Below are 144,179 nucleotides of genomic sequence, written 5' to 3' on the forward strand. Positions count from 1 at the left end.
AGAATATGGGTATCTATGACAATGATAGCAGGATTAATGAATAGAACTCATAGGAGGTTTGGCAGGATATTTTTGGGAAAATACATATGAGAGAGTGAAAATGGGCACAACTGATTAATTTGTCCAAAGCCTGGGCAAAACCTGCCAGCAAGCTAAGACTGCAAATGTTGAAGAAAACAAAACAAAACAAAAAAGCCAACAAACCAAAAAAACAGAAAACAAAAAAATACAAGAAGAGAAAAGCAGAACAGGAAAATATGCATGTGACAATGATGTTATGGGACTTGCATAGATTAACATATTTACTATCTGACTCTACAGAAAACGTCAATCCCTGGTCTTGCAGATGAAGGAAATAGTGCTAAAAGTGGGCAAGAAACAAAATATGGTTCTCATGACATTATTGCAGTTTACGAGTGGTCAGATAATGATGACATGTCTGTTTCTCAAGTGATGATTTTGCCTTCTGAGTGAACGTAAAACTGGCTCAATTTTGTCTTTTTAAAAGGCAACAGAACATGACTAGTATGTCTATAGATAGTAGAAAGCAAAGTTTTTGCTTGTGAACAAGGCTATGCTCAAAAACTTCCATTAGATAAAAACACATGCTCATGGAAATGAATTTTTTAAATCAGCAAACTGTAATCAAATTACCACCCACCCCTCCATAAATCCCTGGGCATTAGTAAGAAGTTTCTTTGGCTAGTATTCTTTCTTTTAGTTTTTAAATTTTAACTACAGAAATCTATTATATGGTCCATTGTACTGGAAAATCACTGAACTCTATCATACTGTATAGGGCATTTAACTGTTCTGAAGAATACAAATCTCTATATAAAATCAACTTCAGGGCTTCCCTGGTGGTGCAGTGGTTGAGAGTCCACCTGCTGATGCAGGGGACATGGGTTTGTGCCCCGGTTCAGGAAGATCCCACATGCCGTGGAGCGGTGAGTCATGGCCGCTGGGCCTGCACGTCTGGAGCCTGTGTTCCGCAACGGGAGAGGCCACAACAGTGAGAGGCCCTAGTACTGCAAAAAAAAAAAAAAATCAACTTCAAAAATCCCCACATGGACAAGTGTGTAATACAATCTCTAAAAGCAAAGAGCTAATTCTCTGTGATCACATTTCATTTCTCTTTATAAAGTTGGTTATACTTGCTTTGTATAATCAAGCACTGATAAATCCTATATATTTTTCATGAATGGTCCAACTTTGAAAACCAGCCTAAGAAGTTTGGGTCAGGGCAGTGGTGTGTTTATGTTTTTAAAAGCCCTGATTTGTAATGTTTCTGAGTTCAATGGTCCCACCATGATTGATTTCAAGTTCCCAACATGGTGATACTGAACATGAACTTGAGAGATGTGCACAGTTGCTCTTGGAAGCCAAAGGAACCAGCCCCATACAGAGCTAGTTTAGAGTCTTAATACTTTTTAAGCATTTATTTCAAAAGTCTGATACTGCTCCTAGAAAGTAGTGGCCTGGCCATCTTTTTTGGAGGAAGAGAGTGGTTTCTCTACAGAGGCTATTTGCCCCACCATGATACAGGCTTGAGGTTAACTACATTATATGGAGAAATAAGATTAAAATGTGTAATAGTTTCCAAAAGAAATTTCAGTTTTCTGTGATACTAGATTGAGAGTTGAACTTCAAACACAAATAGCAACCTTACCACTGGTCTTTCAGACCCTGACAAATGTGATCATTGCACCTCGTTATCAGTTCTTGTAAAGCTTCTCTTTGATCTGAACGAATATGCTCATCATAAATATGGATTTTGTGTGTTTCATAAATATTCAATATTAAATTGAATATTTCACAATACTTAGACTAAATTTCACATGTAGCAGAGGAACAACTTCAGAGTGACAAAAGGTTACAATGAGTTTAAGTTTTCTTATGATATAAAAATAGATTACAGTCACTATTTTACAGAAGAATATGCTACTGAAATTTGAGCAGTTTAAATTGCCTGTGTTCAAATAAGAACAGAAAGTGATAGTAACACAGATATTGATATACATTTCAGGTAACTTTTTGGAAATCAAAAATCATAAGAGAAAAGTGAGCAAATCCTTAGTCTAAACAGCTGAGCCGGTTGCTGTTTTAGTTTTAGGTACATAAGATTTCTTGTGCAAAAATCATGTAATATGAAATTTCTATAATTAAATGTCATAAATGAAAACAATTGAAGCATTGGATGGCATATGTATAATAGTGATTTCAAATTATCTTAGTAAAACATGAAATCTTTTATCAATATCACATTATTGTGCATATCATAAACTTTTACATCCAATGAGAGAAATTAAAGACATAGTTTTTACGTCCAGTGATGAAAAATATATTTGACAAAGGACTATTACAGTTGTATGGAACAACAAAAATACAAAAAAAACCTACAAAAACACACTGTATATTGCCGATATCCAAACAGCAGCTCTACCACTTAGGAGTACATATACATAATCCATGTATACTAAGAAAAAATACAAATTGGGTGCCTGATGAAGTACATAACAATTAAACCCAGGGATTTTATATATTAATTTGAAAGTTCTCCCTATCAGGCAAGCATTTTCAGGGATGTCAACAACTGCAAAATTATCATTAATATATATCCGAATGCTGATTTTGATGAATTGTCTCTATTCAACCTTATACTTCGCAAAAGCTGTGTTCTCTTTAAGGAGTCAAATTAGGACATACATTACAGTTATAAAATGGGGTAATACTCTAAAAACATTGTTTTAAAAGCAAGTTGTTCAAGCTCAGCAACTAATTTGAAAGGATTATAGAACCATGCAATTAAATTCACAAGTGTCCAGAGCACCACATTCCAGAAAAGAGTCAAAAAAAACCAGTACCTCAAAAAGGTTATTCATTATTTTTATCAGATTGAATATCTCAGCTGACAAAATGAGCACTGATTTCAACAATGTTAAAATTATTATAAGGATGTTTCATTTTTCATATTACTTAACTCTACTGAAAAACATAAATGTTTGAAGCTCAGTATCTTTTTTTTTTTCCATATTATTGAAAGTTTACTGTGTTCTTAATTAAAAGGAGCAAAAAAGAACCAGTGGATTTGATGGCCAACAGTTGACCAATTTAAAGGTTAATCTCTTTCAAAAACACCCTCACAGAAACACCCAGAATAATGTTTGACCAAATATCTGGACACCTCATGGCCCAATCAAGTTGACACATAAAATTAACTATCACAGGTATTATTTTAATATATTTCTAGATTCTATTTGCTAAAATTTTGTTAAGAACTTTTATGTATATGTTCATTGGCAATTGGTCTGGTTTTGTCTGTTTTTGGTAACAGCTGGCCTTATCAAGTGAATTGGGAATTGTTCTCTCCTCTTATGTATGAATCAGTATTATTTATGACTTAAATGTTGCATAGAATTCACCAGTGAATCCATCCATGTCAGTACTCTTCTTTGAAAGTTTTTAACTACAAATTTAACTTTCTAAATTCCTTTAAGGTTATTCAAGTTACCTATGTTTTGCATCTGCTTTGCTAGTGTATTTCAAGGAATATATCCATTTCATCTAACTTGCTGAATTTATTGGCAGAGTCTGTATTAGTCCTGGACCTTCTTGAAGCAGACATGGAGACAGGATGAAACACGCAAGGCAGTACTGGGGAAATGTCTGTGTGAGAAAATGTGGAAGGAACTGAAAGAGCTTGGTATCTTCTGTTTCCCACTTTTTAGAATTCAGCTGCTATGTAAAAATGTGGCTGTCTTGAAACAGTCATGCTAGAAGAAGTCCAGCCACATGGAGAGTCCTTGGAAGATGAGATGTCATGTGGATAAAGAAAGAAGCCAAGGAGCCTAAGACACCAGACATGTGAGTAGGTGACACCAACTCGAAAGTGGGTCCTCTATAATGAAAATGACAGTGACACCGTATAGCTAAGCCCTTCCTGAATTCTTACTCACACAAAGTGATCAAAATAAATTGTTCTTTTGGAATAACTAGTTAAGCACCAGTAGATAACTGAAATAGGGGAAACTGAAGAATAAGAGAAATTTACAGCCCATCTGTCAAGAAACCAAGCAAATCTAGCTTCTGAAATTAGAGTGTAAAGGGGAAGCTAGTAGAAAATTCTACAAGAAGCTGTCAACTCTTTGGGTCACATTAAATATCTGGTGATGGGCTTGGCATCATATCTGGTCACCAGAGCTACCAGTCAGAAAAAAAAGAGCTGGTCGCAAAGCCTAGGGGAATAAGGACAAGCACTTATGTGTCTGCCTATGACCACATCTAACTGTGGTGACCTTCAGAAAGCAATGGCTGTGGGTTTACTTCTGCTTCTCAAATTTTGCAAAAATTTCCCTTTTGGCCAACTCTAACAGGAAATCACACAAGGAAGAGGCTACTGGCAAATACTGTAAAAAATTAATAATGGTAAAATTCAGCACTCATAGAAGTTTTAGAATCATCTTATTGAGTTCCATGAAAAACCTGGCTGGAATTTTTGTTGGAATTATATTCAATCTAAAGATATGTTTGGGAAGACTGGCTAGTTTTATTATTTTAAATCTTCTTGCCCATGAACATGGTAATATACTTTACTGCTCAGTACTTAGAGTGGCAATGACATCTGAGGATTCTAGTGTTTCTTCATTTCAAAAATAAGAAACAAAACTGCTTTTTTATTTTCAAGTCTATCCTCCTGGTCATTCCCTCCATTCTCTTTTTCTGGAATTTCTCTTGGTACCTCTTGGAAACTCTAAATTTATTCTCCATGATTTTGTTTTCAGTTGTTCAATAAATGTTTTTTATTTCATTGACAATTTTAAATTGATTTTTTTATGTTGGTATGTATTTCTTTCATTCATACCTATCTATTTTCCTTCATATATTCTTGTTCACTCATAACACAATTTTTCCTTTATTGAGTATCCTAAATGCACTTACTTGAAAGTCTATGTCAATCTGTTCTCAGAAAATCAATTTTATCTTGGGTGGATTAATATTTTGATTCTTTATTTTGTTGGCTGTCATTCTTAGCAATAGATCTCTTTGCCTTCAAGATTATTCTGAGCCAGAGATTTTAGAATTTGTGTCCCTTTTCTTTCAGCTCTGCTTGACTTCCTATTTGGCCTCCAGCTATACTGTGGCATGGGTGATACGGAAAATCAAGTCAATTCATTGTTGGGAGACTCCTCCTTTGTCCTTCCACTTCCCTAAGCCCAAAGTATGTGATAAACTATACAGTATGTCCAGCCAATAGAAGGCTCATTTTCTTTCAATGTCCTCACAGGGGTAGCAGAGCACTCTCTAGAGCCTGACTTCAGGCTCTTGCTCTTGTCCCTGTCTTGAATGGAATGCTTGCCCCTGTCTTATATGGAATTCTTGCAAGGAACAGTAACTGTAGGGGCTTCATTCTCAACCACTACTATCTGTTTTTGATCTTAGAGCATGATGAGAATTGTGTAGATTCATCCCACCTCCTATTTCTGTGTATCTTATTGAAGACATCAAATGTGTCCTTCCTTTAATTGCAGCACTATTTACAATAGCCAGATCATGGAAGCAAGCTAAATGCTCATCAACAGACAAATGGATAAAGAAGATGTGGTGCATATGTACAATGGAATATTACTCAGCCATAAAAAGGAACGAAATTGGGTCATTTGTAGAGACATGTATAGACCTAGAGACTGTCATACAGAGTGAAGTAAGTCAGAAAGAGAAAAACAATATTATATATTAACGCATATATGTGGAATCTAGAAAAATGGTACAGATGAACCTGTTTGCAAGGCAGAAACAGAGACAGAGATGTAGAGAACAAATGTATGGACACCGAGGGGGGAAAGGGAGGGTGGGATGAATTGGGAGATTGGGATTGACATATATACACTAACTAATATATATATAACAGATAACTAATGAGAACCTGCTGTATAGCACAAGGAACTCTACTTCACTTTGCTGTACAGTAGAAACTAACACAACATTGTAAAACAACTATACCCCAATAAAAATAAATAAATAAATAAATACCCAATGTTTTCACTTGTTCTGCTATATTGTTTCTTAGGCTTCAACTTAGAATTACAAATATTTTGGTTCAAAGTTTTTGTTTTCGCTAATTATCAAGCAAAAGGGAGATTTGTCTATACTAATGTTTGCCAATAAGCAGAATGTGTGGTTTGCATTGACATTACTCTCTATTTGAATATGAATCTGTATTCATAACTCCCAGTGTCTAATAGGCTTTTATTTAATACGAACCCATTTGGCTGAAATGGTCTCTAATATAAATATTTGTAAAAGTGCACTCTTCAGACTGCATTGTTGATATCACTTTTTCCATCCCACTCCCACCAACAAGCCTTTGCTTTCCAGAGTGATAACTTCTATTCTGTTGCTGTCACCCTTTCCCTCCCAACATCTAATCCTTATTTCTGGCTTAGATGATTACTAGAACATGCATTCTCCACATATGAAGAAAGGTACTATGGTGAGAGGACAGAAGAAATATTCTGTTTCACTCAGAACATAGCAGTTACAGAGCCATGGTTTACTGTCCAATTTTCTAATCCAAAGGAGAGACTGGGTGGGGGGGGCGGTTGGAGATTAGAATGCGTATGATACACTCTTGTGTTTTACATTCATTCCCATTACTCTTAATTAACCGAGTAATCTATTACCCTTAAGATAATTGAAATCCTTTCAAAATTCTGGCAATGGGCTAATTTACAGCCCTAGTTTGTGGTGTTGTTTGCAAGTGAGGAGGATATATTAAGAATAAGTTGGGATAGGCTTCATGGATATATTAAGAATAAGTTGGGATAGAATATGCCAGTCACTACTAGCTATTTTATTTTATTTATTTACTACTCGTCATTTTAAAATGAAAGAGCTCACAGATCTAAAGCAGTGATGGACAAGGTCTGATGCTCAGTGATTCATGGTGTGAACAAGGTATTCTGCAGAGGGCATGTGTATATAGTACCATGAGGACAGTAAACCAGTAGCTTTGATGAGAAGAGAGGCCCCACTGAGCACTGCTATATACCTTCTTGACTTTCTGTTTCTCTGAGACTCCTTGATTCTCTTCTTCCTTAATTGAATTTCTATTTACTTAAACTGGTTCTTCTGACATCTTGTTACATATACTCCTTTGTGGGTACTGAAAACAATTTACAGCTGTACTACAAGAATTTCAGTTTTGTATATTTTTTATGTTTTGGTCTTTCATAGATGTTTGGCTTAACTGCTCAATCTTTCTCATTAATTTAACCAATGTGTTTTATGTTACATTAATGAAAGCCTGGGATGAATTGATGATGTCTGTAAGAGAGTCAGTGTAGCTCATAAGTGTACATTTTGAGCTTATTTGTTTCTTTCCTTCTCTCTGACCTTCCAGTTAAACTTGAAATTTTGTATTCTGCTCCAGAATTCAACTGCCTCCCTTAACACTATTTTGTTTGTTTGTTTGTGGTTCGTGGGTCTCTCACTGTTGTGGCCTCTCCCATTGCGGAGCACAGGCTCCAGCCGCGCAGGCTCAGCGGCCATGGCTCAGGGGCCCAGCCACTCTGCGGCATGTGGGATCTTCCCGGACTGGGGCACGAACCCTTGTCCCCTGCATCGGCAGGCGGACTCTCAACCACTGCGCCACCAGGGAAGCCCCAACACTATTTTTTTAAATTTTATATCTATTCCTGACATAAGTGCAAAGCAAGCAATTTGCCATATTTCATAGAGAGCTGACATAACTTGAAGTCCTCCAAGAGCTGTCTTTATTTTGGCATTGGCTCAGATAAGAATCTATAGGGGCTGAAACACCAAATGCTTTCTGCAAATCTGCTGTCTTCTTTGTCACTTAAGAAAATAGCTTCTGGGACTTCCCTGGTGGCACAGTGGTTAAGAATCTGCCTGCCAATGTTGGGGACGCGGGTTTGAGCCCTGATCCGGGAATATCCCACATGCCATGGAGCAACTAAGCCTGTGCGCCACAACTACTGAGCCCGCATGCCACAACTACTGAGCCTGTGCTCTAGAGCCCTTGAGCCACAACTACAGAAGCCAACGTGCCTAGAGCCCGTGTTCTGCAAGAGAAGCCACAGCAATGAGAAGCCCACACACCTCAACGAAGAGTAGCCCCAGCTCGCCGCAACTAGCAGCAGCGAAGACCCAAGGCAGCCAAAAATAAATTAATTAATTAATTAAAAAAAAAAAGAAAATGGCTTCCTTTTTTTTAACTTAATGTCTTCTCTTATCTTTTGTCCACTCAAACTTTTGTTCATTTAAAGTTTGTAAAGGAGAATTGAACATTAGCATTCATGGGGATGATGAAATCATCATGCCTTCTAGAGAAGGCTGTGATTTAGCTTGCTAGCTGAAACTGTGCAAGTTAAGCAGAGAGGTAAGTTAACCAGTCTTTCTGGCTATATTCTTTCTTTGCACTTTCACTACGTTTTAGAAAAATCTAAGTCCCCTCAAGCCCTATTGCCTAGGATAATATCTTACATAGCCAGGAAAGTTGGCTTTCAGTAATTGTGGGGGTGTTTTTAGTGAAGTGATTAAAAGAAGATTTTTTTCCTTGAAATAGTTTCCATACATTTGAACTCAATGAAAAGTATAAAAAGCTTAAAGATGTGAGGTGTATCTAGTGAGTAAAAATAGATACAAATAGCAAGAGGAGAGGCCAGGTCCCAACACAGAAAGGAAGAGTGTAGAATATAAAAGTGGGAATAAAATATCATAGTGTCAGGCTTCCCTGGTGGCACAATGGTTGAGAGTCTGCCTGCCCATGCAGGGGACACGGGTTCGTGCCCTGGTCCGGGAAGATCCCACATGCCGCAGAGCGGCTGGGCACATGAGCTATGGCCGCTGAGCCTGCACGTCTGGAGCCTGTGCTCCGCAACAGGAGAGGCCAGAACAGTGAGAGGCCCGCATACTGCAAAAAAATAAAAAGTAAAAAAATAAATAAAATAAAATAAATCATAGTGTCTTTTTCATGTTTATATAATGAGGTACTTCCAGTGCTGATAGGACAAACGTAGTACTCACTAACCCCAAGTAAGTGGATATTGATATTTTATTACTTCTGGTTTTAATTCCTATGTCATTCCCAACTGTGCCCAGAATTAGCATTTAAGCTCATTTTGAGAATTTCAAATGTGCATACATAGACTTAATGACTGGCATTCCTTCCTACCAGTGCTTCTGAGGAACAGCAACTGTGGAGACATAGAGATGCCAATTCTCTCCCTGCTTAAAATTCGTTTTGCCCACACTACCTACTCCCTGCCTTTCCCACGCTGGAACCATCTACTTCTAGAGACCCCAGCCCCAGCCCTTCATTCCATTTGACAGAGGGAAGGTGGTGAGGGGCAGAGGACGGGACCTCTTCCACCCTCCTCATTGACCTTTTCCAGTTATCTCTTCCCCCACCCAGCCAAAGGCACAGAGGCATTACCACTTATCCTGATTGCATTTCAGTATCCCATCCACCTACCCTCAGCCCTGTGGTATTCTTATTTTAAAATCACTGAACACACAGAGAAGACACCTAGAATCCACTTTTTCTACTAAAATATAAATAAAATATACTTAGATTATATAGGTCGTTATAGCCTGCAGAGCCCCAGTCTTTTCTAAAGGTTTTGTGAGGAGGGAGAGAGGGGGAGAAAGAGAAAGAGAAAAAGAGAAACAGAGGAGAGAAGGAGAGAATTTTTTTGCCTATTTATCTTTTTGCAGTAATAGTAATAGTAGTAGCAGTTCTCACTGGATCTGATATTGGAGGCCTTTAGAAGTTAAAGGAAGGGAAGAAGAGAGGGAGAGAAAGAGAGAGAAAGAAAAGACAATAGAGTGAAAAGGTTCTCTGATTTATTTGAGCAAAAGACCAAGTTTCCTAAAGCTTTTGAATCCACCTCAGTCTCTCTCAGACTAGGGTTGCCAGATAAAATACAGAATACTCAGTTAAATTTGAAATTTAAGTAAAGAACAATTTTTTTTTCTAATCTAAGTGTGTCCCAAATATCTCTTTAGACTTAATCACACCAAAAAATTATGTGTCTTTTATCTGAAATTCAAGTTTAACTGGGCATCCTATTTTTTATTTGATAAATCTGTTGCCCCTACTCTAAGACTCCACCTCTATTGGAGTTACTGCCTTACCTAGGTCCAAGGCATAGTGACTGCTGTCTTGGGTCCCATGCTTCCAGTTATTGTCCTGCTAAAAGGCTTATAAGGATAAACAGTGGCATAAGATTTCACATATATTATATAGTCTTAGATTTTTTTTGTTCCCTATGCATATCTTCTTTCTACTTCTTTGCCCTTCCCTCCACTTAGAATATATTATCTCAGGTTGTAAAGAAAATATGGGAGATCAAAGTAGTCAAAATCTTGGCTTCTGAAACCCTGATTGGCTCAAAGATTAAACAATTATTTTGAAAGAATACAGATACAAAATAAAAAAGTGTCTCCTGATTTTAGTTGCTGGAAAAGAGAGTTACAGGGAAATAAGACATTTATACTGACCCTGGGAGGTATCTCAACATCTCTGCATACCATTTCAGCAAAAGCAGATATGAACCTTAATGCATGAATTATGCAAATGTATGACTTTTTGCTATAATTAAATTTAATTTTATCTGGAGTCCCTATTCCACTGGGTTGGTTAAAATATAATCTCACCTAATTTAGGATAATTAATAATCATTTACTGTACGGTAGCGGATTTAATCTATGTTTAGTGATAATATATAGGTTATCAGCTGTATTGGCAGAATGAATGGAAACTAATCCCAAATTATCATTATCTATTGCCATGGGCCTCTACAGAGACATGCTAGGTTCCCATAGATCCCTTCTAGGCCCATCTCCCCCTGACCACAAGGCTGCCCATTCTCAGCATCTGCTTGCATACTCTGAGACCTCAGGAGAATGTCTTTTCCTTTCAAGGCTATGCTAAAGTGCTCAGGGATCCTGAGGCTGGTTTGAACCGCTTGACTCAGGTAGTGCCCAGGCATCTTTAGTCTATTGCTCCAGAACCACACTGGGTCGGTGTTCTCCATAAAGTTTTCTGTCACCCCGGAAGCAAAGCAGAGTATTTTCTGTTCTTGGAATCTCAACTTCATCTGAGGGTCCTACAGAGCCTACAAGGTTCTGCCTTCTAGGGGGTGGTCAGGGGCAACACACCTTCTCAGGAACCCACAATCATTTAGCACTCTTCATTGCAAGATTGATTATGAGCCCCAGGAAACGTTTCATGATGTCTGGAGATATTTTTTGGTTGGCAAAACCGGGCATGTGTTACTAGTTTCTAATGTGTAAGGCACGGGAAAACCCCCAGACCCCAGACACAGAGTTAAGCGTTCCAAACTTTCAAAAGTGCTGGGGTTGAGAAACTCTTCCTTAAAACTGTGTGAAATGATCACATAACACATAAATTTCTACATGACCCCTGTAATACTCTACTCATTGTTGAAGTTTACGATTGTAAACTTCAAGTGTGAGATATGATTATATGGACCAGATAGGTGATACCATTCCCAGTCAGAATCTAAAGGAAATAAATCCCTCTTAAAGGCATTTTACAAGTGTCATTTTGGTTGCAGTCGGAGTTCGCAAGTGCTCCACAGGCTACAACTGCTATTTTATTAAATAAGGTGATTACCGAAACAAAAGGAAGAAAATATGACAGTGAGATAAAACGTATTTTAAAGGATGCGAGTTCACTGATGTTTGCTTTTAATGTATAGCACTGATTAGGTAGCTTTCTAGTAACATCTCAGTAATGATAGCATTAGGTGCCTCCACCTCTTAACTTAAATTAAAGTAATTGAAATATGCAAAGCAGACAGAAGTCTTCTGATGCTATGGTTCATTGATAACTACCATCTCACAAAACTTTCCCTTAAGTGTATTGTAAATCCTTCAGCCTTTTTTTTTTTAATTAATTAATTTATTTTTTGGCTGTGTTGGGTCTTCATTTCTGTGAGAGGGCTTTCTCTAGTTGCAGCAAGCGGGGGCCACTCTTCATCACGGTCCGCGGGCCTCTTACTATCGCGGCCTCTCTTGTTGCGGAGCACAGGCTCCAGACGCACAGGCTCAGTAGTTGTGGCTCACGGGCCTAGTTGCTCCGTGGCATGTGGGATCTTCCCAGACCAGGGCTCGAACCCATGTCCCCTGCATTGGCAGGCAGATTCTCAACCACTGTGCCACCAAGGAAGGCCCTTCAGCCTTTAAGAAATTAAAGTGTCAACAAAGAAACCTGACCTTGAAAAAAACCTAATGCGAATTTCCTAACAATAAGATCTGTTACCAACATACACGCCCTCCTAACAAAAATAAATTTTTCCTTGCACATTCAAGATTTTATTATGTTGTGGAAAGACATTTAAATATTTTAGACCTTGTAAAGTTCCCTTCATAGACATTTACATTAATAAGAGCTGGAGGGCTTCCCTGGTGGCACAGTGGTTGAGAGTCCGCCTGCCGATGCAGGGGACACGGGTCCGTGCCCCGCTCCGGGAAGATCCCATATGTCGCAGAGCGGCTGGGCCCGTGAGCCATGGCCGCTGAGCCTGCGCGGCTGGAGCCTGTGCTCCGCAACGGGAGAGGCCACAGCAGTGAGGGGCCCACGTTAAAAAGAGCTGGAGTTCACTTTAGGGAGAGTAATAAAGATGCGTCATTTCTACAAAAAAATTTAAGTTTTTCATACCTATAAATAAATGATAAACATTTACTTATTTTAAGAATCCCTTTGGAAAAAATATATAGTTTTCTCTCAAGGATGAATTAATTCAGTTTTGTAGACTCAGCTGTAAGCTTGTGAGTATTAGTTCTTTGGACAATCAGTTAGTTTCACTGTGCCTCAGTTTCCTTACTGGTTAAATAAAAGTGATGGCAACTGACTGTCTCCCAGGGATATTTCAAAAGGCGCTAAAACATTGTAAAGGGATTTAACAATACAGATGGCCATATAGCTTATTATTTAGTGATATGAGAGCAAAGATGGAAATTAGAATACTGTGAGCACTAACTCAACATAAAATCCTGACTGTGAGGTACAGAGAGAAGGTACACTCACCTCAGGGACATCGCCAAGGGTTTAGCCCGGAGGGCAACATGGAAGCAACAGTCCAACACGTGCCTGCCCAGCTAACACCCTCATTCTGAATAAATACTTTTCTTGCTGTGTATATTTGGCTCTCGGGGACAACCTGTCACATGCACTACTCCAGCTACTAAAGGCGACCCCAAATTAACATAAAGTAAAAATTGTATGCAAGTTCAAAGTAGTGCTTTTATTAGTCACCTCTCAAACCAGATTTTCATGTCTGAAGTCCCCCTACATAGGAATTCTAGAACCCACACTGATCCTCTAGCAACATAATTATCTAATTGAAGGAATACAAAGTAGTTGTATGGCTGTTAGTGTGTTCTTTGCACACTGGCTGGTAGGCCATGCTCTTTCAAGCCTCCTGCTTGGTACATGTCACTTCACCTCAGGACAGTGGAATGGCACATAGCATCACATTCATGCCTTTGTTGGAGAAAAAGGGAGGGAGATGGAACTATACTCTAAACTTTTACTCCATCTCACTACCTTTGTCAATGAGGGCTTAAGGCAGCTTGATCCTTGATAACCAGCAAGGATCTACTGTACAGCACAGGGAACTCTATTCAGTATTTTGTAATAACCTATAAGCAAAGAAAATCTGAAGAATGAAAAAATATATATATAAGATACACCGGAAACTAACACGATATTTTAAATCAACTATACTTCAATAAATAAATGAAGCCAAAAAAATGGCAGTTTGATCCTTGTCATTCCCACATCCTAGCCCACTCCAGCCCAACAAGAATAGTAGGAGAGTCAAGTTTCTTACAGAGTTTTCATAGCTTCCTCTTCTTTTAAGGGAAAGCAATTTGGTTATTTACTAAAATCAAAAGAATTAAATTCACAGTGAGAGAACAAATCATTTTTGTTCTTACTTGGCTGAAGGACAAAGCTTAGGACTGTTGTTTAAAATTCTATTGTATCCAATACATATGGCAATATGTTTGCTATGAAGGTGTGCATTCTTCAGTTGATGGCCCATATGGTTACAGACCCCAATAAAATAAGGGACTAAACTGGGAGTCATATACTTTAACTTACTACCCATTACACTACTCATTATGAATTCTTGTGGGTTGCCTAAAAATATAAACACCCTTACAGATAAAATTATTCCAATCCTGATGAATCCATTCACCCCAAGTTCAATGTGAAACACTGTACTGAATGTGGGAAAAATCCCAACAACCGGGGAAAGAAAAGGAGCTTTTATAACAAAAATACTGTTTTCGAGGCCAGAATAGTCACATTAATTATGCAACGAGTGCTACTTTGCTTCAATTACCTCAGCCTCTGCATTTGAAGAACCTTATTAAATAGTTATGTCTCTGTATATTTAAAGAAAGAGAGTTTTATTCATTTGATGAAGCTATTTTTATTGTATCGGATTGCAGTATCATAATTCTACATATTGTACTTAATCCTGTCACCTCCCTTCTCTTTCTTCCCCTCCCCAGCAAGGTGCACATGAAGAAGATGCATATTACTTCGGTCACACAAACTTGCCAAGCAAAGTATATATGAGAAATTTCTAGAGGGGAAAAAAAAAACAGTAGGGAGGAATCAGTGTAAAACTGCCAACTGCTCCCTGACAAAAGTTCCTCATAAGTACTTCAGCCTTCCTGTATTTGTTTAAAGCAACTCCAAATACCATCCAGATACGTTCCCCTTGTAGTATGAACTAATTTTAGCTGACAAAGTAAGAGTCTCCATTCATCTCCAATTCTCATCAAGTAAGCAAGTTACCCCTTCCAGAGGAAGAAACTGAAGTTACTGTTCAATCTCCTTTGCTCCTTTGGTAGCTGTACAAAAACTAATTAGCTGCTTGCCTTGGAAGTTCTTTTCCTGAGAGAATCACCTTCATGTCGCTATAAAGACAGTCACGCTAACGCACATTAATTGTACTAAAAGCAAAAACTGTTAGAGCCAAATGCAAAGCCTAGCTAACATTTGGCTTTTTGTGAACCACCAACAAATGGTGTTGTTTTGAAGTCTATTTATTACAATGTCACCAATTCCTTTGATGAGCTTCTCAAGATGTGAGTGTGAAACATTCCATGGCCTTTGGAACAGAAAGGAAACAATTAAAATGGAAGAGGAAGATGGCAGATCTTCCTTTGATCTTTCTTTGACCTTCCTTGGTGTAATCTGACAAAACAGTCCAGGGAGTTTTGTTAAAATTCGATGCCTCCTACAAAGAGGCCAACTGCATACATTTTACTATTTCATATAGGCAGACCTCATTTTCCTGCACTTCTCTTTATTGCACTTCATAAATATTGTGTTGTTTACAAATTGAAGGCTTCTGGCAACCCTGCCTTGAGCAAATCTATTGGCCCTATTTTTCCAATACCATTTGCTCACTTTGTGTCTCTGTGTCACATTTCTTACAATATCTTAAACTTTTTCATTATTATTATATTTGTTACGGTGGTCTTTGATCAGTAATCTTTAAGAACACTATTGTAATTGGGGGAGGGGTGCCTTGAACCACACCCGTAATCACACCCATATAAGCTACAAAACTTAATTGATTAATACTGTGTGTGTACTAAGTACTCCTCTGGCAATTTCTCCATCTCTCTCCCTCTCCTTGGGTCTTCTTATTCCCTGATATGCAACTATATTGAAATTAGGCCTATAAATAACCGCACAACGGCCTCTAAATGTTGAAGTGAAAGGATCACACATCTTTTACTTTAAATCAAAAGCTAAACATGATTAAGCTTAGTGAAGAAGACAAGTCTAAAGCCAAGATAGGCTGACATCTAGACTTCTTGTGCCAAATAGTTAAGTTGTAGATGCAAAGGAAAAGTTCTTGAAGGAGATTAAAAGTGCTACTCTAGGGACCACAAAAATGGTAAGAAAGCAAAACAGCCTTTATTGCTGGTATGGAGAAAGTGCTCTGGATAGATCAAACCAGCCACAGCATTCCCTTAAGTTAAAGCCTAATTCAGAGCAAGGCCTGAACTCTCTTCAATTCTGTGAAGGCTGAGAGAGGTGAGGAAGCCTCAGAAGAAAAGTTTGAACTAGCAGATGTCGGTTCATGAGGTTTAAGGAAAGAAGTGATCTCCATAACATAGAAGTACAAGATGAAGCAGCAATGGTTGACATGGACACTCCAGTAAGTTATCCAGAAGATCTAGCTAAGATTTTTAATAAAGGTAGCTACACTAAACAACAGATCTTCCAGTGTAGATGAGACAGCCAGTATAAACTGGAAGAAGATGTTGTCAACTAGAACTTTCATAGCTGGAGAGGAGAAGTTATTGCCTGGCTTCAAAGCTTCAAAGGACACACTAACTCTCCCGTTAGGGTCTGTTTGGTCTGACTCAGCTGATGACTTTAAGTTGAAGCCAATGCTCATTTACCATTCTGAAAATCTTAGGACCCTTAAAAATATGCTAAATCTACTCAGCCCATGCTCTATAAATGAAACAACAAAGCCTAGATGACAGCACATCTGCTTACATTACGGCTTATTGAATAGTTTAAGATCTACTGCTCAGAAAAAGAGATTCCTTTGAAAATACTACTGCTCACTGACAATGCACCTGGTCACCCAAGAGCTCTGATGGAGATGTAAAACAAGATTAATGTTGTTTACATACCTTCTAACACAACTTCCATTCTGCAGCTCATAGATTAAGGAGTAATTTCAATTTTCAAGTCTTTTTTTTTAAATTTTTATTACTGTTGATTTACAATGTTCCATTAGTTTCTGCTGTACGGCAAAGTGTATCAGTAACACATGTACATATATCCACTCTTTTATAGATTCTTTTTCCATATAGGTCATTACAGAGTATTGAGAGGGGTTCCTATTCTTTAAGAAATACATTTCGTAAGGCTATCACTACAATAGGTATTGATTCCTCTGTTGGATCTGAGCAAAGTAAATTGAAAATCTTCTGGAAAGGATTCACCATTCTAGATTTTATTAAGAACAATTGTGACTCATGAGAAAAGGTCAAAATATCAGCAACTACAGGAGTTTGGAAGAAGTTGATTCTAAGTCTCATGGATGACTTTCATGGGCTCAAGACTTCAGTGGAGGAAGCAAATGGCGATGTGGTAGAAAGAGTAAGAGAGGTAGAATTAGATGTGGAGCCTGAAGACGTGGCTGAATTGCTGCAGTGTTATGATAAAACTTCAAGATGAGAAGTCACTTCTTACGGATGAACAAAGTAAGTAGTTTCTTGAGATAGAATCTACTCCTCGTGAAGATGGTTTAAATGACAATAAAGGATTTAGAATATTATACAAACTTGGTTGGTAAAGCAGCAGCAGGATTTGAGAGGGTTGACTCCAATTTTGAAAGAAGTTCTACTGTAGGTAAAATTCTATCAAACAACATTGGATGCTACAGAGAAATCATTCCTGAACAGAAGTCATTGATGCAAACTTCACTGTTGTCTTATTTGAAGAAATTACCACAGTCAACCCAACTTTTACCAACCACCACCCTGATCAGCCAGAGCCATCAACATCGAGACAGAACCCTCCACCAACAAAAAGATTTTGACTCACATGATGGTCAGCATATTTTAGCAACAAAGTTATCTTTTATTAAGGCATGTACATTACTTATTAGACACCATGCTGTTGCACATTAAAAGATTGCTATATAGTGTAAACATGACTTTTACATGCTTGGGAAACCAAAAATTTGTGTGACTTGCTTTATTGCAATATTCACTTTATTGTAGTGGTCTGGAATGGAACGCATACTATCTTTGACTTCTGCCTGTATTAGGACATATCAATATGAGGCTAATGAAGCTCAAAGAAATGTGGCCTATTTCTATTAAAGACTTGATTAATCACAGGGTCATGTCAAAAATAATATTAGCTTTAGAAATAAATATTAAAGCACTGTGTGGAAAATGATAAAGTGAGTTCTGGACATTTTTCTCTGGTGATTAAAAAATGTCCTGAGCCAATTCAACACTCTTATTTTGATAAGCTACTCAGGAGACAAAGGAGTAATTTTCTTTTTAAAAAAGAAAATCAGGAATGAATAAAAGTAAAATTTGGCTTGATGTTCTACTAGAGACTGACAGATTTAGACAACACTAACATTGCAAAATATAAAAAAACATAATTAATATTTAGGTGTGAAATACGTTAGATAATTGTTTTTCAGCAAAGTGACTTTCAAGTTGTTTTGAATGTTTAAAATGCTAATTTTAAAATCAATTTATTTGGCTTTTTTTTTTCAGTATATGCTCTGCATACTAATTAGACATAAGATGAAGTCTAAAAGCCCAGGTATCAACAGAAACACAATGGACTGAGCTGCTGCTTCAGAAGGAAAGCTGTGTGACAGAAAATAAAGTTAACAAACTTGGCTATTCTAGAATTTTTTCTGTAAAAATTATACAAAGAACCCATTATTAAGTTATGCTTTTTGTTTTTAGTTATATAACCCACTTCTGTGTCTTCTGTCTGTCCTGAGTTTTTACTGTAATCTGTGGGAGAGGTAGGCTCTTATAGAATTACTCCACATTGGCTAGCACCTAAAGCCTCAACCCCGTTTTAAAAAGACAGTAAATTTCAGAAGTCTTTGTAAGCACACATAGACGTCAAAGTTTAAAAAATAGATATTTTTCTTTTTCAATCACATGGTACAGAACACTGGGATATTAACCAATTATGGTTTAAAGCATTGAGACAAACCAAAGCTTCTTTCTCTTTTTCAGAAATAAAAAGTCAGTCCTAATTACTTTTACCATCTACATTTGGTTGAAGAGTGATGGCCTTCTGGTCGTTTGAAAATACAAGTTCAGTTTTTATAGTTCACACGGGATGCAACTTTGCTGTCCATCTATGTGGTGTTTAAAGTGTATGGCTATCTCTTCAGTCAACAATTTAGAATATCTGTACTAAAAACTCCTCTCAAAATATTCAATTATTAATTAATTATTATGTAGATTTTCTCACAGATTCATTTAAGAAATCAGAAATTCAAGAGTTAGTCTAATGGCCATATTAACTAAGCATTTTCCTAGATCCCATAAACTCCATTAATGAATTACAGTAGATACAAAGAAGTTCCTGAGCCATATTGTCTCAAATGTTGCAAAATGCTTTGTACTTTGTATAAAGATGATCGGTTCATGCATTGTTTATTTGAACTGCATTTGTGTTTTTGCTAAAACCAGTATTGAAACCATTAGTCGTTGTGTTATCAAAAGTTTCTTTTAGATAACCACCACCTTCCTTCCCATGGTTAGTTTCTTGGGGGAAAAAACAAAACAAAACAAAACAAAAACCAGCTATATCTCAGTAATGAATTTTCATGATTTCTGTTGTCAGACAAAGAAAACAATGTAAACCTATGTACTCTCTTTTACCTTGGCTTCCAAAAGAATTATAGGCAAATTTAGTGACAGATTGTAGTAATCTACTCATGCCAAGCACATATTTATGTCTATCCCTGGTCCATTTTGTTTTTTTGTTTTTTTGTTTTTGGTACGCGGGCCTCTCACTGTTGTGGCCTCTCCCATTGCGGAGCACAGGCTCCGGACGCACAGGCTCAGCAGCCATGGCTCACAGGCCCAGCCGCTCTGCGGCACGTGGGATCTTCCCGGACCAGGGCACGAACCCGTGTCCCCTGCATCGGCAGGTGGACTCTCAACCACTGTGCCACCAGGGGAGCCCATACTTTTATATTTTTTAAATGAAGTTTCTGTAGTAATTCTCAAATGTATTTCTGTATAGGTAATGTGTCTTTTCTCTTTGGCTTTCTTTTATAATTTATCTTTATTTCTTGTTTTCAGAAATTCAACATGATATTCCTCGGCATAATTTTCTTTGTCTTCATTTTGCTTGGGTTTGTTGATCTTGGTTCTGTGAATTTATAGATTAAAAAAAGAGAAGGAAACATGGTGAATTTTTTTTTAATATTTTTTAAACTGTACTCCACGGGACTCTTTTTTTTTTTTTTTTCCTTTATGTTATTATCCCACATGTCACTTTACTAAAGCTTTATTAAACTTTTTGAAAGTCTTTTCTCTCTCTCTCTCTCTCTTTGGGCTTCAGTTTCACTAGTTTTTATTGCTCTGGTTTAAAGTTCACTGATCTTTTCTTCTTCGCTCTCTAATCTGCTGTTAATCTCACCCAGAACAAATTTTCATTTCAGATATTGTAACTTTCTCCCTTAGAAATTTCATTTGATCCTCCTCTCTTTTTTAAAAGCAATTTCACTTTTCTCTTTACTGTGTTCATGTTTTTCTTTAAATTCTTGGCAGTTTGCCTGTTCTTACCTGGTACTCTCATCACCTCTGTCATTTCTAAGAATATTTCAATTGACTAATTTTTCTCCTGGCTATCAGTTACATTTTTCTGTTTTTTAAATTGTTTTTATATCTGGCAATTTTTATTCAATTCTCAATATTGCACATGTTAAATTGTGGAGTGTCTGGATTTTGCTTTCTTCCTTCAAAGAATGTTGAGTTCTGTTTTGGCTCAGTTAAATTACTTGAAGTTCATCTTGACCATTTTAAAATTTGTTTTTAAGCTTTGTTAGGATGGGGCTAAAATAGTCTCTACTCTAGGGCTAGGTGTTACTAGCACAATGTTTCTGGGACCTTTACTAAATAACCGTGGTATTTAACAAGTTAGTCAGAACTCACACATCACTTCGTCTTATATAAACTCTAGAATTCATTCCATTTGCCATTCCTGGTAGTTCTTTGTCTGGTCTCATGGTGTTTCACTCTCTACATATGTGGCTTAGTATTCAGTAGCAGACTCAAAGAGACCCATGTGCAGATTTCCAGAGTGCTATTTCTGTGTAACTCCCTCTGTACTCTGCTTGACAAATCCCAGCTATTTCAGCCCCCTACACATTAATTTCTGTCTTCTTGACTTAGAATCTATGTTTTGTTTGAGTCCCCCTCCTTGCTCTGTGAAACAAAACATGCTTCCAGGCAGCAAGTCAGTGTGTTTGTAGGGCTCACCTAGTTTATTACTCTTTTCTTGGAGCCCACAGTCCTATGCTGCCTATTGATGAGTAGCTGAAAATAGTTGTTTCATATAATTTGTCTAGTTTTCTCGTTGTTTTTCAGCAGGGGTGCAAGTCAACTACCAGTCACTCTGCCATGGCCGAAGTAGAAGTCAGTGGTCTGCTTAGCATTATTTGAATACCTTTAGTTATACTCTGTTTAATAATGTAATGCATGTCATATCCTTTTGTAATATAAGTGTATACATTCTATAAAATTATCCATAAAAAAATAATAAAAAATACTCTGAAGAAATGGAAAAGCATATTTTTGACCCAGAGAAGAGCTAACAAGTCTTTCAATTTTTCCTGGCCCCAACAGATGGCGATAAAAGGGGATTTAAGTTTAACAAAAAGGCTATTTCTTTTCTTTCAGATGAGAAAATGTTAAAGATCTCTTTCATCCAAACTTTGGAGTCAGCTTCCCTTGGAGCTCTTAAGAAAAAATCATCAAATGCTTGAGATACTTATCTACCTAAAAACAGGAGTTTTCTGGTGTTGTGATACTTTAATTGTAAAGCATCCAACAAGCTGTGAACTTTCTTTGTAATTTTATTGTCACAGAAATGGTAAAGCATTATTTTCACCAAACTTAAAAAGAAAAAAGCACCTTTTAAAATAAAAGCTACAAATATTATTTTAATTATACAAGTCTAAGATAATTAGAATGTGTTTTAGTAAAATAATTTTATTGTCTATGTCTGAGTACTCATGGCCTGTATCATTTCTCTGAATAAGGCAGGTATGCCTTAAAAGTACTAGGATTAAAAATAATGAGAGGAACCTAATCTGGAAGTAGGTATTGCTATCAAGTAAAACATAAAGGTCATTTCTACAAATACAGTCTTCAGGGATACGGTTTAAAAAGCACCACAAATAGGCACACATTTTCTTTTTTTTTTTTTTTTTTTTGCGGTACGCGGGCCTCTCACTCTTGTGGCCTCTCCCGTTGCAGAGCACAGGCTCCGGACGTGCAGGCTCAGCGGCCATGGCTAACGGGCCTACCCACTCTGCGGCATGTGGGATCTTCACGGACCGGGGCACGAACCCGTGTCCCCTGCAACGGCAGGCGGACTCTCAACCACTGTGCCACCAGGGAAGCCCCATTTTCTTTTTTTAATGCATTTGTTTATTACAGTATTTCATTAACAGCGACATACAGAATCCTACACAGATAATCTATAGTTTAAGTCTGGCAGAACAACTTTGTATCATCATAGTCAGGAAGGAGTAGGTTTGGTGATGTATCTCATGGACATCATTTGGTGATGTCTTTTCATGGATGTCTTTCATAATTTCCCACAAAAAATTTTTCTTTTCACAGGTATTTTACACAAAGTTTAAGATGTCTGCTCAGACCTCTTTGTTGACTCACTAATATTCTTGATAAAAATCCAGTTGCACATATGGCATTGGGATGCCTGTGATGTTTGTACAACTCTCTTTTGTCATTCAGAAATGCACTTAAATCTGAATTCTCCAAAAAGACCTTTTTCAAACAGCAAAACTAAAATAGCTAGTTTTTGTAACATCTCTTCATTTTACATTTCTGCATGGAACTAATCATTTCCGATACTTTTATTTGTTTACTTATTTACCTATTTATTTGTATAGTCACCAATCCTCAGTTCCCATCCCATATTCAAATGAAATGTTAAATACTTGAAGGCTGGATCTTTTTCTATGGTTAACTTATATATCCCTGGCATCTAGAACAGTCTCTGACAAGAAGAAAAGACTCAATAACTATTTGTTAATTTGTGAAATCGATAAAAGGTGGTTATTAGGGAAATAATAGTGGAGGTGAGTTCCATCTCAGAGACAATGTATAAAGAGGACCTGAACAATGGCAGTAATTGTTATTTTCCTTTTCTATAACTTCTACTACATTTTTATTACTTTTTTCAGTAGTCTACTTACGATTGCATGTGAAACTTAATCATAACAATCAATTAGAGTTGTTCTCATAAGTTATGATAATATTTAGATTTATAGATTGGGCAATTAGGATGATTGGATGGGGAAGACTGAGTCATGAATCTTAGACATAAGTCCATTTGGGCAATCAGGAAACAGTATTTAGGTGATATGGGTTCAGAAAATAAATTATAGTATCACAGTGCATGTGCTCTTAAGTTGTCCTGATACAAAGTAATAAGCAAATGGAGAACATGGACACTGAGTGAGTGACATCAACATGTCCTGGGAAGCAGGCAGTGAGGAAACATCAAGGACATTTCTCTGTAGGTCACTTGGTTCTGTGCAGGAGGTCAAGACAGGGACAACTCAAGACAGAGTCTTGGAGGAAGATGAAGGAACAAGACAGGATCGCATTTCTCAGAGCTAAGACAACTAAGTATTTCCCATTCATTTGCAAGCCCACAGCAGCTAATTCCTCCAACGCTGAGCTGGGACTCACATGAGATATTTTAAGAAGAGATTACGGAATCGATTAATGACTTGTACACTTACTAGCTGAATACTTTGGGCCCATTACTTTAGTTTTCCAAACCTTAGTTTCTTCATTCCTAAAATGGAATGGTATCTACCTCATTAGATTGTTAGGAGAATTAAAGATCATCTATGGAAATAACTCAATCCAAAGCCTGCTGTTTGGTAACTACTATATGAAGTGTCACTTTGATGAGTATTAATCTTTCCGGACATAGTCAATCTCAAGAACTGGAGAGGCCTGAGGCAGAGCATTTGTGTCGTGTTGGGCAGCTGTGAGGACTTTAAGCTGCAGAGAATTGGGCCTCTTTGGGCTGCATGCTCCTTTAAAGTCCCTAGAATGAATTTGGCTAAGACCTTCACGCTTCATGGAAGCAGTCCAATGTAGGGTGTTAACCCACACATTAGAGCTATTTTATTTTTCAATTATTGATCCCTGTCAAAGTTGCAGAAAAGATGTATCTGAAGATCAAAATGTAAACAGTACCTATTAAAATAATTTGTCATAAAACATAGGATAATTTGAAGTCAAGATTTTTAGGCATTGGCAGACCTTGGAAAGAAATGTACTACCTACTAAGAGACATCCTAGAGTGGAAATTGAGTGATTTTGGTTTAGCATCGAGATTTCATTATTTTGGGGGACCTTCAAGATGGCGGAGGGGTAGGAAGTGGAGATCACCTTCCTCCCCACAGATACATCAGAAATACATCTACACGTGGAACAACTCCTACAGAACACCTACTGAGCGCTGGCAGAAGACCTCAGACCTCCCAAAAGGCAAGAAAGTCCACACGTACCTGGGTAGGGCAAAAGAAAAAAGAAAAAACAGAGACAAAAGAATAGGGACGGGACCTGCACCAGTGGGAGGGAGCTGTGAAGGATAAAAGGTTTCCACACCCTAGGAAGCCCCTTCGCGGGCAGAGACTGCGGGTGGCGGAGGGGGAAGCTTTGGAGCCACGGAGGAGAGCGCAGCAACAGGGGTGAGGAGGGCAAAGCGGAGAGATTTCAGCATGGAGGATCAGTGCCAGCCAGCACTCACCAGCCCGAGAGGCTTGTCTGCTCACCTGCCGGGGCGGGCGGGGCTGGGAACTGAGGCTCGGGTTTCGGTTTCGGGCGGAGCGCAGGGAGAGGACTGGGGTTGGTGGTGTGAACACAGCCTGAAGGGGCTAGTGCGCCATGGTTAGCCGGGAGGGAGTCCGGGAAAAAGTCTGGAGCCGCCGAAGAGGCAAGAAACCATTGTTTCGTGGTGCGCGAGGAGAGGGGATTAAGAGCGTCAGCGCGGACCCCAGAGACGGGCATGAGACGCTAAGGCTGCTGCTGCCGCCACCAAGAAGCCTGTGTGCGACCACAGGTCACTCTCCACACTGCCCCTCCCAGGAAACTGTGCAGCCTGCCACCGCCAGGGTCCCGTGATCCAGGGACAACTTCCACGGGAGAACGCACGGCGCGCCTCAGGCTGGTGCAATGTCACGCTGGCCTCTGCCGCCGCAGGCTCGCCCCGCATCCGTGCCCCTCCCTCTCCCCAGCCTGAGTAAGCCAGAGCCCCCGAATCAGCTGCTCCTTTAACCCCCTCCTGTCTAAGTGAAGAACAGACACCCTCAGGCTACCTACATGCAGAGGTGGTGCCAAGTCCAAAGCTGAACCCCGGGCACTGTGCGAACAAAGAAGAGAAAGGGAAATCTCTCCCAGCAGCCTCAGAAGCAGTGGATTAAAGCTCCACAATCAACTTGATGTACCTGCATCTGTGGAATACCTGAATAGACAACAAATCTTCCCAAAATTGAGGAGTGGACTTTGGGAGTAACTGTAGACTTGGGGTTTGCTTTCTGCATCTAATTTGTTTCTGGTTTTGTTTATCTTAGTTTGGTATTTAAAGATTATTATCATTGGTAGATTTGTTTATTGATTTGGTTGCTCTCCTCCTTTGTATATATATATATATATATATTTTTTTTTTTTTCCTCCTTTCGAGGGTGTGTATGTGTATGCTTCTTTGTGTGATTTTGTCTGTATAGCTTTGTTTTTTACCATTTGTCCTAGGGTTCTCTCTGTCGTTTTCATTTTCTTTTTTATAGTTTTTAGCATTTGTTATCATCGGTGGATTTGTTTATTGGTTTGCTCTCTTCTTTCTTTCTTTTATTACTTTTCTATTTTTTTATTTTTAATAATATATTTTTTTTTAATTTTTATTTTAATAACTATTTTATTTTATTTTTTTCTTTCTTTCTTTCCTTATTTTTCTCCCTTTCTTTCTGAGCTGTGCAGCTGACAGTCTTGGTGCTCTGGCTGCGTGTCAGGCATGAGCTTCTTAGGTGGGAGAGCTGAGTTCAGGACATTGGTTAACAAGAGACCTCCTGGCGCCCTGTAATATCAAATGGAAAAAGCTCTCCCAGACTCTCCATCTCAACGCTAAGACCCAGCTCCACTCAATGACCAGCAAGCTCCAGTACTGGACATCCCATGCCAAACACCTAGCAAGACAGGAACAAAACCCCACCCATTAGCAGAGAGGCTGCCTAAAATCATAATAAGGTCACAGACACCCCAAAACACACCACCGGATGCAGTCCTGCCCACCAGAAAGACAAGATCGAGCCTCATCCACTGGAACACAGGCACTAGTCCCCTGTGCCAGGAAGCCTACATGACCCATTGAACCAACCAGAAAGTAAGCACAGAGGGAACTTACCTCAATATAATAAAGGCCATAGCTGAGAAACCCACAGCCAACGTTGTTCTCAGTGGTGAAAAACTGAAACCATTTCCACTAAGATCAGGAAGAAGACAAGGTTGCCAACTCTCACTACTATTATTCAACATAGTTTTGGAAGTTTTAGCCATAGCAATCAGATAAGACAAAGAAATAAAAGGAATCCAAATCAGAAAAGAAGAAGTAAAACTGTCACTGTTTGTCATTAACATGATAATATACATAGAGAATCCTAAAGACACTACTAGAGCTAATCAATGAATTTTGCCAAGTAGCAGGATACAAAATTAATGCACAGAAATCTCTTGCATTCCTATATACTAATGATGAAAAATCTCAAAGAGAAATTAAGGAAACACTCCCATTACCATTGCGACAAAATGAATAAAATACCTAGGAATAAACCTACCTTAGGAGACAAAAGATCTATATGCAGAAAACTGTAAGACACTGATGAAAGAAATTAAAGATGATACAAACAGATGGAGAGATATACCATGTTCTTGGATTGGAAGACTCAACATTGTGAAAATGACTCTACTACCCAAAGCAATCTACAGATTCAATCCAGTGCCTATCACACTACCAATGGCGTTTTTCACAAAACTAGAACAAAGAATTTCACAGTTTGTATGGAAGCACAAAAGACCCCAAATAGACAAACTGATATTGAGAAAGAAAAACGAAGTTGGAGGAATCAGGCTTCCTGACTTCAGACTCTACTACAAAGCTACAGTAAACAAGATAGTATGGTAGTGACACAAAAAAAGAAATAAATATCAATGGAACAGGATAGAAAGCCCAGAGATAAACCCACACACATATGGTCACCTTATCTTTGATAAAGGAGGCAAGAATATATAATGGAGAAAACAGTCTCTTTAATGAGTGATGCTGGGAAAACTGGACAGCTACATGTAAAGGAGTGAAATTAGAACACTTCCTAACACTGTATACAAAAATAAACCCCAAATGGATTAAAGACCTAAATGTAAGGCCAGACACTATCAAACTCTTAGAGGAAAACATAGGCAGAACGCTCTACGACATAAATCACAGCAAGATCCTTTTTGACCCACCTCCTAGAGAAATGGAAATAAAAACAAAAATAAACAAATGTGACCTAATGAAACTTAAAAGCTTTTGCACAGCAAAGGAAACCATAAACAAGATGAAAAGACAACCCTCAGAATGGGAGAAAATATTTGCAAATGAAGCAACTGATAAAGGATTAATCTCCAATGTTTACAAGCAGCTCATGCAGGTCAATATCAAAAGCACAAACAACCCGATCCAGAAATGGGCAGAAGACGTAAATAGACATTTCTCCAAAGAAGATATACAGATTGCCAACAAACACATGAAATGATGCTCAACAACACTAATCATTAGAGAAATACAAATCAAAACTACAATGAGGGCTTCTCTGGTGGCCCAGTGGTTGAGAGTCTGCCTGCCAATGCAGGGGACACGGGTTCGTGCCCTGGTCTGGGAGGATCCCACATGCTGTGGAGCAGCTGGGCCCGTGAGCCATGGCAGCTGAGTCTGTGCATGCGGAGCCTGTGCTCTGCAATGGGAGAGGCCACAACAGTGAGACGCCCACGTGCCACACAAAAAAATCTACAATGAGTCATCATCTCACACCAGTCAGAATGGCCAGCATTAAAAATCTACAAAAAATAAATGCTGGAGAGGGTGTGGAGAAAAGGGAACACTCTTGCCCTGTTGGTGGGAATGTAAATTGATACAGCCACTATGGAGAACAGTATGGATGTTCCTTAAAAAAACTAAAAGTAGAACTACCATATGACCCAGCAATCCCAGTACTTAGCATATACCCTGAGAAGACCATAATTCAAAAAGAAACATGTACCACAATGTTCATTGCAGCACTATTTACAACAGCCAGGACATGGAAACAACTTAAGTGTCCATTGACAGATGAATGGGTAAAGAAGATGTGGCACATATATACAATGGAATATTACTCAGCCATAAAAAGAAAAGAAATTGAGTTATTTGTAGTGAGGTGGATGGACCTAGAGACTGCCATACAGAGTGAAGTAAGTCAGAAAGAGAAAAGGAAGTACCATATGCTAACACATATTTATGGAATTAAAAAAAAAAAAACCGGTTCTGAAGAACCTAAGGGTAGAACAGGAATAAAGACACGCAGACATAGAGAATGGACTTGAGGACACAGGGATGGGGAAGGGTAATCTGGGATGATGTGAGAGAGTGGCATGGACATATATACACTACCAAGTGTAAAATAGATAGCTAGTGGGAAGCAGCCACATAGCACAGGGAGATTAGCTCTGTGCTTTGTGTCCAACTAGAGGGGTGGGATAGGGAGGGTGGGAGGGAGACACAAAAGGGAGGAGACATGGGGATGTATGTATATGTATAGCTGATTCACTTTGTTACACAGAAGAAACTAACACACCATTGTAAAGCAATTGTACTCCATTAAAGATGTTAAAAAAAAGATAAAAGAGATTTCATTATTCTTGAGTGGGGGATATCAGTAATTATACTCTTTCAAAATATTTCATAACATTATTTCTCTTTCAATGCCTCCCACTAAAATAGTTAAAAACTAACTGTATTTCTTTAAAAAAGAAACTTTAAACTAAAAACAGACATAATTGAATTTTGATCAAAAGTAATTTTTTAAGCAATGGGGTATTGCTTAATATTTTCCTCCAGAGAATTTATGAAAACACAGTTTTATACTGTGATCCAAGAAATCAATTTCAAACTAATTGAGAAAGTTTTGACCATGCCAAATTTTCATTTCAAGTAAGGAGGAACAATTAATTGATTTTAAACAATTTTATAATTCAAAGGAGAAAAAGAATAATAATTAGCAAAGTCACCTGAATACTTCTTTAAAAGGTAAAATTAAACCTCTTTCTTGATGACATAAAATCAAAAGTACATTTACCACTTCAAAAAGTCCTATAAGGCATAATTAAAGGAAATGATATACTCATTAAAACTGATAAAATAGTATTTCCCCTTTTTGTTTTCATTATGTTTTATGGCATGAATTAAGGATTCTTGATATTAGGGCTCGGGAGAAAAATATATACTCTGTATACAAAAGATGACATATCTATGCTGATTATCTAATTTCTCAGCTTTAAAAGCACTTTATTATCATTAAAACACTGCATTATGTATCCAAATTACAGTCGTGGAAGTTGCTCAGTAGCAAGTGATTGATTTAGTTATTGTCACAATTCAGGGGCACTCCATGGAGTTTCAAAGATGACTTCATTAGGAAATGTTTGGGAAGCCTGATTCCCTTGGCCTTGAAGCACTGCACATTGAACCAAACAGATGAAAGTGAGGGCACAGTTGGAGCCACTAGTGTGTTCTTGGTGAGGACATTTTCAGCACTTCTCCAAGTGGGTGTTTCAGGGACTGTTGATGGAAACATGAATTTTCAGATACATTCACAGAGAGAAATGAGATATTTTGACTGAGATATATAATCCTGTCTTGCTTTGTAGCAAAAAGGCAGTAAAGTGTTGCTTCAGGGTCAAGTAACAGAAAAGTCATGAGTTAGTGGAAGGCAAGGCGTTCATGCAGCAACAGAACAGAGTGGACAGAATGTGAATTAGGCTGAAGTCAAGGAATACAAAGGAAAACAACAATAGCCACACAAGTCTGGAAGGACTAGTGTCCTCCGCCCATGGACCACATTACAAAAGAAGATATTACTAACATTGACGGATTCCGAACCATCCAAAGTACAAACAAATAAAGGTCTCCTGCCAGAGGAGGTTGCTATACTTTAATTTGTTTTCCTTAGAGAAAACTTGATTTCTAAATGGATTTTGAAAATGCAAAGAATGTCCTTTGCCTTCAACACTTGCAAAAAATCTATGATACTGTAAGGAGAGAGAGCCTTTCTGAGACACATGCAGCTTGTCAGTACATAGCTACTGGTACAAAGCAAGGATCAGTAGGGCAACACTGGGAAACTTGATCTGTGGAGATGTTAGTGTCTGTTTGATTCACTAAAATGAAAACTCCTGCATTGGCTGTTTTTTTTCCCCTTTGATTTTCCATGTCTAAATTATACAGCAAACAATTATGGGCATATAATATATGCCAGAATCTATGCTAGAGAATCAGATTTGAAAGACACATCTCCCCAAAGGTAATTTCAAAGAGAATTGTAGGAAATTAAGTCATATTACTGGTCTCAAGTAGATAATACATTGGTAGACGCTGACATTAGCTGTAAAGAGAAAAAAATTTAAAAAGGAATAAGGTTGCTTATAGTGAAATTGTGATTCTATAGTGAAACTGTTAATCTTATTGCTTATTTTATTGTTCTGGTCTTAGATTATAATAATAATAATAGCAATATAGAGATAAGGATTCTTTTCCTATTTTTTCTAAACCTTTAACACAATGAGGTAGTGTGTTCTTTTCATTTGAAGAAACTCAAAGCTTTTATAAAGCTCCCCTCTACAAAAATAAAATAAAACTAACATGTAATGTAGCTTTTAATTTGATAGCACAGACCTAAATCATAAGAATATTACTAAAATGTACAAGGGATAAACTACAGTATTCTTTTTTAACTTTTAAAAAGAGATTGCCAAGGTGATTTGCATAATTGAAATTCTATATTTATAACTACAGATGTGCCACAAAATTCATGCTAGCAGCCAGATTGTTAAAACTCTCACAGTTTCATGAAAGGGAAGGTTTGCCCAAATTCTCGCTGGTTCCCACATAAATAAAGCTGTTTTGGGAAACAGAGAATAGAAAGATCTTTTTATTTCAAAGCACCTGTAAAGAAATAAAGCATTATAAAAGAAAAAAAATGGTCAAATAGAATACATGAAGACCAAAAAGATTAAATAATCTGCTACTATTAGCCTTTGATATTTATAAATATTGGAAAATCTTTATATTTTAGCTTTTGCTTTATTTCGAAATCAATTTAAGGAGTCATTAAGAAATATAAGGTTTAACCTATTACAGTTGGATTTTTATTTGTGGCCTTGGCAGCTTTAACGTCTGTATGTTGTGGATATGATTTCATGTGCACAATAATTTTAAAAAGCATATTGAAGTCTTTTATTTGCCAAGTACAATTTGATTGTGGAGTGTCCAAGTCATTTTTCTTTGGGCCCATTCAGTCTTCAATGCCATTTCTAAGAAAGGAAGAAAGATTGCAGATACAGAGTTCACTGAATTGACAGTGAAAACAATCTTTTAGAATTTTTGACACAATTTTGCTTTTATCTTAAAGTAAAAGTGACTAGTTTAGCTCTCAGTAACATATTTTAATAATTATTTTCAATGTGCCATAAGGTCAGATTTTTAGTTCTTTAATATATTAAAAAGAAGAACTAAAAATAGACCAACCTTAGTAGAGTATTATTTTTCATTTTGGAAACCTAAGTACCTGTAATGAGTGTTATGTGTTGAATTGTGTCTCCAATAAAAAGATATGTGGATGTCCTAACTCCCAGTACCTCAGATGGTGACCTTATTTGGAAATAGGGTCATTGAAGCTGTCATTAGTTAACTTAAGATGTAACTGGTTAATTTAATGTGAGTTAATCCAATGTGGCTGGTGTCCTCATAAGAGGAAAGACACACAGGGAGGAGACACAGAGGGAAGACAGCCTTATAAGAAGAGGAGAGAAACACATGTGAAGACACATAGACACACAGATACCAGGAGAAGATGGCCACGTGAAGACAGAGGCAAAGATTGGAGTTTGCTGCCATAAGCCAAGGATTTATGACTTTAGGATTTAGGACTGCTAGTAGCTGGAATAGGCAAGGAAGTTTCCTCCCCTAGAAGATTTGGAGTGAGCACACCTGCAGGCACCTTGATTTTGGACTTTTAGCCTCCAGAGTTGTGAGGCAATAAATTTCAGTTGTTTTAAGCCTCCTAGGTCGAGGCCATTTGTTACATTGACCTAGGACACGGTTACAGTGACTCTGAGAAATGTTCAAGTTTTATTAATACAGCCATTCAAGAAGATATTCCTTTGAGACCTGCCCAAGGCCACACAGCCACCAACTGTTACCTCCTCTACCATCCTCAAGCAATTTTGTGGCTAGAATCCTTACTTATCAAATAAGCAATTGTTTATCTTTACTCTCCTTGCTTTCCTTTTGCTTTAGAGGTAATCATACACATTCTTCCTCTTCATTTATCTCTCAATATTTTTCTTCCTTATCTGCCATTATCATTATCATCTTCATCATGACAAGACTTGAGTCCTATCTTTGTCAAACCCTCTCTTAGATTGATAACTCCAAAATCATGTGGTCATCGAGAGATTAAATAAGATTCATAGCAGGTAGTAGGATGTTAAGTTCCCACTCTTGCCACCAGAGTATTTGTAGATGAATCCATAAGCATGCAAATTATGGAAATGTGATCATTTCATTTTTGAGATTTAAAGCTCATCTTAAGTTACATTCAAATCAAGGACGTTTTTCCATTTGGTAGGAAAAAAAATCTTTATTCTCTTTTCTTCAGTGTCTGCCACCAAAAGTTTAATGTAGATAGCTGCTCCAAACAGTTCTGTGCTCACTGACCTCCTTTGTCTGATGAAGAGAATAAGGTCTTTTTGAGATAATGGTGTGGTTTCAGGGGTTAAACAATCCTGCCTATTGAGGAATGCATTAGATAGTGTGAAGACTAAGCTGTTAAACAAAGCAGCCCCAAAATCCAGGATTTGAAGGAAACATAAGTTTATTGCTCACTCACTGTTTACTTCAGCAGTAAACAATGTAGATTGGAAGAAGGCTCTGGTCCATGCAGTCTCTTAGTGTCCATGCTTTTCTCATTTTTTTGGTTTTCTCCCTCCTAGGGCATCGTCCTCATCTGAATGTTCAAAGCTATGTTTCTTACAAGGGGCAAAGGAAGGGATATGGAGGAACATATTCCTGATTATCTAACATTCAGATCTAGAATTAGAACTCATCACATCTGCTCATATTTCACTGACAAGAACTTAATTACATGACCCATATGACTACATTAGCTTCAAGAGGACTATGAAATATAGATTTTCCCTGGGCAGGCATGTTTCTAGTTAAGACTTTCATACAGAGGAAGATGAGAAAGAATTTCAGTGAACAGTAGCAGTCTCTTCCAAAGAGACGTTATCAATATAAACTGAAATATTTGTTTTCTATCAGGAACTTAAATGACTTAACAGTATATGGAGAACATACAAAAGACATTGAAACAATTTCTAGTTACAGTAATACTGGCATTAAAGATGTCCTGTTATCCCTTATCAATATTAGTACCATTTAAGCATTTTTCAAAACAAAATTTGATACACAATTTTAAGATTAAATTAGCTTCCATTTGAAAGGATCCTGAAAAATAATATGGCAAGTAAATTGGGTATCATTTAATAAATTTGTTGAAAGAACAAATCAGGAAAGCAAAGTCTATGGATTTTCCTAGAACATCTCTTCTGAGATCATTAGAGAATATTTAGGATTGCAGGAGAGATTGCAGTGTGTGTCTTCTTGCCCCACACTGGTTAAGAGAGAAAGAGAGAAATGAGAGAGAGAGAGAACCTCACGTAACAAAATAAATTTATTAAGAAGTGGAGAGGTACAAGAGCAACAATGAATCTGGTTTGCTAGAGAAATAAATTTGGAGGTCACAGAAAAATCCTGTTCTTGCATGTGATAATTCCTCTACTCCCTCCCTTCACTCAGTGAATTCCTTTTTTTGTTCCAAAAACTACCACCTTTGATTAGTACATTAATTCCCATCATGAAGTTCTAGTGTCCATGTTTTTATTCTCTCTTGACTCAATAAAGCAGTTGCTAGCAAGCTTTGCAGATTATATCACGTATTATTTTGGTTTTATTCATTAGACAAACTGCTTCCTAAAAAGTGTTTCATGCTATATCTACATTTTGAAAATCAAATTAAATTTGTATTGATTCAGGTTTTTGTTAGCTGTTGTTTTTATGTGTTGTTTTTCTCCTGAGTAATTTATGGTGTTCCTAAGGGTGCTCTGGAATATCACAAAAATAAGGTTGGAAATCATCACTCTCAAAGGATTAAAATTGCAGTTATGATCAGTGCATTCCTCCAAGCCCTGGCAGAAAAAAGGTAACAGCCATCATTTGGGCTTCTAAATTCTTCCATTGTATTTGCAGAGATCTCATCATGAAGTATTTCTCTGAGACATCACACTGTGAAACCATTTTCTCAGGTAGGATGAAAACACTAACTTTTATCATAATAATGGCCATGAGTGATGACAAGAAACTTAATCATCAAAGAGATTCAGTTGTGTCATTTACACTCTATTTACTAAAATAAGAAAGAAGAAGATTGTACTCTTCCAGAAAATAAAATTAATTCTACCAGGAAGGCCAAACTAAAAAACAAATAAATATTTCAGGGTTACTCTTAATCTAAAAACTAAGTTTGTCAGCATACCCTTGTGGAAAATGTTCCAGGTATATCCACTTGCCCTTCTCCTTCATTGTGGGCAGGTCTGACTTTGAATAGCCAATGCACCTATGCTTCTTTGCCTGTGTGTTCCCTCTGGTCTCCTGAGCCTATTCTATCTACAGGCAAAACTAAACCAGCCTGGGTAAGTGCTAAGCAAGTCCCTGGGGACAAAAATAAGTGTCCCAGCAGCAACCCTCTTGGTAATAGAACTCCCTAGTTGTATTCTATGCTTTTCTCAGAGTTCCTCTGAAAGACTAAGCAACTTGCTTCCTAATATACCATATGGCCAGTCCACTTCTCCTTTTTACCAGCCCACTTTCCTACTAGTAGGACCTGGGATCACCTCCCAAACTTCTTACATTCTAATCCTTTACCCAAGGTAAGGTTCTGTGGGAATGGAAAACAAGACCAAGCCCAACCACCGAGCATTCTGGTAAATCTATGTTTATTATTCCTTTCCATTCAGAGATCTATTTTCCTTAGCCCTGTGTTAGCCTAGCATAACTGCCACGTGTGATGACTAAACTACGAAGATGACAAAGTCCTAAAAGACCATTTAACTCCCCCTGCTTTCCATTTTATAGATGAGTAAACTGAAGTAGAGAGAGAAATTTTTTTTCTTGGGTCGTGGACCACCTAGTGGTGAAGAACACAGGGTCAAGTAATTTCTCTACTTGGTTTGAATCTTAGCTCCACCTACTTGTTAGCATTTATTAGCATATCTATTAGGTTTAGACAAATGTGGAAGTGGGAGATGTAATTAAAGTATACAAAATAAGAAAAGAAATGGTCCTTGATCTCAAGTAAAATAAAACTGGATAAGCATGAGATGAACAATTATAGGAAGAGAAGTGTTTTATATAGAGAGAGACAATATAGAGGTCAATAATAGTATACAAACATAAATCTACACTATAGAACATTACATTTGAAGAGTACAGGCTCGTGAGTTATACTACTTCACTTGAATCCTGGCTCCACATTTTATTGGCTAAGTGATTTTGGGGAGATTGCTTAACTTTTTCTTGCTGCCAAATCCTCATCTGAAAAATGCGGATAATAATAAAATGATAGGACCTAGCTCAGAGGATCCAAAGGGATATAAAGTAACCAGTGCATACTAAACTCAATAAACATTAATTTCCATTATTATTATTGGCAAGGTAGCCACGGTGGAGAAATCCCAGGTTCAAAACTCTCCCCATCATGCATCATACACCATCAGTAGTGGTGGAAACTAACATCTAAATCCATATCTAAGGTGTAATTACTACAATAAATTAAAGACTCCCTTCCTTCCATTGGTATACTAACAAATTCATTCTCCTCAAGCATGGTTTTTCTCATTTAATATGTCATAAAGTACAGTTTATTTTGCAGCATTTTTTTTCCTTTCTGACACAGAGTAGAAAAACTATTTTATGTGTTTCCTCTGCTTAATAAACTGAGCCCTTTAATCTTAAGATTATGCTTGATTAGGAGAATCAAAGCTGTAAAACCTGACATATAATATCAAGGTGCAACTTAAAATCCAAATACACCATGTAAGTTCAGGATATGCTCATGGTAAACATTTTTTGATAATTAAAACCATGTCAATAAGTGGACAAGCAGCAGTGAATATAGAATGAGTTGGCGCAGATATATCTTTCATTCTCTAATGAATGAATTCCTTATTCCTGGAATCTCTATTGCTTATTCAATGTTCTTTTTCCCCATATTCATATATTTTTAAAGTATCATTTTTTGAAATTTACCTTAATGTTGTAAACACACTTCACATGCAAAAGACTGCAGTTGAGACTAGGAAAGTGTAGAATGCTTCCTCAAATTTATCTTCCATACTCTTTTAATAAGAACAGGCTCAGGAGAGACATAAAAATAAAATTATTGACTCATCTGAAATTAAAAGATCCTCACTGTGTTTTCTTCAAGAAATGTAGCATGACTCTTATTAAATAATGATTTTCCAATTTTAATTACATTAAATTCTATCATCCTAAATTCCTGCTGTCATTTTAATTAAAAGGAAATCTCTCATTTTCTGTTCAGAAGGCCTGTTTTGGTGCAGTTAAACTATTTCCATATAATCTTCCAGAGGTGTTTTGCATTTTAAAGTCAGTGAAGTTTTTTTTTTTAACTGAAAGATTAAAATTAAAATGCTTAAAATTCCTTGCAGGTGGTATGTAAGATAAGACACATATACTTGCTAGAGCACTTAATCCAATGGAGGGAAAAAAATACCCTCAGATGTACATATTGCTAAAACATAAATACACAGGCTAGTGCAACCAAGTATTGATATTTTTAAAAAAAATTTCTTGTGAACAGATACAAAATCTTAAACATGCTTTTAAGAATATGCAACATCCTGTGTAGGGAGACACTATCAGTGGTGTCCTCATTAATTAAGTGGTGTCCTTAATGAGGAAGTGCCTTCTTCCTCATTAAGACATTACAAACTCTGTTCAACTACTTAGGGTGCTTATTTTTCAAATTTGATGATGACATTCTGTAATGGCAGATTGGATGTTCCATAGGACTGTGACTGCATGGTTCCATTCAATAGATATATTTTAAGCAATTAGCATTAACAAAATATGTAAGCAGGAAATAGAATAAAAGGATACAAACTAGGAAAAGAAATGTTCCCTTTTTCTCAGGCAAAATAAAACTGAGTGAACACAGTATAAGATGAATGATCAGAATCAGATGTGTTTCATAGAGAAAGAGAAAATATAGAGATAATGGACAGTACACAGACATACACCTAAACCCCAGATTATGCATTTGTTCATTTATCCCTTCTCAAGTGTACTTAAAAAATACTTTTTGAACACCTGATATAGTTAAATCATACTGTGCGTGTTGGTAATACAAAGACTAATAAACTTTGATTAGCATAATAGAGATACAGTATGTTTGAAATTACCTTAATATGGTGTAGCACGTGATAAGTGGAACTCAAAAACCAGAGGTAAAATTAATTTGTCTTGGGAGCCTGTATGGGAGAGATTATTTCAACCTGGGAAGTCCAGGGATGTTTCATAAAAAATGTATGGTTTGAAAATAATATAATTATTTTCATTAAATAATTATGTTTTTCCTGCCTAATATAAGTCTAACCTAAGTTCCAGCATTAAATAAAAAATATTAGCCATGCCCCTCAGGGACTCAACATCAAATAGAGGAAAAGAGGAGGCTGATATATAATTAATAAGAATATGGTGTGTTTAGTAATAAAATTGAGAAGTGTGACCAGATGCATTGAAACTCACCAAGACCATGACTGGCTCCCCAGCTTCATGCCTAAGTGAACGAAGAATGCCCAATTTTGGCATTTCATAGGATCATAGAGGAAAAAGACAAGTTTTTTTTAAAGAGAGGAAAAGAATATGATTAGAAATTGTTATGGGGAGCTGATATTCAGATAAAGAGGTATACGTAAGGATGACTTTTAAGAAATTTAAATATGTGAAATGCAATGTAACTCCATTCCCCTCTCTTTCCAATGAAACCTCCATTACATCTAAATTGCTTTTTTAAAATTGTTTTTGGATTTGAATCTTTTTCTAGATTCTGTGAAGTGTGGTGAGAAAGGCCTCAGATATGTGTTAGGTGGAGGTCATAGCCCTCTAGTGTGCAGTAACAGTTAAGTGACTATGTCCCAAAGAGATTTCAAATCAACATGTCCAAAATCAAACTTTTATCTCTGTTCCCCAAAGCTGATGCTCTTGCAGTGTTCCCCATCTCAGTGAAGTGGGCAGATGCCAACCTGATTACCTAAACCAGAAGCCTGAGTATATTACCTTGACATCTCTTCTCTCCTCACTCACCAAATCCAAATCAGTAAAGGTGCATCCAGAGAGCTTAACAGCACATATATCCTCTAACTCCATACACCTCTGTCTACCCCACATGAAATCATACCCCCATCAATTTACTCAAGTACTACTACATTCGCCTCTTACCTGTATCTCCCCCAACCTCATACCCTCCAAGCTGTTTCCCACATTGCAACCATAGTGACCATGCTGAAACACAAATCTGATCATGTCAGGTTTGGAGTAGCTGATGAGGAGAATGAGTGAACTGGCCAAAGATAGAAGAACCTGGAGACTCTGGATTGAAAATTGGGAACACAAGGATCTTAAAGAACATTGATCCCAGATCTTTCATTTAACAGGAGGAGTCTGAGGTCCAGTCGGCCAACAAATGCAATTTGCCCAACAGATACACAGGCACAGAGCAAAGGTTTTTCATTCTGTAATCAGTTTTCTTCCTTGTGTCCCACATGTCTTGGTGTCTAGAGCTGTGCTGTCACCCTTTTCACTGACTCTTGAAAAAAAAAATTGTTTGCTTATTTTATTATTATTTTTCAAATGAACAAAACACATATAAGATTGGCTTGAGAAAAACAGGAGGCATAAAAATGACTCAGATATTGTCCAATAAATGGGCAGTTGTTACCCATGGAGGAGAACCACCTTATACATTCTGGAAATAATGTCAGTGCAAAACAGTCTACTAAGTTTTCTGATTACATGCGGCCATGAACCAGTTGATGGACTTCAACCATAGTATAATAAAAGAGGCAGCAATGAAGAATACTTTATATTAATTCCATACAAACTTTCTCTTTCTTAGAGAATGGGCTGATAGACGCTAAGGTTGTATTTTTATATTCTACCTTCTGGATATATTATTAGAAAAATTATAGTCACTGAGACAGTAAACCCCATGAAACACAGAATTCACTTGTGCCCCACACTAATGTCACCGATGTCCTTCTTTAGGGAAGGGGGGCTACAAAGTACATGTTCAGTCAATAGCCAGGGCATGAAATAGAATTTTAGTCACTTTGTGATTAAAAAAAGAAAAAAAAATATATCACGTTTCATGATGTCAGATGGAGAAATGGTACAACAGAATTCTCCCAATAATAAAAAAATCCAGCAAAAGAGTCAAGGCGTAGAGAGGAATGCAATTCCCAAAAGACAAAATGAGATTTTTGTACACTTTGTTTTCAAAAATCTTTTCTCAGAGGACTTGAGTCAATGTCTTACTTTATCCAAATTGGCTTTCACTTCGGTAACTATTATTAGAGTTGTTGAACTTTGCTTGTACATGTTGTAGATCTTGTGGTTCCCACGTTTTGTCAAAAACAGTCACCTGAAATATTTTTGTGGTTGAGATATGCAATGAATTAGCTGGCTACTTGAAGACTTCCATGATTCCATGAGCAGTTTGCTCTGTCTTCTTGCTGGTTCTCATCACTCCTCTCTAATTTTGAATGTGGTTAAGGGAAAAAGGCAAAATAAAAGTCTATTTTGAGCTACACGACACCACCATGACTAAATATATACTGTATTTGTGACTTCGGACAGTTTTATCATTGCCACACTCCAGGGCCCACAAATTGCTGCTACTAAATAAGAAATGTCCATTGTATATTTTTATGGCCTAAATTCACACATTGATGTATATAATATTTGTATTTTACTGAATGTTTGGATCTCTCTCTCTCTTTTCTTTTGATGAAGAAAAATGGAGCATAATGGTAATAGAATAACAACAATTTATTTTTAGGGATTTTCATGCTATATCTTCCTAAAGTCAACCATGACCATTTATATAAGTAGAATAAATATGACTAGGAAATCAAACATGAATGAGACAGGCAGGAACATCTGAATTGATAGGGCCATATATGGGTTCAGAAGTGAGAGAGAGAAAAGGGAAACCATGATTGTACTCCCATGAACAAATACAAAGAATAACTTAATTGTTATTTTTGATCCAACTTTGAAGTAAGGCATGTAGTTGATTGAACAAAGCAGCTTATGACCTTAAAATGTTGGGTTAATTTTTGAATCGTATACATCTTCTCAGTTCCCCAGAAGAGTCATCATATCTTGTTAAGAATAGAACAAACATTGGTAAATTAATGGATTAATGAATAAAACTGTATGTTTAGAAGTGGCACAATGTAGTTGGTGAAGTCATGTATAGGAAGACTAAATCTGCTTTGTGATTTAGAACAAAAATACTGGAGCTGCTTAGTGACTCAATTTTCCCTCGTACCAACTAGCAAGAACATAATCCATTTGAAAAATTGTTTTCAATGATGGTTGACGGTTGTCGTGGTACTGTACAGATTTTATATCACTTGTGTAGGGATGGGCAGAAGAGTAAAGGCACAAATATCTGGTTCTTGTCAATCATTTGTTTTTTACCACTGAAGTGGTGATGTAAGGCTATAAAGAGGAACTGCCCTGATTCCATAGACACGAGCAGAGTTGCAAGTAGCATCATCATGGTGACTCCAAAAGAGAAAAGTTAGGCCACAGTGTGCTCTTTCCCCAACATCCTGGATAAATTTCCAACTCTGCTGCTGTCTGAGGTGCAGCAACACGTCATGGAGGATTTTCTGTAAGCCATATTTTGACATTCTGCTCTTGTTCATGGTGTGCACCAGACAGGAACATATGGTTCCAAATGTCTGTGGCAGTTGTGTAGAGGACACAACAGGAATACTTGTTTTATGTTGAAAATATAAAAAAGAGGAATATGGAATGCAATGAATTGGCCACTGAAGAGCAAAGACCTTCAATATTTCAAGTTGCCTATTATGGTTGTCAGAGGGAAAAAATGTAGAGAGAGTTAAAACATTGATAATGTCTACTGCTGTGAGAAAAAAATGTTCTCACTGATTACTGTAGAACTATTCAATGACAAAAATCAATATTACTCAAAGAAAGTTGGTTCCTTGTCTAAGTAATTTTATAAGAATACAGGTATTTTGTAATAGTACTTTAAAAAGGAGTTTCTCTTTGAGGATTTCAAAAAAATAAACAAAATCAGTTGATAAACTGGTATGGTTCCCCATGTGAATTTTCAGGTCAATAATTTGCACTGTGGTGGGAAGAACTTTGTTTACCTTGCCCTGGGATAAATATCCATCTAACTGGGCTTTTATCTGTTCTTTCTTCATTATGCAGTGAGCTTTTAGAGATCACTTCATATGCCCTAAATATCTGAGTTGCACAGAGTAATGCATTTTCTGTTTTCACTCATTTAGGATCTAGTGGCTTTTTTATGACTGTGGTCACCCTGCTTTCTCCTTGCTATTATGCTACAGATGATTCAAAGGCAATTAGTACACAGGCTTGGGGATGCTTTTAAAATTGACTGGTCATGGACAAACTCAGGACACTTTAATCAAGTAATGTCTTACAACATGCCTGCTTCCTATATAAGGAGGTATGTTACCTTCCTGAAGTAGGAAATTGCTTGCCATAAAGAAACAGGCTATCAAATGTGATTCTTGTGACTGTGGTCTACTTTGCTGTGACCAGAACACCAAGGATAAGATTAATCACCCAACTATCAAAAATAATAAATATCTAGTAATTACAAGCTAGCTAAAAAATAACAGGGTAGGTAAAATACACTACAAAGATTGAGAAATAGCTAGGGAGATATACTTCCAGGTCCCCTCAGAAGCAGGCAGAGGCAAGAATTCAATTATGGTAAGTTAACTGGGGAGTTAATTCAAGGAAAAACCAAGGTATGAGGCAGGAAAAGAGAAAAAGCTGATGAAAGATGCATTACCCACCCAGCAAGTGATCACTGCAGGCAACTGGAACAGAATTCCCTTGGTGAACTTTGAGAGAAACTATAGAACACATTTCAGAGTTCTCCCCATTGAGGGGCTGGTTCCAAGATACTGGACATAGACTTAACTTCCAAACCATCAAAAAAAAAAAAGAAAGAAAGAAAGAAAAGAGAGAAAAAGAAAAGGGGAAAAAAAGCCCTCATGAAGAATTCCAGCTGTTTTCAGGAAGCCAGGTTCACAGGCAGAGGTAAATGCTGAGAGCATATGGGTGGGGCACTGAAAGCTTCTGCTACTGCAATTTATACTAAAATTTATAAAATAAGCACTTCTGGATAAAGGTGAAGGATTTAATACATTTCCTCCTGAAAACTCACTAAAACTGCAGTGCAGGGACTGGGAGAAAATGCAATCATTGAGGAGTGGGAACTTACCTGGCCAACTAGAGAACACTAAATTATGGAACTATCATTGCTAAAAAGCAAGAGTCAACCTGCTCTTCAGGGTAGAAAAGTCTCATGGCTAGAAGCTAGCAGCCTGGAGCACCTCCAGGACCTTGGGGACATGGAGAGCTAATGTAGGAAGGATTGCTGGAAAGCTCTTTAAGAAGTGGTTACATCCACACCACGGGATAACTTCCTCTCCCCATGACTTTCACATAAAACTGGGGGCATTTCTCTAGAGATGGTAAAACTCAGGCTCTCTAGATAGGAGGATGCCAGACTTAAAAGAAGCATAATTAACAGTCTGAACTGGGGGATTAAGTAAACACAGATGCAAACGGAAGTTGAAGTTGGTGGCTTTCTTCATTTACAAGCCTCCCAGTTCACAGACAATTAGAGCTTGACTCTTAAGGAAGGGCACCAGGAGAGCCTTCTCTTGGAAATGTAATCAGCCCAAAAGAAAACTTTTTTCGTTTCCTTCAAATTTATTTATTAAAGAGAAATACATATATAGTTGAATTCCCATTCTGCCTGCCCCAAAGGCAACCAACATTGTGATATTTCTTTGCCATGATTTTATATTACCTACATAGTATCCTTTTGTTTTGTTTTGTTTTTGTATTTGTTTTCTCGTTTGTTTTTTATTGAAGTACAACTGCGGTACAAATGTAAGTTAAAGGTGTATAATACAATGATTCACAATTTTTAAAGGTTATACACCATTTATAGTTATATTATAAAATATTGGCAATATTCCCCATGTTGTAGACTATATCCTTATAGCTTATTTTATACCTAATAGTTTGTATCTCTTACCCCCCCATCCCTATATTATCCCTCCCCCTTCCCTCCCCTCACCGGTAACCCTAGTTTGCTCTCTATATCTGTAAGTCTGCTTCTTTTTTGTTATATTCATTAGTTTGTTGTAGAAATCTCTTAAATATACTCTCAAAAATGCTGACATCAGAGGTTCCCTGATGTCACTCCACATTATTCTCTAGCAAAGTTTAGAACCCACATGCCCTGCCCAATTTGACTCTGTACTTGCAATCAGCTTTCTAGTCCTCCTTCCTTAATGATGAACAGACAACAAAGGGTTGTAGGACATTTGAGAAACTTCCCACCATGATAGCTGGAGACCAAAAACACAGGAAAAAAAGCATCTTGAAAGCAGCAGAAAGTATTTAGGGTAGAAAAGTCCCCCAATAATATCCTCAGAGGGTTAAGGATAGATATTACATCTGTGAAACAAAAACAAGATATTTAACATTGAGAGGGAAAAAAAATAACTCATAAAATAAAAACATAATAGCATAAATGAAAAAAATCATAAAAGGAGGGCTTCCCTGGTGGCGCAGTGGTTGAGAGTCTGCCTGCCGATGCAAGGGACACGGGTTCTTGCCCTGGTCTGGGAAGATCCCACTTGCCGCGGAGTGGCTGGGCCCATGAGCCATGGCCGCTGAGCCCACGCGTCCGGAGCCTGTGCTCCACAACGGGAGAGGGCACAACAGTGAGAGGCCCGCGTACCGAAAAAAAAAAAACAAAAGAGAAAAATCATAAAAGAATTAAAAAATAAACTTGAGAAAATGTCTTAAAAAGTTATACAAGTTGACAAAGAGAGGGACTCATGCAACAGGTACAATATCTGAGTAAACTGAATTAAAGAAAGATAATTTTTAAAGCACTTTTGCTCAGAAAATTCTCAAGTATGTGTTGAGAGAAATGAAGAGAGAAAGAATGAGCTAGATGGAGATACAGAGACAGAGAGACTTATAGAAAGAAATAAGAAGGAAGAAGAGGAAGAAGAGCAGAAAAGACAGGATTCAAAACTAAAACAAAACCAAAAAGCACCAGACATTAAATACAGGGAAAAGGAGGAGAATCCCCAAAGTGACAGTGAAGGCAGTATTCCAGGAGGGAAACTGACCTTCCTGTAGAGAGCCACATGTCCTGATTAAAGCAGCATTAATCCGCGAGATAGACATGTAAAAGCCTATCACTAGCATCACTTCCAATACTCTGTTGTTCTTTTTCTTTTTTTAAAAAACGTGAAAGAGCTTCTGGATTCCTTGTTATAGCAAAACGAGGAGGTAAATCAAGGACCACATGTAAGTAGTAAAGAATTTGGTCTTGTCTAAAGAGACATCTGGGGATTTCCCTGGGGGTCCAGTGGTTGAGACTCCAAGCTCCCAGTGCAGGGAGTCCGGGTGGATCCCTGGTCGGGGAACTAGATCCCGTATGCTGCAGCTAAAAAAAAAAAAAAAAAGATCCTGCATACCGCAAGGAAGATCTCGCACACAGCAACAAAAATCCCACATGCTGTAACTAAGACCCAGCAGAGCCAAATAAATAAATATTTTAAAAAAGAGAGATCTGACCTTTACCCTGGGTTTTGGGGAGGTAGTATATGTTATACCTGATAAAAAAAGTCTTTATTTAGGGCAGGGACTAGCCATACTTGATAGTCTTAGTGTAGAAGATGACCATGGCACAACGACCAGCCATATGATTGGGAGGGGACTGGGATTTGGGCCGCAAGTATCACTTGCCCTGGACAGTGAGTCAAATCATTTGGAAACCAATCAATCAATCAATCATACCTATGGAAAGAAGCCCCAATAACAACTCTGGACATTTGGGCTCAGGTGACTTTTCCTGGTTGGCAATATTTCATGATATTGACATATCACAGGTTAAAGCTAGGAGGGTAACATGTCCTAACTGCAGGAGGAGAGAACAACAGAAGCTCTGCACTTGGAACTCTCCCAGATTCTGCCCTATATGTCTCTTGTTTGGCTGATTCTCATCTGTATCCTTGCCTTATAATAAACCATAACCATGAGTATCATAGCTTTTAGTGATAATAATTGAGCTTGAGGGTGATTTTGGAAATCCCCCAAACTTGCAGCTCGTGTCAGAAGTGAGAGAAGTCTTGGGGACTGTGCCCTCAAAACTGAGACTTTGGCTAGCTCTGGGCACATGAGATCCAGAAAATAGGAAATGTCTCTGAGGGGAAAGACAGGAATAGCCTAGATAAACAAGGAAGGAAAGTATCAAAATGACAGCTGCTTTGAAGGCCAAGAGTGCCCAGCACAGGGAGTAGGAAAATGAAGGTGTCCATGGAGGATGTCTCCAAGGGAAAATAAATTGATGCAAGCAAATCTGTGAAAATTGTGTAGAGAAGTTATTGGAATCTGTGAAAAGTGGGCAATAAAGAGAAATCAAGCCAATGAAAAAATAAGACAAAAAACAGAAACAAAACAAAAAATCTTCAGGAAAAATGAGTAAGAGAAAAATGTAATCACAGTGCATCCCAGTGCTCAGTTGTGCTTCAGAGTCAAATAAAACCCTGAATAATGATTGAATTTGAAACCTTAGTTTATTAAGAAGAGGAGAAAGGGAAGCCAATGGAATGAAGGTGTTAAAGAGTGAAAATCTCATATACCATGACAGAATGATGGATAATACCTCCAACTCGTGAAGCCTACAAGAACTATTTATATATATTATGTAGAAACATGGGATGTGTAAATGCTGGACAAAATAGCTGTAATAGTTGAAGAAACACTGGGCAGCAGAGAGAAGTGGTATTGTTATGTTACGTTTTTATTTAGTGCTAACTTCTAAAACTACATGTGTGTATTTCTTTGATAAATAAAAGCAATAGTTTAAAAAATACAGGATACTTCCAGGAAGAGATTATGAAGAAAGAAATTAAACCAAGATGTAATAATTAAAAACTTGGATTAATTTATATGATTTAAATATGAAGAAGCTTAGTGTGTTTTGTTGTCAGGAAACTTAAATTGAAAATCCATAAGGAAGGCTGGGATGAATAAAAATTACAATGTTGTAATGGTTGTGAGCTTCAGTTTTGGATTTTTAAATGCAATTACCAGCTCTCTAACACAGGGTCTTTAAGGTTTCTGCTCACTTAATTAATCATTCCAAAACTGAATTAATTTGAGATTATAAGATCGCTGAAAATAATGATTATTAAAATGTGTGCAGGGGCTTCCCTGTTGGCGTAGTGGTTGAGAGTCCACCTGCCGATGCAGGGGACATGGTTTCATGCCCTGGTCCGGGAAGATCCCACATGCCACGGAGCGGCTGGGCCTGTGAGCCATGGCCGCTGAGCCTGCTCGTCCGGAGCCTGTGCTCCGCAACGGGAGAGGCCAAAACAGTGAGAGGCCCGCATACCGAAAAAAATATATATATATATATGTGCAAAAGCAAACTTTGACTACATTAGGTATGTGTACAAGATATGCCATTTTACACCTCCCTTTCTGAACTGAGATTTCTTGGTTATGTCTTACAGATATCTTGGCGTTCCAAGTATTCAAATCTGATCAGTCTACAAAGATACATTGAGTTCCGACCATGTGTCAGGAGTTGGGAAAGGCTCTGAATGTATCCAGAGCCTCGACCCCATATGAAAAGACCCTGCCTTCCCGGTGCTTGCAATCTAGAAGGAGAGAGAAACACTAAACTAGTGAACAAATAGTTAAAATTGGTAATAAATGCCAAGAAAGAAAAGTGCAGGGTGCTATGGAAGGGTAAAATTGGGTGGACATATTTTTCATTGTGGATCCAAAGAAAGCCTCTCTGAGTAATGAGGCATGAGGCACAAATAATGCTTCATTAGGAAAAGTGTGAGGAAAGGAATATTCAAGATGCTGAGAGCAGCTTCGGGAAATGTCCTGACACACAGAGTTGGACATGATTGAGGACCGGAAGAGAGCTAGTTCGACAAGATCCAAGTGAGAAGGAGAGTTCCCCGCTACGTGGCTGAAATGAGGAGGAACAAGAGAAGCAAACATGAGGTGAAGATGCTGATATTCTTGTGGCCTTGGTGGTGAGGACTCTGCCTTAGGAAGCACATAGCTGAGTGGGTGAATGACTACGAGCTGGAAAGATAGAACCAGGCTCAGAGGTTTCACATCAGCTTTAGAATCAATTCTCAGATCTTCAGGAAGGCTGGTAAGGACATTGGAGGATCTGGGCTTCTGAGACGCAGATGAGACTCCTCTGGTGCTACTCTCTCTCCAGCTCACATCAACCACTCAAGGGTTACTGCAAATATTTACATAGTTGGAGCCCTCCCTTGTCTGGAATATTCTTCTTCTTCCCCCTTCAGTAACTCCCAGCTAGCCCTTAAGGCAAGGTTTAAAGGCTTCTTCCTCAGAGCACTCTTTCCTAAGCTCCTACCCCAAAGCAAGTTCCACTTTTCAAATCTGTCACATCCTTCTGCTTCCCTTCATGGAACCTGCATTCTGTCTCTGTGCCTCAATGTGCTCTTCTGAAAAATGAGTGGAGTAATATTAGTGATCACCTCAGGGGGTCATGGTGACTCAAATATAAACCACAAAATATAGGGCCGGGCCTATGGTAAAGGCTCAGTAATGTTAGCTATCATTTGATAGAAGGAAGGCACAAAAGAATATATATTTATATTGTCTCAAAGCATGCAAAACTAATCCTTGCTGTTGAAAGTCAAGATAATTGTGACATTGGGGCAGGGGGTGTAGCCGAGAGGGACCACAGAGGTTCTGATGGAGTTCTGTTTCTTATCTGGGTGGTTGATTACATGACAGTGTTCATTTTGTGATAATTCATCTTTGAGCTCAAAACTTAGGATTTGTACTTTTGTACTTTAATAAGAGTAGTACTGGGCTTCCCTGGTGGCACAGTGGTTGAGAGTCTGCCTGCCAATTCAGGGGACACGGGTTCGAGCCCTGGTCTGGGAAGATCCCACATGCCACGGAGCAACTGGGCCCATGAGCCACAACTACTGAGCCTGCGCGTCTGGAGCCTGTGCTCTGCAACAAGAGAGGCCGCGACAGTGAGAGGCCCGCTCACCGCGATGAAGAGTGGCCCCCGCTTGCCGCAACTAGAGAAAGCCCTCGCACAGAAACGAAGACCCAACACAGCCAAATATAAAAATAAATAAATTAGGGCTGCCCTGGTGGCGCAGTGGTTGAGAGTCCGCCTTCCGATGCAGGGGACATGGGTTCTTGCCCCGGTACAGGAAGATCCCACACGCCCGCAGAGCGGCTGGGCCTGTGAGCCATGGCCGCTGAGCCTGCGCGTCCGGAGCCTGTGCTCCGCAACAGGAGAAGCCACAGCAGTGAGAGGCCCGTATACCGCAAAAAATAAATAAATAAATAAATAAATTAAAAAAAGAGTAGTACTTACCTCCCAAGGTGGCTATCAGTATTGACTCCATTAGTACATGTAACAGTGTCTTAGAAGGAATATATAATAAAACACAAAACAAGTACTCATTATTTTAAGGAAAAGCTTATTTATAACCAAAAGAGAACAGAGATGAGTTGTGAGCCCTTCCTTTATAAAAATGACTTTTGGAGCTGGAAGGAGAAATGGAGAACATCAGTCCCCATTGGCTTTTAGACAGCAGTCCAACCTTTCATGTTATGGTTGGGCCTCAGGAGGTGACGGGACTTGGCTATGAGCAGTGAGCCATGGTTAGTGATCAGACCAGGGTTGCGACCCAGGTCTCCTGATATCCTGACTGCCCAGCCTGGATCTTTTCTTCTTTACTCTCCTTACTTATACAGTAAGTCCCCTACATATAAAACCTTCACATTGCAAACTTTCAAAGATGTGAACGTGCATCTGGTAACAGCAAGGAACCAGAACCTGTGCCATCAATGTCAGGTATGAGTGAAATTGCAGCTTGCCCTCTGTCTGCTATTACTGACGATCCTTCAGCTCTACCATCTCCCACCTCCTCTCCCTCCTCCAGTCAGTAACTCTTTTTGCCTGTGCACTTGATGCCAGCCCCTGTATGCCAGTTGTTGTGCTGTACTGCTGTACTTTTCAAGGTACTGTACTGGAAGATTAAAAATGTTTTCTTTATTTTTTTGTTTGCTTTTTATGTATTATTTGTGTGAAAAGTATTATAAACCTATTACAGTACAGTACTATATAGCTGATTGTGTCAGTTGGGTACGTAGGCTAACTTTGTTGGACTTATGAACAAATTGGACTTCTGAACGTGCTCTCAGAACGGAACTCATTCATATGTGGGGGACTTAATGTATATGGAGGTAGCTAAATACCAACTTGGTTCAGACCTTCCACATGATGGATTATTTTTTACACTCTCAGGTTTTAATAATAGGATATAAAGAGTTGAATAAATAAGACATTTTTTCTTTCAAAGATTTTACTACAGTTGTTTTCCATAGTGCTTTCACAAATGGACCAGTGTTAGTATGAAAATTACAGTAAAATTGTTAAGGTGTGTGTGATGGTAGCCATGGTGCTGAAAATTCAAATGTTAGGAGAAACCCCTACTGCATATAGCATTTTGCTCACATTTGACATGTAAGATTATACTCGAGATTTTCTAGATACAGAGCACTATATTAATGTCCTGAGTATGACACTAAATATAAACTGATCTATGTAGGAGTTCTGAAAGAAATCCGGTTCATTATTCAGTTCTGTCCTACAAATGTGTACTTATGAATTGTAGGTTGTATAGATTGTGACTTCATTCATACATTCATTCATTCGATGAGCATTTATGAAGTTTCCCCTAATTGCCAGGCATACTGCTAAATGCTGAGGTTTCCTGTAAACAGAGCAGTCTGCCATCACTGAGTTTCTAATAAAGTAAACAGACATTTAGAGAGTTGATAATGACCATGAGGGAACTGAGCAGGGCACTATGAGGGAAATTAATGTAACAAATTTAGATCAGACAGACAGAATGGATCGAAAGAGGCAATGGGAGAGAGGAACAATTAAGAATCTATTGTAATAGACTAGGTGGAAGATCACGGTGATTTGGGCAAGTGTAGTGGTTCTCATCTAGGGGTGATTTCTACTTCAGAGGACATTTGGCAATGTCTGCAGACATTTTTTGGTTGTTACAGCTTGGGAGGAGGGTACCACTGACATCTAGTGGATAGAGTCCAGGGAAGTTGCTGAACATCCTATAAGGCACACGACAGCCTCCGCAACAAATAATTTTCTGGCCCCAAATGTCAAAAGTTTTGAGGCTGAGAAACCCCAGGCTAGTATGACAGCAGCGGAGCTGCAGAGAAACAAATTAAAGAAATGTCTGGGGCATAAAACCAATAGTGTATGAAAACAGACTGGATGTAGTAGGAAAAGTAAGGATGATGTCCTGAGTTATTCATTTTAATAACTGGATGGAAGGTGGTACATGTACTGAAATGAGGAACTTTGGAAGGGGGCTGGGGAGGGAGCGATAATATGGCACAGAATTAAGTGATCGACATGCTTAGTCAGTAGGAAACAGTAACTACAATTGGTTATGTGAATCTGGAGTTCAGAGGCAAGTCTGAATAAAAGAGAAAATTTGGGATCCTTGCTTAAAGATATTCAGTGTCTTAGAAGAAACACGTTACATCACCTAAGGAAAAAAGTATAGATAAAGAAGTGGTCAAGAAGTGAGGATTTTGATCCCAAATCAGCTGCACATTCTTAGGAAGCTCTAAAAGCCACTTGATCTTTTGCTTTCAGTACCCTGGGTAACATCATAAGTAAACTCTAGTATACTCACCACTTGGAAAACACGTTTATAACATTTGGGTTCCTTAGTCTATTCTAAGCCATTTTCCTTTATGTCTAGTTATATTATTAAAATTAAGTAATTTTAAATGGATTGCTATCTAAGTAATGTCACCAGCTCTCACAAGATGCACAATGCTGCATGCTACCGTATTGCTTCATTATTAACCACGGTGTATCAGTTTAAGCTTAAGATTTGGGAAATGGGTAAAAGACCAAATGCATTCAATTGGAAACTTTTATTCTTAAGAGGGCACTATGAAAATATGAATCAAGAGTGATGAACAGTCATTTGGGGCAAAAATATAACTAGATTCATATATACACAAGATACAGTGCTTCTAAAAAGCACAAAACAAATGAACAGCAGGTGCTGATCTCTCGGTAACTTACACCATGAGCCTGTGTACATGAGCAGTGGAGGAAAGCATTTTAACAAGGAAATAAATTTCAGTTTTAAGCTTTACAGATTTTACAGATGATACAGAAAAGTAACTTAAGTGTGCATGTGTTCTTTAAGAAGCCTGCTTTAGGAAATGCAATCTTTCTCATATTTCTACCGACCAAAAAGAACTTAAGACCAAGGGTCATGCAGGTAAAAGTAAAAGTAATAAAATTTCCTTCAATAGTATTGGACCAAATTACTATTACTACATTATTAACTGAGTCATTTTCTAACAGACAAAATATTTTAGGCTTTGCCATCTGAGGCATATTTAAACTAGAAATGTATGTGTAGATTAATTTAACCAAAAAAGTAAATTATCACAAATGAACTAATATATACTGAGTAATGAAAACCTTGGAAAATACTTTGTATGCAGTAGCTCATATAATCCTCCAATGGTGTTACTGCGTTATTATCATTCTCATTTTACAGATGAAGGTATCAAATCCTAGAGAGAGTGTGACAGTCAGTATAGAGTAGGTTTCACTATAATAACAAACAGATCTCAAAATCTTAATGGATTACAACACAAAATTTGTTTTCACTGATTTGTCAACAGTTTGCTGCTGATCTGACAACTATTGAAGCAACTCCTTCCCAAAAGGTGACTCAGGGGTCCAGGCTGCTTCCATCTTGACCGCTAGAACTTGCAGCTTTCAGAATTACTCTGGCAGGAGAAGATAGTGCTGGAGGGAAATGGGAGATCCTTTCACTTCTTTCCTTCTCACCCAGAAATGGCACATACTACTTCTACTCACATTTCATTGGTTAAATATATATTTTTACACCTAACTGAAAAGATACAGGTTTTAATATGCCCGTAAGAAGAGAAATGGCTATAGGTAAGCATCAGCAATCTCTCCTATAGGGAGATAAAGTAATTTAACCAAGGCTACAAATCTAGAATTGGGTAAAACAAGGATTCAAACAGTTTGCTCAAAAGCTGACCTAATTCTGGAGTTTGGGATCTCAAGATCTAGACATGCAATATCTATTATCTATTAACCCCATATGTATCAAGAAAAATAGGCCACTGATTATGCTTTACACAAATCTTTAGGTTTAAAAAAAAATCCTCTAACAAGCTTTATATTTATTCTTACTTTAAATAATACTTACTAAGGATTTATAAAGTACCCATTATTTGAATTTTGAAGCATCACTTCCTCATCAAGTTCTTCCCAAATTCCTAAAGAGGTTAAATTTCTCCTTTTCATCATGCCCTAAGTACAATTTTGTAAAACTCATCACATTTCTTTACTACCTATGAGTTTCATTATGGCAGCAACCATATTCCCACTGTGTATCCGGGGTTTGGCCCAATGCCTCCCACAAAGTAGGCACTCAAATATGCATTGAATGAGCCAATGAATGAATGAATGACAGGAAAGTTTGTCTCTTTTCTGAAGCAAGTCATATCATATCATATCATCAGACACTTTCCGGACTTAGAAATGTTCCTCGGCCAAATAAATGAAATTTACAACTTCCAGTCAACATTCTTAGTTTTCTTATTTCTTCTCACTTGCCTAATACTATGACTACATTCTTTTAACACAGAGCTCTTCAAATTTCTGAAGATAACCTGCATATACTCCTAATTTTTCTTGGTTTCATCAATCTATGCATGAGATGCATTCTTAAATCCAAATCAACCCTTCTTCTTATCTGTGGATATGTTCTGTTTTATCAACTATCATACAGAAGTACCCAGAACCAGGCACAGTATTTGAAGTATGAACTGACTAGCTGCCAACAGTGAGGCTATAAGCTCTCTTGGAGGATGGATGGTGCAGGTTTCCCACTATAGGGTCTTCGGTAAAAAAAAAAAAAATATATATATATATATATATATATATATGGTGTCTGGCACCACATATAAGGGTGAATGAATGAATGCATCTGAAGTTATATTACATTTCTTTTTGTAATTCTTTCCTATTATAGGTCTATATACCTGTGGACATGTTTTTCAGATGAATTAACTCAGTTTAGGTCAGTTCTCCAAAATCCATACTCAGAGGGGAAAAAACAAAACAAAACAAAACAAAAACAAAAACTCTAGAGTGTTAACGCAGACCTAGCAAACATTTATACAGAACATTCCTCCACAAGGCTCAGAGGAAATTAAGCCAAAATGATCAAATGATGATGATTTCCCCAGGGAAGTGTCCTTGTCCTTCTACAGAGAAATAGTCTCCAAACCTACAGTGCTAAAATAGCCTCTCTTCCAGCGTTCAAACGTGACAGTCAAAAGAAATCAAGAAAAGGAGCGGCGCTGGAAGCTGCCTCTTTCCCAGTTCTGCACGTGTAAATGGAAGCAATTTACGAGAGATTATCTTGGGTCTGAATAGGAAAGAAGGCACTTTAATCTTAGAGGGCTGAAAGTATCTCATTTTTCTCCTCTTCCTCCTCCTTTTCTTCATCTTTGCCAGAGTTGAAATAAGAGCTCCTCTATTCTCTGAATACTGGCGTCCGAGATGGCGATTTTCCATCAAGTGATGGGAAGAGTCGTAGTTGGCCATCTCTACGACCCCCCCTAACAGGCGCACGGGGGCATTACCAAGGAGGCTCCTCTGCCACTCACAGCCCACAACAGAGGCTGCCTTTGCTCTGACCAGCAGGTTAAATTTTCTGTCTTCAGGATGCAGTACTCAATAGACTTTCCAGCATCACAGCGCAAAGTTGAGGGAGACGGAGAATGTGCGTGCCTGTGTGCGTGTATGAGTGTCTGGATCAGTGCATTGGAGCGGGCAGTAAATAAAGGCTGGGGCCAGCGAGAGGAAGAGGAAAGCAAGAATTGAGAAGCAAAAGCGTGGCTCGTATCCTAGTGAACCTGCTGGAGCTCCTCCGGCTTTTGCTCAGAGCCCCTGCACCAACTCACCCAGTACCCCCTCTCCTTCCTCCTTCGCCTTCTCTCCCCCTTTCCTCTCCTTGTTTCGTTGCACCCTCCACCTACCCTCCCCCGCCCCCTCCACTTTCTCATCTGACCAGAGGACGAATGAGTGAGGCGTTCCAGCAAATTGGGGCAGCAACTTTCCTCAGCTGGTCTCCCGGCTCCGGGAGCAGTTGCGCCCTGCTTCCCCGCGGTCTGCGGCCCATGGAGGAGGAGGGGGAGCCGCAGCAGTGATGGGCTAGCGGCAGAAACGAGAAGCCAGCCCCGAGCGAGCCCAACGTCGCCAGTCAGCTCCGCGTTCCCACGCCTGTTCCCTCAATCTCTTTCCGGGGGGCTGGCGCGGGCGGAGGGGGGGTAGGGTGAGGCGCGCAGGGTGCAAACGGGGAGCATCCCAGGGAGGATGAGGCGGGGACCCGACCTGAGCGAGCTGCCTCTCGAGGGCGTGCGACAGCGGCTGGGTCTGGGCAGGAATTAAGAAGCTGGGAAGATGGAGCGCCGCACACTCCTCGCGCAGCCCGGGCTCTGGACCAGGGACACCAGCTGGGCGCTTCTCTATTTCCTCTGCTACGTCCTCCCCCAGACGGCTCCGCAAGTACTCAGGATCGGTGAGTGAAACCCGGGGAACGCTCCAGGCTGCCGAGAGGCTCGGGGGATGTGCTTTCTCACCGCGGCCAGCGCGGGCTCCGCGGATCCCGGGCGAGGCAGTGCGCGTAGGCGCGGGTGCAGGAGCTGGGGGGAGTGGAAGTCAGCTCACCCGGGAGGCTCCAGGAGAGGAGAAGTCTCGTCACATCTTCTCTCCTGGCGAGTGCTGGGCTTCCCCGCGAGGTACGGTTGGCGGGTTTTTTAATCTGGGCTCCAGACACGCGGGCAAGAGAACAAGGGTTCGAGACTCTCCTGCACTGGTACCCTACTCTGGGTGTGGGGTCGCGCGTGGCTACAGCCAGTCGGTTTGGGAGCGGAGATGCGCTCTCCCCTTCACCTCGGTGGGCGTCGCGCTGTCCAGATCCACCGCCCGGGTCCCCGGCAACAGGGGCTCTGGGTACTCGCGGGCATGCTCAGATCTCAGGAGTAGAATTTGGGGACCACGAGGGACGCGAGGACTTCCCTGAGCCTGCTAGCCCCGATCCTCCAAGTTTTTATCCTTAAGTTGGGTTCTTCCACAAGGAGTCTCCAAAGTCTGGAGGATTCCATTAGAGTTGGGCAGAGTCGGGATCTTACTTCTGACTGAGGGTTCCAGGAGTAGGGAGGACCGTCAAGTCAGTGCCGTAAGCCGGCACCTAAGTTTTCCACTTGCTCCCCAATCTGTCCCGCCAGCCTGCCACTGAGCATGATCCAGACCCGTCAAGGTAACTCCCTGGAAGAGTCTGGACTTCCGTCTCGAGGGGGGCGGTGGTGGGGATAAAAAGAGACTGGAAAACTAAATGTAGGAATCCCAGGGCAGCCTAAAGCGGGTGAAATGCAAGCTCAGTAACAGGGAGAGGGTGGGAATTTTGCTAGTCTGTGGATTCAGATACCTAAATGCACCCACCATCAGGGTTTGGTCTCTGGAGGCACCGAGCGATTTCTGAGCAGCATTTTGGGTTGAAAAGCTCTTTGACTACTTTAGTGTTCTCCCTTGCAAACTAAACCCAATTTCTATTCCTTTAGTCTCAGTTTGTCCTTTTCCCCCAACCCACTGTGCTTCTTAAAGACCCAGTGAGCGAGGAGAGCCACAGGTGAAGTCTTTACACCACACCAGACGGGGCTTCCAGCTTCGCCAGTTTCTCTCGTTAGGCACCAAGTGTGAAGTCCTCACGTCTGAGGGCTTCTAACTCATAACATTTCCAGGAACTGACAGAAAGTGCACTCTTTACTGACTCCTCTAAGTGGCTGAAATTTCTCAGTAACTTTGTTAGTTCCGACCTGCAACTGAAGAACCTCTTTCCAAAGATTCAGAACGTAGCTCCTGTCACTGAATATGCCGATTTAAAAAAAAGAAAAAAGAAAAAAACATAGAAGTTTACTACGCTGAAGGACATTTTCTCTAGGCACGTGGGATCTGATTTTCAAGGAAAGAAAGGTTCTCAAATACTAACTTTTACTGCAGACATCTTTTTCTAGACTAATGATAATGTACATTTTGGTGGTTAATTTAGACTGTTCATTTAAAAGGTCCCAAAGTATTCCTTTTACAAAAAAAATACCACTCATAATTAAAATACCCTTCACCTTAGATATGTTCTAACCTTAAAATCCTTTTTTCTTTCTTTTTTGGATGCGATCAACCCTACACACTCTGGTAACAAAATTCCTGTGGACAACATGAAGTAAACAATCAGTGTGTTACAGTTTACAATGTTCATTAACTTAATTGGTGCTTTGCACATATTTTATTTTATTTATTATTTTAACCTCTTTATAGGAGTATAACTGCTTTACAATGGTGTGTTACTTTCTGCTTTATAACAAAGTGAATCAGCTATGTGTATACATTTATCCCCATATCCCCTCCCTCTTACATCTCCCTCCCACCCTCCCTATCCCACCCCTCTAGGTGGTCACAAAGAACTGTGCTATGTGGCTGCTTCCCACTAGCTATCTATTATACATTTGGTAGTGTATATATGTCCATCCTACTCTCTCACTTCGTCCCAGCTTACCCTTCCCTCTCCCTGTGTCCTCAAGTCCATTCTCTAGGTCTGACTCTTTATTCCTGTCCTTCTCCTAGGTTTTTCAGAACCATTTTTCTTTCTTTCCTTTTTTTTTTTTTTTTAGATACCATATATATGTGTTAGCTTACAGTATTTGTTTTGCTCTTTCTGACTTACTTCACTCTGTATGACAGACTCTAGGTCGATCCAACTCACTACAAATGACCCAGTTTTGTTCCTTTTTATGGCTGAGTAATATTCCATTGTATATATGTGCCACATCATCTTTATCCATGCATCTGTTGATGGACACTTAGGTTGCTTCCATGTCCTGGCTATTATAAATAGAGCTGCAATGAACATTGTGGTGAAATTTTTGAATTATGGTTTTCTCAGGGTATATGACCAGTAGTGGGATTTCTGGGTCATATGGTAGTTCTATTTTTTAGATTTTTAAGGAACCTCCATACTGTTCTCCATAGTGGCTGTACCAATTTAAATTCCCACCAACAGGGCAAGAGGGTTCCCTTTTCTCCACACACTTTCCAGCATTTATTGTGTGTAGATTTTTTGATGACGGCCATTTTGACTGGTGTGTAGTGATACCTCATTGTAGTTTTGATTTGCATTTCTCTAATGATTAGTGATGTTGAGCATCCTTTCATATGCTTCTTTGCCATCTGTATATCTTCTTTGGAGAAATGTCTATTTAGATCTTCTGCCCATTTTTGGATTGCATTATTTGTTTTTTGATATTGAGCTGCATGAGCTGCTTGTAAATTTTGGAGATTAATCATTTGTCTGTTGCTTCATTTGCAAAATTTTCTCCCATTCTGAGGCATGTCTTTTCATCTTTTTTATGATTTCCTTTGTGGTGTAAAAGCTTTTAATTTTCATTAGGTCCCATTTGTTTATTTTTGTTTTTATTTCCATTTCTCTAAGAGGTGGGTCAAAAAGAATCTTGCTGTGATTCATGTCATAGAGTGTTCTGTCTATGTTTTCCTCTAAGAGATTTCTAGTGTCTGGCCTTACATTTACGTCTTTAATCCATTTTGAGTTTATTTTTGTGTATGGTGTTAGGGAGTGTCCTAATTTCATTCTTTTACATGTAGCTGTCCAGTTTTCCCAGCACCACTTATTGAAGAAGCTGTCTTTTCTCCATTGTATATTCTTGCCTCCTTTATCAAAATAAGTTGACCGTATGTGCATGGGTTTATCTCTGGGTTTTCTATCCTGTTCCATTGATCTATATTTCTGTTTTTGTGCCAGTACCATACTGTCTTGATTACTGTAGCTTTGTAGTATAGTCTGAAGTCCAGGAGACTTATTCCTCCAGCTCCGTATTTCTTTCTCAAGATTCCTTTGGTTATTTTGGGTCTTTTCTATTTCCATACAAATTGGGAATTTTTGGTTCTAGTTCTGTGAAAAATGCCATTGGTGGTTTGTTATCGATTACAATGAATCTGTAGATTGCTTTGGGTAGTAGAGTCATTTTCACAATGTTGAGTCTTCAAATCCAAGAACATGGTATATCTCTCCATCTGTTTGTATCATCTTTAATTTCTTTCATCAATGTCTTATAGTTTTCTGCATACAGGTCTTTTGTCTCCTTAGGTAGGGTTATTCCTAGGTATTTTATTCTTTTTGTTGCAATGGTAAATGGGAGTGTTTCCTTAATTTCTCTTTCAGATTTTTCATCATTAGTGTATAGGAATGCCAGAGATTTCTGTGCATTAATTTTGTATCCTGCTACTTTACCAAATTCTTGATTAGCTCTAGTAGTTTTCTAGTAGCATCTTTAGGATTCTCTTAGTATCATGTCAGCTGCAAAGAGTGACAGCTTTACTTCTTCCTTTCCTATTTGGATTCCTTTTACCTCTTTTTCTTCTCTGACTGCTGTAGCTAAAACTTCCAATACTAGGTTGAATACTAGTGGTGAGAGTGGACAACCTTATCTTGTTCCTGATCTTAGAGGAAATGGTTTCAGTTTTTCACCATTGAGAATGATGTTTGCTGTGGGTTTGCCATATATGGCCTTTATCATGTTGAGGTAAGTTCCCTCTATGCCTACTTTCTGGAGGGCTTTTATCCTAAATGGGTGTTGAATTTTGTCTAAAGCTTTTTCTGCATCTATTGAGATGATCATATGGTTTTTCTCCTTCAGTTTGTTAATATGGTTTATCACATTGATTTGGGTATATTTAAGATTCCTTGCATTCCTGGGAAAAATGATATTTAATCATGGTGTATGATCCATTTAATGTGCTGTTGGATTCTGTTTGCTAGTATTTTGTTGAGGATTTTTGCATCTATATTCATCAGTGATATTGACCTGTAATTTTCTTTCTTTGTGACATCTTTGTCTGGTTTTGGTATCAGAGTGATGGAGGCCTCATAGAATGAGTTTGGGAATGTTTCTAACTCTGCTACACTTTGGAAGAGTTTGAGAAGGATAGGTGTTAGCTCTTCTCTAAATGTTTGATAGAATTTGCCTGTGAAGCCATCTGGTCCTGGGCTTTTGTCTGTTGGAAGGTTTTTAATCACAGTCTTAATTCCAGTGCTTGTGATTGGTGTATTTATATTTTCTATTTCTTCCTGGTTCAATCTCAGAAGTTTGTGCTTTTCTAAGAATTTGTCCATTCCGTCCAGGTTGTCCATTATTTGGCATATAGTTGCCTGTAGTAATCTCTCATGATCCTTTGTATTTCTGCAGTGTCAGTTGTTACTTCTCCTTTTTCATTTCTAATTCTGTTGATTTGAATCTTCCTACTTTTTTTCTTGATGTGTCTGGCTAGTGGTTTATCAATTTTGTTTTCCTTCTCAAAGAACCAGCTTTTAGTTTAATTGACCTTTGCTCTTTTTCCTTCATTTCTTTTTTATTTATTTCTGATCTGATCTTTATGATTACTTTCCTTCTGCTAACTCTGGGGTTTTTTGTTCTTCTTTCTCTAATTGCTTTAGGTGTAAGGTTAGGTTATTTATTTCAGATGTTTCTTGTTTCTTAAGGTAGGACTGTATTGCTATAAACTTCCTTCATTGAACTGCTTGTGCTGCATCCCATAAGTTTTGGGTCATCGTGTTTTCATTGTCCTTTGTTTCTAGGTATTTTTTGATTTCCTCTTTGATTTCTTCAGTGATCTCTTTGTTATTAAGTAGTGTATTGTTTAGCCTCCATGTGTTTTTATTTTTTACAGATTTTTTTCTGTAATTGCTATCTAGTCTCATAGCATGTGGTCGGAAAAGATACTTGATACAATTTCAATATTCTTACATGTACCAAGGCTTGATTTGTGACCCAAGATATGATCTATCCTGGGGAATATTCCATGAGCACTTGAAAAGAATGTGTATTCTGTTGTTTTCAGATGGAATGTCTTATAAATATCAATTAAATCCATCTTGTTTAACGTATTATTTAAAGCTTGTGTTTCCTTATTTATTTTCGTTTTGGATGATCTGTCCATTGGTGAAAGTGGGGTGTTAAAGTCCCGTAGTATGATTATGTTAATGTTGATTTGCCCTTTTATGGCTGTTAGCATTTGCCTTAAGTATTGAGGTGCTCCTATGTTGGGTGCATAAATATTTACAGTTGTTATATTTTCTTCCCGGATTGATCCCTTGATCATTATGTAGTGTCCTTCTTCTTGTCTTTTAATAGTCTTCATTTTAAAGTCTATTTTGTCTGATATGAGAATTGCTACTCCAGCTTTCTTCTGATTTCCATTTGTAATGAATATCTTTTTCCATCACCTCACTTTCAGTCTGTATGTGTCCCTAGGAAGTGGGTCTCTTGTAGACAGCATATATATGGGTCTGTTTTTGTATCCATTTAACCAGTCTATGTCTTTTGGTTAGAGAATTTAATACATTTATATTTAAGGTACTTATCAATATGTAGGTTCCTGTTACCATTTTCTTCTTTGATTTGGGTTTGTTATTGTAAGTCTTTTCCTTCTCTTGTGTTTCCTGCCTAGAGAAGTCCCTTCAGCATTTGTTGTAAAGCTGGTTTTGTGGTGCTGAATTCTCTTACCTTTTGCTTGTCTGTAAAGGTTTTAATTTCTCTGTTAAATCTGAATGAGATCCTTGCTGGGTAGAGTAATCTTGACTGTAGGTTTTTCCCTCTCATCACTTTAAATATGTCCTGCCACTCCAGTCTGGCTTGTAGAGTTTCTGCTGAACGATCAGCTGCTAACCTTATGGATATTCCCTTGTATGTCATTTGTTGTTTTTCCCTTGCTGCTTTTAATATTTTTTCATCGTATTTAATTTTTGATAGTTTGATTAATATGTGTCTTGGCATGTTTCTCCCTGGATTTATCCTGTATGGGACTCTCTGTGCTTCCTGCGCTTGATTGACTGTTTCTTTTCTCATGTTAGGGAAGTTTTCACCTATAATCTCTTCAAATATTTTCTCAGTCCCTTTCTTTTTCTCTTCCTCTTTTGGGACCCCTATAATTCGAATGTTGGTGTGTTTAATGTTGTCCCAGATGTCTCTGAGACCGTCCTCCATTCTTTTCATTCTTTTTTCTTTATTCTGCTCTGTGGTCGTTATTTCCACTATTTTATCTTCCAGGTTACTTATCCATTCATCTCCCTCAGTTATTCTGCTTTTGATTTCTTCTAGAGAATTTTAAGTTTCATTTATTGTGTTGTTCATCATTGTTTATTTGCTCTTTCGTTCTTCTAAGTCCTTGCTAAATGTTTCTTGTATTTTCTCCATTCTATTTCCAAGATTTTGTATCATCTTTACTACCATTACTCTGAATTCTTTTTCAGGTAGACTGCCTATTTCTCTTCATTTGTTTGGTCTGGTGGGTTTTTACCTTCATCTGCTGTGTGTTCCTCTGTCTTCTCATTTTGCTTAACTTACTGTGTTTGGTGTCTCCTCCTCACAGGCTGCAGGTTCCCTGTTACTGCTATTTTTGGTGTCTGCTTCTAGTGGGTAAGGTTGATTCAGTGGGTTGTGTAGGCTTCCTGGTGCAGGGGACTGGTACCTGTGTTCTGGTAGATGAGGCTGGATCTTGTCTTTCTGGTGGGCAGGAATGCATGTGGTGGTGTGTTTTGGGGTGTCTGTGACCTTATTATGATTTTAGGCAGCCTCTCTGCTAATGGGTGGGGTTGTGTTCCTGTCTTGCTAGTTATTTGGCATAGGGTGTCCAGCACTGTAGCTTGCTGATCGTTGAGTGGAGCTTGGTCTTAGCATTGATATGGAGATCTCTGGGAGAGCTTTTGCTATTTGATGTTACGTGGAGCCGGGAGGTCTCTGGTGAACCAATGTCCTGAACTCGGCTCCCCCACCTCAGAGGCACAGGCCTGACACCGGCTGGGGCACCAAGACCTGTCAGCCACATGGCTCAGAAGAAAAGGGAGGGAAAAAAAAGAAAGAAAGAAAAAAATAATGAAATAAAATGAAGCTATTAAGATAAAAAAGTTATTAAAAATAAAAAAAAATTTAAAGTCCTTAGAGAAAGAAAGAAAGAAAAGAACAAACAAGCCAAAAAACAAATCCACCAATGATAACAAGTGCTAAAAACTATACCAAAAAAAAAAAAAAAAAAAACCCAGACAGACAGAACCCAAAGACAAATGGTAAAAGCAAAGCTATACAGACAAAAACACCCAACGAAGCATACACATACACACTCACAAAAAGAGAAAAAGGAAAAATATACATATATATATTAAAAAAAAGGAAGAGAGCAACCAAATCAGTAAACAAATCTACTAATGATAATAAACTCTAAATACTAAACTAAGATAAACATAAAACCAGAAACAAATTAGATGCAGAAAGCAAACCCCAAGTCTACATTTGCTCCCAAAGTCCACTGCCTCCATTTTGGGGTGATTTGTTGTCTATTCAGGTATTCCACAGATGCATGGTACATCAAATTGATTGTGGAGATTTAATCCGCTGCTCCTGAGGCTGCTGAGAGAAATTTCCCTTTCTCTTCTTTGTTCACACAGCTCCTGGGGTTCAGCTTTGGACGTGGCCCTGCCTCTGCGTGTAGGTAGCCTGAGGGCATCTGTTCTTTTCTCAGACAGGACAGGGTTAAAGTAGCAGCTGGTTAGGGGACTCTGGCTCACTCAGGCCTGGGGGAGGGAAGGGTACGGATGCGGGGCGAGCCTGCGGCGGCAGAGGCCAGCGTGACGTTGCACCAGCCTATGGCGCACCATGCGTTCTCCTGGGGAAGTTGTTCCTGGATCCTGGGACCCTGGCAGTGGCGGGCTGCACAGGCTCCCGGGAGGGGCGGTGTGGATAGTGACCTGTATTGGCACACAAGCTTCTTGGTGGTGGCAGCAGCAGCCTTAGAGTCTCATGCCCGTCTCTGGGGTCCGCGCTGGTAGCCGCGGCTCACGCCCATCTCTGAAGCTCGTTTAGGCGGTGCTCTGAATCCTTTCTCCTCGTGCACCAGGAAACAATGGTCTCTTACCTCTTTGGCAGTTGCAGACCTTTTCCTGTACTCCCTACTGGCTAGCCCTGGCACACTACCCCCCTTCAGGCTGTGTTCACGCCGCCAACCCCAGTCCTCTCCCTGCGCTCCAACTGAAGCCCGAGCCTCAGCTCCCAGCCCCTGCTCGCCCCCGCGGGTGAGCAGACAAGCCTCTCGGGCTGGTGAGTGCTGGTCGGCACCGATCCTCTGTGTGAGAATCTTTCCACTTTGCCCTCTGCACCCCTGTTGCTGCGCTGTCCTCCGTGGCTCCGAAGCTTCCCCCCTCCACCACCCGCAGTCTCCACCCGTGAAGGGCCTTCCTAGTGTGTGGAAACCTCACAGCTCCCTCCCACTGGTGCAGGTCCCATCCCTATTCTTTTGTCTCTGTTTTTCCTTTTTTCTTTTGCTCTACCCAGGTACGTGGGGAGTTTCTTTCCTTTTGGGAAGTCTGAGGTCTTCTGCCAGCGTTCAGTAGGTGTTCTGTAGGAGTTGTTCCACAAGTAGATGTATTTCTGATGTATTTGTGGGGAGGAAGGTGATCTCCACATCTAACTCCTTCACCATCTTGGAGTCCTCTATATATTTTATATATTTAAAAAAAGACAAATCTATACATACTCAAACAAGGTATGTCAGCCAACAGCCCTCCTTTTTGTACAATAAACTTTAGATAGAATTTTCCTCCCCTACATTACCCAAATCTAAAGGAGTTCCAGGAAAGGGTGAGAAATGATGTTTTAAGGCATATCTACGTACAGATCTGAGTACATATCTGAGCTCCATGCAATGGAGCTCATCCATTTAAAAGTAGTTTTCAAAGTGAAAACAACCCAGCATGATTCACTGACCTTAAAATATATGCTACACTATAATGAGATTTCCTTTTTCTAAATGGGAGCCAAACTGCATAAAGTAAAATTGCAAGGTCTGGTGCTGTTTGTGTGCAGTACAAACATCTTACTCCTTCTGGCTTTTAGTGACCTGTGCTTGGCACGAACACCACCCTGTATATACCTAAGGACTATGCTTACTTTTATTTTATTTTATGTTTTAAGCATTTATTGGAGTATAATTGCTTTACAATGGTGTGTTAGTTTCTGCTGTATAACAAAGTGAATCAGTTATACATATACATATGTTCCCAATCTCTTCCCTCTTGCATCTCCCTCCCAACCTCCCTGTCCCACCCCTCTAGGTGGTCACAAAGCACCGAGCTGATCTCCCTGTGCTATGTGGCTGCTTCCCACTAGCTATCTATTTTACCTTAGGTAGTGTATATATGTCCGTGTCACTCTCTCATTTTGTCTCAGCTTACCCTTCCCCCTCCCCATGTCCTCATGTCCGTTCTCTTTCAGCACCATGGAAACCAGCTTTAGCTCAGAGGAAACATGCCTCTCTACAGTGAGTTTCTTATGTCAGTCAAGCTAATATTGAATATGAAATATCAAAGGAGTTGGGGACTGAGCAAGTGTGTATGTGTATGTGTGTGTGTGTGTGTCTGTGTGTGTGTGTGTGTTGAGGGAAGGAAAGAGAATAATTGAAATCCTTTATTTTTCATCTCTTTCTCTTTCTAACAAACCATTAACCAACCAACCAACAAAAAGGGGCTCTTGATTACTAATGTGCATTAATATTACAAGTGTTCCAGTAACTTAAAATAACCCAAGGTAAAGTACAACATAAATCTCTGGCACTTTGCACAGTGCTTACATAGAGAAGGCACTTGAATCTTGAATGAATTAATTACAGGTCTACTTCTCTTGCAAAAGTGGCTGCTTAAACTTCAGCCATTGAGAAAAAAGTGAATCTCTTGCAAAAATGTCTGCTTAAACTTCAACCATTGAGAAAAAAAGTGAATGAAAGGTATAAAATTTAAGGTAAAATTAATGCATCCTAAGCATTAGAGAGGTATTTGAACATATGCATGGCTCTCTCACATATTGTGGATGTCTGTTGAAAAGTTTAGAATCTTACACCACAGCTTATAGTCATGAAGGGAGTTCTATAGGATGGAGGGGCCCTAAGCATTATTACTAACTACACTCCAAAGGTTTCCCAGCAGCCAGCATGGAAGAGAAATATGGCTGGCTTCTGGAAAATATCTAGAAGATGCTGGGGTTATTCCTGTCTTTCTGTCTCATAGCCTAATATTTGTCAACAACAAATTAATCACACACACTCACACACACACACACACACACACACACACACTCTTCAGTCACAGACCTCTCTCTCACACGGCCAGACCCACCTAGCTAGGTCTAGGTGACCTGAGTAGATGGCAGTGTATCACCATTAGTGGATTAAAAAAAAAAGAGAGAAACAATTCCATATGCATATGCAATTTCTGTGACAGATGTATCATATTTCTAATAATAATAGTAACAGAAAGATACATTTATATAGTATATTTTTATGCATCATTTTAGCATACACAATCACTGAGATGGTGGTTAAAGCATAGGATTTAAGAGTTAAGTGGTGGGTAGCCAGGCTTTCTGACACATGATTTGTTGTCAGAAAGCACAGGCTTGAGTCCCACCTCCAAGACTTACTAGATATGTGTCTCAGGGAGACATTCAATCTCACCAGGCTTTTGTTCTGCATCTGAAAAATCAAATTAAAGCAATTGCAACATCACAAAGTCATTGGTAATAGTACAGAAAATACACTATGCAAGGGATTTAAGCAGTCTATGGATTCACGAGTTGCATTATAATTGTTTTGTTGTTCTGTTTTTACTTTTTAAAATTATTATCATTGAAATTTTCTTCCTCAACAGGGACTTAATAGTTAATGTGGTATATTTTATGACCCTTAATATTTCTGAGCCCAGATCTCTTCATCTGTGAATTAGCAGTAATGATATCTGCCTTCCCTATTTCACAGGGGAGGATCAAATAAACTAATTTTTGTTATTTGCAAACAAACCACTAAATAAATACAATGTATTACTATTATGTAAGTAAATATAGTGTGCAAAGAGAAATACTGTGGAAAGTTATATGAATAGCATGGAAGTTTAAATGGCAATATAATTGTTCAAACATTTTTATCTCCTTAAGAGAGATCCGGATGTATTTTATTTCAATCATCAAGTTGGCTGTAGCATCATTTTTTAAACGTTTAACCCTAATCACCTCCAAAGTTCAAAGTAACATTTACTACATATTTGTTCATATTCTTGCTTAAGTGTAAAAAAGCTCACAGCTTTATTCTTTAATCACTGAATTCTTTTGTCATTTTAATATTTATTCTTCATTCAACAGACAAATATTTATTAAGTGCTTACTCCCCTACCATGAACCAGACACATGCAGGACATGGCACAGTGAACAAAATGAGCAAACACATCTGCCCCCTTGATTCTTGTATTCTAGGGGTTTACAATCTATGTTACCACTGATATTTTTCACTAGGCCTTCAATGCAGATACTTTTTATATTTTAATTTCAAATATTATTTGAAGAGAGTTTTCTGTTCATCTTGGAGCATTTTCCATTCATCTTCTGCCCTCAGTTGATTCTATCAATGGCATGCCAACATGGAATAAGTTCAAGCCTTCAAATGCACAGAGGACAGACAGAGTGGGTTCATGCTGTCAAACCTAGAGCAGGTTTGCCTCTGTTTAGGAAGATCTGTTTGGCATGAGGTAGATTTCACCCTGAGATAGCACGTTGGTCTCAACATTAACTTGAAAACTCCACTGACCCTGGGAGAAAAATCTGGGAGAGAAGCTATCTGATAGATGATGAAAAGAGAGTCTCTGGCTAATGTGAACATATTTCTGCAATGAGCAGATCTTTTGCCTTATTATTTTATCTGCATAATTCACCTTTCTCTTTAGTATTGATTTTACACGTCTAATATTTACATTGTGTAGACCTGACCTGTAGCACTTTTCTTACATGGTTTCTAATCTACAGTTTTCATTGAGAAGATCATGACTTGGTGGCTTTGCCTAAATTCAAGTGCTAGTTAGTAGAAATGCTGGGACTTGCAGCTAGACATTCTGATTTCAAGTTTCAAGCTCCTTGCATTAAATTATGCTGTATTGTGTATGGACTTGTGTATGTAGTTACATAATTGTTTAAACTAAGCTGAAGTCAAATATCAGAGAAATGAACTGTTGCTCTTAGCTATTCAGAGGTAACTACATAAAGCAAAGTTAATGTGATTTATATTTGAGTATATTTTAGACAATTAGCAAAGAGGAAAGTTGGTATTATCTTTGGACTCTCCAGAATTTCTCTTTAAGAAGAGGTTAAGGAAGATCTAATCTAATCTAGTTGGAGGGGAAACCTTGTTACCTAATACCTAACCAACACACTGTTTGTAATTAGATTGTACACTTAATTTGAATGGTTTTGAAAGAATATTGATAGAGATAGTAGTGGTGGTGAGTTTCTATAGCCTCTTAATCCTCTTTTGTTAACAGATAATTATCCATATAATATATAAAATATTATCTATGTCCTAAAATTTTCCAGAAGTCATTTCAGTTCAGAGAAAGAATAATGGAGAACTCCAGGTAGAAAGGGATTCACATCATTTTTTTTTAAGAAGTTTTTTTTTTTTTTTTTAATTTATTTTGGCTGGGTTGGGTCTTCATTGCTGGGAGACGGCTTTCTCTAGTTGCGGCGAGCAGGGGCTACTCTTCCTTGCAGTGTGCAGGCTTCTCATTGCAGTGGCTTCTTTTGTTGCGGAGCATGGGCTCTAGGCACACGGGCTTCAGTAGTTGTGGAACGCAGGTTCAGTAGCTGTGGTGCATGGGCTTAGTTGCTCCGCGGCACGTGGGATCTTCCAGGACCAGGGCTGGAACCCGTGTGCCCTGCATTGAGAGGCAGATTCTTAACCATTGCACCACCAGGGAAGTCCAGATTCACATCTTTAACTTCCTTTTTCTAACTGACTGACCTCGAGAAAATTACTAAGTGTGTGTGTTGTTGTTGTTAGGTATAGAAGGAGAAATAATAATAACAAACTCATGGGTTTATTGCAAAGAAGAAATGTGATATCATATGCAAAATGCATGGTCTGTGTTAGGGTTAATGAAGTTACCTCCCAATCTTTTTTTGGTTAATGAACAGGGTAGGAGTTTTGTGCTAAAAATAATTTATTTGTCTGGTCAAGTAAGTGTGGGGAAATGCTCTCCCTTAGAGACTCATGAGGCAGGTTTGTATATTAAAAGCTCTTTGTAATTCTGCACAAAGAAATCTGTTTTGTTGTTGCTTAATCTGGTATATCCTACATTTTAATTATCAGAGGACCCTTACTTAAATCACAGCTATTAAGGTCCCACTGAATTCATGCTGCCCAGAACATATTTAAGGAAACACTGGACAATAAAACCATTGCAATGTCAATATATACACCAAAACTTACATGACCACACATCCTACTGCTTCTTCAGTCTCACCCAAATTCTGCCCACTCCCTATTTCAGAACTTTTTCACAAAGCTTTGAGTAGATTTAAAATGTTTAGTTACCTATTGTTCTCTATTATAAAGAAAACATTCTTAAAACCACATTACCTATTCTGAAGGTGTATTATTTTTATTAGCTTAAAATGTGATATGGGCCCATTTTCTTGTTTTTGTTTTTACTAGACTTACTCTTTAACATTGTTTTAAATGGAAAAATATTATATTAGATAGATAATATATTTTCCAAGAATATAATTTGTAGTAAATTAAAGTTCTATTTATATTTAAAGTTCAAACTACTTATCTTTAAAATGTGTATCTGATTTTTTCAATTATAGATTTTCAAAGAGAAATGGAAACATTTAAATTAAAAGGAATGTACACCAGCTACATGAACTAAATAAATTTCTCATCTTGCTTTTCTACTGAGATCAAGTTGTGATATTAAATTGGAAAAACCTAAACTCTTATTACATCAGCACTCCAATATTAGTAATTGTAAATCAATTGGAAAAAATGGTTTATCGTGGAGCAGAAAAAAAAAAGTAAAGAGGTAAAAATATTCTATTTTGTTATTCATGCCACTTGTAAACTACTAAAAAATAAAAACCTTTCCTATATGACTTGGGCAATATTTTACTCTCTTTTTGTTCTTATTCAAAATTTAGAGGTTTTTAAAACATGTAATTTTGTGTAATGTTATGTTAACACATTTATTAAATACAAGGTAAGATTAGTTACAAAGTGGATTTAAGAAACAATGACATTGACTAAATTAAGAGTAAACTCCTAGTAACCAAAAATCAATCTCACAGAAATACCATACAACAGTAAAAACACTTTCTTTTAACTCTTTAAATTCTTTTGATATGTTATTAGGTGCATTAGTTGACTAAATACTTTTGAAAGACTGGCCTATCTTACAGCTTTTGATGAATTACTAGTTTACTGCTATCCTGACTGGGGGAAGCAAAACACAAAATAAAATAAAATACAAAAGTCTATCAACACTAAAATTTCAACTGAATGACGTTTCAAAAGGGCCTCTCCAATGCATATGTTATATTAGAACTTGTTTTTATTTAATAGAAATCCAATGATTAATTGTCACTATTATCATCAGTTATCAATTTGGAGACTGGAATTTCACTACCACTTACTATTTTTCTTAAAACATGCAAAAAGGAATGTATTAAAATGCATTATTTGTTACACTGAGCAAGTCCAAGATTACAGACTACATTAGGGTAAAACATGTATTTGATTGATTAAGACTCAACCTGTAAATGGGTTGGTACTCACATACTATATTTTCTAGCTCTGTCAGCTGAGAAGACCTAAAAACAATGACACCCCAGTAGCAGTGAACACAACTAGCACCCAGGCGTCCTTGTAGAAATGGACAATTAGGGGGCTAAAGAAAAAATATATGAGATGATTCTAGAGCATCTTGTAATGCCAGAAAACTAAGTGGTCCAAAAAATCCCATTGATGGGAGTATGTTAAAGGCACACAGGCACAAAGTACTGGCTCCCAATGGCCAAAGCTGAAATGATTTGAGCAACAAATTTTTTAAAAGTTGTACTGGATTACAACCAAAGTATAAAATAAATACTCATGAGTTCATACTGATATAAATAAATGATTAAATAAATATATGGAGGAGGAGAGACATATCTCCCAAACAGAAGAGCCAAGTGATGAAGATCAGCATCACCTCGGATAAATCATATTGATAGTATTTACCTTTGATGTGATGGGATGCAAATGGCACTTTTCTTATCTGGTTTTCATCTCTCAAATCCAGAGCCCCACTCTCTAATCATGAGAAAAACATCAGATCAATAGCAATAGAAAGGCATTCTACAAAATACGTGGCCAATACTTGCTAACATGTTCAAGGTCATAAAAAACAAAGTCTGAGAAACTGTCACCACCAAGAAGAGTCTAAGCAGATATGATAACTAAATGTAATGTGATGTTCTGAATGGGATCCTGGAAGACAAAAAGAACATTATGTAAAAACTAGGGACATTTGAATAAAGATGGATACTACCTAATAATAGTGTATCAACACTGTCTCATTAATGTTAAATGCACCAAACTCATATAAAGGTGTGAATAAAAGGAGAAACTGGATGTGGAGTATATGAGAACTTTCTACACTGCCTTCTCAACTTGAATGTAAATCTAAAACTGTTCTAAAAAATAAATACATAGGGCTTCCCTGGTGGCACAGTGGTTGAGAGTTCGCCTGCCGATGCAGGGGACACGGGTTCGTGCCCTGGTCCGGGAAGATCCCACATGCCGCGGAGTGGCTGGGCCCGTGAGCCATGGCCGCTGAGCCTGCGCGTCCGGAGCCTGTGCTCCGCAATGGAAGAGGCCACAACAGTGAGAGGCTCGCGTACCGCAAAAAAAAAAAAAAAAATTAAATAAATAAATAAATACATAAAGTCTATTAAAAAAAAAAAACCCTCAACCCATATCAAGATCTCTTCTGGGTACTTCCCTGGTGGCGCTGTGGTTGGGAATCTGCCTGCTAATTCGGGGAGCACGGGTTCGGGCCCTGGTCCGGGAGGGTCCCACATGCCGCAGAGCGACTGAGCCCATGCGCCACAGCTGCTGAGCCTGCGCTCTGGAGCCCGTGAGCCACAACTGCTGAAGCCCGTGTGCCTAGAGCCCGTGCTCCACAACAAGAGAGGCCACAACAGTGAGGAACCCGCGCACCGCAACGAGGAGCGGCCCCCGCTTGCTGAGGCCGGAGGGAGCTCGCGCGCAGCAGCGAAGACCCAATGCAGCCAAAAATTAATTAATTAATTAAAAAAAAAAGATCTCTTCTGCTGTTACAGTTCCTACCTACTCTGTATTACATAAAAGTCTATAACTAATTGCATCAAGGAAAATAGAAAAAACTATTCCATAAAATATGCTACATAAATAGTTTTCTAGAGTATCATTAAAATAAAGACAACAGCATATAATGTCAGAAAAAATCATTAAAAAATAAACTTTATATAAAAATTGCTATTGATAAAATGCAATGGTTGTATGTCTGCTTTAGAATTCTGCAGTGAGTTTGTAGAAAATCAGACATTAACTCTTTCTATCCATTAGTATCTAGGTTTTCAACTATTATATGCTTTTTGTACTTACTTAAACATAATTTAACTTTGAATATTGATTCAAGCATTGTAATATACTCTGCTAGAGGCAGTAAGTGCTGACGTCTTTGAACGAATACTCACAGTAAACTATTTGCACGATTCCTTTTCTTAGCAAAATTGTCTAAATATGCCTTTAAAAAATCAATATTTAATTCCAGAGCCAATAGAGTACTTTATAATTCAAATTGGGGAAAGGATGATAATAATCAAGTGTTTTTCTCTTTTCATTGTGAAGACTCAATTACAACTTTTGAGGGTTTTCTTTTCTTTTTTAAAATTTAAACTTCCAAAGTGTTTTATTGCATACTTTGGCAAAACATAAACAGAAGTTGCATTCTGATGACCTGCTTATGTTTATATTGTATAAGTTGTTTTCATCTCCTAAAAATGGATTGTTAGATAGAGCCATCTTTCCAGTCTAAAGGCAATATTTATTTGCCTAAGGCTGTTTCTGTACATGCCCACTGAACTGGCAAAAGCCTTTATAAATGATTGTGGATCATCTAAATGATAGACAGGAGGGAATGGTTAAGAAAATAATAGTTTAAACTCAAGAAAGATTTATTAAATATAAACCTTATGATGAAATGTATGTATTAAAATGAAAAATGTTTAGAAAGTAATATATGGTTTTACATACCTTGAATTGGGAATGTATACAATTCATCCTTGCTTGTAGATAAGAACTAAAAGAATTAATGTGGAAAGAGGAAGCCCATTTGTTTTGTTAATATGGTGGAATTACAGGTGAATTTTTCTTTCATTTAGATTCCTATTACTCTTCTTTGCCTAATTTAAAAATGATTGGTTAAAGTCGCCATTCTGTACTTTCTAGATTATTCTAGCAGTCATTTGCATGCAGTTTGGCAGAGTGAGAAGTGCACTGAAATGAGAATACTTCCAGCTCTGGTGATTCTTAGCTTGGCCATGTCACATAACCTTTTAGTAAATCCATTTCCTTGTTTGTCTGAGGCAGCTGGTGGTGAACAGGTATGTGGGTGCAACAGCTAACCCCTTCCTGGTCCTCAATTTCCTCTGCAGTGTTGGTTCTGCTTTATTGTCATTGGTTTGAACTGAGAAACTACATGAAGATGTGCAACACCATTATACTTTGTATTTATAGCCTCAGCATAACGTGTGTGGAAATGGAACTTTGTTCGTTTCCCTGAAATTAAACTTGACTAGGCACATATTCCCCTACTTCCACCAGGACCATATCAAGGTCCTCGCTTTTGATTTAAAATGTAAATGTTTAGAAATTTCCATTCTTCCTTCTCACTACAGAGATCAAAGACCCCTGTCTTTCAGGGAGAGACCTTTGCTGTCATTCCTCCAAGACATCCACTGTGGTGCAGCTCTCCTGTCTGACCCTGGGTATTGACTCTGTGGCATCCACTGCCCACGACCGTGACGGGACGGCCCACCTTGGTTCACTTTCACCCTTTGAAACCCAGCACATTCTCTGTCTGGTTTCTCAAGTGGGCTGTTTACCCAGCACCTCATCAAGGAGGAATCCATGATTCACACAGCAGCAATCAGCATCAAGTTACCTTCAAGCCCCGATTATTATCTCAGGCCCTTTCTGTTCAACCACACGATGTCTCCATCTCCATTTTCCCTCATGTGCCTTGAACAGCAGTGTGCAGATTGTACTCCCAGAGTACACAACTGTACATTGGTGCAGGCCATCCCCAAAACCTAGGAGGTTTACTGACCTTCTATCTCACCTCCAGGTTTCCAAACTGCAAGGAGGGGAAACAGAGCTGGATTCTTACAGTGTCACACATTTATCTGAACTCTGAGGTTCAGGCTTTAAGCACTATGGTGGTATTTAAAGCAAAGTTTTTAAAATTAAGACAACAGAAGCAACAATAAAAACAAATTTCATTCCACTTTCTGAATTTCGCAACAGAAAGTCTAGGTTTTTAAGATCTCTCTCTCTAATTATTGGATGATACACATTATATCATAATTATATAATTCTTATATATCATACGTATTACATACACACATACACATATTATTATATATATTATTATACACATTACTATATGTAATATTACTTATATAAGATACATATATTCATAGATAAATGCCTACATATATATATATATATATATATATATATATTCTAATTTATGTTTCTCTCTGTGCCTTATTTATTGTACCTGGAGAAAAATCACATATCAAACTATTATTGTACTTCACAATAACGAGGAAAGGATAATGGGTATAAACAACCCGTCTGTGACTGGTGATGATAGGAGGCAGACAGAAAGGTAGAGAGGAGGGCATAGGAATCATGTAGACCATGACAAATGTTCTCAGGCTACAAGGGCTTTTAAAACATCTGTTCAGTGACCTATGAGAATATCCCTGTTGGTCAGATTGAACAGCAAGGTTCACATGACATCACCTAGGGCCCAAGTAACATGACAGGGTTGATAATATTTTTGCTAGATCTGTGGATCATTTATCAGAAAATAGTATTAAGCTACAAAATAAATATCTTAAGGAATAATAGTGGTCAACTAGAAAAATACCCCAAAACTTTATAAATAACTGTTTATAACTAGTTTAATACATGCAGCATACTCTTCCAGGACTTCTATATAGCCAAAAGGTAAAGAGAGAAGTCAGACCCAGAAGTTCCTTTGAACAAGCTATAGAAAGCATATAAATATAAAAATATTTTTCATGTGACATACATACAAATAAAAATATCATATAAATATATATATATATATATATATATAAATTTAAAATAATAGTACTTAAGACCAGGCAGGGACTTCAAAGATCTTAACTTCCAACTTAATAGATGAGAACACTGAGACCCCAAAATGAAACCAATGTAGATACTAGGTAGCTGAGCCACAATTCTTAAACTGCATCTCAATGTTATTTTCTTGCAACTTTGTTTTCTCCCACAACTCATTCAACATTTATTAAAAATCTATATTTGAATGAATAAGGTATTGTAATTAACCAGTAAAATACATAAAAGTTCCAAAATAGAGAGATCACAGAACTATCAGTGTGGTTTCTTTAAATCCGGATGCTCTGTAAAGAAGTTATGTTTTGAGGTGTGTCTCAAAGGAGAGGGTTGACATAAGAAATGGAGGTGAAGTACAGTCCAGGTGGTGATAACTACTGAAAGATTAAAATCCAGAGAAATTCTGACATGTAGGAAAAATATCAATAGAGAAATCTTAACAAAAAGGTGTTAAACTGTATATACAGTTTTTATTTTTCAACTTTGTGTGACCTGGGCATTTCTGGTCATCTTGTCTTACAATCACTTGAGTTACAGAACTGTCTTCATATCCACTAAGACTCTTACAAAAAAACTAAAAAGAACAACTGCAAATGAGTGGGCTCTAGCATAAAAATTTAGAATAATTAGTATGTACTAACATTATTTTTTATTACCTTAGTTTAATTCAAGTGAGTATTAGCCGCCAGTTAGGTTAAATGCGCGGGCATACAAGGGAAAACTGTTAAAGGTAATATCTATTGCTCACTTTTTGAGAATGTCATCAAAAATCAGAAAGGCAGGCTAAAGTGTGGAGCTTTGAGATTCATCTTCCCACCTTTATATCAGATATAGGAAAGTGAAGTGGAATGAGTAATTAATGTGATGCTTATAAAAAACAAAATCAGTAAACAATTCCTGGAGAGAATACTAAAATAAATTTGTCCTACTATTCCTGAAGTCTAGACTGCCTTTTGTTTCATTTGAAGTAATCTTTCAAATTGACTTCTGGCTTCCAAGAATAACATTTGACCCTTTTTTTTCCCTTCAGAGGATGAAGTTTTAATTTACGTTTTTCCACACTCCCCATCGTTTGCTTATTCATTTATTCATTCTTATATTTATAGCTTGTCTTATAAAATTATTTCAAAGGCTTACAGAAATACATATATTATAACCTGATACAAATACAAATATGATGGAGATAAAGGTGAAATAAGAAAAAGCAGGGGTAACGTCCTTGAGAAGATGCCAAAAGTGGACTGGAACATTTTATCTGAGCTTTCTTGCAGCAGAAGTAAGAAAGGAAACAGGGCAAATCACAAAGTTCAGAGAGTGTAGTAGCTCAGACAAATTGTAGGGTTTTACATTAAAAAACATGAAAGAAATGTATCCTATGATCTCAATGAAGGGAAATGATGTGATGTTGTAGATGCCATTCTTATGATGAAATATTGTGTTCCATTCATTTGTTTCTTGTAAAGTTCTCAATATAACTCTATGACCAGAAACCAAATAATAATAAAAACAATTCTGCAAAACATCTTGGAATGGAAACTTCAAGTAGTTTGGTTTGATCGAAGACTAAAATTTATAATATCTAGGGGAATGGATGGACAGCGTATCACTTCACGATTATTCATCATTATTGATCATTGAATCTGAGGTTTATTGGAAGGTGAGCAACAGAAAGTTAAATGGGTAAGAGATTGTGATGAAGTATGTATTTCTGGTGAAAGGCGAATCATAAACATCCGAAGGTTTATTTAAATATTTATTAAACCACTTTTTTAAAATTAAGAGAATGCTCAGTAAAATATAAGATTCAAGATCAACATACAAAAATTAGGAGGTTCCTATACACCAGTAATACCTAACCATAATATGTAATAGAAAAAGTGATTTATACATATAGCAGCAGAAGTCATAAAATGCATAAGGATAAACCTAATAAACACTAGGCTTATATGAAGAAAACTACACAATAAATTTTCTTTGTAAGACATAGAAACTTTTTGAAGAAACAGATTTTATTTCAACCAAAGCATTATTCAATATTATGTATTTAGTTTCCAAACATATGTGATCTTTAAAGTTATCCATTTGCAATCACTATTATTTTGTTATTGTTGCATTATGGTTGAAGGAACACAGTCTTTTGATATTGATCCTTAATCATCTAATATATTTTTTGGGGGTAAATATTCCATTTGTATTCAGAAACATTGTATTCAAAACATTATTTGTTGTGTATACATATCTCATTGATTAAGCTTATTAATTATATTTAGATCTTCCATTAAAAAAATCAGGAGGTAAAGATGAAGCCCTTCTATGAAATTAAGAAATCTAAAAAGATACATCCTTGAATAGAAGACCACCTCACTTCTGGTAGAGGAAACACCTGGAAGCAGGGCCACAGTTTTGTTCAGAAAACCCTTCTGAGTTTATCACATTGAATGTACAAATGGCTCAGAAGCATTTGTCTGCACTAGAGGACAAGGCTGCAAATATCATCAAGTATTGATCAGAGCCATGAAAAAATAATAGGCATGCAGAGGAAAAATAAATCTCATTGAGATATCAAATTTAAATAATATGTTTTTCAGGTAAATTCTAATATAGATAAAATGGGAATCATACACACACTGACCTCATATAAGGTCATCTATAAGCCAATAATATATTCAGTATAATCTGTCCACCATGATGATTTGGGTTTCAGAGCAGTTGATCTTAAGCCCTTTTCTTTTCCTCACAGCAAACGTAAAATAAAACTTGCTGTCTCATGAGGTCAATGCTTCATGACTATATATATGCCAACCGTTCAGAACATAATTTGCTATTTTTGTACTACCTTGTTTTCTTAGGTTTTGTGTTTTATATTTGCTTATCTGTGCTATTTGTTGTTTTTGTTTTTAATTAGAATCTGCTTGGCATATCCTGGGTAAATCCTGGTCAGGAATAAAGCTTACATCTTGCCTTTCCTTTCTGAAGTTTTCAACTACTCCTTTGTTTTTCAGTGTCCTGAAAGTCAAATTTGTCCAAACTCTTATTTTTAGTTTCTAATTTCTTTTTTTTTAATATCTTTATTGGAGTATAATTGCTTTACAATGGTGTGTTAGTTTCTGCTTTATAACAAAATGAATCAGTTATACATATACATATATTCCCATATCTATTCCCTCTTGTGTCTCCCTCCCTCGCACCCTCCCTATCCCACCACTTCAGGCGGTCACAAACCACCTAGCTGATCTCCTTGTGCTATGCGACTGCTTCACACTAACTATCTATTTTACATTTGGTAGTGTATATATGTCCATGCCACTCTCTCACTTTGTCACAGCTTACCCTTCCCCCTCCCCATATCCTCAAGTCCATGCTCTAGTAGGTCTGTGTCTTTATTCCTGCCTTACCCCTAGGTTCTTCATGACCTTTTTTTTTTTTTTTTAGATTCCATATATATGTGTTAGCATATGGTATTTGTCTTTCTCTTTCTGACTTACTTCACTCTGTATGACAGACTCTAGTTCCATCCACCTTACTACAAATAACTCAATTTCATATCTTTTTACGGCTGAGTAATATTCCATTGTATATATGTGCCACATCTTCTTTATCCATTCATCTGTCGATGGACAGTTAGGTTGCTTCCATGTCCTGGCTATTGTAAATAGAGCTGTAATAAACATTTTGGTACATGACTCTTTTTGAATTATGGTTTTCTCAGGGTATATGCCCAGTAGTGGGATTGCTGGGTCGTATGGTAGTTCTATTTGTAGTTTTTTAAGGAACATCCATACTGTTCTCCATAGTGGCTGTACCAATTCACATTCCCACCAGCAGTGCAAGAGTATTCCCTTTTCTCCACAATCTCTCCAGCATTTATTCTTTCTAGATTTTTTGATGATGGCCATTCTGACCGCAGTGAGATGATATCTCATTGTAGTTTTGATTTGCATTTCTCTAATGATTAATGATGTTGAGCATTCTTTCATGTGTTTGTTGGCAATCTGTATATCTTCTTTGGAGAAATGTATATTTAGGTCTTCTGCCCATTTTTGGATTCGGTTGTTTGTTTTTTTGTTATTGAGCTGCATGAGCTGCTTGTAAATTTTGGATACTAATCCTTTGTCAGTTGCTTCATTTGAAAATATTTTCTCCCATTCTGAGGGTTATCTTTTGGTCTTGTTTATGGCTTCCTTTGCTGTGCAAAAGCTTTTAAGTTTCATTAGTTCCCATTTTTTAATTTTTGTTTTTATTTCCATTTCTCTAGAAGGTGGGTCAAAAAGAATCTTGCGATTTATGTCATAGAGTATTCTCTTTAGAGTCCCTATTCTGAAGCACTACAATGTTTTTCAGATTTGAAAACAAGCAAACAAAACCTGAAACATTGTGCGTTTTTTGCTTCAGGTTTTCATCTTTCTCTGTGGATCCTGAAGAACAACTTTAAATTTTGTAGGATTTCTCGCCTTTTTTTTTTTTTTCTGGGAGAAAGGAAACTCTCATTAAAACCTCATGATATACTTTATTTCTAAACCCATACTGCTACACTTTGAGCTGAAAAATAATTTGATAAAACTAAAGATTCCTGTCACGTCTGTAAAATGACAAGGTGAGCTACAAATTGAGTTAATGATAATTTCCTTCTATTTCACGTGTTTGTTATGGCAAAAGTTTTATTTTTCAAAATCATTATCTAGTTTTCTCTCCATCAAACATTAATGTGAATGCAGTACATACAAAGTTATACAGAATTAGAATCTCCCCATTATAGGTGTCTGAGAAAAGCTAGAAATGGCATTTCCATTAAAAAGTAATATACAGAATGGAGGGGGAAAAAAAAGTCTTCAGGGCCTTAGAAAGAGAAAAATTGTTACATTGTAAATCAATGCATGACCACCCAAATCAGCATTATATTTCATAAATCTGTAGACAGCATTAGTTATAGTCAAAAGGAACTGTTGTAAAATTACTTGTGGAACACCCATTCACACACACAAATAAACACACCCAAATGTCACAGAATCATGTAAATTAAAAACACGAAAGTCCAGTGAAGCCATCAAAATGCGGTCACTTTCTAGTCTGGTCTTATGTACCAAACCCTAAAATTTAAGATTCTTCTTGTTAAAAAAAAAAAAAAAATCTGCAATCTTCTCTATGAATTATCCTCAAAAGCTGCTCAAAAAAGTGATTTGTTTAGGAGCATGAAAATGCAGGACCCAATAATTACAATTAAGTAAAAAAGGAGTGAGGAATACAGCAGCAAAGGCAATGGAGTTGCACTTTAGGGTTTTTTTTTAAACAAATAGCTGTTTCCACCTATTTTTTAAGGGATAATTTAAGTAAATATAATTTTTAACATTGAGGTATGAAGAAAATTGGTTTAAAAGGGAAGAAAATTAAAACAAGGGTATTTAGGTTGCTCTTAATATATATTGTGGGTGTTTTCTCTAAGATTGCTTTCCAGGAGATTCACAGGATCCATGCAACATTGTTAAAGCAGAACCATTTCTGTATAATGAAAACCAAAGTGTATATTCAAGGATATGAAGAACAATAGAAAGATATGCATTTGTAAGATAATAATTGTGAAATCAGTTTTATTCAGTCATAGATACTATTTTTCCACAATGTTTGGCATGTGTTGAAGAAATAAATATATAAGAAACTCATTTCAAAATTAAAATATGTTAGTGGTTTTGTCTATTCATCCTAAAATTTAAATGATATTTATTGGACACAAATCATATGATGTACATGTTTTTACACCATATCTTTACTGTTACTCCAAAGTAGAAGGTATATCCCTAATATAACCATTTTGTTGACGTGGAAATTGAGGCCAGATTTCATGTACAAAGTCAAGTCAATGGAGAAAGAGTTTTATATTTAACTCAGCAAGGGAAAATAACTTTTGTGAATACATTGTACAATTTATTGCTGGCATAGTCTATATTTGTATAACTGCCAACACTTCCTTCATCTGCTTTTACGTACAGAATAAAAGTATCACCCAGCAGGACTATTTTAGTGTGTCATCGAAAGAAAAGGTAAATCCACTTATTTTCAAAAATCAATCCTAGCCTGCCTTAGGATAATAGTGTCTGGTACCTGAAGGAATACAAGAACCATGTTGTGAGTAGTAGTTTTTAATTTAAAATCTCAATTTACTACAACTAGGTTTCTCTTAGAACTTTGCCTAATTCTATTTTGCAGGCTTTTCGTGTACATTAATTTGCATAACTGTATTGAAGTGAGCTTTTGTGCTGAGAAACCAAACCAAATTCAAAAGTCTTAATTAAAAGCATAGGGAACCTGAGTGAAATTTTAGATATTAGGAGTCTGACCTATGCTGGCCTATTATTTCCTGATTTATTTGATTTATAAAGACTCAATTTTTGCTTGAAAACCCCTAGGGAGTGATTAAGATATTTTTGAATCTGTAAAATATAACCATTAAGAAGGGCAGCGATTTGCACTCATGATGCTCTTAGTGGGCCGTGCCATGAAGACTAACATGCCAACCATTCCTTTTGATTGTGAAGCATATTGGAAAAACTTTGTGCTAGTATTCTAATAGCACTTTTCCATTACATGAATATATTCATTTGAATCTGCCAGGTTTTTCTCTACAACAGTGATATTCAACTGAGTACAATTTTTGTTCTCCAGGGGACATTTGTCAATGTCTGGAGATGTTTTTGTTTGTTTCAACTTGGGGGTAGGGGAGTTGCTACTGGCACCTAGTGGGAAGAGGTCAGGAACGTGGCTAAACATCCTACAATGCACAGGACAGCTCCCTGCAACAAACACTAACCAGCCCAGAATATCAACAGTACTAGTTGGGTGGCTCTAATATGGAGATTATGAACACAGATCTAATATAGGCTTACTGTAGATGTTTTGGAAATCTTATTCCAGAAATAAAATAAAATAAAATAAAACAGTAAATCACATATTCTCAGTTGGGATAAACAGAGGCAACATACCACACTAATGTTTTGCCATGAATCAGGGACATAGCTTTTGATAAAACTTCCCTTGACCAGCATCTATGGTGCTTCTTCTGAGAACATGCCCATCTGAAACACAAGCAGACACTGCAGTAAGTTATCAAATTGTGTATAAGAATTCCACCTCATTCAATGACTCTCCAAGGCAGACCACTGGTTATAGACATTACTAACCACAGTAGACAATCAGTCTTCTGGAGCTTACAGTGTAGAAAAGGCATATGGACATGAATGAAATGATCGCACGAATAAATACTCAGCTGTAAATTGAAAAAAATTATGAAGGAGAGGGTCATGGTTTATGAGCTCATTAAATGGGAGAGACTGACAAGGTTTAAGAAGGTCCAGGAAACCCTTATATGAAGGTTTTATATGAATCCTTTATATGTAAAAGTAGTTAAAAATCCCAGAAATGATCACATTTCACTGATGCAAACTTATTGTAAGTAGATTGCTGGGACATGCATGCTGTGTGCTTTGAAGAAATTCAGGATACTATTTGCTTTGCTTTGCTTTTATTTTTTCATTTTTTTTTTTTTTTTTTTTTTTTTTTTGCTGTACGCGGGCCTCTCACTGTTGTGTCCTCTCCCATTGTGGAGCACAGGCTCTGGACGCGCAGGCTCAGAAGCCATTGTTCACGGGCCCAGCCGCCCCGCGGCATGTGGGATCTTCCCGGACCAGAGCACAGAGCACAAACCTGTGTCCTCTGCATCGGCAGGCGGACTCTCAACCACCGCACCACCAAGAAGCCCTATTTTTTCATTCTTAAATCTTCTTTAAAGAAGAAGCAAAGGATTCTCAGGTCTATAATAAGTTACTCTTCAGGAATACATCAAATTTTATTCTCTGCTCTATTTTAACTGTAGCAAGCACCATATCATATTGAATATGTTGCAGTCACTTCATGAGGTTAGCCGGTCCTAAAGAAGTTTTTCATCAGAAGTAACAGCTACTCGAATGGAGTACCTGGGAGAAAACAGACGGCACATCCTCCAGATAATTCAGGAGTATAAGCCTATCCAACATGACACCCAGAGATAGCTTAATCTGTAAAGCATAATTTCCTCTAAATATTATTTTAACCCTTTTGCCTGAACCAGTTAAACCACTTTGTCTCTTTATTTTCCCTCTTAAATCATCTTTGTCTTCATCTTTGTCTATGACCTATAAACATTTTTAAACCTTGCAAGCCCATAGCCTGGAGCCTATGTGAATAGGTGTAAAATTTAAAACCAAAATGAAATAAAATAAATGTAAGTGAGGAATTGAATATAACTTAGTCCACAGAAAAAATAGCAAGTGTCAATCTACTAAAAACAAAAACAAGTAAATACTGCCCATAGTGGAAAACAAAACAACTTACAAAACATTTTTTGAAGTAAAGTATTTTATTTCTTAAGTTATATTATTTTTCTGGAACATTAAGTTACATATACCGTAATATATAATAATGTGTGAAGTGTTTTTTTAACATTTAATTGGATTTGTACATGTATTCAGTGGAAAATATATAGCTTTCTTAGATTTATCATAGCCATCTGAGGATTGTATTTCATTAGAACAAAGTCTGATGGCATAGCACTCAGCAATAAACTGTAGCATTCAAAGAACAAAAATATATAGGATCAGCTAAAATTATTTTCCCTTTCTTACATTTTTGCAATGATATTCCATACATTGATGAAAAATAATTTGCTTTATTTGCTATCTAGTTTTTTTTTCAGTTGATATTCCTCAGATGCTTTGTTTCTTAGAGAATCTGATTTTTTTAATCCCCCCCCAAAAAAAATGCATACAAGATATATATATATTTTTTTAAGATGTTGGGGGTAGGAGTTTATTAATTAATTAATTAAGTTTTGCTGTGTTGGGTCTTCGTTTCTGTGCGAGGGCTTTCTCTAGTTGTGGCAAGCAGGGGCCACTCTTCATCACGGTGTGCGGACCTCTGACTATCGTGGCCTCTCTTGTTGCGGAGCACAGGCTCCAGACACGCAGGCTCAGTAGTTGTGGCTCACGGGCCTAGTTGCTCCGCGACATGTGGGATCCTCCCAGACCAGGGCTCGAACCCGTGTCCCCTGCATTAGCAGGCAGATTCTCAACCACTGCACCACCAGGGAAGCCCAAGAAAAGATATATTTCTTAAAAATTAGTTTTGAAAAGCCCTTTGCATCAGCCATTTTGGCATCTGTTCATTTTCCAGCCCTAGGAGGACCCAGTCCTTCTCATCCTTAGTGAATCTGGGAGAGGACAGTGTAATCCAACTTAACTTGCTTTTTAATCCACGAACGGAAACTCTGTGATAATGGATGATTTCAGGTTTGAATTTCCAAATACTTTGTCCTAATCAAGTAAGGAAAGAGCCACAATTTAGTGCCGTTCAGTAAGCAAATAATCCTATTCTAAATTGCTTGGGCCCCTGTCATTGTTCCAGGTTTAAAATGAGTCGGTTTAAACCATGGCACTCTGACTCTGCTTCTGAATTTCCAACACGTCTCGCACCACCCGGGATGGGGAAGCTGCTGGAAAGCTGAGAGAGGGCCTTGGGCAGCTGCAGCAGCAGTGGCTCCAGTGTGACCCTCTGGAACGCTGTGGCCATCGCGTGTCAGTTAACCCATGGTGTAACTAAGTGAATGATATGGGCGGCGGAGGAATTTTAGACGCTCTCCCAAGAGAAGTGCCTTGAGGAACAGGAGTCCTGACAGAGCCCTGAAGTGAGAAGGGTTAGTCTGTTAGAACAAAGCTCAGGAATCAGTGTACTGGATCAAGCCGACTTTTTCTGGTTCATGCACTCAAAAAGTGTGTCTCGTAGCTATGCCACGTACATCATGCTTCCAGGAGTTAAGAGGGCCCTTCCAGGTCCCTGTACTAGACGTGTACGATCCAATCGGTGAGACTAATCAATGAAAAGAGAATAGCACGTGTAAAATAATGTAAGTGGACTGTCGTAGTTCTGAGAAGTGTGGATCAGTGAGGACGGATCAATCAGGCAGCACGTGGATCAATCAATCAATTCTTTCCATGAACACTGAGCTACGCAATGCTCTGTGCTGGATTGTGTTAAACTAGGAACAGAAAAGTCAGCAATAGATTCTCAGTATCTGCTCTTGCCGATTCTGCAAACAGTATTCACTCACCTGCTTATATGCTCAAAGTAGTTCCAATTTCAATTAAAAAAACAAACATACAAACTGAGATTTGTACTTGAGTACCCCCCCCTTTCTTTTTAGCAAAGAAATGTCCACAATGCTATGAGCTCTCTTAGATAGGGAATGTGTCCTATTAATCTTTGTGTTCCCAGCAACCAGCAGAATGCCTAATATGTAGTAGGTAGTTAAGGTATATTTGCTAAGTAAATGAATCCTATATTCTTGTACTGAGCACATGATAACCATTTAATTAGACATGTGATTTGGACATGAGGGAAGGCAATTCTCCCTTAAAATTGTCCTGCCAATTTCTCTCTAGCCTCAGTCCACCTGAGCAAATCTGGCCGTGTCACTTCCTTTTACTTCAGACTGGGGCAGCTTTGCACAAGGAGCATGTAGTATATGCCACCCAGATGTCCCCACATATTCCCCTTGATTATACCTGAGTATGACACATCTGTAATCAACCCCCTGAGGTTGTTCTCCTTTATCCTAAGAGATTAAAAACTGCCTTAGGCTTACCTGCTCAGGGTATGGTATGTAAATATGTTAACTACAAGTAAAAGCAAAACATACCCCCCCCCAAAACAAACAACAAAAACGATAAAGCAATGTGTCTTTTTACTCTGATAGATATTATTCTTCCTTAAATGACAGATACACACTACTGTGTGTCAGGCTGGCAGGGCAGGAATGACAAGATGCATGTAAAAGTTTGAGGACTTGATTAAAAACTTAAATTAGGCCAGTCAGACAAACCTGCATAAGCACAGAAAGCTGCTGTAATAGCCAGGCTTGGAAAGGATTACCATACAGAAATGTATCAGGAAATCCTAGGACTCTAGGACTATATACTTAATCAAAGATAAACTTTAGTAGGTCTTAAAAAAAAAAATCAAGACCTTTATGTTGAGGTAACACAAAGCCATGATTTTCCCCAGACTTAATCATGAATTTAGGTATTGTTAATGCTTAGCCCTTCAGAGTAATTTTAGGACATTTTGAGCAATATTACATGTATTCAGCTGGTTTCGAAATTTAATTCTTATTTCCATTTTTCAAATCATTTCAAAGTGGACCAGCTAGAAATTGCCTTAGAGAGGGCCTAAGTGTGTTTTATCATGGTAAGAATGTGCAAAAACCATTAGATTCTATGAATAAGTAGTTTTCACAATTTATGAAAATATTTTTTCTCATTGATATTATGTTAGTTTAAATATATAAAATCCACTTTTGAATTCCTCTTTGTGTCCCTATCACCTTTGCCTGCTAATGTGTAATTTCACATGCATTTTTTTACCCTCACAGGATCCAATAAGAGAAGTATGTCATATTTCGTAGTATGCTCAGGCTGCTACTTTTTTTATTTTTTTCATAGCTTTGGAGGCTGGGAAATCCACAGTGAAGGTGCTAGCAGATTTAATTCCTGGCTTGTAGACAGCTTCTTTCTTGCTATGTATTCCCATGAGCTATCCTTGGTGCATGCTCCAGGAGAGAGATCACTCTGTCTTCCTCTTCTTATAAAGGCAATAATCCCATCATGAGGATCCCACACTATTCTAAAGCTAATTACTTCTCAAAGACCCCATTTCCAAGTACCATCACACTGGGGGTTAAGCCTTCCATAGATGCATTTTGGGGAGACACAAACATTCAGCCCATAACAGTAATGCATAACTCTACCAATATGATTTCTGAATACACAAAAAATAACATTATGTAAAAGTACAATGAATTTCTCTTTCATTAAGAAACCCAATTATTTCAGAAAACTCATGTGGTTTAATAACCCGGTGAGTATGCCATTTCCTAGGTATTAAACCAAACATACTACTTTTCACAGCAAGGGGGAGGCCTTTCTCCAGGTGATAGCTTCTACAGTGGTTTCAGGTAACTGGATTATTTTCTTATGCTCCAAGGCCAAGCTCATTGGTCTGCATCTTGGAAAGACTTTCTAGACAAATCTGGGTTGAGCCAACCCCCTAGCCCTTCACCATGCCTGAGCCTGCAGAATTCTCCACCTGTTATATCTTCATTCACCTTTTTCTGGTATATGTCATCACCCACAACATCAAGACAAGAACTTATGTATCTTTAGTTTCTAGACTATATCTGGGATGTAACAGCACTCAAGTATGTTGACTGAATGAATCAAGTCTACCACAATATAAGCTTCATGGGGTAGAGAATTTTGTTCTACTGTTTGCTGCTGGCAGAATACTGCCTAGCACATAGGAGTTACTCCTAAATTATATGATGAATAAGGAGGTTATTAAGTGTGTAGTTAGGCCTTTGGGGAAAAAAAAGGGCAAAAAAAATTCTATTAGAATACTTATGATCTTCACTCAAGAATAGCCTATTGAAATACAAAGGAGTGGTTGAATGAAGAGAAACAGTAGGCCAGGAATCAGAAGACATGAGTTTTAACCCCTGTTTGGTGTCTAGGGAAAGTTACTTAACCCATCTGAGCATGTTTCCTCATCTATAAAATCTAACTTCAAACATTTCTCCTCCTGGCTTTACACAGCTGTTTCATCTCATAAGCTAAGATCTGTGACAGTTTTATTCAAACATATGTCAAAATGAATTTTATCCATCTTTTTATATGCCTGACCCAAACACGTATCTTTTTTTAATCTTCAGAACAACTACAGTGAAGTAGAAATCATCATGCTCATGCTTTACAGCTAAAGAACTTAAGGGCAGAAATTAAATAATTTGCCCATAGTTCATGGTTCTCTGTTGTAGAACCTGGATTCTCACCCAGAGCTTTTAGTGTCATATTAATTCACCTCAAGTCCTGGACTAAAGTTCTTTTTTGCAAACTACTTCTGCAACTTTTTTGATTTGTTTTGACTTTAACATGAATTCAGAACTTTCTAATTGTTAAGCTAAATCATTATTGAAACTGATTAAGTGAAGAAGTGAGAAACCAGGGTAACTGATTATGTGCAATATGAGCTTGACCTATACAGAAAAATACACACTTGAAGGAAAGATCACTACCAATTTATTCATTTTCTCCAATGCCCTTTTGTTATATAATTGAATTTTTTATCATGCTTTTCAAGATTTTAAGATAATATTTCAATGTCAGATTCATTCCATGTCAATTTCATTTTCAGGCATGCTTTACTGTCAGGATCAATAGTTCTTTGTAATTTAAACTTGGAGTTCACTATGCCTCTTGGTACCACCTGCCACCAGACTAGCTAAGCTTGGTTTTGACAGGCACACTTCCCACTTTCTAAGTCATTAATAATACTTTGGAAATACCTACAGACTTCTCACAAATCACTGAGACAAAGGCAGGAAAAAAATTTTTAATTATCAAGTCAAAATCGTGTGTGTGTGTACATGTCTATGTGAAAGAAGTGTTGTGCAATCAGATTGAAATCCATTTCTCATTTTCTGTGAAGGCGATTCAATTTAAAAGAAAGTTAAAGAAGTAAAATATTTTACCACTTACCTCAATTTTTGGCCCCCACACACTGAGAGGCTGTGAGAGTTGCAAATAGCCCTTGATAATAACCCACTCATTAGAAATGAGGGAACTTTTGGGTTGGAGTAAGGTGGGGAGTTACTCAGGGTTACAGAGCCACTCTGCAGAGCCCACTCTGCTTTCCAGCCTATCTCCAGCTCTGAATGTTGCTTTGGAAGCAGCACCGTATTACCAATAGTGACCCAAGTAACTAACCTTTACATCTGATTGGTTGGTTCTTTCATTCATTCATCCACAAAGTATCTGCAGTAGTAGAATAACATACTGAACACAGTGTGTTTTATGACTTGTGAAGATCTTGCCAAATGTTAGCAAAATTTACAATAGCTGCCACTTCATGAGCACTTGGTACATGCTAGATACTATACAAAACAATTACATATATAAATTCACTCATTCAAAATATATATTTTTTGAGTGCTTACTATGTGCCAGGCACTATTCTAGGCACTGGAGATACAGCAGTGAACAAGACAGACCAAAATTTCCATCCTCAAGAAGCTTACTTTCCTGTTTGGTATACAAGCATAAGTAAAATATATAGCATATTAGATTGTAATAAATGCTAAGGAGGCAAAAATAAAGCAGAGAAGGGAGATATGAAGTCTTGCAATGTGAAAGTGAAATTTTACATAAGGGACCTAGGGAAGATCTTGCTGACGGAATTGAACTTTTAATTGCATTTCAAATGTCAAAATTACATCAAAGGTGATAAGGTACAAGGAGAACATTTTACACAAAATTCTCCCCTCTGCTATAATTTACTTGGAGGGAATTTTCTTGCCGCTTTTTGGGTATGCATGAATGTGTTCCATAGTAGACTGAGCAGTGGTTTTCTCTCTATTATAGCCATGCGATGGATGATAACTTCTGTGAAAATGTTTGACAAAGTTGGGGAGCTAGCCTGCAGCTAGTTGGGACATGGCTTGCCTGGGTTATTCCCTGAACAGTGAGGAGGTTGGTGTGGCTGGAATAGAGTGAATGAGGTGAGAATGCCACATTGAGTGTGATGAAAAAGCCAGAGGAGAGTTTCAAACCTTCATGGTAAATGCTGCCCTTTGAATGTTACACATGAGAAAAACTGAGGCTAAGCTAAGGCAAGCTGCTTCCCCCAGATCACTCAGCTAGGTGACAAAGTTGAGATTTTAAAACCTTACCTATCTGATTCCAAAATCCATGATATTAATCATGACACTCTTGCATGTATTAAAGGAAGCTGAACACAAATGGTTGAATACACCGGTACAAGTGCTAGAGTCAAAGTTAAATGAAATGCTATGTGTGTGTCCATTGTATCTGGAAGGGTGTGACAAGGTTTCTTGAAGGAGTCATTGTTCAACTTGGGCACTCATGGCTTAGTATCATTTCCAGAAACGAAGAAGGGTTTATGGAATTCCAGACAGATGGTCAAGAAAAATATCCTCTTTGACTTTATAACCGCTAAAATGTCATTATGTATAAATTGCTTTAACATTCTAATAGCTGGTAGTTGACATTCTAGTTAGTAGTTGGTTTGTTTGGCTTTTTTAAAAAAAGCATTATATAGGAAAGTTACAGTGGGCTCTGAGTTAAAAACACCAATATCTCTCCATCCACCTGCTCCTAGAGATTACTTCATTTGGTCCTTAAATTAGACCCGTAAACTCATTATCTTCCCCTAAGAACCTACTCTTGGATATTCACTTTTAGTGAATGTTACCATCATCCACTGAGTTAACCAAACGCTAAATCTAAAGGTCATTCTAGATAAGTTCTTCTTGCTTCCAATTAAGTCTCTAGCTCCAATACTTGTCAATGTTCTTACTCAAATATCTCTTGAACCTGTCCCCTTTCTGTGTCTCCTGGCACTGACAATATTACATCCTTATCAAGTCACATGAATTAGGGAGAAAAGAGCCTCAGCTGAATTTCTGCTTTGTCTTCTTCATTTATTTATTCTTTCATCTATATTTATTAAGTACCTACTTCTTCCAGGCATCATGAGAGATACTGGGAATTGAAAGACAGGTGACTTCCCTCAAGGAACTTACCACCTTGTAAGAGAAAGGAAAGCAGCCAGGTCAACAGGTAATGGTGTTGCAGTACCCACATACTCAGACAGAAGTGAGCCCAGGGGACATCCATCAATATTTGATGAGAACCCTCTGCTTAATATCATCTCATTGTACTTCGATGCCTTCAAGAAAAAGTGCACACCACTTAGCAGTGCACTTAACAATGCCTTTCTTCATCAAGCTACTGTGTAACATTTTAGCCTCACCTCTCACTGTTCCTCATGTTCAATCTACTATTGACAGTACAGAACGACCACTTGGATTTTCTCTAACCTTAAACTCATACTTTCTTTCTATCTAACCTATTCACTAGTCCCCAGGCTCTCAATACATACAAACGTGGCTCCAAGATCACCTGAAAATTACTTGTTTGTCAAGTCTCTACTCAACTAACTCACCTACAGCCACTTGTTCCCCATTCACCTAGGCTGTTCTGAGCTCTAGGAAAGATAGAGTGGGAAACCTACATGGTAGCACTTATCACACTAGATTGTAGTTTTTGGTTACTTTATGTCACCTTCCTAGCCTCTTGAGCTCCTTGAGAGAAGAAACTGTGTCTCTCCTTTCTGTATATCCTTCATCTGATGCACTACCCAAAATGTAGTGGGTATTAACAAAAAAAAATGAGAATGAGGACAATAACAATCATAGCTATAGCTAACATTTATCCAATGCCATTGGCTGGAGGTGAAGTCTGGTGATACATATATATATATATATATATATATAGAGAGAGAGAGAGAGAGAGAGACAGAGAGAGACAGAGACAGAGAGACAGAGAGAGAGAGTGAGAGAGAGAGAGAAACTATGTATATATATTTTTTTTCTCATTTAATACAATATAGATATTAATAGACATATTCCATTTCACAGAGGAGGGAACTGGGGAGATTAGGCAGCTGGTCTGAGTTCTCACTGTGTATGAATGGTTGATTTGGGTATTAAATCCAGGCAGTCTAGCTCCAGAGCATGTAGCATTAACCATCACTCTATAGTGCCTTGAAAAATAATGTGTTATAATGATTATAATGATTATTGCACTGTATCTATCTTTATCTTGTACATGAAGAAACAGGGAAAGTCAAATGGCTTTTCTAAAGTTACCCAGATAATAAATGGAAAGCTTGAAATCAAATTTAAGATGAATCTGACTCCAGAGCTTATGATAAATGAATCAACAAATAAAATCACTTCATCACTGCAAGTCCCAATTTCCTTGTTTGAAAAAAAACCAAAAGCAGTCAGACAAGATAATCTTTACATTTCCATCCAAATCTAACAAATATATTATTTTAGTTTTAGTTTTTAAATCAGTTTTTGTTTGATTTGGAGGAACTTCAATGACAGAACAAAATGTTTTTTAATTTATGTGCAAATTTGATATCCTAAGATAACACTAAACAGACTATGTTTTAAGGAAAAGACAAAATGAGGAGCTTCATCACTAATCAGGGCTTTTTGACGGGCATAGAGGAGCCTGGAGACATGGCTCAAACTCATGACTTCTGTCTCAATAGCATCTTGGTCTTGGCTCAATCGAGTGCCATCGGCAACTGATCTGGGCTGGGTCCTGCTGTGTCAGCCTTCCAGGCAGTCAGGCACCCCAGGCCTGCCAGTCCATTCTTCACCCAGCAGCAGTACTCACCCACCACTGATGTTTTAATCACATCAAGCACTTTCCTAATTCTGCTTTGTACCAAATCCAAGCTCTTAATTGTAGGTTTCAAATCTCTCTACCAATTATTCTTCCCTCCATATAAATAGAAACATCCCTTCTCACTGCCTGCTTGTGACACTTCTCTCATAAACATACTCGTTCCAAGAATTTATTTTATCTCCTTCCCTTCCCTCCTGGCTTCTCAAACATGCTGCTTCTGCTTTCAAAACTCATCAAAAATCATTTCCTCTGGCTAGCTTTTCCAAACATATATCCCCTGGCTTTGGTATTTCAAGGCTTTCTAGTATCTATTGAGAAGTTACTAATAGAGAAAACACATTTGACCAAGTTTCCCACACTGTCTAAAGGAAAACTATGTGAATAAGAGTCAGAAGGAATCGCTCTGAGTTACAACTTTGCATATTATTTTAGCCTCAGTCTTACCCATCTGTATAAGGAAAATATTAATACAAACCACTGCCTTATGAGAATTAAACACACTTTTATTTACTAAGCACATGTATAGTAAGTACCCCACTACGTGCTGACACTGCTCTGGGAATAAGGTATTTCTTCAGGAAATGATAACAACAGTCCCTTCATGTGTAGGTGATCACAAATATATTTGTGTATTTTCCCCATTTCTACATTTAACTATAAATGTTTCAGTATTAATCACAGTTTTCAACATCAGTACAGTAACTTTTTCTAACAATAGAGGATGAATAATCATCAACTGAGAAAATTAATTCATTTATTTGATATTTCCCAATTCAAAGAAAATTGTGAAACCTTCCTTTCCCTATGCCCAGCCTCCCACCCACACTCAGCCATCTGAAAGGTAAAGATCAAACAAGTGTTCCAATGTTTGGACAAGCTCAATGCTTGAAAATCCTGCCAAAGTCTACTGTTTTATAATAAGAACAGATGGTCACAGATGAGCATCACTTCAGCTATTGATGATGTTGAGAAAATCTTTATCACAGAAAGGGGAAGGGATGGAATTTTTAAACGTAACCATTTTCTAGATGTAGAAGGCATTGTGAAGACCACACAGGCTATCACTGTGATTATAATAGAATGTAATCCAGATTTTAATGAATATCGATAAAGTGCTTGGCTACCTTCCTATACCGAGTATAGACCCATTCCCTTCTCCATATTTGACTCATAAAATGACAATATTTTATGTATATTTGTGTGAGACTGAATGATTGGATTCATACTAGAGATATTTCATTTAGAGTGAGTAATTTAAATGCTTGCATTTTCTTTTCTTTTTTAACAAAAGTGATGATCGAAGAGAATGATGGAAGGACCGTTCTTATCAAAATGATCTAAAAATGATTAGTTTCATTCTGGCAGAACTTATTAATGTATTACACAGTCCATTGAGGCATGAACTTTTAGTTAATTTTAGAATTAAATGTCAAAAGAAATGTTATATCTGAAACTTTGTGTGGATCAGTTTAAGATATTCAAATCACCAGATATTAATGAATAGCTTCTTGATATAGATAAGCACTTTACAGGTAATGGTATTGTGTAAGCTATAGATTGGAAGAAGAGTAGATCAACTGGTCCCTTTTGTGTTATTTTTTTCTGACACGATTATATAAATGAGCTCTCTTTATCTCCACCTTTTTCTTGCCAGTCTGTATAGCAAAGGCATCTTCTTATAGTTTTATGTGTTTATAAGTGATTGTGTGTGTGTGTGTGTGTGTGTGTGTGTGATCCACCAATATATTATTATACATGATATTGTGTGCCTACTAATTATAGTCTTGGTTGTAGATTTCTGGAGAACCTGATAACTAATACCAGATTGGCACAACTAAGGCTACTTCCTGCTAGAACACTGACATCTTAACTCTGAAGCATTTCAGAAACATCTCACTTTGTACTTCAATTATACTAGTAACACACAATTTGTATGATCATATTTTCTGGATGAAACACAGATCTACAGCTGTGTACTTACACAGAAATCAAGAAATGTGAGCCTGATTTCCTCTGGTTGGGGTAGTAGTTATTGGCTGGCTCCTTGATTCCTTGAGACTGAGTATTGATGAAGAGAATGCACGGTAAGCCTGAGCAGAAAATTTAAAAACTTGAAATCTCAGAAAAAAAAAAAAAAAAAAAAAAAAACTTGAAATCTCAGCAGAAAGTCAAGCTCAAGAGCTGAAAGGAAATTTATGGTGAAAATCCTTTAGGACGTGAGTCAAAGAATGATTTACTTTACGTGTTGATTTCCCGCATTAGGTAATTTCCAAATGCACTGAACAAGATTACCATTTTTAAAGGAGAAATCTACCTTTTAATTTTGGGAACACCAATTTGTAATCAATTGAGAACATACTATGTGGAGGGCACTGAGGAAAATAAAAACATTTTGTGAATTCTTCAGTCTGATTGGACAGATAAAGGAATACAGTAAAATGTTTATGACGTTAGAAATTAAAATATAATTTAGACAAGAGGAGTCACGTGGCTAGTTGTCAAATAAAAGGAAAATATTGAATTTAAATCTGGACACAATTACTCTGGCCCAAGAGGTCCAGATGAGACAGGACTTGTGTTGGTTTAAAAAAAAAAAAAACTCTAAGAAGGCCATAGTTATTCAAAGTACACACTATTATTTTCTATAACTATGACTTACATGTATTATGTACTTACATTGAGCTTTTTTTTTCTTTCTTCGGTGATAATTCTATATATATGCATTTGGACATTACCTAAAAACAGGGCATCAAAATATAAAGTAAATCAGCCTATAAGTCACTTCTTCTATTTGTTCTTTGATGAAAGAAAATAAATTAAATTGGGGAAAGGGAAACAGCACAAGCCATGGAAAATTAGAGAAGGTTTCTAAAATAGGGGATGATTTTCCCTATTTAGTAGTAATTTAGATCATGTATGTTACAAAATTTTGTGGAATGAACACAAAATTTATAGAGTGCAATGTCATCTGATAGCCCACAGGGAAATATCTAATATATAGCAGGACATTTGCTGGAAAAGGAGAAAAAGGAAGAGGAGGGAAAGAAGGAGAAACAGGAACAAAAGAAAAAGCCCGAGGTTCAGGAATCAGGAAATTTCTATAGAAGAAGGAAGATTTTGCTTACGATTTTGAATTTATCCTGATCAGAGTGTGCCACATTTGATTTAGATATTAAGGTTTCCTCTATACTTTAAGAGAATTTTTTAAATGGGTAAAAAGAGTAAATATCTCTTCTACCCTTTGTAAAGTGAAAATGCATATAAGCCCATCCTTAAAAATATTTCAAAGAAAAAAATCACTCTCATTGTATCATAACATTTCCACTTTTTATTACCTTGTCCATACATATTTATTCAGTTCAATCATTATCTAAAGTTTATTTTCCGTTACGTGTTCCAAAAGTTCTAATATGTTTTTAAAGAGTTGGTCTACTTCTGATTCACATAAGGAGATTTTAGAAGTCTACTTGCCTCATGCTAAGAGATCCATGCAAAATTTTCTGTCCTTAAGAAGTCAAACTTCTTCAGAGCTATTTTGAGAAGCAGAAATTTTAACAGATTTGAGACATTTTGATGAAGACTTCAGGAGAGAGTTACAAAAAATTATGATAGGATCATTTGAGTTACCATATATAAAAAGGGAAACCTCTCTATGATGGAAGGTCAGACAATCACCTGTTCTTCAAAGGATAATTCCCAGCCTTTGTGACCTGCTTCACTGTGCTTACAAGTGTATGTAAAAGGACTCCAGGCTCTTCAGTGCTACACATCAGTTGTCAATTATTGAATAGTCCTGTTAGTGGATTTAAGAATACTTTTGGTGTTTCTTAGCTGTTGGACAATAGTTTCTCAGAAATAAAAGACTAGTCTATAATGAAAGCTTAAAAAGGGAGGGGATATTAAATGAAGTCAAGGAGGGAAGGCTTCTCATTGGTGTGCCCCTGATTCTTTGAGGCATCTCACTTCTAGTGCTTAAAGGGTTGGGTTTCACCATAGCTCACCTGACACTCCTAGTTTCCAATCCAACCCTATTCTCTTCTTCTTCCCTGCAGACAGAGCTCTGATTTTGTTCAGGAAAGCACTGTACCTACCCCTAGGTATAGTGAGATGCTCATGTCCCCAGTCTTCCTTGGACTGGTCATATTGTACAGTTCTGGACAATGAGACATAAGCAGGTATTCTCTGGGAATTTCTTCCACTCCCCCTTCCTCCTCCTGCCACAAACATGGATGTGATATCTGGAGTATAAGAGAAAATGTGAACATGCTGAGGAAGTAAGAGAGAATGATGGTAAGAACTTGGGTCCAGGCTGGCATTAGTGAGCAGCTGAGCCAATGCAAGCAACCCCTTCCCTCTGACTTTTTTGTTATATGACAAAAATTGCTCCAAGTTTGTTTTTAAACAACTGTTAGTTATGTATTTTGTTATTGGCAGCCTAGCACAGCCCTAAATGATACCTCTGGTATAGTAGAAAAAGCTCTGCTAATATGATTGCTTAATGTCTTGACCTACCAATGTCTAAAGTCCCCAGGTGACTACTTAATGAAAGTGAAGACTTGGATGAGGTCCTTCAGGAAACGTCAATGTCTGTTCTAGATAACTAAAACTAAATGAAATATGGGTGCCATAGGTATGTGAATAACTTAGACTACCAAATTAGAATTTCCAAATACCCAAACTCTTCCCAACAAGTAAATTAGTGAAGTTCATTTCCTGGGAAATAAATTGAAAAATACCTGAAGTTTTCTGGAAGAAACAGAGTAAATGTGTGTGAAAGCAATGGCTCCATGGTCCAAAAACTCATAATTTTCTGACTCTTTCAGTGTTATGAGAGTTAATGTAAACGTCAAAGTTGTCCAATTTAGAATCAAAGTACTTTTGACTATTTGGTCAGAAAATCTTGCTCAATATTTATAAAACCACCATACAATTAGCATAAGTTCATATGCCTATGGTGAAAAAAATAAATGAGAGGAAAGACTCAAGGAATTTTAATGAGCTCTGCCTTAATCATAGCCTGAAATAAATCTAATAAAGTATTTCTCTTTAACTTTCACTTACTGTTTTTCCTTCCCCTAACTGCTCCAGCTATACCTGTGTTCTGATACACACACTTATCTTTGAAATAGGATTTGTTATCATTTATCTCATAACTCCCAGTTCTTTCTCTTTGTTTCTGAGTATACATGCACATATAAAGATTTATGTTTATGCAAACACTCCTATATTTGGCTGTCAACCTTGCCTAGACATCTGTTAACCTGGTAATAAGGGAGGGTGTGATAACACGGGAAAAAGTGTAGAAAGGAATCACTGTAAGTAGAAAAGGGAAGCAAAAAGAGGAGAATTTTTAGGTCTTTTGAATTTACGCTTGAAGTTGTTGCATATGAAAAAGGAGGTATTTTTAGGACAAACTTGTAGTCCTCTGCAGTGTCTTGGATTCAACAGAAAACAATTGCCTGCCCCCACGCCTCTGTCTTTACAATCCGAACGTTGGAATGCTTCTCTTCCTTACTGGGCTGTGACTGTCAGCCTATGCAGCGAACATACTGAGTTATTCGGCTGATTCTATATCCCCCAAACAGTCCCAGTATTGGTTTCCATGGCAAATATGTACAAACACACAGAACAAAGTCAACCTGAGAAAGTGTTGAAGGGGGTGAGGAAAAAAGAGAATGGACCTTCTATTTTTATCTCCAGATAAAAGCAAAATACATTTATGTTAAATATGACCCCTTGAAACTTGCAGGCATTTCTTATTTGAATTCAAGTTCCGTTCAGCTAATCTCATGTTGTAACGAACGTTTCAAAACCAAATTTTGTCCATCATGCATACGACCCCCTGTCATTAGGGAAGAAACTGCATTTTTTACTGAGTGTTTTGCAGCTCATTCTGAAAACGTGGCAATAACACATTCTATGTCTATAGAAAGAGTGTTTCATAAAAGGAACATTTTAACATCAATAGGCCATGGGGGATTCACACATTGACCTTCTATTGACATTTCCTCCGAATTAGTTAAGCCTGCTAGACTAACAATGGTTCTAATGGGAAAAATAAAGAAGACCAAACAGTGGAGAGAGGTAGCAATTTAAAGGTTTAATTTAGGTTTTCCTGTTTATATCGCTTAAAAATCTAGATAATTGGTGGTGTTCAAACTGGCAATGGCTTTGAATGCTCTGGATGGATTATGGCCTTTCATTTATCTCCTAAAGTTTAGTGCTTAATATGAGATAGCACAGTGGTCCTCCCTGTCAAAGAGAGGTTGCTGACATGATGGCATATACAGCAGGTCAGCATCAGTACATTAGTTCATGTATTCACTGATGTCAAGTCGAAATTTTGGCAGTATATGTCCTTAACCCTAACTCTTCATTAATATCTTCTTTGAAGCCAGTTTTGAAGCAAAGAATTTATTTCCTAAAATTCAAAATGGAAAATAGGTATTGCATTTCATCCAGGACTAAATTCTATCTCTCTGCACCCTCAACTTCAATTCTATATCACAAGATGTTTCAGATCTCTAGGAAGTCATTTATTTTTCTTATGTAAGAAAAAAAAATATAACCCCAACCATCGGAGTCCTACCTAGATTAATCATAGCTTGATCGGTGTTGTGATATGGGGAAATAACATGTAATATGCCTGTGTTTAGTTGGAATACATGTAGCAAAAACTCAGAACAAAAAGTTGAAGTCTCTGTTTAAACCACACAATGCCCATTTCCCTGACAGGGATTTCTCGCATACATGTAGGGTTCCATGAAAGCAAATCTATGGTCAAATGCAGTTTATTCTTACTTACTCAATGTAACCCAGAAGAAAGAGATTTTTCCAATAATGTAAATGATAATGAAACTCTTCGGTCAATATTACTGTCTTTTATGGAACAGTTTTGAGAAATATTGAAGCCAAGTGAACTGGGGTCTTCCTGTGATTAGGGGATTTTTCTGGATAGCTCTGTGAATGAAACCTAGGTGTTCAGTTAAGTTTCTCTTCCAGCAATCAATAATCATAACTTTATGGATGTAGCAGTGGGTAGTGGTTAAAAGCAAGGGGGTTAGTGTCAGTTTTAACCAACCAAGTTACTTAATTTCTAAATTTTAGTAGTCTCATCTTTAAGACGGGCACAATTACTATTCTCCTTCTCTTAACTAACTGTTCCAGCTACATCTACACTGGATACACACACTTGTCTTTGAAGTAAGCTTTGTTATCTTTTGTCTTATAACTTGCACGCTACCTGGCATTTCATACGCTATGTTTACAGTTATTTCTACTAATGCCACATGGCTCAGAACTCCCTAATGATTGGTTCAGGAGTGTGCAAATTTTATCTGGTAAGTTAAAAAAAAATTGACCCCCTCCTCTCATGTTTTCTCATCTATTATGTCATCAAATGACAGACAGAGATCAGAATGGCCATCAGGTAATTCTCACCCTGACTCTATCATCAATTTCCCTTCTGCTTCTCTAGCTACAAAAATAAGAATTTGCCGGGGGATGTGGGGGGTTGCAGGAATCAAAATTAGCCTCTCATATGGAAAAAAAAAAATGCCCAAGATACTCTACCTCTCTATCATACTAAGAGAAATGCTAAATGGTTTAAGTAGAAACTGCTTGATCCAAAAACATTTTACAATGGGATAGTAATATAGCATTTGTTTTAAAAGGTGTCCTGGAAATAAATGGACAAACTTATTGTTTAGAAGATGACATCACATGTTGGAATATGGCTTTGTTTGAAAGCATCCGTGTTTGAAAATTCATCCCATCTGTTCAAGTTTTATTATAAATAACGTGTTTTATTCGTAACAGCTTATAGAGCAGTGATATGGACAGATAATAGAACCATATTATTTACAAAGAAAAATTCCTTTTTAATAGTAGACAATGTGCTTCTCTGTCTGAAATGGAGCAGCATGTGGGAGTCAATAGGTTTTTTGTCTGTCTCATTTCTTATCAATAGATTGCAAATGTATTCCCCCTTTTAGGCAGAGTCATGCCTGAAGGAAGCTTGTTGAAGCCTGTAGGGGTTGTTTTGATTGGTTTTGGCTTAAATATTTCCTTTTGTAATTATTCTGTGGTCTCCTTGGCATTCACTGCAGAACACAGCTAGGCTAATTTGAGAGCCTTCAAAATGTGTCTGTTCTAACTTTCTTGTAATGAGGCGGGGAAAAGTGTGCTTTAGGAAGAAATACACAAATATTAAAAAAAAATGTCTAAATCATTGTGAACCAACCTTTCTAGTTCCATTCAGTATGTCACAGGATTATACTCTGATTTCTTTATAACTCTAAACCTACTAATGCTAATACCTTCCTGGGTGTCACCCGTGTATCTAAATAAGATCCAGATTTGGACTTTCAAAGAAGTTTTCATGTTTTATTTTTTTTTTCCATTTGGAGGAAGATGTGCACAGCTTGCCTTTGTGGTAAATCTGGGACCTTGGAGGCAAGTGTTAAGGACCCTGGTTTTTTAGTTATGACTTTCTTTCCTGAAATAACCATTAGTCAATGCATCACTGAGTAACCTAATGAAGTAGAACCATTGCAAATTTATCTACTTGAGAATTCTTTACTTGCTAAAGATCGGATGTGAAGCTATTATTTTTATTTGACTCACCAGGCTTCTATTTCACTTATTAAGTGTTATACTGTTACATGGAACCTCAGGGGTTATATGAGGTAAATTTAAACGGTTGATGGAAGTTAGGTAAGTGGAACCACATCCAAAATATACAAACATATTCTTCTACCATCCTCCATATTTGAAAATGAATCAAGCTACCTTTCATATATATTAAATATTGCTTCTGTGTGGGCATAACATTGCTGAATTTGTATTGAATTGAGTCCCTTAGGTATTAACAACAGACAAGCAGTGATCTAATGAGCCCGGCACCATGTTAGACATAAGAAGATAATTACTGAGGATAAGAAGAGACTTCTGCCTTGAAGGACCCTGTGAGCTGGTTGAGAAGAAATAAAAATAACACACACGAAGTAATTAGACACAAGAAAGTGCAGCAACTTATGTCATTGGTTATTAGTATAAAATTAGGTAAGAAAAAGAAAGAGAATTGTATTTAATTTGCAGTAGATAGAAAATAACTTCAGGAAGAGGCCAACTTTTAGTTAAATTGTAAAGAATAAATAAGAAAGGTGGAGAAATGGGAAGAAACTTTTCAGGTTCATTCAATTACTCATGCATATTAATCTAGTACCTATAACAGGCTGGGAAATATGCAGGTAAAATAGTTCTCTGTCCTCAAGGAGCTTCATTTTTGTTCTATGAATCTGACAAGCTCTTTCCCTTCAAAGGATTTTTACACATGCCTCCTTAACTACACGTTTCAGGTGTCAGTGCTTAGTAATGCACCTCACTACTCAGTAGCTTAAACAACAACAACAAAAATCATGTGTTCTGATTCTGTACGTTTATGAGTTCCGCTGGGTGGTTCTGCTTCATGTGGTACTGTCGAGACTGCAGTCATCTGACAGCATAGATGGGCTGGAACCTCCAAGATGGCGTATTCACATGGCTGGCAGCTGGTGTTGGCTGTCGTCTGGGAGCTTACTTGAGGCTGTCCTCCTCACTGGAATCACTCTTTGTGGCTTGGACTTCTCAAAGAATAAGTGTTGGGTCTGAGAGGGACTGTCCCAACTCATGAAAAAGGAAGCTGCCCATCTCTATGGACCAGTCTCAGAAGTTACATGGGGTCATCCACCACATTCTACTGATCAAAGCAAATCACAGGCCAAGCAAAAAGCTAAAGAGAGGAGAAGCAAATAATCTGTGGCCATCTTTAACCCATCATACTGCCTAAAGTGCTTCTCAGGCAGGTCTTTACATAGCTGGCCCCTTCATCATATAAATGCCATCTCTTTTGAAAACTCTTACCTCTCCATTCTCTATATTCTCTCCCCACCTTCACCAAATGTATACTCTCTATATCACTCTGCTTATTTTCTTCATTGCTCATTACACATTGTGATGTGTTATGATCATGTTTACATTTTCTTAAGTTATGCATAGTGAGAATCTTGCCTATATCATTGCTCTGTCTTTAGAGCTAAGAATAACACTTGGCACACAGTAGGTACTTACAGAATATATGTTGGATAAATATGTTGAGAGATACAGATAAGAGCAAGGCCAACCCTTATACTCTTGAATAAAACTTTAAGGTTTATTCCAATTTGCAAAATATCATTATAAATACTAAGTATAGATCTTTGTCATGTTCTGTGGATAGGAGTGGAAGGTCAGTTGATTCAGATTAGACTATAAGAGGAAGCTTTTCTAGAGGAAGTGACATTCCACCTGGGCCCTTCAAGGCTTGAGCAATGCTTTGATGGACATAAGGACACTTCAGGTGTGCAAACAACTTGAGTAAGGGATGGGGAGGCCTGTAGTAAACTCATTCCTGTCGTGGAGAAACAAGTTGCAGAGGCATTAATTTTTTTTTCCATTTCTTTTTCTTTTTACTTTGTATTTTATATTGGAGTTGATTAACAATGTTGTGATAGTTTCAGGTGTACAGCAAAGTGATTCAGTTATGCATATACATGTATCTATTCCTTTTCAAATTCTTTTCCCATTTAGGTTGTTACAAAATATTGAGCAGAGTTCCCTGTGCTGTATATTAGGTCCTTTTTGGTTACCCATTTTAAGTATAGCAGTGTGTACATGTCAATCCCAAACTCCCTAACTATCCCTTAATTTATGGAGACAGTTTATAGATGGGATGATGGGATGATAAAGACCTATCATTCCTTTGGAGTCTTCCTCATCATGGGCCTCTCCTCTCAGGAGCCAAACCAAAAATTAGAGTGTCACTGTGAGAGCACAGAATTGAGAAGGAGATATCATGAGCAATTCTTACCCAGTATCCATCTTCTATTTCAACATCCTTCTCAATTAAGAAATATTTCTAACACTAAAGTATTTCCTCAGTGACAGAGGGGAAGGGCAATGAACAAAGAAGGAAATAGCCAATGAAGGCTTTGATGTTAGTGAATGTTGGGGAAAAACATTAAGAGTGGGCTAGCCCTTCTCAAAAGCCAAAAAATGTACCTATGAATAATATGGTGGTTACCAGGAAACCATGGAATTAATTGAGTGTGGAGAACAGGAATAAAACCAAGAAAGTGAAATTCATACCAAGTTTGTATGGCAGTCAACCTAGCCTCTTAGATATATTTTACAATAGATCCTCCAAAGTTTTATCACACATAAGTTCATCCTTTTCCAAACAGTAAAACCACCCAAATATCCCATCTCTTCCTAAACGACCTAGAAGTGGCTGTTAGAGCCTCTTTCTTATTTCACTATTTATCGTTACTATTGTTTATCTTTTTTTTTTTTTTTTTTTTTTTTTTTGCGGTACACGGACCTCTCACTGCTGTGGCCTCTCCCGTTGCGGAGCACAGGCTCCGGACGCGCAGGCTCAGCGGCCATGGCTCACGCGCCCAGCCGCTCCGCTGCATGTGAGATCTTCCCAGACCGGGGCATCGGCAGGCAGACTCTCAACCACTGTGCCACCAGGGAAGCCCTGTTTATCTATTTTTATCCCTAAAGGCTTTCCCCCAAACATCCTCACCCCAACCTTTTGTTCCCCTTTCTGTTCTATAAATCCCATGACACCAAGAACTAAGTTTTATTAATTTTTGAATTTCCATCATCTCCACTGGTATGTGTGGCTTATCACGGGGGCTCAACAATGAATGGAAGAACTAAATGAATGGAAGAACTAAATGAATGGATAGTAGTGCAAAGAATATGGAAGATGTACCACCAATAGAGGAGTACAGGTTTTTAGTTTTTCTGAATGAAAAATTACATAGTATTTTGATACCATGTTGGGAAACACCAGATTACCAAAGCTAATTAATATCTGTAGTCCTTTGTATCAAGAAATGAGTTCAACTCATGTAACCACTCAAATTCCTGCTCTAGCCAAAGGAGTCATTGTAGAATAGAAAGAGAAAGGCATAGGAAATCAGGTGATCCTGATTCAAATTCCAATTTCACCTCCTATTTTCAGGGAAATCTACTTGTGCCTTAACCTCTCTGGACATTGGCTTCCTAGTTTATAAAATGAGGAACCTAGTAATTATTAAACACAATTTTGTATATAAATATTTCCAACAGAGTACCAGACACGTGCCTTACATGAAGCTTACCCTCATGTGGAACAAGACACTCATCTACTGTGTGGTCCAGAGCAAGCCTCTCAGCCTCTCTGATCCTTAATTCTTCTTTGAAAACAGAATCTTCAGACTCTGGTTCTCACTTTCTTTTAACAACTCTGCCTTGTGGTTGAATTCTAGAAAAATAAAATACCACTTTTAATCCAATTAACTTAATCCTTTTAATAAGCACAAATAAATATACACCCCATAGCATTTTAGGATCAGCAGGAAGGTATCTAGCACTCAGATAAGGCGAATAGATTGGCCATTAATTAGAAGAGAAACACAGCAAAGCCATCATAAAGGGGAGAACACCAGCAAAAGGTACAGATGGTTCAGAGTACTTTAAATCATTTTAATTCACTTCCATTCTTTAAACACTTATTGATCTTTACAGTGCATCAGAATCTATGCTGGGTTATAAAACAAATCAGGCTTAGATTTGTCTATAGAAATTCAGTCTTGAGATTGTTGTCGACCTGGATACTTCTCAGAACAAATCACATTGGTATTGCCCAGTGACCCCTGACCCAGGGCACTACCAGACCCCAAAGCTTTGACCCTATATCACCTAACTTTCCTGGACTTCCATCTGCTCATTTATAAGAATGGTGGTCTCCTCTAGCTTCAATGTTTTAAGATTTAGAGCAGGTGACATTTGCTATGTTGCATTACAAGCTCACACATGGGCCTGAGCCCACCTGCTCCCCCTGGATCTACCATCTAGACACTCCTGAGCCCTAGAAGCCTGCAGCATTGTCCTGATTGCCACACATCAGCATTAAATTAGGCATTTATCATATTTGAAAAGACACACCATCTGCAGATCTCCACCATTGTGCAAAGTTGTCATGAACAATATGCTACTTTGCAATCTGCACTTTTAACAACAAATGGGGAAATTCAACGGCAACCGGAAATAAACTTGGGCTTTGGAATTACATTTCTTAGATGTAGTTAGTGCTCGGCCAGTCCCCAGAACATCACCTTCCACTTAGAAGAATGTAGAGCTAAGCAAATTCAAACTGAAAAACATCTTTTAACTTCCTATGTGAACAGGAAGGCAGCGAGAGGATAAAGGTAATAAGATTCTCTGATCATAAGAAATTGGAATTTGCTATCTTGCTAGACCATTATTCTTAATGCACAGCTGAAGTTGGCTACATTTCCTTGGCAGAGAAATAAAACCATTCTGATTCAAACTAATAAGAAATGACTTGGTAAAGAGTTTTCTAATAACGGCTTTAAAAAAAATTTTGCTGACGAAAAATGGTAAATATTTTCTTCTTGTCAGTGCTTAAGGGATATAAATGATATATTCAATAATAAATATGTAAAGTTTCTAATTGTATTTAACACAATATTGATTACATTAAAGGTGAAGTAGTAAGTAGTGCTATGTTTAAAATACAGTGAAGCATGAGTAATTTTGTTTCCTGATTTGGGTTATTATAAAAATTGTATTTTGAAAATCTAGCCCCACTGCAATATGGAGGCCCCTGAGAGCTTCAGGGAATCATTATTGTAACAATTGCACATGTAAACTCTTTTCACCACTAAATATTAAGAGGTTAAATGTTAATAGGTTCTTCAGATTGTTTGCTTGAGGTTTCCTTCATCTCCTATTTAATTTCAAGCATTTATTTTCAAAAAAGTCAAAGAAGTAGAGCTACGTGAAGAGGTTGTTATTACCTCGAATCTAAAGGAAATGAAGACAGTTGCAAAATTGCCTGGCCTTATTATCCTGTTTCTTTTGAATAAAATAACTCTTTAATGAGCTACTGTTTTTCCTAAAATACCTCTAGATGGAATACTGGGACTGCTCATTCTTCTACTAGTTTTAACTTTTGAGAAAAAAAAAAATCATCACTAGCTCAGGAAGCATGAATCAACATTACAATCATCAGTTTTTAAGAAGATGAATAAAAGTCTGGAGCCAACCCTAAACACACCTAATTAAAAGAAAAATAGAGAAGAAAACACTTTCTCTTAAAGCCGTTGGATATGCTTAGGCACATCCAAACACACACGAGGCCATCTGGTAGCTTTCCACGATGTGTCTTGTATAACTACATGGCTGGTGTAACATAGCGCCTTCTTAATTGCTTTCACTAGGTCTTCTTCCTCTTTGGCAGCTTGCTTTACCCTTAAGCTTCTCCTGGGTACCATATTTTCAGCCCTTTGTCTATGTTGATGACTCTCACATAGATGCCTCCATATCTGTCTTCCCCTGTGAACTCCAGACCACCAATTCTTAGTGTGTTTTGAAAATTTCCACATAGGGTTTCCTCAAATGTTTCAAACCTGATATGTCCCATAGCTGAACCCTCTGTCTTCTATTCAAAGTTTTTCCTTCTTCTGTGTTTCCTAATTCTGTTCACAGCATTAGCAGTCTTAGACCCTCCTGTCTCAAATCAAGAACTTCAGGTTCATCATTTTTTTAACATGTTTATTGGAGTATAATTGCTTTACAGTGGTGTGTCAGTTTCTGCTTTATAACAAAGTGAATCAGCTATACATATACATATATCCCCATATCTCTTCCCTCTTGCGTCTCCCTCCCATCTTCCCTATCCCACCCCTCTATGTGGTCACAAAGCACCGAGCTGATCTCCCTGTGCTAGAGAACTTTTTTCTGATCTTCCTTCAATTATTCAGTGGCTGAATTCTGTTGCTTCATCTTTGAAGTCTCTTATCTTTCTCTGACATCCTCCATTTCACTTTGACTGCTTTTTCTCTCCCCTTTCCAGAAGAACTCCTCCTAAATGTTTCTGTGGTACCCTATGCTCCCATCCATCATAGCCCCACTCACATTAGAGTGTAATTTCCTTTATCTTCCTGTCCCCATCTCCCAGCACTCATGACATGCCCAATAAATGCTTGTTGAGCAAATCTTCCCAGTCACTTCTCAAGTTCACTTCCTTCTGGGTTCTTGTTGAGGCTATAGCTCCTCTCTTGCCTGCTGTCTCTTACGACAATGCAAGCAAACATGGACATTTATGTAATCACTAGCCAAGCTGACTTCCCATTCTCCTACTACTTCTACCCTCTAAGTTTTACTTTCCTACCTCTCTGCTTTCACCTGTTCTAAGGATAAAAACCTTACTTCCACATATTCTTATGGAAGTGCCCTCTTTGCTTAATACCTTCCTAATGTTTTCTCCAAAAAGCCTTCCCAGAGCATATCTTAGACAGAATTAATCTCACTACATCTCACCTGTATTCAAAAGCATTTTCTTACTGCTTTGATTGTATCTTTAATTGTTCTTTTGTTCAAGATATCTTGGCAGGCTTGATTTTCTTACTTGATCATGGAAGGTACAAAAGGTGACATTCTCATCTCTGTCTCCCATATACTTACTAGGTACAAAGTGCCTTGTGTTCAGTTAAACTGCTCTTGAGTTTGATCTAGTGATTCTCCACTAACTTAGACATAAGTACAAAATAACAAGCTTTAGGTTGAATTGTATAGTGTGTATTCCAATAAACATATTATGGATAAAATCTTGATGTTCAAAACAACACTGACCACATAAAATAACAGGAAATACACCTGCCACCAAATATTTCTAATATGATTCATTTGAAGCTGTGAAAAGATCTAATTCACAGTCTGCAATGTAACATGAGATATCACTTGTGGACTGGGTACCATTTAGATTTAATAATTCAACTCTTAGTGATTTATATATTTCATCCTATAAAATTTAGCTAAGGAACTACTTGATACTGTAACTTTCTTACTGTGAATAATAGTAATATAATCCTTCTCATTTTATCTAAAACTTATCCAAGGTTTTGAGAATTAGTGAGAAAATGCTTTGAAATATTTTCTCATTAATCCTCAAAAGACCCCTCTGCAATAAATTTGTAAAAATGATTAATTAAGAATTTAAATTCCTTCACAAAGAAGACTATATCTTTGTACTATTTTTCAGCTAATTTCAATGAAAATTTAAAGTTATAAAATATAAAGGAGCTGTAAAACATTTTATTTCTGTAGGCTTCAGAGGAGAAAGTCAACACTGCTTTTATTGTAAATGCATAAACAAATATTGATGCTTGTCATGACATATGGAGATATGTATTTCTAAAAGATACAGTTTAGGAATATTTTAGCAAGTTTTGACTGTAAATATAGTTGAAAGTGTACCTTCTACCATGTATCTTTAGAGAAGGTCTCATTTTGTGTTAAAGAAAGCTTTATGTTCAGAGCCTGTTTATTTATATTCCCTTGAGCTAGCTCTTCTTAATTTTCAGCTTATTAAATAGATTGTAATTTATCATGTGGAGTGTATTCTTGGTTCAGTGATTCCTCTAGGAAGCATAGTTGATGAACCATAATTATTTTCCAAAAGCTAAAGAAATGATTAAACTTTAGTTATTCAATTTAAGTATGTGGTAAAAGTGAAGAATTTTCCAAAATGTCATAGATTCTTTAAAAAATAAAACATGCTTACATGAGTTTCTAATTCTGATTCCAAAATGAACTTCAAAGAAGATATTAGATAAAATGGCAGAGAAGCACATCTATGTGATTTAATAGCACTGGGATAACGTTGGTGTAATTCCAAAAGATAACCCTTCCCAGGGCAATGCAAGCATAATAAGATGTGAATTCCAGCAAATATAGAAAAGGCAGCATAAAAAGCACTCATGCTGAATATAATTTTCAAAGAACAAATTGATGAAAAATTCACACTGGTAGGGGGTAGATTCTGATATCGTCAGAGCATCTGTGGAATCAAGATAATTACAGCATTCAAAACTTTGGACAATGAGATGCAAATAAATTGTTGTAGTTTTGGGGGAAATAATGTATTTGATGTAAGGAAAAAGAGAATGGAAGGAGAGATTATTACCAGCTACTGATTACTCAGTGAATGCCAGGTATCACTGAGCACTTTCAATAAGCTATTTTATGAAATGGCTCAATGGTCCTGTAAAGTAGGCATTATTAGCCATGTTTTTCTATATAAAAAACTAAATTCAAATGACTGTTCAAAGCATCCAAGTACCTAGCATCAACAGCTGCCAGGAGATATAGATAGGTTAGATAGATAGATAGATAGACAGATAGATAGAAAGAAACACAAATATGAAATCATATATATAAAATCATATGTATAGCCTATATATACAATCTTATATATATCACTTTTTCTCATATGTAGCTCATATATATTTGATGATTATTTTGACTAGGATAAAAGATGCCCAGATAGCTGGTAAAACACTTGTTTCTTGGTGTGTCTGTGAGGGCGTTTCTGGAAGAGATTAGCATTTGATGTATTATAATAGGCTGAGAAAAGAAGACCCACCCTCCCCAGTGTGGCATCATCCAATCCATTGGGGGCCTGATTAGGGCAAAAAGACAAAGGAAAGGTGAATTCTCTCACTTTCTTCTTGAGCTGGGATGTTGGACCTTTCCTGCCCTTGGACATTGGTGCTTCTGGTTCTCAGGCCTTTGTACCCAGAGACTTACACCTGTGACTCCCTGGTTCTCGGCCTTGTGCCTCAGGCTGAATTACACCATCAGCTTTCATGGTTCTTCAGCTTGCAGAGGTCAGATTATGGAACTTCTCATCCTCCATGATCATGTGAGTCAATTCCTATAATCTCCTCTTATATATATCTGTGTGCATCTTATTGGTTCTGTTTTTCTGGAGAACCCTAATACTATATATATACCTCCACCTTTCCACCCCTCCCTTTGGGACTGTGTAATAGGAAAAAAAAAAAGGTAAAGATAAAAACCCTCAAGGGTGACCCTGTACCTAATTGACAAATGTACCCTTGAAGGAACCGCTCACCATTTCATGGAGCAGTGGCAACTCAGGTGGGAGTCTGCATGGAGTGGCTGTCCAGGAGAGCTGCATGCTCTTTAAATGACTGAGAGATCAGATATGTGTCCCAGCTTTTTCCAGCAGGGACCCTCACAACACCTCATGAGGAGGCTATCATGTGCTACAACAAGGAGCCTCCCATATGAGAAGTTGCCACCACTGTCTTCAGGAGTCAGATATGAGCTTTAGAGTCACCCAGGCTCCAAAATCCAAGTGGATATCTCTGAGATTTTGTTTTCTCATATCCAAAATGGACATAGTAATTCCTGCCTCAAAACATTGTGATTGAATTAAACCGAGATAAATACATACAAGGGCTCAGTATGGTATCTGACTCTAAGTATATGGTGGCTTAAAATAACGAAGAAGAGAAAGAAAAAAGAACAGAGAAGGAAAAGGAGGACAGAGAAGATGGTGGGGGTGGGGGATGAAGGAAAGGGGGAAGGGATAAAGGAGGAGCAGGGGATGGAGGAGGAAGGGAGAATTAAGAGAAGAGGAACTGCTGGGAGTTGCTGTTTCTAGAAGCTACCATAAGTTTCCACTAATGAGACGTGATGGAAATCATGGCAGTTGCTGCAGCCCATAGAAGGCCACTGCAGTTGAGGGCAAAGGTATTTGGGATCTACCAACATGAGTGACCACTAACAGAAAACGGTGCCATGGAAAGCAGCAGAAAATGATTCAAATCAACGCTATGTTGGAGTCAAATCCGGCTCTCACTTCTATCCTAAAATGAGACTCTCTTGCCATTTGGGAAATGTGTAGTGATTATTGATTTCAATGCATCACTGAATAAGGATTGACAGTAATAATCTCTACCATAAAACCTGGTGGAAATGATAGCTCAGAAACTCAAAGTGTTTTCTTGAGCCAATTACAGAGGCACTAAACTGTAATCTAGTCCTCAGATGTCCAGGGAACACAGGCTATAATTAGAAAGGAGTATTGATAAAGCAGTGCTAAGGTAAAAATAAATCTACCATTTGAAAGTTTAATTTGAAGGAAACAAGAATGAATTGACTAACCTTGTACATATACATACACGCGTGTGCACACACACACACTTTTATTTTTAAAAAAATTTTTCACCTTTTATTTATTTTTTTTGAATTTTATTTAATTTATTTTTTTATACAGCAGGTTCTTATAAGTTATCCATTTTATACATATTAGTGTATATATGTCAATCCCAATCTCCCAATTCATCACACCACCACCCACCCACCACTGCTTTCCCCCTTGGTGTCCATACGTTTGCTCTTTACATCTGTGTCTCTATTTCTGCCCTGCAAACTGGTTCATCTGTACCATTTTTCTAGGTTCCACATATATGCATTAATATGCGATATTTGTTTTTCCCTTTCTGACTTACTTCACCCTGTATGACAGTCTCTAGATCCATCCACATCTCTACAAATGACCCAATTTCGTTCCTTTTTATGGCTGAGTAATATTCCATTGTATCTATGTACCACATCTTCTCTATCCACACTTTTCTCTTAAAAACTGATACTATTATATATGAACTGTACAGGAAAAATACCAAATCAATATCATGACTGTTCAAAATAAACAGTAGTTGTGAAAATCTTATCTGAAAATTTGAAATAGCAGGCTTTTACAATGTAATCATGAATCAGCATATCTGTTGTGGTTTACAAAGCATGGAAAGCAGACAACCCATGTATAATCAATTGCCAGGTTCTCTGTATCTGTAGCTCTGTGGTGTCTATCACGTTCAACCTCATCACCACTTTCTACCACCCCAGTTCTGACTCTTATCTCTGTATAAAGAACTAGTGCACTTACCTGTTAATTGGTTGCCCATATTCCATTTTCTCCCACCCAGGTTATGCTATACACTTTCCTAAAACTCTGTTTCAGTATACATTCCTCCAGTCAGTTGGAAACTTTCCCTTTTTTTTATAAGATAAAGTCTAAACTCCTTGTCCTGACATTTAAGCCTTTTCAAAACTGTCCCCACAATTTCTCACAGGCAATATTTAACTACAGCAATGTCTCCCAAAGATAGTCTGGAATCTTTGAACTGCTAGATGTTTCACAGTTAAAATTTTATTTTAAAATTAAAAAAGGCTTCCTGATCAACTAAGAATATGCTGAATTAATGATCATCAAATAGCTCATATCCATTGGGGATTTCCTTTGTGCCAGACACTAAGACTATATATGCTCTGTATTACTTAATCCTCAAAACTCTACATAGTTGATTAATAAAAGAAAAGAACAACCAAGGCCTAGAACGAGGCAAGGGATCTATCCAAGGTTACATACCTGGCAAGTATCAGAGTCAAAATTTGAACCCTGGTATGTCGGACTCTGGGACCTGCACTCTTAAACACAGGGTTGTAGTATCCTTTTCTTGCAGGGTCTCAGGGGATTTTAGCATATTGAAATCCCTGAAAGTCCTGACATGCAAAACTCTGTAGAGTTTTGTTTTAACCAGTTAGATCTACTTTGCCATAGGAAGTGCATTTCGTGAAATGCCTCTTAACATTTCCATAAACCTGGGTTTCCAAATAGACCTTTTTAGGAAATGCTGATATAGGTGATTTCCAGTCCTCTCTCATCCAAACATGTTTTTTTTCCAGGAGTTGCCTACCAATCTCCATTCAATGACTTTCAGTTCATTTAAACAGTTTAATTTCAAGTCCCTGTATATGCTGTTTTGTCTAACCTCATCCCTTCTCCTTAGAACTCCCTCTACTCTACTCTTATCTAAATCTTTGGTACCCTCAGTACCCCTGAAATCCCATCTTTTCTCTGAAGCCTTTTCCTGACTGCCCACAGATATACCGAGTTTAGTCTTTCTCAGTTTTTCTGTAACACTGGGCTGAGGGGATCTTGAGTTATACTCGTGTACAAAAGAGATGTTCTACAATTGTTATGCCAATAATCGGCCTTTGCTAGCAGTCACCTCCCCTCATTTCTTCCTGTGAGCAGATCTTGAGTAAACCCCGAGAGGGATCGTTCAAAATTCTAAGCCTGTGGTCTTTTTCTTTCCTCACAGCAGCATACGTTGCCTTGGACCACCAGCAGTACCACCATATGTATGTCTCTCTCCTGATGTACACTGAAAGCTCCTTCATGATGGAGATCAGATGGTTTTTCTGTCCCTGATCCACTTATATGGTGAAAACTTTAGCTCAAAACTCAGTTGCTAACTGGCTATTCCAGTTATAAGCTATATACTTAAACAAGTTGCTTAGTCTCTCTAAGACTCAGTTTCATCACCTGTAAAGTGAGTGGACATAATATCACCTAATTCACTCGATTTGTATGAAATGAAAGGACTTAAAACAGATAAAGGGGGCTTCCCTGGTGGTGCAGTGGTTGAGAGTCCGCCTGCCGATGCAGGGAACACAGGTTCGTGCCCCGGTCCAGGAAGATCCCACATGCCGTGGAGCGGCTGGGCCCATGAGCCATGGCCGCTAAGCCTGCATGTCCGGAGCCTGTGCTCTGCAACGGGAGAGGTCACAACAGTGAGAGGCCCGCGTACGGCAAAAAAAAAAAAAAACAGATAAAGGGGGCTTTGCAGAGTGCCTCACCATTTTTAAGTGCTCTAAGAATTATGTATTTATTATTGCTGTTATTGTAAATTGGTTATCTGCCATGTTCCAGGCATTTCACTATATCACAAAACCAATTGAAGATGGTACAGTCCCTGCCCTCAGGCAACTTGTGTCTGGGAAGAAAAAGAGTGTAAGCGAGGTAGATGAGTTGGGGCAGCTGTATCCAAGAAGAGCAGGAGAAGGGTCGTAGAGAAGGCAGCTAACTGACCAAACCCTGAAGGACAGACTGAAGATAGAGGGCACTGCTGGCAGAGGGAGAAGCATTTGCAGGGGTCCTGGTTATGTAGCATGACTCGGGCACTTGGGGAACTGCAGGTTAGCCCAAGTGTCTAAAATATGGTACGTGATGGCTAGAAAGTGAGCTGGAAAACTACATGAGCAGCTGTTGAAAATCTCACATGTCTTAAGGCACTTAAACATAATCCCATTGCTAATGGAGTGAGCGGGAATAGGTCAATGATGTGTTTAAAGCATAGAGAAATACGATCAGATTGATATTATAAATGTAATTTTGGTTATGTTATAGAGATTGGTAGAAGATAAGACTGGACTTAGGGAAGAGATAAGGGAAATATAAGGAGGATCTGAATAGGGATACAGCAGTCTGTTAAATACACATATATTGGAAAAGAAGCACAGGTATGAGTAGCTAAAAAGGAATTACTTTTAATAAAATAGATAACTAATAAGAACCTGCTGTATAGCACAGGGAACTCTACTCAATACTCTGTAATGACTTATATGGGAAAAGAATCTAAAAAAAAAAAGGAGTGGAGATATATATATATGTATATGTATAACCGATTCACTTTGCTGTACATCTGAAATTAACACAACATTGTAAATCAACTATACTCCAATAAAATTTTTTTAAATGTGAATAAACAGTTTCTTTGAACATAAAATTGTTACATTAAATATATTTTATTTAGTGTAAAATAGTGTGATATTGTTTACCTTCTAAATTGGCTAGGATTGTTAAAAATAATTATAATGCTGGCAAAGGAAAGATGAAAGCAAGTATAAGTTGATAATTGCTAGCATGAATTGAAAAGCTTATTTTTGCCTTTGGGCCCAATAATTTCATTTCCAGGCATCTCTCTTGGGAAATATTGTAAAATTCAGCAACCCTTAGCAGAATAAAGAATTGGAAATACATATTTCCAGCAAAGAGGGAATGGTGAAGTCCTCAGTTATGATATATCAATGTAATCTAATCTTCTGAAGACTTTTAAAATTACAGTCACAATGTATTTTAAATGAGGTTGCTAGATAAAACAGGATATTGAGTTGCATCTGAATTTCAAATGAACAATTGAATAATTTGTTTAGTATAAGTATGCCCCAAATATTGCATGGAAGATACTTAAACTAAAAAGTTACTTGTTGTTTATCTGAAATTTAAATGGATCTGGGTGTTTTGTATTTCTATTTGCTAAATCTGGCGACCCTAGTTTTACAGGACCCGCAAAAGTGCAGTTTACACTATTTAGAAATGTAAGATAAAATATACTAATTGTACTCAGTTATGGAGGGGCAAGGTGGAGAGGTATGACTTGAGACTGTAAGGAAATACGAAAAAATTAACTCAGTGCTCATTAGCTGTGGTGGGATTTGATTACAATTTTTTTTCAGTTTTTGGTGGTTTTGTTTGCCTTTATATTTTTCTACAGTGAGTTATTTTTATAAGCAGGAAAATGTGTATATGTGCTTTTATATGTTTATGTATAATTATATCCCACTTTTAATATTGGCAGTGGTCCACATTTATGAGTGATGCAACTTAGGATACATACTGATTCCCAAATTACTATCAGACACAAAGCTTTCTCAAGTAACCCCCAGATCTTATGGCATAAAACCAGGACTACGATTCAGTTTTCAGTGTAAGTGTTATCCCACTGGTAAATTCTTCTCCATGCACCCTCTCTCAAATCTCCTCCAACCCCGCCATCAATCACCTTCCCATTAGTCCAGACCAGACTGCTTGTCTTCCTCCAAACCACTTAGCAGAACTTCAGTATGTACTTGTTGAAAAGTAGAGTAAACGAATAAAAGAGAGAAATAAGAGCAGGAACATTAGCTGGCATTTCTCGTTAGGCTTACCCTGGTATATATGTTGGTCCCAGTTTCCTAACTTAATGGCTTCGCAGGATTGCTTTGACAAATCCTAGAGTAGAAATTACATGCTTCATAAAAATGGAAATAAAGAAAAATAAATATCAGTAAAAAGATATGTTTGTAGAGAAACTTTAGTGCACTCGGGAGTCTGGAAAGATCTCTGAAAACAACAAAGCTGGAAGAAAAGATTGCAAAACATCTTATAGTTTCCAGATTTGTTTCCCAAGTGGTCTTCAGTGTTTTTTCTGTAAAGGAGATTTTTGTAGCATCTTATCGCCCACTCAGAGGATGACAGCTATATACTAGACTGTCTTGCTTAAAACAGATTTACTTTTTGTGCCACGGTATTTTTAGTTTTTTTAGGCACTTACCATAGAATAAGCATTACACAAACCAACAGCAAACAAACCACCCACTGTCTTTTCAGGTTTGATTTTGAGTAGAACTCTGTGAGAAGCCTATTGAAAAGCAGATGTTTCATGAAGGGGTCTCTCAGGCATTCATTTTCCCCACACCTGCTTTTCTTTAAGCCCCTCTCCCCTTCGTTATTTACTCTAGCTTTTTTTTGAAGTCCTGATAATTGATGATGCTGCTGCAGGAGCACTTTTAAAAGGACAAAATTATGTACATGCCAAGAGCGTCTGTCCTTTCTTCTCTCCAGTCCCCTGCCCAGCCCTTCTTATCTTCCCTCTCCTTTCTTTATTTTTCCTCACTTTGTCCTATTTTCTTAAGCTTAGTTTATGTTTCACTTCTTCATCTTTAGTGCATTGCCTCTTTTTCTTTCGTCGTAAGAAACATCTTTATAGCTTTTGTCCCCAAAGGTCTTTTATTCTAACTCACCAAGGCAGCTCCACACAAAGAAGCAAGCAAGGGATCTCGATGTTTCTAAATTCTAACAGATTTAAAAGTCACTCCTTGCCCCAGAAACAAGAAATTGGGAGTATTTTATAAAAGGTTATTGAACATATGCTAACAATGTCATTACACTTTTTGTTCTCAAATGCTTTGTTTGTCATTTATTAATGATGTAAAAGCAAAATACAAATCTATTTACTGTTCGCTGGGTTCCCACAGCTGCGTGAAGCTCATGTATGGAATGAATTGGGCAGTTGAAAGATCCAAAGCGAGCACAGGATTTGAAAGAATGTGTAGATACTCAAGTGCACTTTGTTTGAAGAAATTTATTTTTTTACACTCTAGACACACCTTGACTTCTTGTGATAAGACACGTCAGAACTGATTTCAAATACTGACCTCAAACTTTTCTTTTTCAAGATTAATACTTTGAACATCATTTCAATTATATGTGCCATACTCATGCTTGAATATTCTTCCTAATGGCATGCCATAATATTTCATGTCTTCATTCCTTTGTATATATTCTGTCCTTATAAAGTGTGTTCCCCACTGGTTTTGTTTCCACTACCAAATTTTAGATCCGTAAATCCCCCATGCTTTCTTCACCACCATCATAGCCAAGTTTCCCGACTGTGATTTTCCTTGTTAATAATAAAAAAGAATGTTCATTGTGAAAACTGCAAACAGTACCTAAGGGACAAAACTGAAAAGTAAAAATTTTGGCTCCTCCTAACTCACGTTCTCACACCTCAGAGAGAAAAGCAGGTAAAATTTCATGAGCTTCCTTTCAAAAAAAAAAAAAATCTATGCAGTTAAAAGCAATTAAAAATGCAAAAAAAAAAAAGCCTCTTCTGGCACTTATGACAACATGGAATGTGCTCCCCTATCAGCACATGTTAATCTTCCTTCTTCTTCTAGATGATTGCAGTGTATGGCATTGCATGCAAGTACCACGATTTGTAAGCTTTATGTAACCAGTTGCCTACTAATGCACATTTTGACTGTTTCTTTCCAGCTTTTGTCATCCATCACAATGGTGAATCTTTATACACATATATTTGCATATTGGGGGGGTCATGCCTATACTACAGATTTGTAAGAGTGGAATAGCTGGATCAAAGAATATGTGCATACTTTATTTTGAAAATCATTATCAAAATATGTTTCAAAATTATGTTGCATTTCTCACCTAATATTATGACACATACTTCCTATATCATTAATTAAAAACTCCATTGTTAATAGCTGAATAACATTTTTTTTGCACATGTGCCCCATAATTTATGCAACAATACCCTCATTTATGTGATTTTTGAGGTTCTCAATGTTTGTAAAATAAGTGTCCTTGCTGGAATCTGTTTCTCTTCATTGTGCTGACATATTTCACTGTGTTTATTGTGATAGAATTAAGAAGGCTGATTATTACTTCTCAAGTTTAAGCTAGAATTTTACATATTTATTTTGGAAAATAACATGAAAGTATTTTCAGAATAAAAGGTCGAATTTAAAGAATTTATGAATATTTTTAGGTAATGTAGAATGGTAGATGAATAGAGGTACAGAGTGTAGTTGTTTTTATTTGGGGGTGGGAAAGGAGAGAAGGGTGGAGAAGAGAAGTCTACAATAAACAATTATATTTGAAATGAATTATAGTATACAGAATTTTAAATGGAATATTAATATGCTTTATGAATGTTGTACTACTCTAATGGCATTTCTAAAGTATCATTTGACTCAGCTAAGGTAGGCAGGAGTCTGGAGAATTCTTCTTCATAAAAGCTGACACGAAGAAAATAAAGTCCTATGCACACTAATATGTCGGAGTGCTCGGCAGAATGCCTGGGACCGTGCCTCCTCAACACTCTACATTAGGGTTTATCAACAGTGACACTGTTGACACTTGGAGGTGGATAATTCTTTGTTGTGGGTTCTGTCCTGTGCACTGTAGGATGTTTAGCAGCATCCCTGGCTTCTGCACACAGATGCCAGTAGCACCCCCTACACAGCCAAGGCAATCAAAACTGTCTTCAGATATTGGTAGATGTCTACTTTAGGAAAAAAAAAAAAAAAAAACCTTGAGCTGAGAAGCACTGCCCTACAATAAAGTCCACCAAACCTCAGGCTCACAGAGCTGAAGAGTAATAGACACAAAGATCAATAGACACTTATGGAAAATTCTGCATTAAAGACAAAGACCAAAATGAGCAAAATTGGGAAAACAAATGCAATATAAGGAGCAGGAGAAGGGTTCAAACTATATTGTTATTACTACCTTCAGAGAGACTAGGTTATATATAGCATCTATGAACTAAATGCAGCCTTTTATTTAAAAATACAAGAATAAGAGATAACTTTTGGTTATCAAAATTATGATGTTTGAAATAATAGAATGACTGAAAGGTAATGTTAATAATTCTTTCAGAAAGTCAACAAAAGGGTAAATAAATAGAAAATGGAGCAAAAGTGTGAGATTTGGGGATCAATTTAGAGATAAAACTTCAGAGAAAATAGGGTGGAGGAAATTATCAGAAAAAATAATAATACAAGAGAAGTGTGCTGCATGCAATGCTTGACAGTCAAAACAGCATCAGACTTCTTGTGACAAAGAAAAATTTAAAAATAATGGAATCCTAGCCTTAAAAATTTGGCAAAAGATGATATTTATCCAGATATTTGTAATAAGCCTAGTTGTCAGTCTAGTGTGATGACAAAATAAAGACATTATCACAAATATGTGGTCTCAAAAATGTATCTTAAATGCACCCTATCTCAGAAAACTTCTGTTGAATAAACTTTACAAAAATGAGAGAAGATCCAAATAAAAGAGAGTGCCAAAGAGAATCTTTAAAATAATGTTGAAGGGAGTCTTTATGACATAGCAGACCTAGAGAACAACTCATTCATGTTGGAACAGGAGGATGAACGTGGTATATATATATATAAATGTGGTATCTCCAAGGGGAAAAAAACAGAACCAATAGATTATTTCATGTGCTTGATCTTATTGAAAAAGATTGTGCAATTCTGTGAGAAAGATGGGGAAGAATGTGTGATCGCTGTCTATACAAAACTAAACAAATGAAAAAAATTATGACCTGCAGAGAAAACAAGGCTGTGAGAGAAATGAAATAGTTTGTTACATGTCTCAGTCGTGAGCAGTATTTAAACAAGCATAATAGTGAAAACACTGACTCCTCATTTCTTAAAAATTGTGATAAAACAACCTTAGAAGAATAACAGGGTATAAGAAAAAGTATGTCAGTGGTTTCTAAGTGAGCTATAGCCTCCTTTTTTCATGAGGCAATGTTGATGAAAAAACCAAAGCATAGGAGTGTAAATGTATTTAGAAATGTGTGTAACTGCCAAATGAAATAGTTAAGAGTTAAAAGCCCTTGATCCGGGGATCAGAATCTAGGAGTCTGGAGAGTGGTTAAGAAACTTCTCTTTTGTACAATAAGTTTATATTTTTTGTTTGTTTAACTCATAAAGCACAATTTGATTTTAGAAAATTCTGAGCGAGCACACAGAAAAAGTCTTTGAGGTACAGTGAAGCACAATGTGTGATTTTGGACCTTTATCTCAGACTTACTGAATCAGAATTTCTAGCAATTGAACCTAAGAATCAGCATTTTTATAAAGCTCCCCAATTGATGCTTATGGAAATCATTTTATATGATGTTCAGGTATTAAAGTTTCAAGATATGATTTATAAAAACAATATCAAAATACTTTTATGGTCCAATATGTGTGGAACATTTCAATACATAGATCCATATATATATTTAGAGAGAGAGAGAGGAAAAGAGAGGGAGAGAGAGAATGTCTATCATCACTGGCATATATATCTTTATATAGTTGTCCATCATCATTGGAATACTGCCAGCAGACCAAATGTTAAGGTCTATGCTGTCATAAAAAATTTACCTGCTGCATACTCAGCTTTACTCTGTGCTTAGTATAGCGCATAAATCTTCAATTCCAGACCCTGGATAGTTGTATCATAAATAAAAACATTCTGCCTAGGGAGCATTTGACTTATCTGTCTTTACAAACAAGGGATTTATTAAAAGTATATGGCATTCCCTGAATATTCGCTTATTGCTGGCTCTCCATCAGTCAGTTCTTTGTTTCTTACAGTAAACAAAAGAACATAAGCACCTGTACAAAGCAGGTGATTTGGAGTCCGGCTGGTGTCATAGTAAGTAAGGAAGGTTGTAGAAGGATGAGCAGTGCTACCCACCCTCCATGACTGATGACTTTGGAGAGCCGGGGCAATCCCTAGATACCTTGGATTTTGATCTTCAAACTTTTTTAGGTCATGGGAAGCTAATAAATTGTATTTTATTGTTCAGTGATGAACAATAAATTAGATAATAAATGAAACACTGCTAGAATGCTTTTTAAATTTAATCTTCATAAAAGCCTAGAATTAAAAAGAAAAGATTTTATTATAAAATGTGGGTTACAAAATAGCCTAAAACCAAGATTTTGGAGGGAAAAAAGCTGAAGAAAATTTTTTCATGTAAAAATAAATACTAATTATGAGGCCAGTATTAACCAGACAGCAAAACCAAAGACAGCATAAAATACAAAATAACAATAACAAAAACTACAGAACAATATCTCTCAAAGACTTTGATATGAAAATTCTCAACATAATACCAACAAACTAAATCCAACAATACGCAAAACGAAGTATGTAACATGACCAAGTGAGAATTATTCCAGGTGTGCAAGGCTGGTTCAATACTCACAAAGAAATCAAAGTCATCCACCATATCAACAGGCTAAATAAGAAAAGACATACAATGAAATCAATTGATGCAGAAAAAGCATTTGACAAAAACCAACAGTCATTCATGATAACAACTCTCAGCAAGTTAGGAAAAGAGGAGAATGACCTTAACTTGATACAGAACAAGTACAGAAAACCTACAGTTGACATCTTACTTGATGAAGGACTGAAGGCCTTCCCTCTAATATTGAAAACAAGGGAAGAATGGTCTACTCTCATTATTATTATTCAATAGATTGCTGGAAGTACTTGCCACTGTAATATGGCAAAGTAAAGAAAGAGGAGGCACACAGATTAGAAAGGAAGAAATAGAACTCTTATCACTGTAGAAAATTCCAAAAAGAAATCTACCCTCTCCCCTCAACCCATCCCCCAAAAGAGCCTTCCTAGAACTAATAAGTGAGTTCAGCAAGGCTACAGGAGAAAGTATCAGTAGGTAAATATCTACCACATTTCACTATGCTAACAAGAGACATACAGAACTAAAATTTAAAACAATACCATTTACAATTGCTCCAAAGAAGTAAACTACTTAGGTGTACACTTTAGCAACACATGTACAGGGTATGCTTGCTGACAATGACAAAATGCTGATAAAAGAAACCAAAGAGAACCTAACAAATGGGGGAAGATAATGGGTTCATGGATTGGAAGACTCAAAATCATAGTAAATTGGTCAATTCTTCCTAAATTGATCTATAGGTTTAATGCAATTCTTATGAAAATTTCCTCAAGGTTTTTATTTTTAGACATAGACAAGCTTGTTCTAAATTTCTGTGGGAATGAACAAGCCCTACTGTAGTTAAAACAATTTGACCGAGAAAAATAGGATGAGGGGGAATTACTGTAATTAGTGTTTGGGAAAGACATGGAAGGGCTAGGAGGAGGTTGGTGTGGTTATAAAAGGGCAGAAGGAAGGGTCCTTGTGGTGTTGGAACTGTTCAGTATCTTGACTGTCACAGTGGATACACAACCTACACAGGTAATAAAATGGTAAAAAAAAAAAATTAACACACACATACACACAAACACATGAAATTAAATACAAGCATAACTGAGGAAACCTGAGTAAGATTGGTATAATGTATCACTGTCAATATCCTGGTTGTGATATTATACTGTAGTTTTGTAAAATGTTACAAAACATTGTAACATTGTAGAGGATTGCACAAAACATACAAGAGAACTCCATATTATTTCCTACAACTTAAGGTAAAACTATAGTGATCTCAATAAAATTTTCAATTAAAAATCAATCACAAGAGTTCAAATTTATGAATAAAAGTTAAAGCAAAAATATAAATTTTCATACTAGTGTCTGAACTTGTAACTTATTAGATGGGAGTGAATGGCATTTTATACACTTCTCAACAATCTTAAGCACAACAGAACCCATATATACACAAAATAAAACAATTACAAAAATATGCAATAACTTAACTAGTTCATAACATACATGGAGGGGTCATCTAGCCTGGCAGAAAATTTGTAAAACACCATATGATTCCAGATATCACTTCTCTGGACCTCAGTTTTCTCATCTCTAAAATATGGGCTTGAGTCTAGAACAGCATTTTTCAATATTGTAAGAACCACAAAGCAAGTCACATATGTAATTTTAGATTTTCTAGTAGCCGCCTTGAAAGGAGTAAAAAGGAACAGGTGAAATAAATTTTATAATAAGTTTTATTAACCCATTATATCCAACATATTATCATTTTCAACATATAATTATGTTAAAAATCAACATTTTCCTATTCTTGTACTAAGTCTTCAAAATTCCTATCTTCCACTTATACTGCACTCAATCTGAACTAGCTGCATTTCAACTGCTCAAGAGCCACGTGAGGCTAAGTGGCTACCACATTGAACAGTGCATGTCTAGGTGATCTCTGAGACTCTCTCTCATTCTAAAATTTTTAAATTCTAAAGTATATAAATATTTAATGGTCTGAGGTGCAATTCCTCTCCTCCTCCAGATCACACTCATGTTTCAGCTACACGCTTTACATTAAAAGCAATCCAAAGCATCAAGTGTTTTGTCAAGGAGTAATTTGAATACCAAAAGTCACACGTATTACCTCGTGTTGGACACAGTATCTTTGACACATTTGTGGACAAAATTTGTCCCTTGTGGTTTCAGTCATTCAAGAGGGGAGCTCAGGTGAAAGGGCAGGAGCAGGGCTGGTGAGAGGGGCATGTGAATTTCTTATGAGCCAGACTCTTTGTCTCCTTGACTCTCTGTGCTCCCTGCAGGTAGGCATCCTCCATCTCTCTTTCCTTGAGTCAAAAGACAGCAAGAGACAGATCCAATTGTGCTGTTGCTTCCCCAGGTTGGCAGTGATGACAGCAGCCTGTAATTGTGCCCAAGGCTCTCAAGCTGCATCTGGGAGGTTTCCAGCAGTCAAAGAACTTGAGTAAACAGCCTATTATTTTCTCTGGGGTTCCTGTGCTAACTGGAAGGATTGTTTAGACACCAGTACATCTCACTGGTATTCAACTGGTCTAACAAACCTTCACCTGAAGCAAATATTAGAAACCCTTGATTCTTATTCTTTGATTTACAACATGTCTTCATGAGACATCAAGTGACTTTCCTTTATGTACCACACTTTTTCCCTTTGTGAATGAAGAAAAATATATGATAATCACTGCTATCTATTGAATAGCCACGGTGCACCATTATGAACAATGGGAGCTTTCTAAATGGTGTCTCATTTACTTCTCACAACAACCTTATGGGTTATGTGTACTTATTTTCAGAGTACATAAAACAGTTGAGATATTCAGAAGTTACTATACCTGGCTGAGCTTTCCCTGTTAGAAAAGAGCAGAGGCAGAATTCAAACTCTGATCTGTATAGTGACAAATTTCAAAATATCATGGAAATTCCATAACTCTAAGGCATGATGAGATAATAGTGTAGTGTCATCAGAGAACTGGGGTCTCAGATGATTCTCCCACAGTGCTGACAAATCTAAGCCATCCTTTTCAGTCTAAGGCCCTGTCTTTGAGGTCAGCTAGCCAAGAGCATCAACATTGAACTTGAAAGAATCCTTCCATTCCACCTTCACAGTGTGAGGGGACAGAGGTGACTTCTACGTTCAAATACTTCCAAGGCAGTCTCCTACGTTCTTTTTTATTGAAGTATAATTGATTTCCAATGTTGTGTTAGTTTTAGGTGTATAGCATAGTGATTCATTTTTTTCATATTATATATTCCATTGTAGGTTATTACAAGATATTGGGTATAATTCCCTGTACTATACAGTAAATCCTTGTTGCTTATTTATTTTATGTATAATAGCTTGTATCTGTTAGTCCCATACTCCTAATTTGTCCCTCCCCACTCCCTGTCCCATTTGGTAACCACAAGTTTATTTTCTATGTATGTCTGTGAGTCTGTTTCTGTTTTGTATTATTTTTTAGGTTCCACATATAAGTGCTGTCATATAGTATTTGTCTTTCTCTGTTTGACTTATTTCACTAAGCATAATATTCTCTAGGTCCATCTATGTTGCTGCAAGTGGCAATATTTCATTCTTTTTATGGCCAAGGAATATTCCACTGTGTGTGTGTGTGTGTGTGTGTGTGTGTGTGTACACATATCTATATTTACTATCATCCCTTGAGCCTATAAGAGGGCAGGAGGGCAGTGGGACTGCCAGTGATTTGAAATACGTTCCTCCAACTAATATGATTCTTGGACCCTTTTAGGGTTAACTTTGTATTACTCTTTTGAGCAAGTTTTGGGTAGCCAAAGCTGTGGCTGGCACCTCTTGGTCCCAGGGGAAGTATGCGAAGAAGAAGTTGTGGGTTTGGCCCCTCGATTGCATGAGTTCTGATACTGCTAGGATGGAATAAAGGGCTTTTCCATAGCAGTAAATCTCACTTAAGGAGAATAAGGTTTTGTACCAACCAAAGGCCAGACTGTGCCTCTGAGAGGAGCTACAGGTACGACTTGGCATGATGTGGTGTCTCATGAAGCTGGCTGCTTCTCTCCTGCAGCTCTGACTCCTTAAACAAGGTCCTCAAAAGACCTTCATGAAAACTGTTCTGAAGGGCAGTGCTGTGAACTGCACTGATAGTTTAGAACTAAACAGCCTGACTACCACCGGGAGACCTGGGTATTTTTCTAGCAGCAAGAGGAAATAAGAAATACCTGAGGCCCCATGGGAGCAACCTCTGGGAAGTCACTTTTTACAGGAACCAGAGCTGACAAGGACAATTTCTAAGTGCTACTATTAAAAGGCTCCAGGAGACACTGGGTGCCCCTGATATGGGAGATGCTGCTGTAAAAGACATGTTGCAGAGGAGGAACATGTGCAGAGTATCATGGCCAAAATGTGCCTTGAAGAATATTGCCTTTTCAGGTTGGAATGGGGTCATTCTCCATTATCTGCCTCTTAGGGGTTGCTGAAAGATGGTTATTCTGTTGCCTTTATTTTCTCTAAGAATTGAAAAATTAGTACTTTTACAGGACACAAACAATGATGTACATTTAACAATTTGGTTTTGTGGTTAGGGTCTTGCCAAGATAACTCAAATCTTAAATCTTAGATCCATAAGTGGCCAGGTTAGATCCAAAGAAAAGAAATATGTTGCAGTATATAATTGTAGGATTATTATTTATTGGTCAATTTATAATTGAAATACCTTATTTATCATTTTACTATGAACATTAATTCTTTAAGTTTTCAATATAAAATGTACCCTTTTATTAACAAAAAGATAATTTATTGATGGATAGTGTCTTCTAGCAATGGAAGACTTTGTTATGTTTCTTCTAGAAATCTAACAAAAAAAATTCATAAATGCCCACCTAAGTCTTTAAGTTGTTCCTACTTGTGTTTTAAGCCACCATTTCTACTGTTGTTTCCCAGATAGATTTGATGTAAGCTCCTTATACAAATGCCAAGCTTGTCACATTTATGTATTGTTGTAAGAGAAATTTCTTGGTGACTTGGCATGCATCTGCAGAACTGACTACTGAATTATTGCCAAATTGTGATGGATCACTGAGCTTAAAAGGCAGTGTGAAACAATGGAAAAGAACACAGTTTTGAAGTCAGGTCCACTGTGGGAGTCCCCACTCTGCCATTTACCACTTTCTTCATTTCTATCACCCATTTCAAGCCACCATATTTTTTTGCCTGGACCACTACAGTAGCATTCTAATCCATATTTCTGCTTCCACACTGCTCACCCTTTATGATCCATTACCTACAGCGGCACTCGTGTTTTCTGAAACTGAAACCAGGTTGTATACATATAATCCCCCGGCTTAAACCCCTCCGATGACTTCCAGTTATACTTTGAATGATAAAATTCAAAGTCCTTCCCATGGTTCTGTACCGTCTTCCCCCCGCTGAGCTCTCTGACTTCATCTCATAATACTCTCCCCTTTGTCTCTCCATCGATTACTTTGGCATGGCCAAATTTTTTTTAAAAAAACTACAGTAGCCAAGGGGCATTGCATACCTCTGAGAGGCTATGTAGCTGTCATGTAGCCATATCAAATGTCACTTTTCCATTCTTATTTCCCTTGACTCCTCATAGACTTCAACATAATTGGCTACTCCATTATCTTGAATTCTCTGATGCTATATGCTAATAATTTCCTCTTAAATCACTACCTGCCCTTGTCAGTCCTTTTTGCTGGCTCACCTTCCTCTGTGAAATCTTTGGATGTAGACCATGCATGGGCATAAGGACTTCTTATCTCCAACAGTATAGTCTCTCTGGGTGACTTTCCCTGTCCCATGATATTAAATACCAGTCACTGCTGCTGACTTTTAATCTGTAACTTAGACACGACCTCTCCCAAGAAAATCCAGACTTGTGTATCATGGCCAACTTGGCATCTCTATTCAACATCCACACAGGAATCAGAAACTTAACATTTCCAAAATTGAACTCTTCCTTTTCTCCCCAAATGTGTTTCCTCATCTCCAGTCTTCCCCACTTCACTAAATGTGTACCACATCATCTAGTTGTTAAAGCCAAAACTTTAGAAGCTGCTCTTGGTTCTTTTCTGTTCTTTATCCCTCACATATAATTCATCAGAAAAACTTACTGACCCTGTCTCCAAAAATTACCCCCAGTCAATCCACTTCTCGTTACCTTCACTACCACCATTGTCTCTTACTTGTCTCAGTCTCTTTCCTATGCTTGTTTCCCCAGGTGAAACTTTAACCATGATCTTTTTAGAGCACAAACTAGAACATTTAATTTCCCTTCTTAAAAACCCTCCTTCAAGTACCCATTACAGAGAGAGAAAAAAAAAAAAACCTTGTCATATACTACCAAGGCCTTCTGGCCTCAGCCTACTTTTCTGACTACATATCTCTACTGACTACATAATTTACCATAATTTACTTGGCCTGAGGCACTGGGTTTCTTTTTTTTTTTTCTCATGTCAAGCTTATTGTTACCTTTGGTCTAGTTATTTCCTCTGCTGGAAAGTTTTTTTCTCCTGTTCCTTCTCTTCATTCAGATCTCAGCTTAAATATCATTTCTTGGTAGAAGCTTTTCTTAACTGCCCTTCTAAAGTTGCAGGCAGGTGGGCTAGTATATCCCTGTATTTTAATTATCTCAATAGTGCTTACCAGTAACGAATAGTATTCTCTTTTAATTTACCACTTTATTTTGTGTCTCTTTCGTTCTATAAAAAATAGCTTGGTGAAAGTCTGGACTTAACTTTCTCACCAATGCCTCTCCAGCCCTAAAGACAATGAGTGACGCATCATAGGATTTCAATTAATATGTATTTAGTTGATAATACAAGATGACTGTCGGTGACCTTAGATCCAGAACTCAAGTTCAAGTCTTGAAAAGATCCAGGTACCTTAAGTACTGGGTTGGCCAGAAAGTTTGTTCAGGTTTTTGTGTAACATCTTAGTTCATTCCCTGGCCTGTTAAAATGACTTCAGTTCTCAAGCTAGTAATTTACTTTTTTAATTCAAAAATCAATTTAAAGAGTCAATTCTCCAAGAGGCTTTCCTCTAAGATGCAAATATCCTTGGGTGAAGCATTATTAAACCATTAACACCTTCATATGCATTTTTACATCAGTTAAATAAGCAAGTTTCTTAGCAAGATCTTTTTAAAGTGTTGACCCCCTAGACTGTTTAATTTGGATCAAAGAAGAGGGAAAAGAATGATCAGGAGTGTGGACATTTCTGGAGAAGTTTGCCTAGATTGACATCTTTCCTGGGGTATTTGAACCATCCTGAACAGTATTCTCAATGCAATTGAAAATAATTATAAAACATTTTTCCACTATTTTGTATGATTTTCCATGACAGTTACTTTTCCACCCTTGATAGTGACCTCCAAGGTCTTATGTGATGGCCATACATGCTACTAGTCTCCAGGAATACACCCCACTTCTCTCCCCATCTCTCAGACCCCTCCAAGAACCCCAAATTTTCTGTTATCCTTCATCACTTCTGGCATGTTCTCTCTTCTGGGCCTCTGCAATTGTCCCCTCTGCCTGGAAAGCCATTCTGCCAAGTGTCTTAAGCCTCATTCCCTTACCTCCTCCAGGTCTTTTGTTCATCTTCCCAGTGAGGCTGGCCCTGACCATCCGATTTAAAATTATAACCCCAACCTCACCCCCAGGTACTCACTGCTCCGGCAGCACTGCTTATTCCTTGACTCCTTTTATTACTTCTTTAATTTTCACCTTATTATCATCTCCCCCTGATATGCCATATATTTTATGTATTTGTTTATTGTCTTGCTTCGTCCACTAGAGTGTGAGTTTCAGGGATTTTTGCCTGATTTTATTACATTTCCTTCTGCAGTGCCTAGAAGAATGCATAGCACCCAGTAGAGATTCACTCAACGGACACTCACTGAATACTTACCCCTGGTGCTCTAACAGATGAAAAGAATCAGGCATTTCCATGAATGCTATATAGCTGACTAAGGAAAAAGCATAGTGAGGTTATTTTTTTTCTCTGAGAAAACGGAATGGACAGATTAATTAATAAAAACACAACAAGTAGAAGTACTAAATACTTCTACTACTGCAGTGGTACTCAAGTAGGGGCAATTTTCCCCCAAGGAGTGTTTGGTGCTGTCTAGAGACATTTGTGGTTTTCATAGTAGGGGTTCCTACTAAAATCTAGTACGTAGCTGCTCCTAAGCATCCTACAACGCACAGGAGAGCTCCCACCACAAAATATTATTGACTGAAATGTCATTTGTTCTGAGGTTGAGAAACCGTGTATTGCTGTATGAATGTTAAATGTTAAGTCTTTTCTTGTTTTAAGTATTGAGCTTTTACTTACTTGAAAGAAAGATTCATTATGGCACAAATTTCATAGTCACTTCCTTTGAATTGATAGGGTTTTTAAAGATAATGTAAAATATTTGCCAGTGGAGAGATGAGAAAAAGTAGTTTACTTATACGGCTCAATAAGGCTAGAATTCCTTTGATATTAAAAAATATATATATTTTTACTACTTTTAGAGTGGCACAGAATAGTACTTTAAGAGTGAGAAGATATGTTGATTTTATGCAAATCTTGAAGCTTTAAGATATACGATCAGCATGAATTGTGTTTCCAAAAGGTTTTTATCTAGACACTCAAAATAGTTTATTGATAAATATGGTATATTTATCAGGGAGGCTATATAAATTAAGAAGCACTAAAATAAAAATATATTCCTACTGCAGTCTCAGATCTACAGCTGAAATATAGTAATTTGACACAAGTGCTAAAATTTAAAAAATATAGTTCTCAAGATGACAAAAGAAAATATTCTTCTATATCATAAGGTGACTCACACTTTACTTTGTATAAAGCATTCATCAGCTGAGAAATATTTGGTATATGTAAAATTCCCTAAATGACTTGCATAGTTATGTGGTTGTTCCTTCATTCACTTCAACTTCCAGGCCATGTTTATTTAGAGCCTTCTCTGTGCCTACTATGAAGAAGATATGAACTGTGCTCTCAAGTATCCTACAATCTAGTAAGACAGATAAGGTGTATATACAGAGAACTAAAGTGGACGTGATAAAGGGCAAAAGAGGTTGAGCAAGGGGAGGCAGGATGAGGGAAGTCTGAGGAGGTGGTTTTTAATCCACACTTTGGGGAATGAGTAGAGTTTCCACAGGTAGAAGACCTTCCTGGTAGAAGTAACAGAATGATCAAAGTCTTAATGGATGGAGGTGCCCAAGGTATGGGAACCGTTCAGAAACTGACTATTTGCATTTTTTTTTTAGTGCATCAGATATTTTGAAAGTGCTCTTAGGGAGAGAATTGGTTATTTAAGTTGGGTTATTTAAGTTGGGTCAGTCCAACTCTGTGTTATTTGGTTAATGGAGGGAGCAAAAGCAAAGGACAGGTTGAAAGTAGAATCCTAGAGGATGCCAATTATGCAAAGAGGATCCTGTTCACATTTGTTAATTTGTTTACCTTTTGTCTCTTACTGTGTTCACAACCAAGCTGCTTGGCACAAGGAATGCTACTCTCTTGTCTCAGAAAATCATTTGTAGTTGAGTCCTTATGATAGAGTCATCTTTTCATTGATATTAAAATAAGCTAAAGGTTTGTACAAACTGACAGTTATACAAAGTACGATTGTATTATTACCATCTTCTAAATTAGCCTGTGTTGATATCATAAGTCGAAATTTGCTTTCAGGTATGCTATATTAAAATAATAAATTTCATTTGGGGATACTCTCTGGCTTTTATACAAACATTGTTACTTGTTAGTTACCATGTAATATGTATCACTTTTCCTCTTATACTGGTGATTTCCAACTTGGAATGAGCTGGAATATGCTATCATCAGGAAGTGACTGATGAGTTTACACAAAATGAGAACAGCGGTTCAAGTTCTTAATGAAGAGAATTTATGTACCCGGTGCATGGTAAGATCGAAGGACTGTCAGAGTCTGGATGCAGAAAAAGAATACAAGATGTTATAAGAACAAAATACTGACTCAAAAAATTACATTCATCAATAACCTCCTAGTGCCTGTGACCACATTATCTATTCCTAGGTTTAATTTCTTTTTGTGTTGTGGTTGTCGTTGTGTCTGTTAATGTTGCTTTGAACAGTAGGGGCCACAAAAGAGGATGTCAGAGATTGGGTCCAGGGTATGTGTGTGTGATTGGAACATTAAACTAGTAGAACACCTTAAAATGAGTAACACGCATTGCCACATATCTAAAAAATAGAGATTTAAAAATGTACAACCTGCTTAATTTTTATCCCTAAAGAAAAATGTTACATCCATTGAATTATGTTTATATCTGTAGGAATTAAGAAATCTTACTTAAGATCCACATGAATATTCATCCTTATGACAAGTAGTAATTTTGATTATGAAAGAAAGATTATTTAAATATTTGAGATAGTTTTTGAGCATTTCCTATTGGCTAAAGTTAATGAAGTGAGAAAAATATTGTGATCTTTCTGAAGATCGGTGATTGAAAAAGAACCAAAAAGAGCAAACTTAAACTTCATGAGAATACACTCTTTTAGGATTAACACAGATTTTTGCACACTAAAACAATGTTTCTGTTGGGGCCCCTGTTTTCTCATTTCACCCAAGGTAAGAGCTTCTCCAATAGTCGGACAACCTGTTTGGTTCAGTAGTTCTCCCTTCCAGGCACTAGAGGGCACTAGAAGGCATGGAGACCAGAGGCGCATGCCCCTCCATACTCTCCCGCTTTAGAATAGCTTCTACCATAATTAACACCTGCAGAAAACTGGAGTAGCTTTCTCAACATGCACTTGAAATGCACAAGATTTAAAAAACCCTTGTTGGTACTCACCTTGAATTTAATGTGCATTCTCTCATTAGAGGTAGGTTGAGAAACTGAAGTCAAGGAGGTAAGAAAGGAGAAGGAAGCAAAACCACACTGATGAGTCATTTTTGGTCAAGAACATTGCCAAAAACAAACAGCCTATTTTTAGTAACCTTTTATCCTTCCTTCCATCACCCCATACCTATCTTCTCCACATTGATACATAAGAACTGTGCTTGATGCTCTAAGGATGGGCACACAAGACACGATTTTAATATGACAATGAGGCAACAATACGGCTTTTAAAAAGAGGATTTCGTATTTAGGAGCTTTTCCCATATTGATGCATGCTTGACTGATTTTATCTCATCATCAACCTTGGAAGTTATTAGCAAAGTAGACTGCCTTTTACCATCTGTGATATCCTGGCAGTAACTTAATATTGTTCTGAAGGTTTAATTCAAATCCATTTAATTCAGTAAACATTTATTAATCTCATGGATGCTTGGCATCATGCAAGGGACTAGGGGATAGCAAGATGAACAATAAAAATTTCTTACTTTAGTGGACCTAAAACCTTATAAAAATAGTAAGGCAAGTATATTAGAAAGTATAATACAGAGTAGAACATGATAAGAAAATTTATGAACAAAGTGCTTAATCATTCAATCATTCATTTATTTAGGAAATGATGTGTCATTTACATATGTTGAATATACATTGGTTAACAAAACAGATTTGGGTTCTTTTCTGTCTTCATGGACTTGTCAGTCAATTGGGGAGCAGATGATAGAGTGATATGACAAAGAATCCTTTGGCTTGTGAAGAAGTTCTGAAATTTTTATTTAAAGAAGGTGGGAAAAGAACTCTCTTAAGAGCTGGCACTTAAGAAGGAGCAACACATTCTAAGGAGAAGGGAAAGAGAATTCTAGGTGTACTAAAGAGCTAATGTGAAGACCCTGAAAGAGGAAAGAGCTTGGCATATTAAAGGAACCCAAAGAAGGCCAAGCAAGCTGGAGTATAATAAATGGTATGCAAAGGACCAGGTCATATAGAGCCTTGCAGATAATGGTAGGGGCTGAAAGAAAGGGTACATCTAGCCACAGGGAAACAAAGGCTCCAGGAAGAAGGTTCCCATTTGAGAAAAAATGAAGGAGAGTTTGAAAAGCCTGATAGTGGAAAGCAGGCCTTCTGGATAAAACAACTGTATGAGCTTAGACACAGAAATGACAGTTTGTGTCTGGTTTGTACCCTAACAAGTGGAGGATAGTGCTCTGGAAGTTGAGTGGTACATGTGGAGGCTGGAAGCACAGGTTGGAATACATTATGGAGAATGCAGAGAAACTAACGGTTCATTCCAGGAATGAGGGCAAGTCACAGGCAGTATACTACTGCTGAGGAATGATATAGTTATAGTTCCAGTTCAAGAAGTCTAATTTGGCAGCAGCATGTGTTATACATTGGAAGAGAAGGGAAGGGAATTTAGAGTGAGTCCCAAGAAATCGTGATAGCCAGTAAACAGGGCATTAGTGTCTTAGGGTTGTGGCAGTGGAATGAGAAACAGGGGACAGATATGATGGTCATTGGCAAGGCAAAGTCTACAAATATTAGAATCTAATTGGTTGTGAGGATAAAGATAGAAGGAAAAGTCCAAGAAAACTTAAGTTTAACACTGAGTAACTGTGAAAATGTTAATGTTACTGCTAGTTAATTATGGCTAAGTAGGGTGATGGTAAATTCTGTGTCTGAGAGAGAGAGAGAGAGAGAGAAAGGAAGAAAGAATATTGAGAACTGAATAAACAAAAAAACAAGTAATTACTCAGACCATAGAACCATGGCAATACTGTTAGGGAAGGTTATATATGCTCTTGAAACAATTATCTAATATCTAGATAGAACTGATGGAAAAATGAAAGCCCAGCTAAAGAGCAAATATAGAAGATAAGGTGATAAGTTGTTTTTGAAGATGTTTGATTGGAGGCTAGAAAGACAACCAGCCATTGTAGTGCAGGCTTCGAGCTTCAGAGAGATCAAGCTAAGAAATATAAATTTGGGAGTATTCTGCATAGAGAAGTAGCTGGAGTGCTGAGGGAGAGTGTAGAGAAGAAATAGGAGGTGACAGGGGAGAGGAAAACCCCAGAAGAGAGAACTGTTGGAAAGAATAATGAAAAGGAAAATAATAGTGAAGAAGGGAGCAGAGGACTGAGAATTATGCTCTTAGAAATCCCTAACATTACGAAGAAGAGGAAAATGATTAACTAAAGGAGAGGGAAAGGGGAAAGACAAAGAGTCAGAAAAACAGAAGGAAGAAGAGCCAGTAAAACCAAAAAGGAGGAGTGTTAAGAAGAGAGTAGGGCTTTGATTAAATGAAATCACACTTTTATGCCACATTTTTATTCAAAACATCAAAAAAAAAGTAAACACACATACATACATACATACATATAAATGGAAACTGGATGGAGAAAACATGTCATTATGAAGGAAACAAGAAAATACAAGGAAATAATTATAAATCGAATCTAGAAACTGTAAAGAATATTTGCCAAGCACCATCAAATCTGAACTAAAATGAAGGAGGATAACAAGAAGAAAATCGTATCTTCTTGATCTTTAAGCAGGACAAAGATTTGCCACTAAAAAATATGTCACTGTCCTGAAAAGTCATGTTCTGATGTTTTGAGTAAAGCAGAAGTATACAAGATAGGTCACAGAAAAACAAAAAAAAAGAATATTCTCAGTAAATCTGGGTACAACTCTGCAGAATGGGAGAGGACACATATGTGAGGAGGAGGTCTGTCTTCCATGTGGTATTTCAGCCAAGAGGGAAGAGGGGGCCCAGGGGCAAAGGAGATTAAAGAAGGGAAAGGAAAGCAAAGACCATCAAAATTACAAAAGGGCCTGTGAATCAAGGGACTTTATTCTAACCAATACCTTTTTGAAAGGCAAAGCCAGAGATGTTCCCCTAAGGCAAAGCACATAACAAGGTTAGAGAGAGGGTTTTCAAAGTTTCAACGTGTCTGCCCACTCACTTCCTATCTTGCTGCCCCTTCCCATACAGTTTTTCAACAAACTACTAACCCTTTGGAAAAAGAAAAAACAATCTAAAAGATCCAACACGGAACATAGGTGTACATAATGTGGAGAAACAAAAAGGGAAGAATGAAAATCAGCAAAAGGCAAATGAGTACAAATACTTCAAGAGGAAACAAAAACAGATATTAGACAACTCTTTGTTTTCTTGAATAAATTGTAGACAAGATGATCTCCTGAGGGAAAGGCAGGGAAGATGTAAAGAGGAGATAAAAGCATGCAAATCAGAGATAGAAGGGAAGGCAGCTAACTTAACTAACAAAGGAATGAAAGAGTAAATAAAACAGGATTAACAAGAATGAGAACAGTACAAATATAGTGAATAGGATTGAGAAATCTCACAAAACAAAATGGAAAAGAACAGGGATTTTTTTTTCTAATGAATACAAAAATGGTGACAGACACAGAAGAGAGAAAAATATATACCACATATCTTTTGCTTAATTAATATTCCTAAAAAATAAATTTTAACAAACAAAAGATGGTAAACATCCAAGAATATAAAGAAAAAATTTCCTGAAATAAAGAAAAAATCATTCTAGGCAGTCACCCCAATTCCCTGAAAAAAATTAAAACAATCAATTTTAAAATATGCTAGTGACGTTACTTAATTTTAAAGATAAAAAATATTTACATGAACATAAAGAAGGAATAACATGAGTGTCCTTTGATTTTTCCTCACTATCACTCTATGTCTGAAGACAGTGTACAGCCTTGAAAGTTTTGAAAGTAAGAGAAAGACTATTATTCACGTCTTTGTCCATCAGGTATCAACAAGTATTCTGGAGCATGCAAGAACTCAGAACCTTCCAGAAAATTTAGAGTTACCATATGATCCAGGGATCCCGTTCCTGGTCATATGTCTGGAGAAAACTCTAATTCAAAAAGATACATGAACCCCAATGTTCATTGCAGCACTATTTACAATAGCCAAGACATAGAAGCAACCTAAATGTCCATCTACAGAAGAATGGATAAAGAAGGTGTGGTTTATGTATAAAATGGAATATTACTTAGCCATAGAAAAGAATGAAATAATACCATTTGCAGCAACATGGATGCACCTAGAGATTATCATACTAAGTGAAGTAAGTCAGACAGAGAAAGACAAATATCATGTGATATCACTTATGTGTGGAATGTAAAAAATGATACAAATGAACTTATGTACAAAACAGAAATAGACCCACAGACCTAGAAAACAAACTTGTGGTTACTGAAGAGGAAAGCAGGGGGCAGGGAGGGGAATAAATTGCAAATTTGATATTAACATATGCACATTACTATATATAAAACAGATTACCAACAAGGACCTACTGTATAGCACAGGGAACTATACTAGAGATTTTGTAATAACCTATAAGGGAAAAGAATCTGAAAATGAATATATATATATATATATATATATATATAACTTAATTACTTTGCTGTATACCTGAAGTTAACACAATACTGTAAATCAACTATACTTCAATAAAAAAAAGAATATCCCGCTAAAGGATATATCAAAATAAAGACATAGGGAATAGAAAATCTGTAGTAACAAAACTAGTTATCAGCATTGAATCTTTTAAGAGTAGCAGAGATCTATCAACCTGTCAAAATAATTTGACAGAATAGTATGTAAATGTTATGAACTTCAACAACGTAAGCATGATATAATTCACCAAAATGGACAGGTGGCAAAATACAGGAGGAAGGAATATGTGTAAATACACTTAATACTTCTTCTGGATAGTGACAAGTGATGTTGTTAACGATACTTCTGTAAAGAAGCTAGAGATACTGTCTGAAGTTGAAATCCGTAGTTAAAAATCCATAATGATTCCAAACTTTCTGCTTTTCATTACATTTTTCTTAAATCTAGAGGGATTTTTAGTAATTAACTTGTTTTGAAAAAGCATGTACCTGAAATAAACTAAAGCCATTCTTTTAGTTTCAATTCAGCATCTTTTTCCTTAAATGCATCTAAACTTAATTTAAATCTAAATGATTTATTAAAGTGAATGGCCAAATCATGAGTCAAAGGTTGAGGCCTCAGGTATATCCTTACCACTCTATGCAGACCCCAGCTGAGGGTGTAATTTTGACCTTCAGGTTTTAGTGCTACTAGGTATTAGGTGATGTCAGATATTTGGTAGCTAAATTTGGCTAAATTTGGCTGAACGATTTGGCTAAATTTGGCTAAATGATTTGGCTCAATCGTCTGAGAACTGCAAGATTGTATTACTTTCAGAGGTAAAACAAATTAAAGCTTGAGATCCTTCAAGTTTAAAAAAAATTCATATTTATAGGAAATAAAACAAAATTAAGCAAAAGGAGAAAATGGAATGACAGAGGTATCTATTAGAGCAAACATCAAATTAAGACCCATAAACTGCTAAGTGTTTACTCCTGAGACAATATGCCTTTCAAAACATCATAATGAGGGTGAGTCCAACTCTCACTGCCACTCTCCTGTCAGAAAACGACAGTTGCCTGTATCCTCTCTACTCCCAGTACACTATCACAGATTGAAAACTTGGACGTGACAGAACCAACTTCCTGCCCTACAACTAGGAGTCTGTGGGGACTGAATCAGTCAAAAGGAAGATTCATCACTCTAGAAAGAGTGAGCCTATAAATTTAAATCAGCAGAAAAGCAGAGCTTCCTCTAAAGGAAGGGGAGCTGGTTCCAAATCCTCTCCCTTAGCTAGTCACCCTTCCTAACCCCGACTAATGAATTAATTTGTAGGTCTATTCCTGATAAATTAAAATCCATCTATCTTCTCTCTGGATTTTCTCCTCCTATAGACATGGAGGTTTCTCTTGCCCAGCTGTCCGCTAAAGCTTTCAGCAGGAAACAGAATTCTAAAATAAGAAATACTTTAAAAAATAAAAATAAAAAAATAAAATGCACATTGGCATTTTGAGAATCTTAAATGGCATGTGTTTATCAATCTCTAACATAAGCCATTCTATTAAATGTTTCAAGATAATAAAGAATAAGAAAATAAACATAAGAAAAAAAGAAATCCTTTAAAATGTCAGGGCCACATCTCTTACACATAAGAAAAATATCTAACGCTTTTCATGTAAAAAAAATCTCACTTTCAACAAATTTCAAAATATTGGCCCAAATAGTTATGTAAGTATCAAACATCAGTAAAATATCTGTATGACATTTCATATTTTTCAAAGCATCCATTTGATATTCACTATAGATAAGATTTAAGTTTTTATTTTCCAATTGTTACTAGTATGTAAAAACAATTGTTTTTTTTTTTTATATATTCATTGTGTATCATGCATTCTCATTAAATTCAACTGTTGGTTCTATTAAAAAAAAATAAGATACTATTGATCTACATTTTTGAGAAAATTGAATTTAAAACCAAAACAAAACCCAAATAATTAAGTCCTTCAAAGGTCAAGTTAAAATGAGAGCAGAATTAGACTGGACTCAGGGGTCCTGATTCAGATTCTGAGTGTCTGTCACTATTTTGAGCTGTAACAGTCTTTACCTTGGGTCCCTTGAGAGCTTCAGTGTCCCCTCCCATGAACCAATCCAACAAATCCTTTAAGAGTGATATCTTGACAGCATGAGTGTACTCAGAAGAAACTGTTCAGTGATTTATTTTTATGTTCTGTGGATATTTATTGAGCCTAACTACACATATGCCATCCATGAAGCTAAGGGTTTCAAGAAATAGGGATACAGATGAGAAAAGAGGGAAGTAAACGAGGAATTGGAATGTAGGTCAGAAACATATGAGACATTCTCTTAAATCTCCCTTGCTATACCTTATCCTTGTTCTATTTTTCTAAAATTAGCCATTAAATTAAATATATGATCTCTAGCAAAAGGTTCATCCAAGAAGTCTATGTAGATCTTAAGTTGTGAGTGAAACTGGGAGAGAGCTCTTCATAGAAAGTGAAAAATTATTAGCATCCTGGCTGTATTCAATGTCAAAATATTAAGACGCCTGCAAGGTACATTGCAAAGATAAAGTCTTTAATATAATAATGTTATAAAAACTTGAGGTTGACTTGTCCATCAGATAATTTTCAGATATCACTGCCTAATCTTTGCCCTTTTCTTCTTGATTATAATGATGGGAAGGAATGAACTTTAATTTGGATAGACTCTCCTATCATGATCAGATATATATATATATATATATATATATATATATATATATATATATATGAGTATATACATATATTTTACAATCTAGGGGCTTCCCTGGTGGCGCAGTGGTTGAGAGTCCGCCTGCCGATGCAGGGGACACGGGTTCGTGTCCCTGTTCAGGAAGATCCCACATGCCGCGGAGCGGCTGGGCCCGTGAGCCATGGCCCCTGAGCCTGCCCGTCTGGAGCCTGTGCTCCGCAACGGGAGAAGCCACAACAGTGAGAGGCCCGCGTACCGCAAAAAAAAAAAAAAAAAAATCTAAGTCCTTCTCTGCTACACACTGAATACAAGATCTTTCTTCTGAAATTAATAGTCTTAAATTGACCCCCCAAAAATGTGGACAAAACTTTAAAAAATTTCTAGTAAGCGATCAGAATTTGAAGTATATTGACCCATATGTAGCAAAGCAATCCTTTCTTTCTTTTGCTTTATATTACCAGTTCTAACTTCACTCTATGTTCCTAAGAAAAAGGAACATAAGTACCCTTTGCAGTAAATATTCTATTTCTCATTCTCAACACACTTTCAAATCACCCTGACAATAAACAGAAATAGGGAGGTAAACTATATTACATTTCTGGTTATGTCCTCTCTGGACCATCAACTGAAACCAAAAGATGTGTAATCTCTTGAATGGTCACTTTGGGAAGCAAACAATGGCCTGGGTGATTCAAAACGATGGATGAGTCAAGGTTATTTGTAATTGGCTTTGTAATGCGCTACGTGTTTTTGGCAGATCAGACTATTACGTTTGCTAAGGCAAAGCACATAGAAAATAAAGGGATCCACTAGAGGTTTAGAACATCCTATAATACTTCACCCAGAAATAATAAAATGTTGAGCCTGAGGATGAGTCAAATGTATTTATACAGATTTGAGTGTTGGTCATCTGTAGCAGAAGTAAAAGTGGACATTTGGCATGAGGCAACAGATCCAAGAAACCATTGGCCTTTATTTCCAGGAAAAGTCTCCAAAAGAAAAGGTCCATAAAAGAAAGTAATTGTAGAAGATATAGGAAGTTTGTTGAAACTATAAGTATAAATCAGTGTAGACCTCGTTAATCTTCTTGTGATAATGGAAGCATGACCCTAGTATAGATAGCCAAATGGAGAGGGACCTGCCTTGTCAGAGGTAAGAGATATCAAATCATAGCTTATCTTGGCTTTATCTGTGAATAATTTCAACCCATTTGTGAGTCCTGGCCATATGTGGACCTGTTAACTCTGTTATGGCCGTAGACGGAATCGTTCTATTTCAAAGGAGATGGAGCAAAAGAGTGAATACGACAGCTCACATTTATTATCATTATTGGAAGAATAACTACTTCAGTCATTAGAAGGTGTCAGAAGTGTTGTCCTCAAATCAGAAGCAGCTTGCTGGCCTCAGACAGAAATTAAAGTAATTATGAAGCATTAAAAAAATCTCTGCCACAGAATCTAAATTTGCATCGTTTGTCACAGAAAAAGCAATGGACAAGCTTATATAATTTTGATGCACACTTTACACATTTGGAAGTATTCCATCAGCTAACATGTCCGTTTGGGTTTTTTTTGCTGAATTCAATAAAGGCATTGATTTTCAATTGACAGTGGAAAGTTATTATTGCCACCAGAGTCAAGTTAAATATAACTCACTGTCCAATTCATGGTAGTTATGTTATTTCATAAAAATTAAAATGCACTTGCCATAACTTTCTTATTTGCTTATGCAAGTAACTAAAAAAATAAGAGAAGCCAAATATTGTATGTTTTTGCTAGCTAGCTGAACTATGCCAAACCTTCCAGATGTAAAGTTAAATTCAGCCAAACAATATAATCAGCCACTTGTTAAGCCATATCCTTTTCCTATTTATTCACCACGTCAAATCTCCCATTATGTTTTTTCCAGCTGGTGTTTGTATTTTATAAAATTGTGGCTATCAGGGTGGTTGTATTTGAGATGTTTTCCATAATTCATTACTGTTGGATTCAGCCTTAAGCTTTCTTGTTCTACATTGAGAATCACCTTGATATTTCAGCAAGACAATACTAGAAAATGTCATTAATACACAGTGTAAAACAAATTATTTTGAGCCAAAACTATCACTGAAGTGATTTCGCATGAAATCATTGTCTCACCGCTCTTAGTCCCTTGTCAAGCCTGATCCATCCTCTGAGTAACTGTTTTGAAATAATGGTTTCTGCTGAGTGGGTAGTGATTCCTCAAATCAACTGTGGAGATCTCCCTAGAAAGTGAATTTCAGGAATTCCAGTTGGTTAAATAGCTGTGGTTATGCCTTATCATTGCTCTGTTTCAAAGATGTTCAGAGATGATGTAATATGAAAAAAGTCATACATGAAAGAATGGCTATTTATAGACATGAAACTCAAACAGTCCCTTCTGATGTCTTTCTGGAAGTGAAATTGCAAGGGGTGGCTTCTTTTAGAAGGATCTGGCTGACAAAAGCATTAATATTTCTGAACACTTTGAGACTTCAATTCCCCTCTCCTAAAAGTCCTGTCTGCATTGCTGGTATGTCTTCTAATCTCTCTTTTTTTTTTTTTTCTTTTCTTCTTTTAATATGTGACTTAGAGTAAGAAATAGGACAGGAATGAAAATATGTTTCCTCAAATCATAGAATCATCTAATCTCAAAGCTGAAAAAGGACATTGATTCATGTAGTTCAACATTCCTGTCTTCAGTTCCCACTCTACAACATTTGGAAGGCTGCCTTGTACTTCCAAGAAAAGCAAACACATCATTTAAGAACTTCTTGATAATGTCAAGAAACTTCTTTAAGTTTCCACCTTTTGTCTTAATTTAAGGCTTTGGGACTGTAAAGAAGAGTCTAACATCTCTTTCACATGAAAAGCTTTCACATAAGTGAGGCCAAATATAACCTGCCCTGCCACCAGAGAGAGAGATGAATTTTCTACATGCCAGATATTCCCAGTTTCATCAACTGTTCCTTATAAGATATGGTGTTGAGGCCTATCCTTGTTGCCTGTCCTACAAATTTAAATTCTTCCTGAAATGCAAAACCCACAGAGTATTACCTTATTCCAGATATGGTCTGAGCAAATAAAGTTGCTGTGGGACTGTCCCTTCCCACGTACTGGACCGTTTGTCTCCGTAACATCTCCCTGGTGATTCATACTAAATTTACTGTCGACTCAGATCCCTAAGGCTTATGATGCTGCCAACAAATCTCATCTTTCCCCTTCTGTAGCTGTCTTCTTGCTTTTTTAATCCAAGAATAGGATCTCACAATTATCACTGAAATTACATTCAGATATAGATCATCTATATAGTCTACCAAAACTTAGGAGATTCAGATCCTTTCATCTCATGTTATCTGCAAGTTATACAACTATTTTCAGTAACTTCACAGAGTCTTGAAGGAAACCACAACCAGAAAATTACCTAGAGTATGATATTGATCCACTAATTTGTGCTCTTCAAGTACAGTGGTTTAACCAGTCTAATGATTTGCCTAAACACATCTTGTCCACATAATTGTGTCAGATTCCTTTATGCAATCTTAAATACTGTCAACTAAATTTCTATGATCTATGGGCCTCATATTTCTGACAGAAAAGGAGATGAGTCTTATTTTCATATTTTTTTCTCAGGCAAACCATGCTAGATATTTGTAATAATTATTTCATCTCAGGAGATCACAGGGCATTCCTTTAATAATCCATTTTAGAATATTTACTGTAAGCAGCATCAAACTCAATGCTTTGGTTTGTAAAATCCACATTTTGATGAAAACCAGATAGCAGTTTGCCCTTCACCAGCCTTCTGATACCTCTATTATTTGCTGTAATTTCTCTAAGATTCTAGCAGTTCTGCATTTTCTAATTTAACACAGTTAAGCTAGGAGCTGGAACCCCTTGAGAGCAGTGGAGGGGTGTCTAGGTGTCTCCTGGGAGAGTGTCCACTTGTAATATCTGAACCCATCTTGGATTTCAGTTCCCACTTACTAACAACTGTTCTACCTTTGATTTTTTTTTTTTTTTTTTTGCGGTACGGCGGGCCTCTCACTGATGCGGCCTCTCCTGTTGCGGAGCACAGGCTCCGGACGCGCAGGCTCAGCGGCCATGGCTCACGGGCCCAGCCGCTCCGCGGCATGTGGGATCCTCCCAGACCGGGGCACGAACCCGTGTCCCCTGCATCGGCAGGCGGACTCTCAACCACTGCGCCACCAGGGAAGCCCTGATTTTGTTTTTTA

The sequence above is a fragment of the Delphinapterus leucas genome, chromosome 4 (genome assembly GCF_059928025.1).
Source record: "Delphinapterus leucas isolate spDelLeu-1000000601 "Yukka" chromosome 4, BTC_Dleu_Yukka2, whole genome shotgun sequence".
NCBI classification, from domain to species: domain Eukaryota; kingdom Metazoa; phylum Chordata; class Mammalia; order Artiodactyla; family Monodontidae; genus Delphinapterus; species Delphinapterus leucas.